The sequence below is a fragment of the Triticum urartu genome, chromosome 5A (genome assembly GCF_056163025.1).
Source record: "Triticum urartu cultivar PI428250 chromosome 5A, HENAU_Tu73, whole genome shotgun sequence".
In the NCBI taxonomy this organism is placed as follows: domain Eukaryota; kingdom Viridiplantae; phylum Streptophyta; class Magnoliopsida; order Poales; family Poaceae; genus Triticum; species Triticum urartu.
The window spans coordinates 630072495-630216673 of NC_141877.1; the positions used below are offsets into that span (position 1 = coordinate 630072495).

Consider the following 144179-nt stretch of genomic DNA (forward strand, 5'->3'; position numbering starts at 1 on the left):
AGTTGTTCCATCTAACATCATAGTGAAATACTTGGCCATTGCTGCATCGCTGACCTCCAATAACTCTATAGCCATCTCATAACTCTCAATCCAAGCCCCGGGCTGTAAGTCAGCTGTGTAATTAGGCACCTTACGAGGCCCCTTAAAGTCCTTTGGCAAACGCTCATTACGTATGGCCGGCACCAAGCAAGGAACGCCTCCGGTTCTTGTGGCCACTCCTGCCTCGACCGAGGTTGCTGGATAAGCCGGAAAAATTTGATGAGCCGTGTAACACCCCGGATATGATTTACCCAATATGTACTCCAACTCTTGCCGTTTCCGGCGTTAAGTTATTTTATTTTTCTTGGGTTTGGGTTTTTGTCTCCGTGTGTTGTTATCGTTGTCATGCATCTCATATCATGTCATCATGTGCATTGCATTTGCATACGTGTTCATCTCATGCATTCGAGCATTTTCCCCGTTGTCCGTTTTGCATTCCGGCGCTTCGTTCTCCTTCGGTGGTCGTTTCTACCTTTCTTTCGTGTGTGGGGATTAAACATTTCCGGATTGGACCGAGACTTGCCAAGCGGCCTTGGTTTACTACCGGTAGACCGCCTGTCAAGTTTCGTACCATTTGGACTTCGTTTGATGCTCCAACGGTTAACCGAGGGACCGAAAAGGCCTCGTGTGTGTTGCAGCCCAACACCCCTCCATTTTGGCCCAAAACCCACCAAAACCCTCTCCATCATCTAGAGCATTCGATCACGATCGCGTGGCCGAAAACCGCACTCAATTTGGACACTCCTAGCTCCCTCTAACCCACCATGTCCTAGCAAACCCTTGATTGGCTATGTTACCGCTTTGCTCAGCCCCTCTTATAGCGTTGCTAGTTGCAGGTGAAGATTGGAGACCGTTCCTTGTTGGAACACTATTTTACTTGTTGGGATATCATTATATTTCCATGTTATCTTAATGCATCTATATACTTGGTAAAGGGTGGAAGGCTCGGCCTCTCGCCTAGTGTTTTGTTCCACTCTTGCCGCCCTAGTTTCCGTCATATCGGTGTTATGTTCCCGGATTTTGCGTTCCTTACGCGGTTGGGTTATAATGGGAACCCCTTGATAGTTCGCCTTGATTAAAGCTTTTCCAGCAATGCCCAACCTTGGTTTTACTATTTGCCACCTAGCCTCTTTTCCCTTGGGTTTCCGGAGCCCGAGGGTCATCTTATTTAAACCCCCCCAGGCCAGTGCTCCTCTGAGTGTTGGTCCAACCTAGAGCCCCTTGCAGCGCCACCTCGGGGAGACTTGAGGGCTGGTTTTAGTTGTACGGATTGCTTATCCGATTATGCCCTGAGAACGAGATATGTGCAGCTCCTATCGGGATTTGTCGGCACATTCGGGCGGTGTTGCTGGATTTGTTTTAACTTGTCGAAGTGTCTTGTAGAACCGGGATACCGAGTCTGATCGGAACATCTCGGGAGAAGGTCTATTCCTTCGTTGACCGTGAGAGCTTGTCATGGGCTAAGTTGAGACTCCCCTGCAAGGATTTGAACTTTCGAAAGCCGTGTCTGCGGTTATGGGCAGATGGGAATTTGTTAATGTCCGGTTGTAGATAACTTGAACCTTAATTTAATTAAAATGAATCAACAGTGTGAGTTACCGTGATGGTCTCTTCTCGGCGGAGTCCGGGAAGTGAACACGGTGTTGGAGTAATGCTTGCGCAGGTTGTTCTCTAGATTACTCGCTCGCGCTTTGCCTCCCCTTCTCGCTCTCTTTTGCGAATAGGATAGCCACCATATATACTAGTCGCTTGCTTCAGCTCCACATATATTTACCTTGCCTTACCTTTTAAGCTTAAATAGTCTTGATCGCGAGGGTGCGAGATTGCTGAGTCCCCGTGGCTCACAGATTACTATTACACCAGATGCAGGGCCTGATGATTCCGCTCCAGGTGACGCGCTTGAGCTCAAGTGGGAGTTCGACGAGGACTCTCAATGATACTACGTGTCTTTCCCTGATGATCAGTAGTGGTGCCCAGTTGGGGTGATTGGGACCGTGTCGCATGTTGGGTTATCTTTTATTTTGGCGCCGTAGTCGGGCCATGAGTGTTTGAATGTTGTAATGCTATTCATGTACTTTGATTGACGTGGCGAGTGTAAGCCAACTATGTTATCTCCCCTTTTATTATCTATATTACATGGGATGTTGTGAAGATTGCCTAACTTGCGACATTGCTTTCAATGCGGTTATGCCTCTAAGTTGTGCCTCGACACGTGGGAGATATAGCCGCATCGAGGGCGTTACAAGTTGGTAATCAGAGCCTTCCCCGACCATTAGGAGCCCCCACTGATTGATCGTTTTTAGCAGCCGAGTTGTGTCTAGAAAAATGTTTTGAGTCTTTTAGGAATTATATATCAGAGAGTTTAGGAATTCTTTTTACTTCCCAGTCTCCTCATCGCTCTGGTAAGGCATCCTGACGTAGAGTTTTGACTTTTCTCTTCTCAAATTTCACTAAAAAAATTAGGATCACGCGGGTATCTTGGAATCGTTCCGATGGTTTTGTGACGAGAACATTGTCTTGGTGCCTCCTGTCAGGGGTTTTTGGCAGTGTCCCGGGGAGTTGAGCTCCGAGGTGTTGTCGTCACAATTTTATCGTTGCAGTTCTGGAATACCTGAGTTTAGTACGCCGACATTGAAAATCTCTTTTATGCAGTTCGTTGGTCAGATAACCTCGACGCCACCCAGTACTGGGGCGGGAGTTCGGGAGTATCGCCATAACTTGTATAACGGATGCTTTTCGAAGGTTGAGGTAGATGGTTTCCGAAGTTTTTCTCGGTTATGTGTTGAAGGATGGATACAGCTGGATGTAGGATTTGCTAGATTTGGGTGAGATATTATGCTTCCCCTGTATCCCCAACACCTGATTGCATAACCGGAAAGGTTCGGGAGTTTCATAGGTGGGAATTCTTGTAGCTCTAGTCTTCTTCCACAGATATTTGGTTTGAGATTGGGATTTCTTACCGAGTATTCGTTCTCGATCTGTACCTTGTTGATTTATTTCTCTACCTGAATTCTAAGTGGCTTCTCAATTTATGGATATGTGACCATTTCAAGAGGAATGCATTCGTTCATTTTGTTCGGATGTGAAGACTTTATGTTGCAATTTTCATTCTGTTGGATTCAGCTTCATTTTATCTGTCAATGTGCTAACGGTGGTCAACCTCTTCAGGATGGCTCCCGCTAAGAGCACCAATCAGAATCAGAATCAAGATCCGCCACCACCTCCACCTCCTCCGGAGGCATGGCAAGCTGTGATGGCCGCAACCAATGCAAACACACAGTTGATCATGCAAATTCTTCAAGAGCGCAATCAAGCGAACCAAGGTAACCAAGGCAACAATCAGAATCACTTTGCTACACTCAACCAGTTCCTTGCTAACGGGCCAAAGACTTTCAGCAATTGTGTTGAGGCAACTGATGCTGACGATTGGCTTGTGGATCTGTGCAAGCATTTCGAGTGCAGTAACGTCAGGCCTGAGGACTTTGTCAAGTTCGCATCCTTCCAACTCAAAGATCAAGCTGCAGAATGGTTCTAGCAGTACAAGGACTCCAGAGGAGGCCATGCGATTACCTGGGATGAATTCCGTCAAGACTTCAGAGCTCACCATATCCCTCAGAGCATGGTTGAAAGCAAGCGTGAGGAATTCCGCAACCTAAAGCAAGGCTCTTTGTCTGTCTATGACTACAACAAGTTGTTTCAGAAGCTCGCCTGCTTTGCTAAGCAGGACGTCCCTGATGAGAAGAGCATGATATACCAGTTCAAGGGTGGTCTCAGAGAAGAAATCCAGCTAGCTCTTGTTCTTTTTGAGCCCTTGAGGTACGATGAGTTCTACAACATGGCATTGAAGCAAGAGGCCGCTCAACTGAGGTGTGATGCTTCCAAGAAGCGAGTCAGAGATGCTACTCCTTCTTCCTCTACTCAAGTGGCCAAGCAGCAGAAGTATTGGCTTCCTCCTCCTCCATTCCGTCAGCCGTATCAGCAGAAGAGCAAAGGTGGTAGTGGATCTTCCCACCCACCCAACCCTGGCTTTCAGAACAAGACTTCGTCTCAAGCTCCTAGATCGAGTGCTCCGTATCACCGTCCGCTTTCAGAGGTCACGTGCAACAAGTGTCAACAGAAGGGTTACTATGCCAACAAATGCTTCAATCAGAGGCGTCTTACTCCTCCTCCTGTGAGATCGGCAAGTACAGTTGTGGTCAAGCATAACCCCAAGTACGCTAAGGTCAATATGGTGAATGCAGCTCAGGCAGAGGATTCATCAGATGTCATCATGGGTAACCTTCATGTTAACAATATTCCTGCACGAGTTCTTTTTGACACTGGTGCATCGCATTGTTTCATCTCGAGACCTTTTGCATCTAAGCATGATTTTGTTACTCAAGTGTTGTCGAAACCGTTGGCTATTGTCTCTCCGGCCCGTCAAATGACATATCGAGTATGCGTTCCGAATGTTACAATCACTTTGGGTGACTATAAGTTCTTGTCCTCTCCAAATGTTCTTGGTGACTCAGATATTGATCTTATTCTCGGAATGGATTGGCTTTCTAAGCACAAGGCTTAGCTTGATTGTGCAGCCAGGCAGATTCAATTGACTCATTCGTCTGAGGATGTAATTGTCTCTGCCACTCGTGACGATACCATCCGTCTGTTTTCTCTCAATGAGAAAGGTGAATTGGATGCCATCTCGCAAATTCCAGTCGTTTGCGAATATCAAGACGTCTTTCCAGAAGAGCTTCCAAGAATGCCTCCGCACCGGCCAGTTGAATTCGTCATTGATCTTGAGCCTGGCACGGAACCTGTGTGCAAGCGTCCTTACAAGCTCGGACCTGAAGAGTTGAAGGAGCTGAAAAAGCAACTCGATATTCAAGAGAGAATGGGTCTCATCTGGCCTAGTTCTTCTCTGTGGGGTTGTGGTGTTCTTTTTGTGAAGAAGAAGGATGGAATGGACCGACTTTGTGTTGATTACCGTCCATTGAACAAGAAGACCATCAAGAACAAATACCCACTTCCCAACATCAATGAGCTGTTCGAACAACTCAAAGGTGCCCAAGTATTCTCCAAGCTTGATCTCCATATGGGTTATCATCAGATTCGAATCCGTGAGCAAGATATTCCCAAGACGGCTTTCAGGACAAGCTATGGTTCATATGAATACACTGTCATGTCTTTTGGCCTCGTCAACGCTCCTCCGACGTTCTCTCGCATGATGAACTTCATCTTCAACGCCTACACCAATGACTTCGTTTTGGTCTATCTCGACGACATTCTAGTTTTCTCGAAGAACAAGGAAGATCATGCCAAGCACTTGCGTTTGGTACTCGATAAGCTGAGGGAACACCAGTTCTACGCTAAGTTCTCCAAGTGTGAATTTTGGCTCGATGAGGTTCTTTATCTTGGTCATATCATTTCTGCCAAGGGCATTGCGGTGAATCCTGAGAAGGTGTCTGCAATTGTGAATTGGGAACCTCCTCAGAACGTGAAGCAACTCCGTAGCTTCCTCGGTCTCGCAAGCTACTGTCGAAGATTCGTTGAAAACTTTTCTAAGATCGCGAAGCCTCTCTCAAATCTTCTCCAGAAGCATGTCAAGTACGTTTGGTCTCCGGAGTGTGACTTTGCTTTCAACACTTTGAAAGAGAAGTTGGTCACTGCTCCAGTTCTGACTCCGCTTGATGAATCCAAGCCGTACGAGGTCTTTTGTGATGCCTCTCTCCAAGGTCTTGGCGCAATGTTGATGCAAGAGAAGAAAGTTGTTGCTTATACCTCTCGCCAATTGAAGCCCAATGAGAAGAACTACCCCACTCATGATCTCGAGTTGGCGGCAGTTGTGCATGCTCTTTTGACTTGGAGACATCTCTTATTGGGAAGAAAAGTGGACATCTTCACTAACCACAAGAGTCTCAAGTACATCTTCACTCAGCCTAATCTTAAACTCAGGCAAACTCGATGGGTCGAAATGATTCAAGAGTATAATCCGAGTATCGAGTATACTCCAGGCAAGGCCAATGTGATTGCTGACGCATTGAGCAAGAAGGCTTACTGCAACAGTCTGATTCTCAAGCCTTATCAACCCGAGCTTTGTGAAGCTTTCCACAAACTTAATCTGCAAGTTGTTCCTCAAGGTTTCCTCGCCAACCTTCAAGTCTCTCCTACCTTGGAAGACAAGATTCGCCAAGCTCAGCTTCTTGATGCTATGGTGAAAAAGGTGAAGATTGGGATTGCCAAGAGTCAACCCAAGTACAAGTGCTACCGCCTTGATGACAAGGATACTCTCTTCTTCGAGGATCGTATTGTTGTGCCCAAAGGTGAACTTTGTAAAGTGATCATGAACGAGGCTCACAATTCTCTCCTCTCCATCCACCCTGGGAGCACGAAGATGTATCAGGACCTCAAGCAGGCTTATTGGTGGACGCGAATGAAGCGCGAGATTGCTCAGTTTGTGAATGAGTGTGATGTCTGCAGAAGAGTGAAGGCAGAACACCAAAGGCCAGCTGGTCTCCTCCAACCTCTTGCCATTCCAGAATGGAAGTTTGACCACATTGAGATGGACTTCATGACTGGGTTTCCAAAGTCCAAACGTGGCAATGATGCTATATTCGTTGTCATCGACAAACTCACTAAAGTGGCTCACTTTCTGCCTATCAAAGAGTCAATCACTATAGCTCAATTGGCGGAACTCTATACCTCTCGGATTGTATCTCTGCACGGTATTCCTCAAGTGATCTCTTCAGACCGTGGCAGCATCTTTACCTCCAAGTTTTGGGACTCTTTTCAGAAGGCCATGGGCACCAACATCCGCTTCAGCACAGCTTTCCATCCTCAAACTAGCGGCCAAGTCGAGCGTGTCAACCAGATTCTTGAAGATATGCTCAGGGCTTGTGTGATCTCCTTCGGCATGAAGTGGGAGGATTGTCTTCCTTATGCTGAATTCTCCTACAACAACAGTTTTCAAGCAAGTTCGGGCAAGGCCTCATTTGAAATTCTGTATGGCAGGAAGTGTCGTACCCCTCTCAACTGGTCTGAAACCGGTGAACGTCAGCTTCTCGGAAATGACTTAATCACAGAGGCAGAGGAAATGTGCAAAGTCATTCGAGATAACCTCAAAGCAGCCCAATCCCGCCAGAAGAGCTACTATGATAGTAAGCACCGTGATTTGGCTTTCGAGATCGGAGATCATGTTTACCTCCGTGTCTCTCCTATGAAAGTTACTCGTCGCTTCGATATCAAAGGGAAGCTTTCCCCTAGATACGTGGGACCTTTCAAGATTGTCAGCAAGAGAGGCGATCTCGCCTATCAACTCGAGCTTCCTTCAAACTTTGCAAATGTGCATGACGTGTTCCATGTCTCTCAACTCCGAAAGTGCTTCAAGACTCCTGACCGCACCGTCAACTTCGAGGACATTGAGCTCCAAGAAGATCTCTCTTATCGTGAGCACCCAGTTGCTATTCTTGAAGAGACTGAACGCAAGACTCGCAACAAGTCAATCAAATTCCTCAAAGTCAAGTGGTCACACCATTCCGACCAAGAAGCTACCTGGGAACGCGAGGATCACCTCTGTTCTGAGTACCCGACGTTCTTTCAGTCCTAGATCTCGGGACGAGATCCTTTCGTAGTGGTGGAGTGTTGTAACACCCCGGATATGATTTACCCAATATGTACTCCAACTCTTGCCGTTTCCGGTGTTAAGTTATTTTATTTTTCTTGGGTTCAGGTTTTTGTCTCCGTGTGTTGTTATCGTTGTCATGCATCTCATATCATGTCATCATGTGCATTGCATTTGCATACGTGTTCATCTCATGCATTCGAGCATTTTCCCCGTTGTCCGTTTTGCATTCCGGCGCTTCGTTCTCCTTCGGTGGTCATTTCTACCTTTCTTTCGTGTGTGGGGATTAAACATTTCCGGATTGGACCGAGACTTGCCAAGCGGCCTTGGTTTACTACCGGTAGACCACCTGTTAAGTTTCGTACCATTTGGACTTCGTTTGATGCTCCAACGGTTAACCAAGGGACCGAAAAGGCCTCGTGTGTGTTGCAGCCCAACACCCCTCCATTTTGGCCCAAAACCCACCAAAACCCTCTCCATCATCTAGAGCATTCGATCACGATTGCGTGGCCGAAAACCGCACTCCATTTGGACACTCCTAGCTCCCTCTATGCCTATAAATAGGTCCTCCTCCGAAAATCCGGATCTCTCCCCCGTCCAAACCCTAAAAATCGCCCCGCCGCCGTCGGACATGTCCGCCGTCTAATCGGACACGTCGCCGCCGCCGCCCGCAGCCAACCAGGGGCCGCCACGTGGCGCGCCGCCACCCGCAACCACGCCGGCCCGCGCGGCCCGCTGCGAGCCCCCGCGGCCCAGAGGAGCGCCGCCGCCCGCGGTTGCCTCTTCCTCCGCCTCGCCGCCGCTCCAACCCTCACGCTGCCGCACGCCATTAACTCCGGCGACCGGCCACCGCCTGACTCCGGCCAGGGTCGCCCGCCGGAGCTCGCCGCCATCGCCGTTCCACCCCCCTCGACGCCAACAGAAGCAAGCCGGCGAGCACCTCCGCCGCACCGGCGATCTCTGCAGCCGGCCGGCCTCACCTTCCTCCTCCCCGGCGACTCCGACTCCGGCCGGTGTTCCTCGAATGGCGTGCGCCCGATATGGATCCGGATCCGGGTGAACAGTAACCCTAGATCCGGAGGGTATTTTTTTCTTCCAAGTCCCCGTTTTTCCCAGATCCATATGCCCTTGTTCATCATGCTATAACTTTGCATCCGTAGCTCCGTTTTGGGCATATAGCATATCAAAATGTTCACCTCAGAGAGCACATCATTTCATCTCATTGCATCATTTTCATTTGAGTTCATCTTGATGCCCGAAATGCTGTTAGAAGTATGCTATTTGAGATAATTGTCAGATCTGCTGCTCCAATTAGATATTTGTCATTTTTGCCATGATTATTGTGTGCATGATATGCCCCTGAGCTCTTCATGAGTTTTGTTATATGTTTTGCCATATATCCAGAGGTGCAACCCATGTATTTTTGTGATGTGTGTGGTGACTAGCACAAGCTTGCAAAGTGAGGCATTTGTTAATGCTGATTTCAGGGACTTAGCATTTCCACTAAGTCCTTGACCTGTTTATCTCATATGGTCATATGTTCATGTTGTTTCCTAGTGATCCATGCCTCTTTTGAGGATGATCAGTAAGGATATTTTGTTAATCTTGTAGTGCTCTATCCATCCATGTCTTTGTTTGCAATTATGGAGCACCCTAGCTTGAGTCAATCGAGCTCTATTTTTTGCTATTTCGTGAATCTGGGCAGATTGTCTACTTGTTAGCGATTTTGCCGAGGATGTTGTAGTTGATCCGTGCATGCTATGTTATTGTTCTTGCCATGTCTAGCTTGCATTTTGTGTATTCTTGATGGGTGTATGCTTAGCTTGTCGTGACTTGCTCTGTAGTGTGCATCGAGCTCGTAAACATGCCTACTTGATATCTGTTTTCAGCATGCTCCAGTTTTCACTAAGTCTAAGAACTGATTATGTTTTTTCCATGTTCCCATGCTTGCAATTGTATTTTCTGATCCCTTTTGGCTCAAGGTCACTAAGGGACTTTTGTTAAGCTCTTTGAGTAGCTCCATGCCATGCTTTACTTTGCCATGTTCAAGTCCTGTAGCATATAGTTTTATTGCTCCAAAGAGTGCTATCTGATCTAAAATTCCAGACAAGTGTTAATTTCACTGAGTCTGAGATCTGTTTGCCAAATGCATTTTTGCCATGCTTGTTTGAACCTATTAATGGATGAATTGGCAGTAGCTCAGTGCTAGACTTTTGTTAAGCATCATGAATGGATTCCTTCCATGTATTTTGATGCCATGTTTGGGTGCTGTAGCATGTTCATCTTGTTGCATTTAGATGGCTACTTGCTGTAAATCGCAGAACGTGGTCATATTTGAATTGCTTGCCATTTCCAAACCGTAACTCCGATTCCGGCGTTCTTTATATCGTTTTCAAGAGATTTCATCTCATCTTTCCAGTGGCACACTTGGATTTCCAAGTTGAGGCCAGGTTCATTCATTCCTTGTCAAATCTTGCATATGCATCCCGCATCGCATCCCGCATAGCATACCATCTTTGCATCATATTGTTTGAGCTTTGCGCGTGGTTGATTGTGTTCCGTTTGCTTGTTTGTCTTGTTTGGGTAGAGCCGGGAGACGAGTTCGCTAACGAGGAGCCCGTTGAGTTTGCTTTCGAGGATCCAGTCAGCTCTGACAACTGTGCAGGCAAGATGATCATACCCTCGAAATCACTACTATCTTTGCTTTGCTAGATGCTCGCTCTTTTGCTATGCCATGCTACGATGCCTACCACTTGCTTATCATGCCTCCCAAATTTCCATGTCAAACCTCTAACCCACCATGCCCTAGCAAACCGTTGATTGGCTATGTTACCGCTTTGCTTAGCCCCTCTTATAGCGTTGCTAGTTGCAGGTGAAGATTGGAGACCGTTCCTTGTTGGAACACTATTTTACTTGTTGGGATATCATTATATTGCCATGTTATCTTAATGCATCTATATACTTGGTAAAGGGTGGAAGGCTCGGCCTCTCGCCTAGTGTTTTGTTCCACTCTTGCCGCCCTAGTTTCTGTCATATCGGTGTTATGTTCCCGGATTTTGCGTTCCTTACGCGGTTGGGTTATAATGGGAACCCCTTGATAGTTCGCCTTGATTAAAGCTTTTCCAGCAATGCCCAACCTTGGTTTTACTATTTGCCACCTAGCCTCTTTTCCCTTGGGTTTCCGGAGCCCGAGGGTCATCTTATTTAAACCCCCCCGGGCCAGTGCTCCTCTGAGTGTTGGTCCAACCTAGAGCCCCTTGCAGCGCCACCTCGGGGAGACTTGAGGGCTGGTTTTAGTTGTACGGATTGCTTATCTGATTGTGCCCTAAGAACGAGATATGTGCAGCTCCTATCGGGATTTGTCGGCACATTCGGGCGGTGTTGCTGGATTTGTTTTAACTTGTCGAAGTGTCTTGTAGAACCGGGATACCGAGTCTGATCGGAACATCTCGGGAGAAGGTCTATTCCTTCGTTGACCGTGAGAGCTTGTCATGGGCTAAGTTGGGACTCCCCTGCAAGGATTTGAACTTTCGAAAGCCGTGTCCGCGGTTATGGGCAGATGGGAATTTGTTAATGTCCGGTTGTAGATAACTTGAACCTTAATTTAATTAAAATGAATCAACAGTGTGAGTTACCGTGATGGTCTCTTCTCGGCGGAGTCCGGGAAGTGAACACGGTGTTGGAGTAATGCTTGCGTAGGTTGTTCTCTAGATTACTCGCTCGCGCTTTGCCTCCCCTTCTCGCTCTCTTTTGAGAATAGGATAGCCACCATATATGCTAGTCGCTTGCTGCAGCTCCACATATATTTACCTTGTCTTACCTTTTAAGCTTAAATAGTCTTGATCGCGAGGGTGCGAGATTGCTGAGTCCCCGTGGCTCACAGATTACTATTACACCAGATGCAGGGCCTAATGATTCCGCTCCAGGTGACGCGCTTGAGCTCAAGTGGGAGTTCGACGAGGACTCTCAATGATACTACGTGTCTTTCCCTGATGATCAGTAGTGGTGCCCAGTTGGGGTGATCGGGACCGTGTCGCATGTTGGGTTATCTTTTATTTTGGCGCCGTAGTCGGGCCATGAGTGTTTGAATGTTGTAATGCTATTCATGTACTTTGATTGACGTGGCAAGTGTAAGCCAACTATGTTATCTCCCCTTTTATTATCTATATTACATGGGATGTTGTGAAGATTGCCTAACTTGCGACATTGCTTTCAATGCGGTTATGCCTCTAAGTCGTGCCTCGACACGTGGGAGATATAGCCGCATCGAGGGCGTTACAAGCCGCCTGATCTGCTGCCATTTGAACTGCTGGTTCCACCTCTTGACGAATCCTCTCCTGATCCGCGAAGTTAAGGGCTCCAGCCCGCACTGGCTCATGCCTGTATGGACGGTTGTGGCGTTGAGCATTGCTTGACATATCTGCGGATTCCATATGCCTACTATAACTCAGGCTCCGGCTTGGGCGAGGAGTTGAATGGATCCTGTCTCGACTGTAGGAGTATGCATCCTGCTGCGCCAGAGCTGTTTGAAGAAGTTCTCTTACCCTCCGTGTTTCAATTGCCGTCGGTGAGTCACCTTCCATCAGAAGAGCCGCCAGATGAGCCGATGCTGCGATGAGGTTTTCCAAAGGGTTGGAGAAGTGACCCAGTGGCGTTGGGATGTAATGAGGCGGAGCGGTAATTATACGAGGTGGATCCATGGCGCGCGACTGGACCGGTGCGCCGGGTGTTGTAATCCGGGGTGCCTCCGGCGGGTTACTTCCCCCAGCTCTGGGTGTATGAAAAAGATTCCTAGGATCGAGCGTCAGAGGCAGATGTGATTGGGTTTTCTGATGCCTCCTCCTCATGACCTCGTTCGACACGTTCAGATCCACCGAGAGCCGGAAGGTCTCCGCTTGAAGCTGTTGAGCACGAACGTCCAAAGCCGCCCGCTCTGCTACCATCCTGACTTCCTCTGTGGCTAGATTTTCCTTAGCTTGCACCATCTCTTCACGTACGCATGCCACCTCTGCATCATGCTGGGCTTTATCCGCCGGCTCTACCACGGCAGTCAACAGAGTCCTCAGCTTATCCATGAGGTCCATCAAGATCTGAGTCGGGGGCACACGAGGTCTCCTGACCCGGCTGCAGCCGACCTGGTAGATGTTGCCGCCGCTGCTGTAGAGTTCTGCCCGGGCTGTGTCCCTACCATGAAGACTCCGTCCCAATTCGGCGGCTCAAGAGGGTCCAGAATACTGCTTCCATCGGAACAGCCCCCGAGCATGACGTCCTGCAGCTGGTACAAAGAGTCTGTCTCGCCCGTTGATGATGCAGTGTCATAACAGACGGCCGTCTCACCACCCTCCACCGATCCTTCAGAGTATTCACCGCCGCGGACGCAGCCTATGAAGGCATGCTTCATGGCAGATTGAACATGGGCGGTCCTCGCGCGCCGAGCCGCTTCGATGAGGTTGGTGTGGACGTCTGGCTCAGGACCTAACTCGCCGATCCGGCCGATGAAGACGTGAATTCCACCGAAGGGGACCCGGTATCCGTACTCAATTGAGCCGGCCTCGGGGCCCCAGCCTTCGTCGTCGATGTAGAGCTTGCCGTGACGACTCTTGGTCATCCGGCCCACAGCGTATCCCTTGAGCCCTTCGAAGTTGCCCTTCAAGAACTCAAATCCACCATGCGCTGGCCCCACGGTGGGCGCCAACTGTCGTGGAATTGTCACAGCAGATGTCCTAGAGCAAGGATTTAGTCATAGGGCCATCGCACTAGGAAGCTTAAAGGGGTTAATCGGGAAAAAGGACTCAAGAGGGTTTTATACTAGTTTGGCCCCTTACGATGAAGGTAAAAGCCTACGTCTAGTTGGGATTGGTATTGCTGGGGTTTCGATCACCAAGAGGCTCAACTCGCCGGCTTGGTTATCGACTTGTTGTTTCTTGCCCTAAGCCGCCACCAGGTCGTCCCCTTATATACATGGGTTGACGCCTGGTGGCCTACAGAGTCCCGGCCGGCTCATAATCGTGTCCGGCTCGGTGGCTTCCTTTACATGCCTTTCTTTTCAAGTCTTTCCTTACATACGGCGGTTTACAATATTGGGCCTTAAGCCGCCTCTAGGCCCTTGGGCCTTCTATAAGGTTTAACAAACTATCGTCTTGAATGTTTACTGGGCTTCTTGCGTAACCCGCCATTGGGGCTGACCCGGCCCCTCCTGGGTGGGTCATGACTGATAGTAATATCCCCAACACATTTACTAAGTTTCCTAGCCCATGCTTAGATGAGTTTGATAAATTTATGGCTAAGCAAGAAGATTTTAATGCTTATTTTTGTAGACAATTGAAATACAATTCAAATATGCTTGAACACTTGAGTGATTATATGGCTAATGTTAAAGGTGAACTTAAACTTATTAGTAAACATGCTTCTATGGTTACCACTCAAGTAGAACAAGTACTTAAAGCTCAAAATGATTTGCTCAATGAATTGAATAGTAAAGATAATGATAATGCTGTTAGAGTGGCTACTAGAACTGGTAGAATGACTCAGGAACCTTTGTATCCTGAAGGCCACCCTAAGAGAATTGAGCAAGATTCTCAGAGAAATAATATAGATGCACCTAGTTCTTCTAAAAAGAAGAAAAAGAAAAATGATAGGACTTTGCATGCTTCTAGTGATCCTATTGTTGAAACACCTGAGAATCCAAATGATATTTCTATTTCTGATGCTGAAACACAATCTGGTAATGAACGTGAAACTAGTGATAATGTTAATGATAATGTTCATGATGATGCTCAACCTAGTAATGATAATGACATAGAAATTGAACCTGTTGTTGATCTTGATAACCCACAATCACAGAATCAACGTTATGATAAGAAAGACTTTGTTGCTAGGAAACATGGTAAAGAAAGAGAGCCTTGGGTTCAGAAACCCATGCCTTTTCCTCCCAAACCATCCAAGAAAAAGGATGATGAGGATTTTGAGCGCTTTGCTGGAATGATTAGACCTATCTTTTTGCGTATGCGATTAACTGATATGCTCAAAACCAATCATTATGCTAAGTATATGAAAGATATTATTACAAATAAAAGAAAGATATCGGAAGCTGAAATTTCCACCATGCTTGCTAATTACACTTTTAAGGGTGGAATACCAAAGAAACTTGGAGATCCAGGAGTACCCACTATACCATGCTCTATTAAAAGAAACTATGTTAAAACTGCTTTATGTGATCTTGGAGTCGGTGTTAGTGTTATGCCTCTATCTTTATATCATAGACTTGATTTGAATAAGTTGACACCTACTGAAATATCTTTGCAAATGGCTAATAAATCAACTGCTATACCTGTCGGTATTTGTGAGGATGTGCCTGTTGTAGTTGCAAATGTTACTATTCTAACAGACTTTGTTATTCTTGATATTCCCGAGGACGATAGTATGTCTATTATTCTTGGAAGACCCTTTTTGAATACTGCAGGGGCTGTTATTGATTGCATTAAAGGCAATATCACTTTTCATGTTAATGGTAATGAGCATATGGTACACTTTCCGAGGAAACAACCTCAAGTTCATAGTATCAACTCTATTGGAAAAATTCCATCGATTATATTTGGAGGTTTTGAATTTCCTCTTCCTACCGTCAAGAAGAAATATGATATTCTTATTATTGGGGAGGTGCATATCCCCGTTGAGGTAACATAGTGTTATTCGAAATTTCTCTGGTTCCATGTTATTTGGAATGAGTTCGTTAACAAGACTTGAACAACCTTGTTACTGGATTCCTTTTGATGATCATGAGATGGATGAAACTAGAAGGCACAACCTTTTGTACCCCACTTTTATTTCTGTTATTTATATTAAATAAAATAAAAATAAATATCTGTCTGTCTGTTATCTAATTATCCGTGCAATATAAAAATATCTCAAAAATAAAAGTTCTCCAAATGCCCTAAAAATTAAATATGATTTTTCTAGAATATTTGAGGATTTATGGAACTAATTACACAACAGGGGGGTCAACCACCGTGCCACGAGGGTGGAGGGCGCGCCCCCCTGCCTCGTGGGCCCACGATGGCCCTCCTCCACTTATTTCTGCACCCACACACTTCATCTTCCTCCCACAAACATGAATAACCAGCTCAAGCACGAGTTCTAGCTCATCTTGCTGCCATTTTCGATCTCCTTGCTCAAAGCACCTCTCACAAAACTGCTTGGGGAGATTGTTCCTTGGTATGTGACTCCTCCATTGGTCCAATTAGTTTTTGTTCTAGTGATTTATTCATTGCAAATTTTTGCTGCTTAGGTGACCATGTTCTTGAGCTTGCATGTCAAATTTATATGGTCGAAAGTAGTTTTGATGCATGATATAGGCCCTAGGCACTTGTAGGAGTAGTTACTATCAATTTTATTGAGTTCGGTTTACGTTTATTTTGAAGTTACTAAAAATTTCAGAATTTTTGCAGAAAATGATGAGGAGACTTTTGAGGGGCTCATTGAGCCAAAGCTCGAAGGAAAAGGCACCGAGGCCTAAGTATAATCTGCCTCGCACCGCGGAGGTTTGGGCGTGTGAATGGCCTTCTGAGGATTTCTTGAGAGCAGACGGGATTTATGAAGATTTTCATGAATTGGCTCAGACTACAGGCCTTACCGCTTTCCTCCACGACCAATGTGATCAGTATCTCTTGCTCACAAATACCTTTGTGCAAAACTTTCATTTTCATTCTAGGAACTCACCACCTACGGTGGAATTCCATTTATATGATGAGCATAAGGAGATGTCACTTTATGATTTTTGTCGGATCTGTTTAGTCCCTTTTGGGGGCAAGACAAAAGAACCACATCGTGATGATGTGGAGGGATGTATTGACACTATCACTGTAGGGAAACAAGGAAGGTTTCCGATGCCCGAATCACTAGCATACATTTTCCTGTTTTGCGCTACTTTGCATTATTTGCTAGTCGTTGCTTAATTGGTCGCGGAAACTGTGGAAACTTGAGTATCCCTGATATTATTATTTTGCACCACGGTTTATACGGTGATAACTCTTTTAGTATGGGCAGCATTATTGCCAAACGGTTAAGTCTGAACCGTACCAAGGGCCCCATCTTTGGAGGCATCTATGCTACACGCCTAGCTGCACATTTTAACATACCTATTAGGCATGCTGAGAAGGAAGAAAAAGTGATGTCCCGTGTTTATCTAGATTATAAAAGTATGGTAGCACATGATTTTATTGTTAAGAATAGGGAAGGAGAGCTTAAATATCAATTGTTCTTTAATAAACATTATCCTGAGACTATTACCTTGCCTGCTCCTTCTTTGTTTGATTTGACTGTAGGCACATACCTTGTTCCATTGACGGCTATCCACGCCTACCGGAACCCTGCACCAGCCGAGGAACCAGAGCCGGAACCATGATTTGATCCTTCACGACAGTCTAATTACCAGTGGGATCCGGAGATGATTGTCAGCCAGTGGCAATCTGATCCTTCTTCTTCCTCATCACAGTACGACCCCAACAACTATTATTATGGATACCCGCCAAGCCAGCTGTGGCCATAGACCAACTTAGGCCAAAAGCCTAAGCTTGGGGGAGTACGTATTTCTCACCGACATTACATTTATGCTCACGCACTCATTGCTAAATGTCGGTGCTCATACTTTTTCATTGTATCATCCATGCTGGTTTATTTTCCTTTTTTATGCTTTCTTCTTGTGTGTTTAATAAACCTTAAAAAAACCAAAAAAAATTAGTTGTAGCTTTTAATTAGTTTACTTACCATGCTTGTAGTAGTAATTAAAAAGAAAACCCAAAAATAGTTCTTGTTCTTCTTTTTCTTGTTGGGAGCTTTCCCGTGTAAATAGTTTTATTTCTTTTCTTTTCTTTGGGGTCGATAGGAGAAGACCATAATTAAATTGTTGAGGTGGCTCTTATATGCATTATTGTTGATCTGACAAAAGAGCCCATATTGCCTTGTCTTCTCTTGTTTTTTGAATGCCTGCAGATTCCAGCTTAGTCCAATGCACGTGCACTATTATTATTATTCACATCGTTTGGTCGTGCAAGTGAAGGGCAATTATGATGATATATGATGGACTGGCTGAGATGAGAAAAGCTGGTATGAACTCGACCTCTTTTGTTTTTGTAAATATGATTAGTTCATCGTTCCTGATTCAACCTATTATGAATGAACATGTTTGCAATGACAACTAGAGATCATAGTTTCTTGTGCCATGCTTGATTAGCTATGAGTTATAATGGTCTACCTTGCGTGCCAACATGCTACTGAGATGGTTATGATGTGGTATCATAGGGTGGTATCCTCCTCTGAATGATTTAAGTGACTTGACTTGGCACATGTTCACGCATGTAGTTGAAACAAAATCAACATAGCCTTCACGATATTTATGTTCATGGTGGATTATATCCTACTCATGCTTGCATTCGGTGTTGATTAATTTTAATGCATGTTCATGACTGTTGTCGCTCTCTAGCTGGTCGCTTCCCAGTCTTTTGCTAGCCTTCACCTGTACTAAGCAGGAATACTGCTTGTGCATCCAAACTCCTTATACCCCAAAGTTACTCCACATGAGTCCACTATACCTACCTATATACGGTATCTACCTGCCGTTCCAATAAATTTGTATGTGACAAACTCTAAACCTTCAAATAAATATCCTGTTTTGTATGCTCGAATAGCTCATGTATCAACTAGGGTTGTCTGTATCTTCCATGTTAGGCGGGTTATTCTCAAGAGGAGTGGACTCCGCTCCTCACTCACGAGATAAATGACTGGTCACCGGGATGCCCATTCCCATGCTTTATGCAAACTAAATCAAAATAATTGCAAACAAAACTCCCCCTGGGACTCTTGTTAGTTGGAGGCACTCATTGTTTCGAGCAAGCCATGGATTGATGCTTGTGGTGGAAGGGGGAGTATAAACTTTACCATTCTGTTTGGGAACCGCCTATTATGTGTGTAGCATGGAAGATATCGCCATCTCTTGGTTGTTATGTTGAGAATGAAAGTATACCGCTCAAAATATTATTCACCTTTGTTTCAAAACCGAGCTCTGGCACCTCTATAAATCCCTGCTTCCCTCTGCGAAGGGCCTATCTATTTACTTTTATGCTCAGTCATCATCCTCTTATTAAAAAGCACCGGTTGGAGAGCACCGCTGTCATTTGCATTCATTATTGTTAGTTTACATTGAGTATGACTTGATTGGATCTCCTTTACCATGAATTACAATGTCTAGTCAGTCCTTGGTCTTTAAAGGTGCTCTACATTTATGTTTTGCGGTCTCAGAAAGGGCTAGCGAGATACCACCTTGTTATATCATATTATGATTGTTTTGAGAAAGTGTTGTCATCCGAGTTTTATTATTATGGCTCACTAGTTGATTATGCTATTGATATGAGTAACTTGAGACCTATGTGTTATTGCGAATGTGGTTAGTTATAATCTTTGCTGAAAACTTGAATGCTGGCTTTACATATTTACAACAACAAGAGCAAACAGAGTTTGTAAAAGTTTTTCTTTATCACTTTCAGTTTGTCAACTGAATTGCTTGAGGAAAAGCAAAGGTTTAAGCTTGGGGGAGTTGATACGTCTCCAACGTATCTACTTTTCCAAACACTTTAGCCCTTGTTTTGGACTCTAACTTGCATGATTTGAATGGAACTAACTCGGGCTGACGCTGTTTTCAGCAGAATTACCATGGTGTTATTTATGTGCAAAAACAAACATTCTCGGAATGACCTGAAACTTCACAGAGACACTTTTCAGAAAATAAGAAAAATACCTGCCAAAGATGAAGGCCAGGGGGCCCACCACCTTGCCACGAGGGTGGGGGCGTGCCTGCCCCCCCTAGGGCGCGCCCCCCTACCTCGTGGGCCCCCTATTGCGTCTCCGACTCCAACTCCACCTCCATATATTGAGTTTCGATGAGAAAAAAATCAGAGAGAATAAATCATCGCGTTTTACGATACGGAGCCGCCGCCAAGCCCTAAAACCTCTCGGGAGGGCTGATCTAGAGTCCGTTCGCGGCTCCGGAGAGGGGAATCCGTTGCCATCGTCATCATCAACCATCCTCCATCACCAATTTCATGATGCTCACCGCCATGCGTGAGTAATTCCATCGTAGGCTTGCTGGACGGTGATGGGTTGGATAGGATCTATCATGTAATCGAGTTAGTTTTGTTAGGGTTTGATCCCTAGTGTCCACTATGTTCTGAGATTGATGTAGCCATGACTTTGCTATGCTTAATGCTTGTCACTAGGGCCCGAGTGCCATGATTTCAGATCTGAATGTTTTCATCAATATATGAGTGTTCTTGATCCTATCTTGCAAGTCTATAGTCACCTATTATGTGTTATGATCTGTTAACCCTGAAGTGACAATAATCGGGATACTTACCGGTGATGACCGTAGTTTGAGGAGTTCATGTATTCATTATGTGTTAATGCTTTGTTTTGGTTCTCTATTAAAAGGAGGCCTTAATATCCCTTAGTTTCCGTAAGGACCCTGCTGCCACGGGAGGGTAGGACAAAAGATGTCATGCAAGTTCTTTTCCATAAGCATGTATTACTATGTTTGGAATACATGCCTACATTATATCAATGAACTGGAGCTAGTTCTGTGTCACCCTAGGTTATGACTGTTACATGATGAACCGCATCCGGCATAATTCTCCATCACCGATCCATTGCCTACGAGCTTTCCATATATTGTTCTTCGCTTATTTACTTTTCTGTTGCTATTGCTATCATCACTACAAAATACCAAAAACATTGCTTTTACTACTGTTACCTTTTGCTACCTTTATCACTACTATCATATTACTTTGCTACTAACCACTTTGCTGCAGATATTAAGTTTCCAGGTGTGGTTGAATTGACAACTCAGCTGCTAATACTTGAGAATATTCTTTGGCTCCCCTTGTGTTGAATCAATAAATTTGGGTTGAATACTCTACCCTCGAAAACTGTTGCAATCCCCTATACTTCTGGGTTATCACTGGACCCCAGCTCAGCCCCTGCTGATCCATGACATCAGTTGCGGTGGGGGGGCGAGCGAAAGGTGGGGGCAGCTACCCACTTGGCACTTCGGGGAGCTGTGATGTAAACCACTCCTGCTGCCACAATCCGGACACCTCTAGGAAGGAACCCACTGGCCATGGAGCGTTAGCGATTTTGCTTATTAAAGCACCTCCGCACGCTACGTGCCGCCCCTTGATCATCTTCGGCTTCACATCGAAGGTCTTGAGCCACAGGCCGAAGTGGGGGGTAATGCGGAGGAAGTCCTCACATACGACAATAAATGACGAGATGTGAAGAAGGGAATCCAGGGCCAGATCATGAAAATCCAGCCCGTAATAGAATATAAGACCCCTAACAAAGGGATCCAGAGCGAGGCCTAGTCCTCGGAGGAAGTGGGAGGTGAACACGACGCTCTCGTTGGGTTCGGGAGTAGGGACGACCTGCCCTCGGGCAGGCAGCCTATGCGAAATTTCGGCGGTCAGATATCTGGCCTCTCTCAACTTCTTGATGTCCTCCTCTGTGACAGAGGAAGGCATCCACCAACCTTGAAGCTTGGATCCGGACATAGTTGAAGGTCCGAAGCACCTGACCTGAGCTTTGGGTGTTAGAACTCGAGGCGGGGGAAGGATTTGATTGAGCACGGGAGGAAAAAAGAAAACGCCTCGTCCCCTTTATAAAGAGGGTGAATATCAAGCATCCTCCTCGTGGCCATTTGGGACTTGCCTAAGATCTAGGAGTCATACCAATAGGCACGGTTGGGTTACCCACATCTTTATTGATGAGAATCCCGTGATAAGGGGGACACGATCTCTGCTTTGACAAGACGTGTCAAGAAAACCGCCTCGCGTTATGTGCGGAGCTGGTTGAGAAAAACGGTTCGAATAATGACCGGGCCATGGCGTGATGTCATGCTGTCAAAACGTGTCAGCAGATTAGTTTGTGGAAATATTATTCTCTCTACAGTAGTATGTGGAACTTATTTTGCAGGGCCAGACACTATCCTTGTATTCAAAACTCTTCCATGGTGTATGCGGAGGAGGAACCCGCCTTGCAATGTCGAACACAATACTGCGCCGGACTCATCGTCATCGAAGCCTAGTTCAGGGGCTACTGAGGGAGTCCTGGATTAGGGGGTCTCTGGACAGCCGGACTATATCCTTTGGCCGGACTGTTGGACTATGAAGATACAAGATTGAAGACTTCGTCCCGTGTCCGGATGGGACTCTACTTGGCGTGGAAGGCAAGCTAGGCAATACGGATATGTATATCTCCTCCTTTGTAACCGACCTTGTGTAACCCTAGCCCCCTCCGGTGTCTATATAAACCGGAGGGTTTTAGTCCGTAGGACAACAGACAATCATACCATAGGCTAGCTTCTAGGGTTTAGCCTCTCTGATCTCGTGGTAGATCAACTCTTGTAACACTCATATTATCAAGAACAATCAAGCAGGACGTAGGGTATTACCTCCATCAAGAGGGCCCGAACCTGGGTAAACATCGTGTCCCCTGCCTCCTGTTACCATCCGCCTTAGACGCACAATTCGGGACCCCCTACCCGAGATCCGCCGGTTTTGACACCGACACCTGGTGTCTGGCCCCTGGACTCCGCAAAACTTCCTTTTGCGCTTTCCAAAAACCTTGTGAGCTTTCCCCTTTGGCCCAAATAAAGTGTTCTCATACCCAAACATTTCGGGAAACATCCAGAACCCCTTCCGGTGAATTCCGGAACCCTTCCGGAGTCCAAACACTATTATCCCATATATCAATCTTTATCTCCAGACCATTCCGGAGTTCCTCGTCATGTCTGTGATCTTATCTGGAACCCCGAACAACATTCGGTCACCAACATACATAACTCATAGTACTATATCATCAACGAACGTTAAGCGTGCGGACCCTACGGGTTCGAGAACTATGTAGACATGACCGAGACACCTCTCTGGTCAATAACCAATAGCGGGACCTGGATGCCCGTATTGGCTCCTACATATTCTACGAAGATCTTTATCGGTCAGACCGCATAACAACATACGTTGTTCCCTTTGTCATTGGTATGTTACTTGCTCGAGATTCGATCCTCGGTATCTCAATACCTAGTTCAATCTCGTTACCGGCAAGTCTCTTTACTTGTTCTGTAATACATCATCCCGCAACTAACTCATTAGTTGCAATGCTTGCAAGGCTTATAGTGATGTGCATTACCGAGTCGGCCCAGAGATACCTCTCCGACAATCGGAGTGACAAATCCTAATCTCGAAATATGCCAACCCAACAAGTGCCTTCGGAGACACCTGTAGAGCACCTTTATAATCACCCAGTTACGTTGTGACGTTTGGTGGCACACAAAGTGTTCCTCTGGTAAACGGGAGTTGCATAATCTCATAGTCATAGGAACATGTATAAGTCATGAAGAAAGCAATAGCAACAAACTAAACGATCAAGTGCTAAGCTAACGGAATGGGTCAAGTCAATCACATCATTCTCCTAATGATGTGATCCTGTTAATCAAATGACAACTCATGACTATGGTTAGGAAACTTAACCATCTTTGATCAACGAGCTAGTCAAGTAGAGGCATACTAGTGACACTCTGTTTGTCTATGTATTCACACAAGTATTATGTTTTCGGTTAATACAATTCTAGCATGACTAATAAACATTTATCATGATATAAGGAAATAAATAATAACTTTATTATTGCCTCTAGGGTGTATTTCCTTCAGTCTCCCACTTGCACTAGAGTCAATAATCTAGATTACACAATAATGATTCTAACACCCATGGAGCCTTGGTGCTGATCATGTTTTGCTCGTGGAAGAGGCTTAGTCAACGGCTCTGCAACATTCAGATCCATATGTATCTTGCAAATTTCTATGTCTCCCACCTGGACTAGATCCCGGATGGATTTGAAGCGTCTCTTGATGTGCTTGGTTCTCTTGTGAAATCTGGATTCCTTCGCCAAGGCAATTGCACCAGTATTGTCACAAAAGATTTTCATTGGACCCGATGCACTAGGTATGACACCTAGATCGAATATGAACTCCTTCATCCAGACTCCTTCATTTGCTGCTTCCGAAGCAGCTATGTACTCCGCTTCACACGTAGATCCCGCCATGAAACTTTTCTTAGAACTGCACCAACTTACAGCTCCATCGTTCAATATAAACACGTATCCGGTTTGCGATTTAGAATCGTCCGGATCATTGTCAAAGCTTGCATCAATATAACCATTTACGATGAACTCTTTGTCACCTCCATAAACGAGAAACATATCCTTAGTCCTTTTCAGGTATTTTAGGATGTTCTTGACCATTGTCCAGTGATCCACTCCTGGATTACTTTGGTACCTCCCTGCTAAACTTATAGCAAGGCACACATCAGGTCTGGTACACAGCATTGCATACATGATAGAGCCTATGGCTGAAGCATAGGGAACATCTTTCATCTTCTCTCTATCTTCTGCAGTGGTCGGGCATTGAGTCTTACTCAACTTCACACCTTGTAACACAGGCAAGAACCCTTTCTTTGCTTGATCCATTTTGAACTTCTTCAAAACTTTGTCAAGGTATGTGCTTTGTGAAAGTCCAATTAAGCGTCTTGATCTATCTCTATAGATCTTGATGCCCAATATATAAGCAGCTTCACCGAGGTCTTTCATTGAAAAACTCTTATTCAAGTATCCCTTTATGCTATCCAGAAATTCTATATCATTTCCAATCAACAATATGTCATCCACATATAATATCAGAAATGCTACAGAGCTCCCACTCACTTTCTTGTAAATACAGGCTTCTCCAAAAGTCTGTATAAAATCAAATGCTTTGATCACACTATCAAAGCGTTTATTCCAACTCCGAGAGGCTTGCACCAGTCCATAAATGGATCGCTAGAGCTTGCATACTTTGTTAGCTCCCTTTGGATCGACAAAACCTTCTGGTTGCATCATATACAACTCTTCTTCCAGAAATCCATTCAGGAATACGGTTTTTACATCCATTTGCCAAATTTCATAATCATAAAATGCGGCAATTGCTAACATGATTCGGACAGACTTAAGCATCGCTACGGGTGAGAAGGTCTCATCGTAGTCAATCCCTTGAACTTGTCAAAAACCTTTCACAACAAGTCGAGCTTTATAGATAGTAACATTACCGTCAGCGTCAGTCTTCTTCTTGAAGATCCATTTATTCTCAATGGCTTGCCGATCATCGGGCAAGTCAACCAAAGTCCACACTTTGTTCTCATACATAGATCCCATCTCAGATTTCATGGCTTCAAGACATTTTGCGGAATCTGGGCTCACCATCGCTTCTTCATAGTTCGTAGGTTCATCATGGTCTAGTAACATGATTTCCAGAACAGGATTACCGTACCACTCTGGGGCAGATCTTACTCTGGTTGATCTACGAGGTTCAGCAATAACTTGATCTGAAGTTTCATGATCATCATCATTAACTTCCTCACTAATTGGTGTAGGCGTCACAGGAACCGGTTTCTGTGATGAACTAATTTCCAATAAGGGAGCAGGTACACTTACCTCATCAAGTTCTACTTTCCTCCCACTCACTTCATTCGAGAGAAACTCCTTCTCTAGAAAGGATCCATTCTTAGCAACGAATGTCTTGCCTTCGGATCTGTGATAGAAGGTGTACCCAATAGTCTCCTTTGGGTATCCTATGAAGACACATTTCTCTGATTTGGGTTCGAGCTTATCAGGTTGAAGTTTTTTCACATAAGCATCGCAGCCCCAAAATTTAAGAAACGACAACTTTGGTTTCTTGCCAAACCACAGTTCATAAGGCGTCGTCTCAACGGATTTCGGTGGTGCCCTATTTAACGTGAATGCAGCCATCTCTAAAGCATAACCCCAAAACGATAGCGATAAATCAATAAGAGACATCATAGATCGCACCATATCTAGTAAAGTACGATTACGACGTTCGGACACACCATTACACTGTGGTGTTCCAGGTGGCGTGAGTTGCGAAACTATTCCGCATTGTTTCAAATGTAGACCAAACTCGTAACTCAAATATTCCCCTCCACGATCTGATCGTAGAAACTTTATTTTTCTTGTTACGATGATTTTCAACTTCACTCTGAAATTCTTTGAACTTTTCAAATGTTTCAGACTTATGTTTCATTAAGTAGATATACCCATATCTGCTCAAATCATCTATGAAGGTGAGAAAATAACGATATCCACCACGAGCTTCAATATTCATTGGACCACATACATCTGTATGTATGATTTCCAACAAATCTGTTGCTCTCTCCATAGTTCCGGAGAACGGCATTTTAGTCATCTTGCCCACGAGGCACGGTTCGCAAGTACCAAGTGATTCATAATCAAGTGGTTCCAAAAGTCCATCAGTATGGAGTTTCTTCATGCGCTTTACACCGATATGACCTAAATGGCAGTGCCACAAATAAGTTGCACTATCATTATCAACTCTACATCTTTTGGCTTCAACATTATGAATATGTGTATCACTACTATCGAGATTCATCAAAAATAGACCACTCTTCAAGGGTGCATGACCATAAAAGATATTACTCATATAAATAGAACAACCATTATTCTCTGATTTAAATGAATAACCGTCTCGCATCAAACAAGATCTAGATATAATGTTCATGCTCAACGCTGGCACCAAATAACAATTATTTAGGTCTAATACTAATCCCGAAGGTAGATGTAGAGGTAGCGTGCCGACAGCGATCACATCGACTTTAGAACCGTTTCCCACGCGCATCATCACCTCGTCCTTGGCCAGTGTTCGCTTAATCTGTAGTCCCTATTTCGAGTTGCAAATATTAGCAACAAAACCAGTATCAAATACCCAAGTGCTACTGCGAGCTCTGGTAAGGTACACATCAATAACATGTATATCACATATACCTTTGTTCACCTTGCCATCCTTCTTATCCGCCAAATACTTGGGGCAGTTCCGCTTCCAGTGACCAGTCTGCTTGCAGTAGAAGCACTCAGTCTCAGGCTTCGGTCCAGACTTGGGTTTATTCTCTTGAGCAGCAACTTGCTTGTTGTTCTTCTTGAAGTTCCCCTTCTTCTTCCCTTTGCCCTTTTTCTTGAAATTGGTGGTCTTATTGACCATCAACACTTGATGCTCCTTCTTGATTTCTACCTCCGCAGCCTTTAGCATTGCGAAGAGCTCGGGAATCGTCTTATCCATCCCTTGCATGTTATAGTTCATCACGAAGCTCTTGTAGCTTGGTGGCAGTGATTGAAGAATTCTGTCAATGACGCTATCGATCATCCGGAAGATTAACTCCCAGTTGAATCAAGTGATTGCAGTACCCAGACATCTTGAGTATATGCTCACTGACAGAACTATTCTCCTCCATCTTGCAGCTGTAGAACTTATTGGAGACTTCATATCTCTCAATCTGGGAATTCTTTTGAAATATTAACTTCAATCCCTGGAACATCTCATATGCTCCATGACGTTCAAAACGTCGTTGAAGTCCCTGTTCTAAGCAGTAAAGCATGGCACACTGAACTATCGAGTAGTCATCAACACGTGACTGCCAGGCATTCACAATGTCTGCAGTTGCTGGCGTAGGTGGTACACCTAGCGGTGCTTCCAGGACGTAACTCTTCTGTGCAGCAATGAGGATAATCCTCAAGTTACGGACCCAGTCCATGTAATTGCTACCATCATCTTTCAACTTTGCTTTCTCAAGGAACACATTAAAATTCAATGGAACAACAGCACGGGCCATCTATCTACAATCAACATAGACAAGCAAGATACTATCAGGTACTAAGTTCATGATAAATTTAAGTTCAATTAATCATATTACTTAAGAACTCCCACTTAGATAGACATCCCTCTAATCCTCTAAGTGATCATGTGATCCATATCAACTAAACCATAACCGATCGTCACGTGAAATGGAGTAGCTTTCAATGGTGAACATCACTATGTTGATCATATCTACTATATGATTCACGCTCGACCTTTCGGTCTCAGTGTTCCAAGGCCATATCTGTTGGGGAACGTTGCAGAAAACAAAAAATTTCCTACGGTTTCACCAAGATCCATCTAGGATTTCATCTAGCAACGAATGATCGGACTGCATCTACATACCTTTGTAGATCACGCGCGGAAGCGTTCAAAGAACGGGGATGAGGAAGGCGTACTCGACGTGATCCAAATCACCGGAGATCCTAGCGCCGAACGGACGGCACCTCCGCGTTCAACACACGTACGGTCAGCGTAACGTCTCCTTCTTCTTGATCCAGCAAGGGGGAAGGAGAGGTTGAGGAAGATGGCTCCAGCAGCAGCACGACGGCGTGGTGGTGATGGAGCTACAGTACTCCGGCAGGGCTTCGCCAAGCACTATGGAGGAGGAGGAGGTGTTGGAGAGGGAGAGGGAGGCACCAAAGGCAAGGGGTAAGAAGTCCTCCATCTCCCCACTATATATAGGAGGGCCAAGGGGGGGGGGCGCCGGCCCTAGGAGATCTAATCTCCTAGGGGGGTGCGGCCAAGGGGAGGAATCCCTCCTCCCCAAGGCACCTAGGAGGTGCCTTCCCCTCCTAGGACTCTTCCTTTAGGGTTTCCCCCACCCTAGGCGCATGGGCCCTAGGGGGAAGTGGCGCCCCAGCCCACTTCAGCCCATGGGGCCCTCCGGGATAGGTGTCCCCACCCGGTGGACCCCCGGGACCCTTCCGGTGGTCCCGGTACAATACCGGTGACCCCGAAACTTGTCCCGATGGCCGAAATAGCACTTCCTATATATAATTCTTTACCTCCGGACCATTCCAGAACTCCTCGTGATGTCCGGGATCTCATCCGGGACTCCGAACAACATTCGGGTTACTGCATATACATATCCCTACAACCCTAGCGTCACCGAACCTTAAGTGTGTAGACCCTACGGGTTCGGGAGACATGTAGACATGACCGAGATCGCTCTCTGGTCAATAACCAACAGCGGGATCTGGATACCCATGTTGGCTCCCACATGCTCCTCGATGATCTCATCGGATGAACCACTATGTCGAGGATTCAAGCAACCCCGTATACAATTCCCTTCGTCAATCGGTATGTTACTTGCCCAAGATTCGAGCGTTGGTATCCCAATACCTCGTTCAATCTCGTTACCGGCAAGTCACTTTACTCGTACCATAATGCATGATCCCTTGACCAGACACTTGGTCACTTTGAGCTCATTATGATGATGCATTACCGAGTGGGCCCAGTGATACCTCTCCGTCATACGGAGTGACAAATCCCAGTCTTGATCCGTGTCAACCCAACAGACACTTTCGGAGATACTCGTAGTATACCTTTATAGTCACCCAGTTACGTTGTGACGTTTGGTATACCCAAAGCACTCCTACTGTATCCGGGAGTTACACGATCTCATGGTCTAAGGAAAGGATACTTGACATTGGAAAACTCTAGCAAACGAACTATACGATCTTGTGCTATGTTTAGGATTGGGTCTTGTCCATCACATCATTCTCCTAATGATGTGATCTCGTTATCAATGACATCCAATGTCCATAGTCAGGAAACCATGACTATCTGTTGATCAACGAGCTAGTCAACTAGAGGCTTACTAGGGACATGTTGGTGTCTATTATTCACACATGTATTACGATTTCCGGATAACACAATTATAGCATGAATAAAGACAATTATCATGAACAAGGAAATATAATAATAATGCTTTTATTATTGCCTCTAGGGCATATTTCCAACAGTCTCCCACTTGCACTAGAGTCAATAATCTAGTTACATGTGATGAATCGAACACCCATGGAATTCTGGTGTTGATCATGTTTTGCTCTAGGGAGAGGTTTAGTCAACGGATCTGCTACATTCAGGTCCGTATGTACTTTACAAATATCTATGTCTCCATCTTGAACATTTTCACGAATGGAGTTGAAGCGACGCTTGATGTGCCTGGTCTTCTTGTGAAACCTGGGCTCCTTGGCAAGTGCAATAGCTCCAGTGTTGTCACAGAAGAGTTTGATTGGCCCCGACGCATTGGGTATGACTCCTAGGTCGGTGATGAACTCCTTCACCCAAATTGCTTCATGTGCTGCCTCCGAGGCTGCCATGTACTCCGCTTCACATGTAGATCCCGCCACGACGCTCTGCTTGCAACTACACCAGCTTACTGCCCCACCATTCAAAATATACACGTATCCGGTTTGTGACTTAGAGTCATCCAGATCTGTGTCGAAGCTAGCGTCGACGTAACCTTTTACGACGAGCTCTTCGTCACCTCCATAAACGAGAAACATTTCCTTAGTCCTTTTCAGGTACTTCAGGATATTCTTGACCGATGTCCAGTGTTCCTTGCCGGGATTACTTTGGTACCTTCCTACCAAACTTACGGCAAGGTTTACATCAGGTCTGGTACACAGCATGGCATACATAATAGAACCTATGGCTGAGGCATAGGGGATGACACTCATCTCTTCTATATCTTCTGCCGTGGTCGGACATTGAGCCGAGCTCAATTTCACACCTTGCAACACAGGCAAGAACCCCTTCTTAGACTGGTCCATATTGAACTTCTTCAATATCTTATCAAGGTATGTGCTTTGTGAAAGACCTATGAGGCGTCTTGATCTATCTCTATAGATCTTGATGCCTAATATATATGCAGCTTCTCCAAGGTCCTTCATTGAAAAACTCTTATTCAAGTAGGCCTTTATGCTGTCCAAGAGTTCTATATCATTTCCCATCAAAAGTATGTCATCTACATATAATATGAGAAATGCTACAGAGCTCCCACTCACTTTCTTGTAAACACAGGCTTCTCCATAAGTCTGCGTAAACCCAAACACTTTGATCATCTCATCAAAGCGAATGTTCCAACTCCGAGATGCTTGCACCAGCCCATAAATCGAGCATTGGAGCTTGCACACCTTGTCAGCATTCTTAGGATCGACAAAACCTTCCGGCTGCATCATATACAATTCTTCCTTAAGGAAACCATTAAGGAATGCCGTTTTGACGTCCATTTGCCATATTTCATAATCATAGAATGCGGCAATTGCTAACATGATTTGGACGGACTTCAGCTTCGCTACCAGTGAGAAAGTCTCATCGTAGTCAACCCCTTGAACTTGTCGATAACCCTTAGCGACAAGCCGAGCTTTATAGATGGTCACATTACCATCCGCGTCTGTCTTCTTCTTAAAGATACATTTATTTTCTATGGCTCGCCGCTCTACGGGCAAGTCAGTCAAAATCCATACTTCGTTTTCATACATGGATCCTATCTCGGATTTCATGGCTTCCAGCCATTTGTCGGAATCTGGGCCCGCCATCGCTTCTTCATAGTTCGAAGGTTCACCGTTGTCTAACAACATGATTTCCAAGACAGGGTTGCCGTACCACTCTGGTGCGGAACGTGTCCTTGTGGACCTTCGAATTTCAGTAGGAGCTTGATCAGAAGTATCTTGATCATCATCATTAACTTCCTCTCTTGTCGGTGTAGGCACCTCAGAAACATTTTCTTGAGTTGCGCCATTTTCCGGTTCAAGAGGTAATACTTCATCAAGTGCTACTTTCCTCCCACTTACCTCTTTCGAGAGAAACTCTTTCTCTAGAAAGGATCCATTCTTGGCAACAAAGATCTTGCCTTCGGATCTGAGGTAGAAGGTATACCCAATAGTTTCTTTAGGGTATCCTATGAAGACGCATTTTTCCGATTTGGGTTTGAGCTTTTCAGGTTCAAGTTTCTTGACATAAGCATCGCATCCCCAAACTTTTAGAAACGACAGCTTAGGTTTCTTTCCAAACCATAATTCAAACGGTGTCGTCTCAACGGATTTCGACGGAGCCCTATTTAAAGTGAATGCGGCAGTCTCTAAAGCATAGCCCCAAAAAGATAGCGGTAAATCGGCAAGAGACATCATAGATCGCACCATATCTAATAGAGTGCGATTACGACGTTCGGACACACCATTACGCTGAGGTGTTCCAGGCGGCGTGAGCTGTGAAACTATTCCACATTTTCTTAAGTGTGTGCCAAACTCGTGACTCAAGTATTCTCCTCCACGATCTGATCGTAGGAACTTGATTTTTCTGTCACGTTGATTCTCAACCTCACTCTGAAATTCCTTGAACTTTTCAAAGGTCTCAGACTTGTGTTTCATTAAGTAGACATCCCATATCTACTCAAGTCATCAGTGAGGGTGAGAACATAACGATAGCCACCGCGAGCCTCAACGCTCATTGGACCGCACACATCAGTATGTATGATTTCCAATAAGTTGGTTGCTCGCTCCATTGTTCCTGAGAACGGAGTCTTGGTCATTTTACCCATGAGGCATGGTTCGCACGTGTCAAATGATTCGTAATCAAGAGACTCCAAAAGTCCATCTGCATGGAGCTTCTTCATGCGTTTGACACCTATGTGACCAAGGCGGCAGTGCCACAAGTATGTGGGACTATCATTATCAATCTTACATCTTTTGGTACTCACACTATGAATATGTGTAGCATTACGCTCGAGATTCATTAAGAATAAACTATTTACCATCGGAGCATGACCATAAAACATATCTCTCATATAAATAGAACAACCATTATTCTCGGATTTAAATGAGTAGCCATCTCGTATTAAACGAGATCCTGATACAATGTTCATGCTCAAACTTGGCACTAAATAACAATTATTGAGGTTTAAAACTAATCCCGTAGGTAAATGAAGAGGCAGCGTGCCGACGGCGATCACATCGACCTTGGAACCATTCCCGACGCGCATCGTCACCTCGTCCTTCTCCAGTCTCCGCTTATTCCGCAGCTCCTGCTTTGAGTTACAAATGTGAGCAACTGCACCGGTATCAAATACCCAGGAGCTACTACGAGTACTGGTAAGGTACACATCAATTACATGTATATCACATATACCTTTCGTTTTGCCGGCCTTCTTGTCCGCTAAGTATTTGGGGCAGTTCCGCTTCCAGTGACCACTCTCCTTACAATAAAAGCACTCAGTCTCGGGCTTGGGTCCATTCTTTGGCTTCTTCCCGGCAGCTTGCTTGCCGGGCGCGGCAACTCCCTTGCCGTCCTTCTTGAAGGCTTTCTTACCCTTGCCCTTCTTGAACTTAGTGGTTTTATTCACCATCAACACTTGATGTTCCTTTTTGACTTCTACCTCTGCTGATTTCAGCATTGCAAATACTTCAGGAATGGTCTTTTCCATCCCCTGCATATTGAAGTTCATCACAAAGCTCTTGTAGCTCGGTGGAAGCAACTGAAGGATTCTGTCAATGACCGCGTCATCCGGGAGATTAACTCCCAGCTGAGTCAAGCGGTTATGCAACCCAGACATAGTGAGTATGTGCTCACTGACAGAACTGTTTTCCTCCATCTTACAGCTGAAGAACTTGTCGGAGACTTGATATCTCTCGACCCGGGCATGAGCTTGGAAAACCATTTTCAGCTCTTCGAACATCTCATATGCTCCGTGTCTCTCAAAACGCTTTTGGAGCCCCGGCTCTAAGTTGTAAAGCATGCCGCACTGAACGAGGGAGTAGTCATCTGTACGTGCCTGCCAAGCGTTCATAACGTCTTGTTATGCAGGGAGAACAGGTGCATCACCTAGCGGTGCTTGTAGGACATAATCTTTCTTGGCAGCTATGAGGATGATCCTCAGGTTCCGGACCCAGTCCGTGTAGTTGCTGCCATCGTCTTTCAGCTTGGTTTTCTCTAGGAACGCGTTGAAGTTGAGGACTACATTGGCCATTTGATCTACAAGACATATTTGTAAAAAATTTAGACTAAGTTCATGATAATTAAGTTCATCTAATCAAATTATTCAATGAACTCCCACTTAGATAAACATCCCTCCTGTAATCTAAGTATAACATGATCCGAGTTAACTAGGCCGTGTCCGATCATCACGTGAGACGGTCTAGTCAACATCGGTGAACATCTTCATGTTGATCATATCTTCTATACGACTCATGCTCGACCTTTCGGTCTTCTGTGTTCCGAGGCCATGTCTGTACATGTTAGGCTCGTCAAGTCAACCTAAGTGTTTTGCATGTGTAAATCTGTCTTACACCCGTTGTATGTGAACGTTAGAATCTATCACACCCGATCATCACGTGGTGCTTCGAAACAACGAACTGTCGCAACGGTGCACAGTTAGGGGGAACACTTTCTTGAAATTATTATGAGGGATCATCTTATTTACTACCGTCGTTCTAAGCAAACAAGATGAAAAACATGATAAACATCACATGCAATCAAATAATAATAGTGACATGATATGGCCAATATCACATAGCTCCTTTGATCTCCATCTTGGGGCTCCATGATCATCTTGTCACCGGCATGACACCATGATCTCCATCATCATGATCTCCATCATCGTGTCTCCATGAAGTTGCTCGCCAACTATTACTTCTACTACTATGGCTAACGCGTTTAGCAATAAAGTAAAGTAAGTTACATGGCGTTTCTCAATGACACACATGTCATACAAAAAATAAAGACAACTCCTATGGCTCCTGCCGGTTGTCATACTCATCGACATGCAAGTCGTGATTCCTATTACAATAGCATGAACATCTCATACATCACATATATATCATTCATCATTCATCACAACTTTGGCCATATCATATCACAAAGCACTTGCTGCAAAAACAAGTTAGACGTCCTCTAATTGTTGTTGCAAGTTTTACGTGGCTAAAGTAGGGTTCTAGCAAGAACGTTTTCTTACCTACGTGAAAGCCACAACGTGATTTGTCAACTTCTATTTACCCTTCATAAGGACCCTTTTCATCGAATCCGCTCCAACTAAAGTGGGAGAGACAGACACCCGCCAGCCACCTTATGCAACTAGTGCATGTTAGTCGGTGGAACCGGTCTCACGTAAGCGTACGTGTAAGGTTGGTCTGGGCCTCTTCATCCCACAATACCGTTAAAGCAAGATAATACTAGTAGCGGCAAGAAAGTTGACAACATCTACGCCCACAACAAATTGTGTTCTACTCGTGCAAGAGAACTACGCATAGACCTAGCTCATGATGCCACTGTTGGGGAACGTTGCAGTAAACAAAAATTTTCCTACGGTTTCACCAAGATCCATCTAGGAGTTCATCTAGCAACGAGTGATCGGATTGCATCTACATACCTTTGTAGATCACGCGCGGAAGCATTCAAAGAACGGGGATGAGGAAGGCGTACTCGACGTGATCCAAATCACCGGAGATCCTAGCGCCGAACGGACGGCACCTCCGCGTTCAACACATGTACGGTCAGCGTAACGTCTCCTTCTTCTTGATCCAGCAAGGGGGAAGGAGAGGTTGAGGAAGATGGCTCCAGCAGCAGCACGACGGCGTGGTGGTGATGGAGCTGCAGTACTCCGGCAGGGCTTCGCCAAGCACTATGGAGGAGGAGGAGGTGTTGGAGAGGGAGAGGGAGGCACCAAAGGCAAGGGGTAAGAAGTCCTCCATCTCCCCACTATATATAGGAGGGCCAAGGGGGGGCGCCGGCCCTAGGAGATCTAATCTCCTAGGGGGGTGCGGCCAAGGGGAGGAATCCCTCCTCCCCAAGGCACCTAGGAGGTGCCTTCCCCTCCTAGGACTCTTCCTTTAGGGTTTCCCCCACCCTAGGCGCATGGGCCCTAGGGGGAAGTGGCGCCCCAGCCCACTTTGGGCTGGATCCCTTCCCACTTCAGCCCATGGGGCCCTCCGGGATAGGTGGCCCCACCCGGTGGACCCCCGGGACCCTTCCGGTGGTCCCGGTACAATACCGGTGACCCCGAAACTTGTCCCGATGGCCGAAATAGCACTTCCTATATATAATTCTTTACCTCCGGACCATTCCGGAACTCCTCGTGATGTCCGGGATCTCATCCGGGACTCCGAGCAACATTCGGGTTACTGCATATACATATCCCTACAACCCTAGCGTCACCGAACCTTAAGTGTGTAGACCCTACGGGTTCGGGAGACATGTAGACATGACCGAGATCGCTCTCTGGTCAATAACCAACAGCGGGATCTGGATACCCATGTTGCCTCCCACATGCTCCTCGATGATCTCATCGGATGAACCACTATGTCGAGGATTCAAGCAACCCCGTATACAATTCCCTTCGTCAATCGGTATGTTACTTGCCCAAGATTCGAGCGTTGGTATCCCAATACCTCGTTCAATCTCGTTACCGGCAAGTCACTTTACTCGTACCATAATGCATGATCCCTTGACCAGACACTTGGTCACTTTGAGCTCATTATGATGATGCATTACCGAGTGGGCCCAGTGATACCTCTCCGTCATACGGAGTGACAAATCCCAGTCTTGATCCGTGTCAACCCAACAGACACTTTCGGAGATACTCGTAGTATACCTTTATAGTCACCCAGTTACGTTGTGACGTTTGGTATACCCAAAGCACTCCTACTGTATCCGGGAGTTACACGATCTCATGGTCTAAGGAAAGGATACTTGACATTGGAAAACTCTAGCAAACGAACTATACGATCTTGTGCTATGTTTAGGATTGGGTCTTGTCCATCACATCATTCTCCTAATGATGTGATCTCGTTATCAATGACATCCAATGTCCATAGTCAGGAAACCATGACTATCTGTTGATCAACGAGCTAGTCAACTAGAGGCTTACTAGGGACATGTTGGTGTCTATTATTCACACATGTATTACGATTTCCGGATAACACAATTATAGCATGAATAAAGACAATTATCATGAACAAGGAAATATAATAATAATGCTTTTATTATTGCCTCTAGGGCATATTTCCAACAATATCTGCATATGCTAGGCTCGTCAAGTTTAACCTGAGTATTCTGCGTGTGCAAAACTGGCTTGCACCCGTTGTAGATGGACGTAGAGCTTATCACACCCGATCATCACGTGGTGTCTGGGCACAACAAACTTTGGCAACGGTGCATACTCAGGGAGAACACTTTTATCTTGAAATTTAGTGAGAGATCATCTTATAATGCTACCGTCAATCAAAGCAAGATAAGATGCATAAAAGATAAACATCACATGCAATCAATATAAGTGATATGATATGGTCATCATCATCTCGTGCTTGTGATCTCCATCTCCGAAGCACTGTCATGATCACCATCATCACCGGCGCGACACCTTGGTCTCCATCGTAGCATCGTTGTCGTCTCGCCAATCTTATGCCTCTACGACTATCGCTACCGCTTAGTGATAAAGTAAAGCATTACAGGGCGATTGTATTGCATACAATAAAGCGACAACCATATGGCTCCTGCCAGTTGCTGATAACTCGGTTACAAAACATGATCATCTCATACAATAAAATTTAGCATCATGTCCTGACCATATCACATCACAACATGCCCTGCAAAAACAAGTTAGACGTCCTCTACTTTGTTGTTGCAAGTTTTACATGGCTGCTGCTGGGCTTAGCAAGAACCGTTCTTACCTACGCATCAAAACCACAACGATAGTTCGTCAAGTTGGTGTTGTTTTAACCTTCGCAAGGACCGGGCAGCCACACTCGGTTCAACTAAAGTTGGAGAAACTGACACCCGCCAGCCACCTGTGTGCAAAGCACGTCGGTAGAACCAGTATCGCGTAAGTGTACGCGTAATGTCGATCCGGGCCGCTTCATCCAACAATACCGCCAAACCAAAGTATGACATGCTAGTAAGCAGTATGACTTATATCGCCCACAACTCACTTGTGTTCTACTCGTGCATATGACATCTACGCATAAAACCTGGCTCTGATACCACTGTTGGGGAACGTAGTAATTTCAAAAAAATTCCTACGCACACGCAGGATCATGGTGATGCATAGCAACGAGAGGGGAGAGTGTTGTCTACATACCCTCGTAGACCGTTCGCGGAAGCGTTATATCAACGCGGTTGATGTAGTCGTACATCTTCATGATCCGACCGATCCAAGTACCGAAAGCACGGCACCTCCGAGTTCTGCACACGTTCGGCTCGGTGACGTCCTCGCCTTCTTGATCCAGCAAGAGGGGCGAAGTAGTAGATGAGTTCCAGCAGCACGACGACGTGGTGACGGTGTTGGTGAAGAACAATCTCCGCAGGGCTTCGTCTAAGCACTACGAGAACTATGACAGAGGATAAACTAGAGGGGACGGGGTTGCCGGCACACGGCTTGGTGTTTCTTGATGTGTCTTGGGTGCTAGCCCTACCCCTCTATTTATATGTTGAGCCTTGGGGTCAAAACTTGGAGTAAAATCCTCCACAAAGTCGGTTTCACGCGAAAGGCAAGAGTCCTTTTCGGACTCCACGGCCAGACGCCAGGGTTCCCAATGTCTGGACCCAGACGCCAGGGACCCTGGCGTCTGGCCTCTGGACTCCGCAAAACTTCCTTTTGCGCTTTCCAAAAACCTTGTGGGCTTTCCCCTTTGGCCCAAATAAAGTGTTCTCGTACCCAAACATTTCGGGAAACATCCGGAACCCCTTCCAGTGAATTCTGGAACCCTTCCGGAGTCCAAACACTATTATCCCATATATCAATCTTTATCTCCGGACCATTCGAGAGTTCCTCGTCATGTCCGTGATCTTATCCGGAACCCCGAACAACATTCGGTCACCAACATACATAACTCATAGTACTATATCGTCAACAAACGTTAAGCGTGCGGACCCTACGGGTTCGAGAACTATGTAGACATGACCGAGACACCTCTCTGGTCAATAACCAATAGCGGGACCTGGATGCCCATATTGGCTCCTACATATTCTACGAAGATCTTTATCGGTCAGACCGCATAACAACATACGTTGTTCCCTTTGTCATCGGTATGTTACTTGCTCGAGATTCGATCCTCGGTATCTCAATACCTAGTTCAATCTCGTTACCGGCAAGTCTCTTTACTTGTTCTGTAATACATCATCCCGCAACTAACTCATTAGTTGCAATGCTTGCAAGGCTTATAGTGATGTGCATTACCGAGTGGGCTCAGAGATACCTCTCCAACAATCGGAGTGACAAATCCTAATCTCGAAATACGCCAACCCAACAAGTACCTTCGGAGACACCTGTAGAGCACCTTTATAATCACCCGGTTACGTTGTGACGTTTGGTGGCACACAAAGTGTTCCTCCGATAAACGGGAGTTGCATAATCTCATAGTCATAGGAACATGTATAAGTCATGAAGAAAGCAATAGCAACAAACTAAACGATCAAGTGCTAAGCTAACAGAATGGGTCAAGTCAATCACATCATTCTCCTAATGATGTGATCCCGTTAATCAAATGACAACTCATGTCTATGGTTAGGAAACTTAACCATCTTTGATCACCGAGCTAGTCAAGTAGAGGCATACTAGTGACACTATGTTTGTCTATGTATTCACACAAGTATTATGTTTCCGGTTAATACAATTCTAGCATGAATAATAAACATTTATCATGATATAAGGAAATAAATAATAACTTTATTATTGCCTCTAGGGTATATTTCCTTCAAAAATTACCATCCTTAGTCCTTGAGATATCTGAAGGCCCCGTTCTTTGAGCTTCCTATGTCTGACGGCATCCCCAAGTACTTCTCATTTAGTGTTTCGTTGGGAACGTGAAGTGTATCTTTGATCTCCTGTCTGACCGACTCAGGCACCCTCTTACTGAAATAGATTGATGATTTGGAGTAGTTGATACGCTGCCCAGTCGCTTGACGATAAGTGTCCAGTACATGGTGCACCTCAGTTTCTCCCACATTGTTAGCTTTGAAGAACAGCAGGTTGTCATCAGCGAATAGAAGATGGCTTACCGGTAGCGCCGCGCGTAGGAGCTACCTGTAGTCCACCCAAATTGGATGACTCACTTTTAGATTTTAACAGGCACCACAGTCAAGTTCTCTGTCTTGTTTAATGGGAAGAAGCTACAACAATTTATTCCATCAAGAGATATTAGACAAGGGGACCCGATCTCTCCATATTTGTTCTTGTTGGCAGCAAAGGGCCTTTCGTGCCTGTTAAAATCTTTTGAGTAACTCTTGAGAGGATGCCTAGGTATGCACGGAACGGGCCTGTTGTTTACCCTCATTTTCCTGGGCCTAATCTATTTCTCTCAACCTCTTAGCCCAATTAATGACAGAAAGCCTAGGTCAGCCAGCGGAGCAGCAGCCCGTTTACGGTGGCCATGTCACGCTGGGTGATCGAACGAAAAATGGGCAGGTGCGAGGGATGAAACGAACGCCAGATCTGAAGCGTCTATTAGGCTGATCAGATGGTGGAGGATGTCAAATCGCTGTGGGAGGGCGTGGGTAGCTCAGTTTTATTGTTTAGTAATTTGATCAGGATCAGATAAGTCCACGAGAAAAAAGACTAAGCTACCTCTGTAGGTGGACGGTCAGATTTGAGTGGTACTCCATCTCTACCCGAGGGAGTACCAGGGTACTGTAAAAACTGCCTCCTTCCAGGGTTGAGTTTGATGGGGTGCTCTATGGTGTGGCGAGTACATTGATCACGGTGCGCAAGATTGGTTGCGGTGTTTTCTCTAAACATCGGTTGACAAGGTTCTTCAACGACGGAGTGCTGCGGGCAAATATACTCTAGATCAAGCATGATAAACCAACCACATTTCAGTTTATGTCACGCTGGTTTCATGTGTAATTTTAGCGGGTGTTGCTGTGACACGCGTGATGGTGGTGCATTGCAGGGCGGTTTTTATGCATTGAAAGCCCGCTGTGCAAGAAGAATGGTCTTAGTGAACCAACTTGTGATTCGATGGTTAGAAGGACAATGGTACCTCAGCTCACCGGGGTTTAAGCCCTAAACTTGACATTGGTGCTTGCATTTTACTAGATTTATTTCAGACTTTCTGGCGATGTGCGTTCAGTGAGAGGAGATGTTACCGTCGACTAATAAGGCGTTTGTGACGACTTCGTTAATGTTAAGATGATGTGTCGGCTCAGTCTCTCGGAGGTGCTCATATGGGTAGAATGTGTGTGCGTGTGTTCATAGGGATGAGGTCTGTGCTCATGTATGAGTGTCTGCGTGTATACTGTGTTAAAGAAAGGGTCTTATATTACGAGTCACTTGTTATATCGCCAAAGGTGGTCTTATTCCAATTTTATGTGGAGTAGAGAAAGGTGGTCTTGGTTCCATTTCTCTTGGGAGTAAACAAAGGTGGTTAAACTGACAATTTGGTATAGCAACCATACAAAGTGCAGGCTCAAAGACCCTAATCTGGAACTGTGTACACGTATGTGTGTCATACATATTCTATGGAACTGTCAGCTCTAGTAACCCTAATCTGGTGAATTCCCATTCTTATGTATTTCTGTTTCTTTTACCGACCAATCCCAAAAGTTGGCTCAGAATCTCATACTCCCTCCGTTCCGAATTACTTGTCGTGGGTATGGATGTATCTAGATGTATTTTAATTCTAAATACATCCATTTTTACGACAAGTAATTTGGAACGGAAGGAGTATTTTTTAAGAAAAATCAGGTGGCCAGGTCGGATTGATCATGTAACTGAATGCAAAGAAATAAAATTTATCTTATTTTTTGCTTTGGATAACTTGAATCTCGCCTTAAAAAAACAGTTAAATTCAATACCGGCATAGATTATAGAAATAAAGTACAATCTTTCAATTTTGCCTCACAAAACCCCGATTTGGCATAAAAATGTAACGAAATTCAAATTCAAGTTCGGCTCTAGAGGACCATGGTTAGAAATGAACACCGCAAGTCAGAGCAATGTTGCTTGCCATTCTTGCAACCAATGTTTTGATAGCAACCTTCTAAATCATTAATTAAGTCAGCCAAATACAGTAAACTGAAGCTTGATACAGTGGTACGAAGTTGCCAGGTGTGAATAAATAGGCGATACACCACAGATAAGACAACTTGGAGCAAATAAAACAGAACACTCAATTCAGCCAATTTGGAGCAAAGAAAACAAATCACCGACGATAATTATGCTCCCTCTCTAAACTCTTTTGTGTGGCACTGATCTTCTCAACTCTATCAATGCCCCCTTAAGAAAACTCTACCAATGCTAGCATCAATGTTCAAGCTATCTTGGCTTTTGCCCAGTTTTCCTCTAATTAACCAGGCAAATTCTCTTCTTAATAATGAAAATGTGTGCCTTGCCTGTTTCAAAATAGAAGTTAAAGCTATCACCTATTCTTGCACCTCCTCTTTGCTTTACAGTGCTTGACCCGAGCAGAAAACCCGTAGGTGCTACTCCCTCCGTAAACTAATATAAGAGCGTTTAGAATACTAAAATAGTGATCTAAATGCTCTTATATTAGTTTACAGAGGGAGTACAATCCAGCGATTGACCATCAAAAACAAACCCAAGGTGCATCTTCCATGTCTATTCCAAGCATTAAAGCCAATCCTTTGGTAAGCGCAATGTTGTATTTGCATGTGTCTGCATAAAACCTTCTAATTCGACATCCCTGCTCGCCTGATGGGGTCTTGGAAGTACTGAAGGGATATGAGAAGTGCCTCCTGAAAAATGCTTGTTTACTCTCAGCACAACAAATATCCTGCATAAAGAATAACCTTACAAGCTCTCAAGTGACACATACCTCTGTCCTTATTGTTCTGCTACCTTGGTTGGGGCATGTATTAAAATAAGATGCGAATACATCATTTGCACCTTTGCCCTGTTCGGAGGAATATCTCACTTTAATACTAAGAACAACTGTAGTAAAGACACTAATTGATGACGAATCAGATCACATTATCATCCAACAGACTAATTGATGACGAATCAGATCACATTATCATCCAACAGAGATAACTTTTTCGTATTTTTATTCAATCATCAAAAAATATACATCTGTCATACTTCCTCGCTATCATACAAGTGATCAGGTTGCGCAATATGATTGGACTATATAGTGAGACATTCGTGACGACAAAAGTAAATATCAGTTTTTTTTAACATAAAGATTTTATTACTATTAAACACATTTTACAGAAAGTAGCGTGAATGGAGGCACGCTAGACACACAGAGAATGTCCCTTCCTGGACATAGACCAATGTTTGGACATAAGCATCTTATTGTCAAGGTTCTAGACTGGACAAAAGTAAATATCAGATTAAATAGTACAATGCAACCATACATTCAGATTTGGGTCCTCTTCGATGCTTTCTTCCAGACCAGCCAGTCCACCAAACGCAATTAAAAGGTGCCTGTGCAGTGAAGAGCACATTACTAACAGCACATACTCCCGCAATAGAGACTTCATAGATGTAAAGTGGAAACCACGTGAGTACAACCAGGGTTTCAGATCATGGGAACCAGAAGAGAAAAAATCGGAACCTAGTAAGTTCATGCTAACTAGGCTACAACCAGTTCGGGGTTTGAAGCTTCTGAGTTTTGATTGTTTCAGAATTAACATATCACAGAAAGGTAAATACATAGGAGCTCTCGGGTGCATATAAAACCTGGGTGCCCATTCTACTTCCGTGGTTTCATTAAGATATGGCATACATGGTATCCATGGCGAAGAAAATACAGTCCGACCTACGATTCATCCAAACAGTTTTATCTATACATAGGAATTTTTTGACTTTTTTACTGAGACTACCACGGATGTCATTTCTTCACGAAACTTCACAAGGGAGTAGATTGGGCACCCAGGTTTGATATCCCAAAATTCCAGATTCTTTATATTTTCCTGGTTTTTTTTTAATTTAATATTCATATAGGGGGTGGAGCACCCGAGTGCTCCAAATCCTCATCCATCACAGAAACAATTATTTATATACCTGTGCAGTTTAGGAGTGCTTAGATAGTGAACAAGACCCTCTCTAAAAAATCGAAGAGGATGACGTGGTTTGGTTTACAGGCCAGTAACCGCCAGTTTAACAAAGCCTGGATACAAACCAGGAATCAATATAAAAGGGTTTTACTAACACGTATTAGTTCATTATTCCAAGTGAATGTTCATCAATCATCATTGCCTTGGACAAAATGTTTTGTCTGCTTATGAACTGATCAAGCCAAAAAATAATAATGTTTGTTGTTGCTGTGCTAAAAAGAATCCAGCCATTGTGAGGTGATTACAAATGGGAGTTATGACTTCAGGTACAAAAGAGGTGCAACATGTTCAGCAAACTGGCGTTTTTGAGCAACTTCTTCCAGATTATCCAATTAAAACAAAACAAAAAATGAAATTGTGCACCATTTTATTTGTTGAACTGTTATAGTTTATGTCTGCTCCAGTTATACCTCAAAATTCTAATGAATTGGCAAATAATAAGTTCATAAATCCTAACACCATATCATCTAGGAAGAAGAAATTTACACATTCAGGTAACCAAATCTGTTTTTTTTTAATTCTCAAGAAGGTGGTCCACATACCTGAATGAAGGTAAGATTAGCTCAGATGAAATAATGGTTTCACCATGCTCAGAAGTGCCAATGATATGATCATATCCTTCCTAGAAGTGGTGAAAATAGTAAGTGCTGGCAAAATAAATTCTGCATTTGCATTATAACAGCCTTACAGGCAGTACCTTGTATGGTGAATCATTGATAACACCACTTAAATTTGAAGCATAGCGGACTTTATAGCCCCAATATGATCCCATTTCTTCGCTGGGTGAGGACGGAGGAACGACTTTCCTTATACAAGCTAGACGTACATACAAAAGTTACAATCAAATGGAAAAAACGACACAAGTACAGTTCAATTTACTCAAAACAGAACTAGATGAGAACAAAGAGATGTACACCACAGGTAGACCACAGTTATAATAAAATGGAGTCTAGATTAAATATATTTGGCCACTGAAAACTGAAATGGCTGTGGCTCTCCAATATATATGTAAATTGGAATGTGACTGGCCCAAGTGGGTGCAATAAGAACATGTGGTGAGCTGAAAATTAATGTATGGAAAATTCGTACAAAGTGTGAACCAATACTAATGGTACTTAAACACGATATCTATATTACATAAAAGATTCCTCAATTCTACAAGTATTACCAAAATTTTACACAGAACATCAACATAACCATGTGTATTGCCTGGAGTAATGAAACGGCCATTTACCTGGTGTAAGGTCTCTGTTGGTTCCCATGGCTACAGTTACCCTTTTTCCTTGTTCTAGGATTTGCTCAACCAGAACGTTCTGCAGAATTGTGATAACTAGAATTAATTTCAAATCCATTAGATCAAGATGGTCAGATATTTGTCTAGAGGCAATTTAGGTGTAGAACTGTGGATGGGACGGTATGCATTCTGGCATTTTGTCTAATATGTTAATAATCAATCAAGGGTCGTCCAAAGGAAGACATGCAGACATTTTGTTTAGTACATGAAGCAACAGAATCACATGTTCTATCATGGGTCTGCCATGGGCCACGAAGAGAGGGGGATAATCCATATGGGGTAAATCCGTACATGGTGTCCCTTTTACAAGGAAGACTTGATTTGACACCAAACAACATAATCCAAACTTTTCTAATGACCCATATCATTATCTTTGTATTTAAGCTTATAACTGGCCTAACCAAATTGATATCCTTACTAACTAAATAACCTGTTATACTTATCTCCTTGATCATGGGACTACTCCTAGCTTGGTGCTGCCCTGTGTCATTGGGCATTGTCCATTGACCCACCCATGACATCTTCATTTTCCAACATTTCATAGAAAAAACAATTTTATAGGAACACTCTAATTTAAAAACAGTCAAACACAATAAATTGTGTGTAAACAGTCAGAACACAGTAAATTATCAGAGAACAATTTTGGGTTCTCACTCTAAAGTTGGGTTGGTTACGACTCTGGAATCCCTACCGCGATAGACTCCCAATAGAATTGGTGGCTAAGGAGAGCAGACTTGAGCGCAAAAGGAGGATATTGGCTCCATGGTTGCCCTCACTGTTTGGTCCACGGCAGGAGCATAGCAGCAGGGTGTTCCAGGGGGTGAGCAAGGACTTCTGGTCTGTGGCAAATGATATTAAGACGGAGGTGGAGCGACGGCAGCAGGTTTTCAATTACAGGTTGCACGAACTGCCATGAGAAGTAGCTACTGTGTAACTGCGCGCGTGTTGCATGTGTTGTGCATTGTATAATATTTGATCCCAGCCCAAGTCTTGAGTATCTAATTACTTCTACTTTTAATGAAAGAGTTGGAAACGCTTGTTTGCAGGTTATCTAAAAACAATAATTAATCAAAGTAAAACAACATTGCCCATAGTGGTGGTGCAGTAGCTTCTTCTATAGCTTGAGGACAAGTTGACGGCTGTTATAAACGTATAATTTGTCTTAAACATAACACAGTTCCTAGAGATGATGGTTTAGAATTGAACAAGTGTTCTTATAATCTCAACCCCTAAAATAATAAATCAAACCAAATAGATAATACCACATTGTAGGTAAGCGCAATAGATCCATTTTATATTAGTTTCAACAGACACAATACGTAATATTGGATTCGTCACTGCTTCTATCAATTATTGTTACATGTTTGGCCGTTTGTAAATGCAACTTAATTCAGAAACATTAATAATTACACAAAGAATAATGACTCCTGAGAAAAAAAAAACTAAATGTGCTTGCTTGTAATGAAATAGGCTTGCCACACTCGCAGACCGGTTGCTTGTTGGCATGAAGCATTACTCAGGGATGGGCATAACTTTATGAATGTTAGATATATTGTTTCCGTCAAATAACTTGTACAGAGTGGGGTATTTAATAGTTTGCCACAATGGTACAAATCGGTTAACTCTCTACATGAATACATCAAGCATAAATCATAATTTAAATTTCAACAAAAGCGTTTTCTCAAACATGTGCAGGAGAACAAAATGAGCATATAAGAGTACCATACACACCTGACTTAACCCAACATCAACAAGTGTACCCTTTGAACGATCCCCGCCCAATGTTACACCTGTCGAAGTTCAGTATACTGTAAGCATCATGTCAAATCATACATGTGGAACATAAGGTGTGATAGAACATCATTCGATATGATATAGCTGATCCTTAACAAAAGTTAGAGATATATAACAGAAGCAGCATTTGCTGAAGCAAATAATTCTACATACATAACCATGTTACCGAGTACCATCGACAGCTCAAGCAGCCCTTAAGAAATACCAGAACAAAAGCCAAACAAAGTATTCCCTCAATGACATGACTGATAGAGTTCAAAATACAATAAGTAACAATCGAACACTGGAATGAAGCTATCCAAGTTATGAAAAAAAGGATAAGTGCAAGACTTACATGGCTGCACCCTAATTTATGAAATGCTTAGTTGTGGTCAATTGGCCATATATATCACAGGAGCCACGACAAATTGCCAAATTCATGTTTTACTACCAAAATGCTCTCTGAATAAACTGAAACTCCATTTCATGTTGTGACCACACACCACAGCAACCGAAATTGAGACCAATGGCAGCACAAGAGAGAGAGAGAGAGAGAGAGAGAGAGATGTCACCTTCACGAAATTCAGACCACTCATGCTTGCGCACATGGTGCGGCGCGTCCAGCGGCGGAAGCAACCCCTGCATACCAGAAGCGGCACAGCGAAATGAGCAACCTCTAGAAATCCCCACTTATCAGGTAACCACCACCACCGTAAGAAATTCTCACCACATATTTAAAGTTCTTGTGCATTGGGAAGAGACGGCGGCGCAGGTACTGCGGCGTCTCCAGATACTCCAGTATGCGAACGAGGAACCGCGCACCGCTCTCCTCTTCGTCTTCGGCACCGCCGCCGCCGTTCTCCGCAGGTGGGCTGCTGTCGAAGACAACGATCTCGTCGATGCGGAATACGGCCGCCGCGCGGGCTATCTGACCGGCCAGCTGAAACAGGAGAGGCGCGCTCCTATAAGCATCCCTAGTGTAAGAAATGCAAGGTACAATGAAGGTGATAGGGGACGGGGTTACTGACGAGGGTGGCAAGCTCGAGGGACTGGGCGTTGTCGATGACGGAACCGGCGACGGCGATGCTCACCGTCGGCTTCCCCTTCGGATCCGCCTCCTCCTCCTCCTTCGCGTGCTTCTTCTTCTTCTTCTTCTTGTGGACGGCTTCCTCGTCGGCCGTCGCGGGCTCGCCGCCGAGGTGCTCCGCGGTGTCTTTGCGCTTGTTTTTCTTCTCCTTCTTGTCCTTGTGCCGGGACTTCTTGGCGGCTGCTGCCTCCGCGCATGCCGGATTCATGGCGGTGGGGGTGGCAACGGCGGCGGCGGCGGTCGGCCGGGATGGATTTGTGGGGTTTGGGTCTTTTTTTTAATGGGAACTGGCTGGGCGAAGGGTTTGGGGAGCGTGGCTTCCTCTCCCGTGCGTGTCGGCCCAAGACCAGACCACCGGGCCCGAGCCGGCGGCGGGCGCCTATGGGAACTGTTTTCCCTTTTTACATGTGATGACCAGCGAACCGAAATCTCTACTCTTTTTTTTTTTGACAGCATAACCGAAATCTCTAGTTAACGTGTGCTCCTTCAGAGCTTCACAACGATCAGCGCCACTTACGCATTCTCAGCCGTTTGCCACGTGTCGCGCTTCAGACGCTTTCTCCGGATTTTTTTACTTTTTCGCATGCGTTTTCGGCTTTTTAAACGAATTTTTTTCCCAGTTTTTTTGACGTTTCGATTTTTCATCGGTCTTCCTTAGCTTTTGAATAAAAAAAATCACGAAAAAACATGTTTTCTTTTTTTCCTTTTGCGAGAGTCACGGTTTTGCTTTCACGAAAGGCATGGTTTTGTTTTCGCGAGAGTCACGGCCGTGCCTCTCAGAAACGGAAAAAACGTGTTTTCTGTTTTTTCCTTTGGCGAGAGTCACGGTTTTGCTTCCGCGAGAGGCACCATTGTGCTTCCGCGAGAGGCACAGCTGTGCCTCTCAGAAACGAAAAAAATGCGTTTTTTTCTTTCATGAGAGTCATGGTTTTGCTTCCGCGGGGAGCACGGTTGTGCTTTCGCGAGAGCCACGGCCGTGCCTCTCAGAAACGGAAAGAAAAAACGTGTTTTCTATTTTTTTTCCTTTCACGAGAATCACCATTTTGCTTCTGTGAGAGGCACGGTTGTGCTTTCGGGAGAGTCACGGCCTTGTCTCTCGAAAACGAAAAGAAAAAACGTGTTTTTTGTTTTTTTTTCTTTCACGAGGGTCACATTTTGTTTCCGTGAGAGGTATGATTGTGCTTTCGTGAGAAGCATGGCCGTGCCTCCTCGGAAACAAAAAAAAACATGTTTTCTCTTTTTTTCATGAGAGTCGCGAATTTACTTCCGCGAGAGGCATAGTTATTGAGCCTATTGTGTTTGGTTGCCTCTACATGATGGCTTCGGGTGGGTCCTGTACTCTTCTTTTATGAATGAATGACATGTGGTTTACTTAAAAGAAGTCCTGGAGGGTCATGATGGATGAAGTTGATATACTAAAACAAGGTTTGATAAAGGGAATATGAACCTTGGAACCGACGAAAGCATGAAATCATAAATGAATTCCTTGGAAGGGGAGGATTTCTTGGCATGGAGTCATGAAAAAAGGTTGACGGTATCATACAATTAATGGGGGTGGCTGACCGAGGGGAGCCCGACAGAAGGCCTGCCAGAGGGCCCGCAAGGCCCAACGATGAAGGGAGGCCCGACGAAGAGGATAAGCACCATGCGACCAACTTAACCCCCAAGCCGGTGGCGGCGGCAACCCTAGATTGCATTTATCCCTCTGTAAAACCCTATACCGCATCTCTCCACAACCTAGGGAGCTCTCATTTCCATCTACTCCCGTAGAAACAACTCTTGGTAGCAATCTCGTTATTATAATCATTATAACCCCTCACACAAGGTATACCTCCACCATGATAACAAACATGAGCAGGATGTGGGGTATTACTCTTCGAAGGCCTGAACTTGGGTAAATTCCCAGTGCGACCTCCGCTCTGAAACTTTTGGCTACGCCAGGACCCCTACTGAGGGATCTGATGGTTTTCTACACCGTCAAAGGTGTTTTTTCGATTTGAATGTCAGATGATTTTGGCCACCAAGCAAGATCGTGACGTGTGACTATATAGCAATGTATCATGCTCAGAACTAAAGAAAGAGGCGCAACAAAGCACCTAAATGGAAGAATTTTGTCCCTGCAAAAATTCAAGTGTTTCTTTGGAGGCTGGCCCGACACTCCCTTCCAACTTATGGTGGCATACAAGATAGGAGCATGCACAATACCTTCTCCATATGTGGCTCTACTAACTCACAGAGGCATGCACTCACTCACCAAAGGCTACATCGAGCTCTTGAGCTCTACCTTGACTTCACGACGCCCGTTCGGGTTCAGCCCTCACTATCAGTGATTCCTCGATAAAGGGCGCTTGTATTTACTCGAAAAGTAGCATCGAGCGGATACAAAGCATAAAGAGAAACATCCGCATAGTTAAGATGCACACAACCATCAAACGAACAGTCTGACAAAGAATATAAAAACGACAAAGTGGCAACAGTAAAGACCTATGAGACCGAAACTATGCCTATGTCGACGGAGAAGGTGGACCGATTCGGAGATTATGCAACCACCCATGTTGCGTAAAAACCTCTATGGCCACCCGCTCCAACTGCATACACACACTGACTGCACAACATCTCAATGTGTGTGGGCACTCGTCGATCCTGCTATTACGGAACACATGTAAGGACTAGTGAACCATCAACAAGGAACTGGTGGTTTACGATGGTCTACTTGTTATCGAGCCATATAAAGATTTGCGTTGACGCTGATGTAAGAAGAATGGTGACTATGGTGTTGTTGTAGAGGTGATGAGGGATGAAAGAGGGACATGCATTGGCTCATTAGTAATAGTGTACCCTATATGTCTGACCCGTAAGTTTTGGAATCGATAGGCTATCATGTAGCCCTATATATCTTTAGTTGGAAACCTGAACCTCTTCAACATTCACATAGCAAGCGCCTGCAAATTATGACCTTCATGATGTAACTACCCGTCGCCTGTGCTTCTTTCGCCGCCCACGACTGTCGACATTTCAGTCGCCAGCTGGACTATGTAATAAAGGACATTAATTCTAAAAATAATAAGGAACCCTCCGTCAACGAATTTACTCAAACCATGTCTATGATAAAAGTGGGGACTAAGAAGTAAGGAGGATGGTCATGGCATGCCTCCGCAATACTCTCTACATAACTAAATCGAGAAACCTCGTGCGCAACTACATTAGTTTCTCGGACACGATGAAGTATCATCATTTACCGAGCATACTCATCATTATTGGCAATCATCCGTTACCATCGTCCAAGAGACATGGTGCTCTGATGAATTCAAAATGGGTTGCACATGAAGTCTCACTCGGTCACAATAGACAAGACCCCCTAAATCTTCCTCAAGTTGTAGCCCATGAGCAGTACACAAGCTTCCAGGGTGAACTTCTTGAATAGGCACCAAACTGTTATGAAAGCCATGTGTTGAACCGCAGAGTGTCGCTCTCATCAATCCAAACCTAAGTCCTCATGGAAGATTGCGTCCATGTTAAACTTTATACAAAGCTAACACCGGTCTAACCCACCTCTATTGCCTCGTTGGAGCCTTCACCTTCCGCACCATGGTATTAGTGACAAGTCTTCTACGCGCGCACGCGGGGGAGGGGGCATTTTACTCATCGTGGGGAACCTTCCACAACTCCCACCCAAGTGAACTAGTAGGTCAGCATGACTAGTTCTATATCGTTCCCTCTAGGTAGAACCATTCCTCCTAGAAGATTGTAGCAAAGGAGCTCCTCAATAATCGTTGTACCTAATCTCTCCCAAGGTACCGCGGAATCCACATATTCCCTCAGATGAGAAATTCCCAAATCTCTCTTGCTCCGATCACAGAGGAACAACATGTGACATAAAGTCCTCTAGGTTCAAGACCAGTTATGCATAAATGGGCATAAAATTGAAATCTTTATATGACTATCCATGAGAGTGCACTAGCAAGGGACTATTCCATGTAAAACCCTCAATTACAAAAATGCATTTTGGAATGAACACATCCCGCTCATAGTTTATTCCAAGCCGGGTGTGTTGCCATTCTCCCTTCTCCTTCATTCAATTGAGCTCGAATTCTATATTTCAACCTACACGCAGCATGATACACCCATTTCACAATAAATATTTTTTGGAGAATCCTCGCAACATCCACCTGTATTTTTTTTGCAGCGATATGCCCTCAAAATAACGACTACCTAGGCCCTCATCAAGGGGTGAGGACGTTCTTCAGAAATTCCCATCTTGGGATATCTCCTCTCGGCATGTTTTGCAACTATTGGTAGGTGAGAATTGTACTGAGATTATACATTGGATGTGTCATTTTATTCTCACTCTTTTGTCCGACACTTATGTGAATTTGATTGAGATTTATTCCATTTGTTTGGTTAGTGATAATTGACCAGGGCTTAGCCAGTGATCATGACCAGTTATGATGAAGGGTTAAGATGTAATCACTAAAAAGTTCCCTCATGATCCCTACCCTCCACTATTAATATATTAATAGAGTGGTGTGCCTAATCTCTTGTTAACCCCCATGTCCTCTAATCATACGATGGATTTAAAGTCATGTACCCATGTCTCGTCCCCAATTCCAATTACCCCTAACCAAATACACTGTATGGTTCATAATCCCAATTCGGGTAAGTTTGTAACGAGACTCCTAATGCATCACATGCATCTTTAGGGCATGATCCCAAATATGTTTATGTTCCAATTTTTTCCGAAAACAGTCAACAAAGGTCTTCAAGGAAGACAATGTGGGATGACACTCTCCCGACTCATCTCCTTCTCCTCCGTGTAAAAGAATAGCGTCATTCGGGGGGGGGGGGGGGTCATTGGGTTAGTATAGGTACATAGTCGGAGGGGTCTATCCAGGGACGGAGCCAGGAATTTGGCATAGGGGGGGGCAAGTTCCACCCTTAAGCTCTTACAGAATAATGAGAAGGCCGAGCAGAAAAACAGTATAAAGTGTGCGAAAGGCATAAGCCAAACTCATGCTTTCACTAGTGTAAACACTACAATTTTTTTACTGAATTGTTAAATTTTTACAAGACAGAATAGTTTTAAAATTAGCTATGTAGAAAATTTTAGTGTGTGGTACGAGAACTACTTGATTCCAAATCTAATTTTACTAGAACTACAAGACGACAACAAATCCGAGATTTGAAACTAAGTTAATTGTGAGAGTGGACTTACCATATAGGCATATGGGATGTGGTATGTCATCAGATCACAGGTCGCATTTGGTGGTGCTTTCCCTAATCCTCTTTATGCTGGATGACGGTGATATGCGCCGTTTTCTGTTGTTCTCTTCATCTTCACATCTACACAAACATAACTAGACAATCAAGAAATTCCTAATTAACTTGTAGTGCTTGTCGCTTTTTTAATGGTATATATAGAGTCACGCAGATCTTAACAAAATAAAAATCAAGAGATGAAGCAAAGGAGTAATGGTTAACCTGAATCTATGCAGTCCTGCTAAATCTCGATCAGTCCCCTTCTGATCTTTGCTTGGAGGCAGGAGAAAATTTCTGCCGGCGGCGGTTGCCGGAGACTCGAGCGGATGATGGGTAGAAACATCGCATGAAACCACGATCTGCGTGATGCTGCCGCCAAATCCTGTCGATCGAGCTGCCAGGAAACAAAGGGGCTGCGGCCGTGCTTCTGCTGGGCTTCGTGTTTGATGATGGGCCTTTTTGCCAGGAGTCTATAATTGTTGTACATGGGCTGGGGATGGGTCCTGTAGAGCTTCACGCTGTGTCACACAGGGGGGGCAGATCGAGTGAAAAACGGTGGCTAATTACGATCCGCCTAATCGCTATCACAGGGCAACGCGATCGTTGGGGGGGGGGGGGGTTCTCGCCCCCCCTCGTCCCCCCTTGAATTCGTCCCCGTCTATCTTACGTGCGTGTACATATTGGATTCGTGGACAAGTGTCTAGGGACCCGCACCCAGTCATGTACTCAGAAGGGATAATGATGTGAGCGACAAGTCAATGATTTGAACATTACATGATTTATTACATTCCCCGTAATCACAAGCTATTCCGACGATCATCTACATCTGCCACTGTAATTGCAGGACCATGGGTGCAACGGTGGTAGGGATGTCCTCGTCGGAGTGCAAAGAAAACACGGGAAGCAGAGGGCAAATGTTCAAAGGAGAAGACTGTCATTGTCGAGAGGACGGGGGGCCTCACTGAAATTCGCCCTACCGGATAGAACCTCGGATAGCCGACGTGGCATAGCGAGGGGGCAACCACCTGCACATCCTCGACCCCTCCCACCGCCAAGTGGGCCCGACCCCCGCTGCTCTTAGCTATAGTCGACTTCGCCGCGCCGGCCGGGCCACTCAGTGGAGCCGTCACTCTCGCAACCCGACGACCGCCACCGCCCCCTCGCCCTCCCCATCGCGCTCGCTCCCCGGGAGGCTTCCCGCCCGCCGGCGACCGTGCCGTCGCCGCCCATGGGCCCCGTACGGCTCGCCCTCCTCCTCCTCGCCGCCGCCGCCGCCGTCCTGCTCGGCGGCGGCGAGGCGGTGTACATCCCCTACAACACGTCGGCGGGGGTAGTCAACGGGAAGCTGAACGTGCACGTCGTCCCCCACACCCACGACGACGTCGGCTGGCTCAAGACCGTCGACCAGTACTACGTCGGATCCAACAACTCCATCCAGGTTCCAATTCCGCCGCTCGAAAAAACGCCCCCCGAGTTTCGCCGGGATTTTCCATCCCCTAGATTTGTCGCCCTTGGTTTGGTGTAGATTTAAGTTTTCGGTCTCCGTCGGTTTCGGATGTCGCTGAAGCAGAATTTTGGTCTGTTTGGTCGCAGGGCGCGTGCGTTCAGAACGTGCTGGATTCGCTCGTGCCGGCGCTGCTCAAGGACGAGAACCGCAAGTTCATCTACGTCGAGCAGGTAAGGAGATTTTCATGTCCGCCAGCAATCTGAGGAGCTTGGAGCTGTGGAATTGGGAGGTTGCAGAGCAATGTACAGCAGTTACCTGTAACTGCTCTGTGGCTGCACAACAGTTTCGTTTTTGTCAGTTGTCAGTATTACAGGAAACTCTGTCCCCTGCTGCCTGTTTCCAGAATTGGAGCTGGACCAGCAGTTGTACATCCAAATAGAACTGATGGTGTTACAATGTGGGTTCAGTTTTGGGTTCTATGCTGTGATTTATCTTCAGTAACCATTTATGTATGGTTGGTTGCAGGCGTTTTTCCAGAGATGGTGGAGGCAGCAGAGCGACATGATCAAGGATACGGTCAAGGGGCTTGTCAGTTCCGGACGGTTGGAGTTCATGTATGCTGGCTCTTTGAACAACCTTCCTTTTTAGGCTGCACTAGCAATCATGTCTATGTTCTATAACTGACTGATGGCATATTACTCCTTGTGATGTTTCAGAAATGGGGGTATGTGCATGCATGACGAGGCGACTGTGCACTACATTGACATGATCGATCAGACTACGCTGGGGCACAGGTTCATCAAGGAGGAGTTTGGTCAGATTCCGAGGATTGGTTGGCAGATCGATCCGTTTGGGCACTCTGCAGTTCAGGCTTACCTGCTTGGTGCAGAAGTAATTCACTGTATCCATTTTATTATGTCATGCTTTCAGATTTTGTGTGACTTTTTTTTTCTTATGGTACACTGTTACTTCCGTGTACATCTCATTTGCATGATTAGATGAGTTTCACACTCAGGATGCTTACTTCTGTACCATTATGATAGGCTACCTGTCATCACTGGTTACAGTAATACCTGAACGTTGAGATGTGGTACTGTTGGTTCATAGAGCATGTATAATAGGAATGCCAAGGGCTATGCTCTCAAGAGTGAAGTGATTGACTGCACTTCTTGACCACCTAACATAACTAAATAATTTACACAACTCGGTTACTTCATTGAATTTTCAGCTACGCCTACAGTGTTTTGACAAACATGTCAGACTTGTCAGCGTAGAGATGGCTGCATAAACATTTAGTTGAGAAAGGTGACTCATGTCCTATTAGGACTTGGAGATGTATGACTAGGGATTCCTATAATTTAATCTCTTAGAGACTTTTAGTTTCGTTAGAGGAGAAGTTGGAGAATATGTGTGGGGACAATATATAACCATTAGGTATGGCCATAGTTAGCAATCTGAGGGGTCAAGATCTCATCCAAAGTACGGTTAAGAGTGCAAGAATGGATTAAAGACTAGGTTATTCGTTAGCACTAGATTCTTGTATAGGGCATGGACCCAAGGCAAATTATTTGAAAGGTTGTGAGGGAGTGATAATCCCCTGTACTTGTTCAAGGTTATACTTAAATAATGTGTGGCCATTTCCCCAAATCTTTTCTCTCTTGCCGTGATTGTTTTGTCTCTGCTATTCTTGTTCTCTCTACAAGATCCATCTGTTGCTCTTGACACAATACAACCTTGTTCCCAACCTCACAGCCTTAGATTGGATATATGGCTACTGTGCATAAGAAGTATACTAGTGTAACACATTTTACCGTCTTTCAGGTAGGATTTGATGCTTTATATTTTTTCCGGATTGATTACCAAGATCGTGACACGAGGAATGGGACAAAAGAACTCGAGGTTGTATGGAGGGGCTCCAAGACCTTTGGCTCATCAGCTGATGTAAGTAGTATTTTCCTTTTCCATAATGTAACATACAGTGAATCATTCTGATGATCTAGCGTAGACCTGCAGTGCGACGCACCCATGGGGTCTTAGCAGTATTTCTCGCTGCGAGTGGTCTGCACCGCACTGAGGTGGCATGCTCCAAATAAAAACCATGACCATATATATTTTGTAACAGTTTCTTTATTGTCAATGAGTATGCATCACTCCTGCCAGTTTTCTCACAGAACAATCACTTTCAAGTTCGTAAAGTTTGGTAAACATGTTTCATATGTAATGGCGGGAAATCTGCTCATTTTCTTTTCAGATTTTTGCTGGCATCTTCCCAAAAAATTATGAACCACCACCTGGTGAGTTCTATTTTGAAGTCGATGATACTTCCCCTGTTGTCCAGGTAAATTGATGAGAACTTCAGATATGTTAATTTAATCAACACCAGGAATAAACCTATTCTTCATTACTTTTGTCTATGTAGGATGATCCCCTTCTTTTTGATTACAATGTTGAACAACGGGTGAATGATTTTGTTGCTGCAGCGCTGGCACAGGTACAGTAGGGTCTCATATATGTCCATACTTTTACGCTGGTGCATAATTTGCCCAGTTATATGCATTGGATGAAAATCCATTGGTCTACTACAAATTTCTTATTTAATTAGAACGGCCATCTGGGTTGCATTCACAAGTTCATACCTAACACTGAAAAATGCGGCTTCAGATTTCTATGTTACTTCGACCTTAGCATTTCATGCTGAAAATTTAAAGGATGCAACAGAAACGTCCCAACAGGTAACACTGTCTGTCCTAAACCCGTGTCCGCCATACCGCTGAGTCGCATGGCTTGTGGAGAGTATGATAGTGAGGCCGATCGGACAGCGCGCACGTGGTTCTACCAATAAGCCAAATACATACCGTTCTACAAATAGATTTCCGTTATCTAAACCGCATCATTTCATACTTAAAGTGTTGTTCTATTTGGTAGTACAGGTGTTCATTGTAATCTATACTCTTTATATCTTTTCTTTTTGTAGGCAAATGTTACAAGGACAAACCATATCATGTTTACAATGGGAACAGACTTCAAATATCAATACGCAGAAAGTTGGTTCAGACAGATGGACAAATTAATTCATTATGTGAACAAGGTAAAGGATGAGCCTAGAATAAGACGAACAATACTAGATCTTCATGACATATTTTTTAAAGATATAATTATGCTTGTTTGAAACAAAATATTTAAGAGTATGGTCAAAATGGTACTTTGAAGGCCGTAAATGTCCTAAACTACTTGTATTGTGAATCGGTGGGTGTATTTCTTTAGTAACTTCGAAGCTATATCACAAACTTATAATCACAGCACTACTTAATCATACCTCGTGAGCTATCACCATCATGATTGTTTCAGTTATGGATCATGCAATACATTTGAAATGTTCCAGTCTTCTCACAGTAATATATGGGAACATTTCATGGGATGCATTTGGTTTTTTTCTTGTGTCATATAATTAGATAAGGACATAAATGCTTAAGAAAATGGTCCATGCCTTCATTTTCTTGTTATTGATACAAGTTGATTTTATTTGAGCATTTTAACTTGGTAAATAAGTAAATAGTGCTGAAATTTTATCTAAGATAGCTATTAACACATTATAACTCACCATGCTTGTTCTGTTTGATCATACCACAGGATGGCCGTGTGAATGCTCTGTACTCCACTCCTTCCATTTACACTGATGCAAAATTTTCTACAAATGAGCCATGGCCTCTAAAGACAAATGATTTCTTTCCGTATGTTCTATCTTATATTCATAATTGGTACAATTAACTTCACTTTTGTACTTCTGTTCCTTCTCATTCATATGGCTGTGTTTCTTTGATCAGATATGCAGATAACCCCAATGCATACTGGACAGGTTACTTCACAAGCAGACCTGCCTTAAAACGATATGTCCGCATGATGAGTGGATATTACTTGGTAGTTTTACCTAGTCTTTTAATGTTTCCCTCTAGATGTCCAACACCATATGATATACTGTCTTGGTCACTTGGTGCCGTTCATGCTTAAAGGTTAATATGCTTTCACTTTCAGGCAGCTAGGCAGCTGGAGTTCTTCATTGGGAAAAGCAAGTCAGGTTCCACAACAGATAGCTTAGGAGATGCCCTAGCTCTTGCTCAGCATCATGATGCTGTTACAGGAACAGAGAAGCAACATGTTGCAAATGATTATGCGAAGAGATTATCGATTGGCTATAAGAAAGTATCTTCTCGAGAAAATTGCTGTATTTCATATTTGATGATTTCTTTTGAGATTTGATGGATTGATTTGGTTCGATTCTTTTCCAGGCGGAGGAACTGGTTTCCACTTCTCTCGGTTGCTTGAGTGAGTCAGGCTCAAATTCTCGTTGTTCGTCCCCAACGACAAAGTTTGGGCAGGTCGGGTTTGCAGGTTCTCTAACTAATTTGCCATTTTAGTTAAAAAATGACTTAGTATTTACTGTTTACTGATCTTTTTTCAGTGTCCTCTCCTGAACATTACTTATTGCCCCCCTTCCGAGATGAACTTATCTCAAGGAAAAAGCTTGGTGAGTTGTGTTCTTAACTCATGCATGGCTCTTTTCAAGATGAAATTTGTATAGGTTTTAATTAATCCATGACACTTTCTTGGAAAGTAAACCCGTGTAACATCTAATATGTTGTTTTCAACTTTTTGTTACAGGTTGTTCTTGTGTACAACTCTCTTGGATGGAAACGAGAGGATGTCCTCCGCATACCAGTATGCAATTTTTGTTCCCTGAAAAACAAGATATTTTGTTGGTCTTTTATTGCTGATTCATCCATCCATCCATTCTGTTTATGAACACTATGTGCTTATAAATAGTGCCACTACCATGAAACTCCCATACTGTAGAATGAAAACTAAATGTGCCTCTTTGTAAAATTAATAGGTCATGAGTGACTCAATTGTTGTCCATGATTCTGAGGGAAAAGAAATTGAATCGCAACTTCTGCCTATAGCTAATGTCTCATTGAACCTACGGGACAGACATGTCAAGGTTTACTTGGGCACATCGCCTGCCGCAAGTCCTAAGTTTTGGGTTGCTTTTCCTGCTTCGGTACCACCACTTGGTTTTAGCACTTACTTTATCTCGAGTGGAAAGAGATCAGGTGAATTCCATATCTTTCGTCTTGATATACAACAAAATATAAAGGATTGCTCGAAAGTTTGACCATTTCTCTGTTGCATTATATACTTTTCAGCATCTATCTCTTCGACATCCACTCTAAACTCTCAGGGAAATGAAAGTAGGAATCTGCAAGTTGGGCAAGGGCGTTTGAAACTTCACTATGATGCAGCTGGATCATTATCGAAGTACTCCGATAGTAAGACTCAGGTGATTTGCTAATCGCCCAGCATTATTTTCAATCTGAAACGGTTTTACCTCTTGCATTGCTTTCATCTTAAATACAAAAGTTGTGCACTAAGATTATCCAGGCTTATCTTCCCTAGCAGCTCATATGTCCATTCTGGTATTGGATATTGAATTTCGCTTTTAGTTTTGCTTGTTATCTAGAATCACCTGTACTCAAGAATCATTGCCATATTTCAAGGTTGAAGCAAATTTCGAGCAGAAGTACAAGTATTACATAGGACAAGATGGAAGCGGAGATGATCCTCAGGTGCACTAGGGATTCTACAAATAGTCTATTTCACCTTAAAATTAGCAATTACTCACACTGGCATTTGTTTGCTTTTTCCTGGACTGTAGGCTTCTGGAGCGTACATATTTCGCCCTAAGGACGTTGTTCCTATCAAAACTGATGGTCAGGTATGAAGAAGGGATCAAAGTATCTCTAAAATACTGAATGGATCAAAGGGATCTTAAAAAAAGGTGCATTATTGATCTGATGAATATATGTTTCCCACTTCAAGGTTCCTCCCACGATTCTGCGTGGGCCCATATTGGATGAAGTGCATCAGCAGATTAATCCATGGATATATCAGGTTAATCATATGAATACTGCTTGTCTGAACCACCATTCATAAGGATTTACTTGCTTCTTTTTTGTTCCTGATCTTCATGTTCTCAATGAATTTCTAGCACACATCTTTGTTGCTACAGCAACATGACGCTATTCGTTTGGAAATTTGATAGTAGCGCTATTCGTTCTGAATTATCATATACCTTAGATCTGGTAGACTTAATATTGTCCATTCAACATCTTCTGTATATCAAAGATCAGGCAAATACTTGGTGAAATGTATATGTAAAAGAAATGTGAGGTTGATAGTATCAAAATATGGACTTTATTCTGTTTTTTCATTCCTTGTTAATCGACTAAAAGTATTTTTTTGTATTCTTGATAATTGATATAGCTTTTCTTATCTTCGTGCAGATCACTAGAGTTTACAAGGGAAAGGACTATGTGGAAACTGAGTTCATAGTGAGTGCGGTGTCATTGCATCTTGCATTAATTTCTTCTTGAAGGCCTTCACATTTTGCATGACAATACATTCGCCTTTTCTCTTTTCTGCCATTACATATTTCTAACATCTTATGAATAATTGTTTTTATTCGTAGGTTGGACCAATACCAGTCGACGATGAAAATGGAAAAGAACTTTCAACTGAAATCATTACTAGCATGGCAACAAACAAAACATTTTACACTGATTCCAGTGGGCGTGATTTCATCAAAAGGGTATGATGCACTACCACTAGCACTTGACACTTTCCCCAGACAAGAAATGTCTATTGTCTTTCTAATAAATGTAGTGAAAGCAAAAAAATAGTTCACAGACAGTTGCATTAATGATTCCTGTGCTAGTTTTGAAAGAGGGGGGGGGGGGGGGGGGGGAACTAGCGATGTTATAGAGGATAACTGCAACATAAAATATGTGTTGTAATGGTGCACAATTATGTCATTACTTAATCCCTTTTTCCTTTCAGGTACGGGATTATCGCTCGGAGTGGAAGATTGAAGTAAACCAACCTGTTGCTGGAAACTATTATCCTGTGAGCTCTTGTTTGCTCTATTATATTTTAAACAAGGAAGCTTAGTAGTATCCTTTAAGAAATGTCTTCTTTCATCCTTTTCCGTCATTGAGTCAACATCCGAAAGTAGTTTGGAATTCACTTTGCACTTCCCCTCAGTTTATACATATTATGTTTTTGGAGGATTTTGGTTTACTTTGTAATTGATATGTTTTAGGTCATTGACTCTACCTGTAGATGGCAAGACATTTAATTACAGCTAAATCAGCTCGCTTCTTTACTTATTTAGCACCATAAGAATAAGAAATGATCTCTACACGTAATGATGTAATTGTGTAGCTTATTAGATGAGATGATGTGATTTTGCAGCCCAAAAGGACAGAATTTTTGACATTTAGTGACAGATAACCAAAGCCTCTGCATTTGGTGACATACAAAATGGTAACGTAGGAAGTTGATCTTTTAAAAACAAGTGGTGGCATAGGATAACTTTGGTAGGCAAGAGGTTATTGGTGGTGATTATGGAGGGCCGGTAATTTAAAATGTTCTGAGCCAGGTTATTCATACTTTTGTCAATATTTGAAGAAATTGGCAATTGTGTGAAGTTGAATTGTGGAGGATCCAAAGTTGCAAATTATTCTGTAGTTTTGCTTGTAGATTGTGATGGGGCTGATTTATACACCAGATTGATAGATCTGTATTTATTTTCAGATTAATCTTGGCATTTATGTGGAAGATGGCAGCAAAGAGTTATCTATACTTGTAGACAGGTCTGTTGGAGGTTCGAGCATAAAGGATGGACAAATAGAGCTAATGCTACACAGGTACATGTCACAATCAGTTTTGCACAGTATTTTCTTGCTTCTTTCATACTGTAGCAATTTTCTTTTTCTACCTCTGCTTGGTTAAATATTTCTTACTCCTTGTGTAGGAGGCTACTCAATGATGATGGTCGTGGTGTTGCGGAAGCACTAGAGGAAAAAGTCTGTTTGGATGATCAATGTGAAGGACTAGTTGTAAGTAATGAATATCTTTCTGACCATGTGCTTTGGATGGAATTGAAAACCAGATGTTTGCATATACCACAAATCCTGTTGCGCAGATCAATTTGTTCTATTATTTGCAAGCACACAATATGTTGTGCAGAAACATTATCTAAAGCAACTTATTACATTATCGACAGATTGAAGGAAAATACTATCTCAAAATTGACCCACAAGGTGATGGAGCTAGGTGGCGTCGTACATTTGGTCAGGAACTGTACTCACCTCTTCTTCTTGCATTCACAGAGCAGGTACAGCATAAATTTTGTTGCAGTTGTGATCGATCAAACAGTTATTCTCGCTGTATTGAACATACCCCTACTTGTTTTTCCAGGATGGAGGCAACTGGGCGAATTCACATGTTTCATCATTCTCTGCAATGGATCCAACTTACAGCCTTCCTGAAAATGTCGCGTTGCTTACTCTTGAGGTATGTGTATGCCTATGGAGAATGGACCATTTTTATCATATCTCCTTAAAAAGGGAAAAATTAGTATGTACTTCCTCCGTAAACTAATATAAGAGTGTTTAGATTACTAAAGTAGTGATCTAAACGCTCTTATATTAGTTTACAGAGGGAGTACTGGGCAAGAGAGTGCTGATCTGATAGGTCCGAGTACCGTACCATTTATTTTGAAATGTTGCAAGCTAGTTTTTAATCCTGCTGGTTTGAGAGGTTACAAGTAATACCAGCCAGTTAGCTGCAACAAATGTAATCGACACCACAGAATAGTGATGAAAATGGTATCTGGATCCGTTTGCTGCGCGTGTTAAAAGTACCTATGCGTTGTACAGGAACTTGAAGATGGAAGTGTTCTCCTTCGGTTGGCTCACCTATACGAGGTCTCATACTTTGGTCATTCTCATTTACTTTCTCTCGCTCCAATCAGATCCAGTTTTATATCTTTTGTAAAACATTGTGCTGTGCATGTAGGCTGGAGAGCATAAGGATCTCTCGGCCCCGGCGAGTGTCGACCTCAAGAGGGTATTCCCAGATAACAAGGTAACCTCCATTAAAATCTACACCTTTTTATTTATTCGATTGGATCTTGATGAATATTTTCACTACCTCCCCAATCCTGATGCTCCAGATCGGCAAGATAATCGAAACAAGCCTATCAGCGAACCAAGAGCGCGCCGCCATGGAGAAGAAGAGGCTGAAATGGAAGGTGGCAGGGCCTCCCCAAAAAGAAAATGTGGTCCGTGGAGGACCCGTGGACCCCTCCAAGCTCGTCGTCGAGCTGGCGCCCATGGAGATCCGCACATTCATCATCAGCTTCGAGCACCGACTCGCCGCACATCCGATCTAAGTGCCATGGCGGTGATCGCTGATGTTGTAACTTTTTTGTAATTTCGAATCAGAATGTTGTATTGTTGAAGCTTAACTCCTCCTTTGAGACCGCCTCTTCTTTTTGAGCATGGCACAAATCCTAACAAAACTAAAAAACAGTTAAAAATGGATCCCTCCCGCTGGCAAGGGCTGAGATCCACCAAATCTCCATGGTCCAAGGACCATAGGAGATGAGGCGGACCGGCAGCGACGCCGAACGAGGCGGGAAATATGGTTGGGGAATATAGTACTAAAATTGTATACTAAGTAAGCAACAAGTAATATGAATCGGAGGGAGTAATATTTTCAAAGTAAAAACTTTATAAAATATACCAAGTTTATAGAAACATTTATCAACTTACATTACTAAATCAATACCATTAGATCCATCGTAAAATATATTTTCGTACGTAAATCTTCGGATTTTACCTATAAATTTGGTCAAAGTTTACAAATAAGTTGTCTTTAAAATATATTATATTCACTATAATTTGGCAAGTAGTGAGTATGTGATGCTATTATAGTGTCTGAGTACCAAATGTGGAAGTTTGGCTCCCCGGCTTGAATTTTTGGAAATCCACATTTTGAAGTTTGAAAAAAGAAAACATCGCCTCCAACTCCACCGGGCCCAAACTCCCGGCCCGAAGCAAAAAGAAACAGCGGAAGCAAAAAGCCCTAGCCCGCTCTCCCCCGCTCCGCGGCTCCCATGGCGGAGGAGGACCCCTCCTCGCCGGCGCGCCAGAGCCCGGGACCTCAGCCGCCGGAGGGCGCTGCGGGCGACGCCGACGCCCCGTTACCGGCAGGGTTCATCTTCAGGTGCGACGGCGCGACCAAGCCCGAGTGCTTCAGGTACAGGGTGCTGGGCCTGCCGCGGGGGAGGCTGGGCGCCGTCTCCCGGATCAGGCGCGGCGCGGCGCTCTTCCTCTTCGACTACGACGCCAAGTACCTGTACGGGCCCTACCGCGCCGACTCGGACGGCGGGCGCGACCTCGAGCCCGCCGCCTTCCAGGGCCGCCTACCTGCCCAGGTACCGTCCCGGCCCCCCTCGCGTTCCATGCCTGGAGTCATGGGTGATTGTGCGTGTATGAATCCTTCCACCATCAAGGAAGGATGCAGTGATGATTTTGCCACTCGATGCGTGACTGAAATGTGGGTCCTGGTGCCACATTTCAAATCTGTATGGTTATCTCCTAAAAGAGTCCTGTCAATTTTAATTTTTCTGAAATTTCAGTTCATCTTGGCTCGTCTTATGATCTTCAGTTTCCAGTGGCATCCAGCAATCAACTTGATAGATTAGCCGTACATTATTATTTCTCATAATTTGAATGTTCAGTGTTCTTGTATACGCAGGTCAAATTCATGATTGATGGTGATTTCATGCCTGTCCGAGGGAAAACCGTAAGATACACCATAAAAGAGAATTATCCCGGCAAATTCGTGCCAGAACTTACCTTTACACAAGTAAGTGGAATCAGTGTTTATTGATGTTTTGTACTTGAGTAGAGGTGAAACGAATTGTGCTGAATCTTCCCTGTAGACAACTCCTGTACAAAATGGTTCGAACTTAAGGCAGTCTGCCAGATGAACACTCATTCTCGCTTATTTATGGTCCTCTGTACAGTGGCGGATCCAGGAATTCAACTTTGGGTGTTCAAAATTTTTTTTCACCCTAACAAGGAAGTCCATTGGTCCACGCGAATACAAAATTTTCGTAATAACAACAAATCTCAAAAGACGATTTTTATTTACAAAGAGATCTATATCTTTAAATCAAAAGATAATTCATTTGTTTACTTTTTTACTAAGGAAATCAATCCAAAGATAATTCATTTGTTGTTTTTAAATCAACAATCTTCCTCTTTATTAATGTGGTCATGTACAGAGCTATATATATCTCTAAATCCAAATATTAACTACACATGTAAAGGTCAACGAATGGAATTTCAGATTGGAACTTTGGACTCTGGTCCTTGTGGATTTGGACAAAGTTTTTTTTTTGGGAGTATTTGGACTGAGCTGATCTGCTGAGTATCTCTCGTGCGTGAGGGCAGAATTATTTTTTTTAGGCAGTGCGTGAGGGCAGATGTGACTTGTTGGTGCTTCGGCCTGTTGGTTAGTGGGCTGTGCCGCTCTAGCCAATGCCCGATGGGTTAGTATTGATCTGTGGCAAGCTGCTGCATAATCTCTACTTTTCGTATTTTTGTCATATACGTAGTACTATATATAGGAAATAGTTTGTAGGAAATTTTGGGTGTACATCTGTACACCCATGACCCATAGTGGATCCGCCCCTGCCTCTGTATACATTAAAGTATCAAACTAGTCAATTCACATCTTGTTGTGCCTAGTTTGAACTACGAATGGAAGGCTATTTTATGAAAACCAGTAATTAGGAGAGCCATGTGCTTCAGAACTTGCTGCTGTGGCGTAAGCATATGTAGAAGCAAGTCGAGATTGAGAGGGACTAGAATGTACTAATATTTAATTCTTTATTGACTATGATTTAACTTTGAGAACTGAAGTTTATCTTTGTAATAATGCCTTTATTTTGCATCTCAGCCATTTATTTTGTAGAACCCAGATATTCTTTAGCATGACAGCACCCATAGTGTTTCTGATTGTATTAAGCTGTTTTGTAATCAAACAGTTTCTTTTTCCTGGAAAAATAGCAACATGGTATAGAGATGAAAAAAGTGGGTGTAATGGGAACACGTTCTTCTTTCTATCACTTCTTCTCTCGAGCTTTTAGGTGGAATTACTGGTATAGTCATATCAGTGTATCGGCTAGTTGGAATAGACAGGAATAGCACATTTATCTTCCATCTTTCTGTTCTGTCTTAAATTTTATCAGTGCTTAGCTGTGAAACTATATCATACATTTACCTGCATTAAATTTCCATTGTTTTTGGTATTCTGTTGTAGGTTGAGAAATTGAGAGCATTGTTCCGTCCAATTATTTCACTGCCAGTGCCAGAGGCACCACCCCTGCATTATGTTGACAACAGCCATCCCGCTCCATCTGCTGCTTTTCTGCCTCCTTCGGCTTCATCTTCATACCCAACACAGTCAGCTGCTTATGTGCATCACCCAAGCGCCTATGTTCTCACCCCAGCTGCTCATCTGGCCCCAAATGAACCTTATGCATGCCCAGATTCTCAACCTCCTGCTCGGACCGCTCAATTCGCTGCACCTGCTTACTGTGTGACCACAACTGGGCATCTGTACCAGGCAAGTTATCAAGCATATGGCCCATCGCCTGCCACCTACCACTACGCCCAAGCGCCTCCTTTGCAACTTGTCTATTTGCAAGCCCAACACCCTGTGCGAAAACATGTTACAGACCCTGCATGTTCCTCTGATCCCAACTATGATGCTAATGGGAATGATCCGTATCGATATGACGCTGTGAAGTCTCATTACCAGGAAACTACTTCTGGGAGGTATGTATGGTAGCCACCAATTGGGCCTAGTACTTCTCTGTTTCTTAATATCTGCTACATGCAAAGCTATTTTTTGCAATCCGATTTGTATATATAGGTCAATGCCGGCTTGTTGACGTCTCAAAACCGTACTGTTCAGCTAGTCTAGATACTTCTGAAAATGAACTAGTCGCAGGGACAATGTAGATCGGAAGCCACCATCTATTCCCGTGCCTTTTTTTTTTCCTTTGCTACATGCACAAGTAATTGATCGTGCTTTTTTCGTCGTACATTTTTGTGTTTCAGAGCTGCTGCACCACATGAAGTGGCCGCGACAAACCTCCAACTTGTCATGCACTATGGGTACGCCCCAGGCAGTGAGGGTGCAACCAGAGAAACTACACAGTCCAGTGCTGAAGGAGCTGCATCGGCGATCTACTCCCATGCGGGTGCCCCAGCAACCACTCAGGCTGCGCCATTGGTGTACGCCGTCGCAGCTGCACCACATGAAGTGGCCGGGACGAACCTGCAACTTGTCATGCACTATGGGTACGCCCCAGGCAGCGAGGGTGCAACCGGAGAAACTACGCAGTCCAGTGCTGAAGGAGCTGCATCAGCAATCTACTCCCAGGCTGGTGCCCCAGTGACCACTCAGGCTGTGCCATCGGTATATGCCGTCGCAGCTGCACCGGCTAACCTGTGATTGCCCTGTCACCATTCAGTCTTTCTTGCAACATGGTCAACCCGAACCAAGTGAGCTGTTGCTCTGCCCTGGCGTGTTTCACCATTCTACCCACACGAGGGACTGGAAGTTCAGATCGGCGAAAGATGACATCGCTCTCCTTTCTGCTGATGTGTTTGGTATGATGTATAGAAGGATACTAACTGGTAGACTGGTGGTACTAACTGGTAGCTGTTGGTGTCGAGATTTGAGTGGTATAAGGTGATGTAACTTGTGAGAGCAACTCTAGCACAGTTCCTGTATGGATTACTTGTATGACACCATATCTCAATAAACCGCCAAAAGGGAGGAAACCTCACTCTGGTTGATTACATGATCACACAAGTTACAAGATTTGTTGATGGCTAAAATCATGAAAATACAAATAGTGGCCAATATACGCGCAGGCAACATTTGTTTGTATTTTTTTCATGACACATGAGGTTACTTTCCATGAAAGAAATAATTTTTACCATTTGGTCTTTTCGTACATACATAGAGTAGATTAATTATACTCCCTCCGCTCTTATATTATGGGACAGGGGGAGTACTATATAGTTTCTCGCAAAAAAAATATTATATAGTTGGCAGAGTCTTCAGATTTAGGGAGGTTACAAAAATAGATGGCACATATTTGGGAGACAAAGAGAATAGTTGTCTCTCTGCGCACAAATTACAAATTACAATTTAAAATTCTAGATTTCACTTTGCTGTTTTCAAAATTTTAAATAATCTAGGCATGCCACTGGAGCATAGACATTTACATTGCTAAAAAAAATATTTTTTCTATAGCCGCATCATAATTGAGCAGCTACATATTTTCGTAGAACAGTTGTGGCACATATTTGGGAGACAAAGAGAATAGTTGTCTCTCTGTTCAAATAGAGTTATCTTGTGATATTTTTTTCTCCCGTAGCAACATTGTTTGCTAGTTATACATACAAAAAATACGTAGTAAACATTCTAAATAACTAGCTAGGAACTAACATACATTTGAATTCAATTTAAAGTGGTTTCAAATATTCGAAACAACATGAAGTGCATTCAATTATTTGCATTCGAGATCATGACACTTGTAAATCATACCTAAAGGGGGCATCAGTCTTTGCTTTGCTTTTGAACATAATAATATATACTCGTGCACAACATAGATTCAAATTTACCTCCTCCATTCCAAAATAATCATAGTTATAGGATTTTCAAGAGAGTTAAATTTTTAAAAGAAGCCCATAATTTAGTGAGTTTTTTAATAATGTCGGCGGGCGTGTGCAGAACACGCTTGTGACACCTTGGACCGGTGACGTCCTCTCGATGGTTTGTAGATGGGGCACGAAGGTGTGGACCTACACTACTAATGCACGAAATGGACACGATGATTTACCCGGGTTCGGGCCGCACTACTCCTGCTTTTTGTGCGTTTAAGTTGGTAGATTAAGAGCTACAAGTCCTTCTCGGGAGCATGAAGCATTGCGTATCCCTTCTGATGTTCTACTTAGTGTCTAATCTCTCTACTGGAGTTGTCTTTCTCCTGCTCCCCCCTCCTCTTTTGTAGCCTGGACCTCCTTTTATATTTCAAGGGGGTACCACAATGGCTTCAATGCAAAGAAAATGGTCTGGGTCCGACTAGGTAGGTGAGCGCATTAAATGGGTAGTGATGTGTCATATTCTTCTATCTTCCGGGAATGAACCTTAGTCTTGTTAGCACCAAACCATGGTGACACCTGCGCGAGGCGCGACATGTCTTAGCACAAGTGTGCACCATGCAGCAGCGTAGGTGAGTAATTCACCCCTTGTGTCTTGTCCATCGTCTGGCGCGCCTGCCCACCGGCCGCGTGCCAGAAGGGTTCTGCGAGCGCAGAACGGTTGCGCCACGCGTAGGTGAGGCGATAGCTTGTTGCCGAAGGCTGGCTGAGTGCGTGCCAACTAAGGACAACCGTTGTCGGACGAGGTCATTCATGTGTCTTGGCCGGCGATAGTCGTTACTGGACAGCTTGATCTGGATTCATAGGTTATGACAAATGGGGCCCAAATATTTACAAAAAGCAACTGAGTCCCTATAATTTTCAAAAAAGAGAGCAATCAGGTCCTGTAATTTTCTAAAAAAAAGGGATTGGGTCCTTGTAAAGAAAAGAAAAAAGCAATCGGGTCCCTAGGCCGATCCCGCTCGACCTCTCCCTAGAATCGCCGCCCACTTCCCTCCATCCCCTCCCCTGCCGGTGACTTGAGGAGGCTGAGCTCTAGCACATTGACTAGGGGTGCGTGGTCAGCGTCTCCCCATGGCGCGGCGAGCAGCAGGGCCTATGGTGACTCGTGTCCAGCAGCACGTGGCGGCTCCCCATTGGTGCGGCCACCAGCACGCGACCTCAGGCGGCTCGCAGCAAGGAGCACATAGGGCTCCCCGCAAAGCCTCATACTTGCACAGCAGGAGCGGTGAGCGGCCGGTGGGCGCAATAGGTGGCAGCGGCGAGCGGCCATACCAGGGGTGGCAAGGAACCGGGGACATCAACACGTGGCGGCTCACGAGCACCGACATGCGCAGCTCTGTGTGCACACCCTGCCCATCTATAGCAGCCAACGGAGGTCACCTAACTCAGACAGGATTGCTTCCCTAGATAGGGTCAGTCTGCGCCGGGGGGGGGGGGGGGGGCAGGGGGCTTCCTCCCGTTGGCTGGCCATGGTGGTGAGCGTGTGCGTCGACCACGAGATCCTCCATGGCTGCATCAGGGAGCGAGCAACATGAGGAAGAACACGGAGTGAGTAATAAGAGAGACAACAACGTTAACATTTTATGCCACGTCAGCTCCAACGAGTGGGCCATCATTGTCATAATCGTGATCAATTTTAATGCACTCGGTCATTTGGGTTTTTTGAAATAGCCGACCCCAAAGTTGATAGTTATCAATGAAAAATAAAATCTGATAGTATTTTGGAACCATAGGCCGAATTATAGTAGTTTTATACTATTTAGTACTCAAATTAAAGGGAGAAACACGAGGGGTTTCCATCATATGGATGTACGTTTCTCTTATACCTCACTTATAGCGAGGCAACCTTCCGACTCGCTGAAGTCACACGAGCGTATGGGCCGGCCCAGTGCGCGGGAGGCCACTGCCTCTTTTGTTTCTTTTTTCATGTTTTCATGTTTTTCATTTTTCATTTTTTTACTTTCGTTTATACTTACAAGTATTCTAAATAAATATATTATGAAACATTTTACATAAAACATTAAAAAATGCTAAGCAAGCATTTAAAAAATGTTAAATTTACATAGAGAAAATGTTCCTCATGTATACTAAAAATGTATAAAAAATATAACATGTGTGAAAAAGTTGATCATGTATTTAAAAAATGATAATCCAAGCATTTGAATTTTTTAAAACAAGTATTTAAAAAATGTTACTCAAGCATTTAGAAATTGTTAAATGTGTATAGTAAAATGTTTTTTAACACTAGAAAAATGTAATCATGTATTAAAACAATGTTGACAATGTATTTAAATAAAATGTTAATTCAAGCATTTGTATTTGCAATGTTAATCAAGCATTTGAAAAATGTTGACCATATATTCAAAAATATGAATGAAGCATTTGAAAAAATGATAAAAGTTTATAGAAACTATGTTGACCATGTATTGAAAAAAATGTTAAACTTATATTTCAAATCAAGGATTTAAAAAAATGTAAAATGTGTACAGAAAAAATGTTGACCCTCTAGTAAAAATATTAATCAGGTATTTAAAAAATATTAACTATGTATTGAAAAAATGTTGACCATGTATTCAGTAAATATTAATAAATAATCTTAATCTTATACTTGAAAAAATATTAAACATGTATATTACAAAAATGCATAAGATATATACCAAAAATGTGTATAGAAAAACAAAAGAAAACCAATGAAAAATGAGAAAAAGAAAAAAAGCGGAGAAAATGAAGAAGAGAAAGAAGCTAGTGAAAAACAAAAAAAGAAACAAAGAAAACCATAGAAAATAAAAAACCAGTAAAATAGAGAAAATAAACGTAGAAAAACGGTGAAAAAAGAAAAAGAAAAAAGCCAAAAAACCAGTGAAAACCCAACGCCTTTTCTTTAACAATGTCATGACCTTTAATTAAACACGAACCCGATGGTGGACAAGTGGCTAACAGTGCAACGCTACAACCAGGGAAAAACCCTATTCGTCGCATTCTGCGGCAAAGTGTCAACCTCTTGCACACCCATCGATCGTTCATGGGCCGGCCCATGACGGTGCTTCCAACATAGAAAATCCCTGAAAAACACGAAGAGAGCGAGGAATCTGTTGCCGTCATGGGCACTATACATAGAAAATCCCATGACGGGTGCTTCCTACAAGAGAAGGAAAACAAGCGCTCGGTCGACTGGGTGGTTGGGCTGCAAGCCCATGAGGATGGAAGGGAAGCAGTAAAAAATAAAAATAGAAAGTGGTTGGGCTGCGGCCTGGGAAAGAGAAGGAATTGCAAAAACCGAACTCTTCACAACCCCAACAAAATTGCAAAAATTGAACGCGTCAATGACCATGGCCCTATTGCGGCTGTGGCCACGACGCTCACTGCACTTAATCCCTCCCCATCGCCGCAACCCCAACATCTTGGGAACCCCTCCTTGACACCGCAAATCACCACCGCGACGACTGCAATTGCGACGCCATGTTGACAAACCTCCGACTGTAATCCCCCTAACACGCCACAAACCACAGCAATCGGGTGAATCAAAAACTGCTGTCGCCGCCATGTCAACCGCTCAACATCCATCGAACCCCACGGCGGAATGTACCCTATAGAAAACAAAAAAGAGGGAGTGGTGGAGCAGTGTACGCCTTACCCAATGCTAGAGCCGATGAAGAACTTAGACTCCCAGCGGTCGAAGACGCTCGAATCACCAACGAAAACAAAGAAACCATGAACCACATGCGGAGCGAAGCGCGAGACGGGGTAGGAAAAGGTGGGGGAGTGGCATTAGTGGAGCGAGGAAGGGGGGATATAGGGAACGTTCACTCCACCAATAGTTAGCACGAACAATTTCTACGCCTCACATGACGATCGTGACGCCAAGATCCATGCGATGCATCCGAGGGCACAGAGCGCGTTCACACAACATCGGTATAGAACCGACGCAAGTTGAGCACGTTTTGCCTAGCTAGCAGCGCCCAGTTACTTGGGACAAACAACCTGGGACGTTTTTACTTGACAATATACATCCACACCGACAAGATTTAAAACCAGTAGGATTAATTTAGGAGACGAAACAAATCCGAACAGATAGCACCGCAGCAACATCTAGTGCGCAAAGCACGACTGTCGGTGTCCCTAAGCAAAATGAACAAGGGCAGACTGCATTTTATTTTCTAGTGAAGCCATACACCACCCAGAACAATCGAACATTCGCTTCCCTTTGGTATTATCGTAAGTAAACACTACTGATCTCATACAGCTTGAGAAAGGAATCAGGAAGTTCCTGGCATGCCTAGAATTTTCATAGCAAGGATGGATGCATTTCAAAGCTTGAATCACATGCTATCACATTATGTAACCACAAAGAAGGTAATGTAAACTGCGTGCAATGCAAACAATACAAAGAAGGTAATTGCAGCTCCCTCCACATTTTCACATCCGGGCTTGGGACCGGCAAAGGCAGTGTTACACCACAACAATACACACACCAATCATTCAGCAAAGCATACAAGACACGCAAAGCACACAACACACGCAAAGCATACAAGACACACCATCAAGCAAATGCAATATTCACACACACAGTCACAGTCACACAAAGAGTCAGCCAAAACAGAGTCATAGTCACACACAGAGTCAGCCAACACATAGAGTGACAGTCACACACAGAGCCAGCCAACACACACAGTCACAGTCACACACGCACAGTCAGTCAGTCACACACACACGACACAGTAACAACCAGTCACACACACAAGACAGAACACACACAGTCAGTCACACACACAAAACATACACAGCCAGTCAGTCACACACACACAAGACACAGTAACAGTCAGTCACACACACAAGACATAGAACACACACAGTTAGTCACACACACAAAACATACACAGCCACAGACACACACAGTCAGTCAGTCACACACACAGAGTTAGATGATTATGCCACCTAAGATGTTTTGTATGAATTCAAAAATCAGCTTCATATTAAGAACTGCATCACCTGGATCAAATGTGTCTTCCCCAATAGCGGCCATAACTTGATTGAAGAATAGAGCAACCGTCTGCAGAAAGAAGAACAAAATAGTTAGCATGGGCTGCGAATAGAGAAAGAGACTCCAAGAAATAACAAGTTACTCAAGGCAATTACATGTTCATTAGCGATTGGAGGAAGTCCACCGAGGTAAACACGCCGAGCATGCCGAGTAGCCTAAGAAAAGAGTGGTCAGACATATGCATTACAGAACAAGAAAAATCTCAAGCACAAAGAAAAAGATCAAGCATACCTACTGTGTCATGGCAGTGGCTGCATAGCAAGTGGATCGATGCAAAGAGAAGAAAGAATTAGGAAGTAATAACAAAACATTTTGAATAATAAAGAAGTGTTAAAGTTAGTACGACCGATCGATAACATCATTATTTATGCTGCATAGCAAGTGGATCAGGTGGGTTCATGCTGTCATCACCAAATAAACTGCAAATCAGAGTGAACCTGGTTGCTTTGTGATGACAGAATGGACTATACACGATTTGACTACTAGCTACACTGAATCATAAAAGGAGCACACTAGTCACCTGTCCTAGGGCGGATAAATTGAACATGTTTGGGAGCATGTTCGGAAACATCCCAGGATCAGCAGCAAGAAGTTCTGGTAGCTGACCTACAATGCATCAACAGAGGGGCAAAATGCATTTCAGCAAACCATATAAAAATAAAACAATCAAAAGAATACCTCTCCCGACATTGCTTGCCTACCTTGCAATGAGATCATTCTGGTGGTCCATAGTTGTTTACAAGGTCAATAATTTTGTCATCTTCCTGTAGAAAAATATCATCAATATAACTATAAAATGTGCAAAAGCTTTTTTTTTCTTGAGCAAAGTCAGAGTGCAATTAAAAACCTCTTGAGTCCAAGGACCTTTGATGCACTGTTAAAAAACCTTCTGCCATGGATGTAAACACTGCATCTCTGTCCTGCCCGGAAATAATTCAGCTGCGAAGGTAGATACTGACACAATATGTGAGCTCACCACACTTGCATATACAGAACAACGTCCAAAGAAGTATGGCGTTACTATATAACTAGCTAAAATGCATAATGTATTACCAACCGTGAGATAAATATTGTGTACAAAACTGGAAGGGGTTAAATTCGAGAGGGATTACCATACAAACACAGACCAAGTTGATAGGAAATCTACGGCTTCAGTTCAAACACCAGAAGCACACCATCAGAACAACCATATAACAAAACAAATTAGCCATCATGAAAACCTCCATCCACCCTTGGATTCTACACATTCTAAGCACAATCATCATACTTGATGCAGGAAAATATAGAGCAATGCATTGAAGAATGTCCAAAGGGCAATGGTACTACCAACTACAAGGTATGTAGGTCAAAAAATGACATGCCCATGACCTTATTATACAGAAATATCCATGCATTATGATGTGCCAATAGGTAATTATGGAGCGCTTGCACAATGACACAGTCACAATCAACACACAAACACACACACAATCAGTCATAAAATGACACACAGTCATAGTCAACACACAAACACACACAATCAGTCATAAAATGACACACAGTCACAGTCAACACACAAACACACACATACAGTCAGTCATAAAATGACACACAGTCACAGTCAACACGCAGACACACACACAGACACAATGGAGCGCTTGCACACAAGAAACAGACAAAGAAACACATACACATACAGTCAGTCACACACACAAACAGTCAGTCACACAAACAGAGTCATGGTCACACACACAGTCAGACATAATGGAGTGCTTGCACACAAGAATCAGACAAAGATACGATGAAACTAATCGAAGACATGAGAAAAAGTAAACTGTTTGTTCAAGCTTCCCGTTCAAAAGCTTCAACTCTGCATTATTTTAGTTTATATAGCTTCAATTCCAAATCTCTCTCTGCATTACCCAACTACAAGCCAGGAGGTCACTACTGTTATATAAACAAAGACGAGTGTAAGAGAGACAGAGCAAATTAGGAGGTACCTTTTCTTTATCACCAAATTTCAAATTCTGCATGTACCAATATTGTATTTTGTGTCACAAGATGAACCTAAAGAGCCCACTAGGAAAATAATAAAATCAACAAATCAAATGAATCATGGAGAACATCATGTAGAATAGTAGTAGTCCGACAAATCCAAAGAAATTCAAGTATATATGTAGATAATCAGAGCTCATGTACATGCAAACCTTTCCCTCCCATAAGGTTATAAATTTGCTAGCTGAAGATCAAATTTGATTACCTTGGTTGGTAAAATAGAAAGCGAAAAGAACCCTGAGCAGTCCTTGGCATACCAGTTTTATGACTGTAGAGGTGAGCTAAAATTAGAATAATGAGCTGTTCAGATCAAGATGGCCCTCAGAATCAGCTGTCTTCTATTTATGCTTGAAGTCATCATGACCAATTAGTCTTGGAATTGCCAAAATATTTCTGGTGCCATAGACATCTAACTTCTTTCTCAAAGAAATATTCCAATAGAATTATCTGTCCTGGAAAGACATACTATCAACATGAATACTTGTGAAGTGAACAAGGAAAACATGGCTAAATAAGCATTTTGAGACTACAGACATCAACATCGCAAAATGTAAAAAACATATTCCAATGATTCTTTGTAGAATTCTCAGTCCTGGAAAGAGTACCATACTATCAGCATGAATACATAATCTTGTGAAGTGAACAAGGAAAACATGACTAAATAAATGTTTTGGGACTATGGACATCAGCATCACAAAATGTAAAAAACATAAATATACCTCGCTGCAAGCAAACCCAACCCACCAGTGTCCGTAGCAACACAAGGAAGAGCAAATGTGACATGTCTATGTCCTACCTGAAATACTTAGAAAAGCTTATTCCAGTGACTGGACATCAGTAATACAAAAAAAAGAATATGATATCCACATAAGACATAACGAAACATATCACAAAAAAAATGTATTGCCAAACACCACGGTAAACATGATTATTATGATACAAAAAATAAGGAACAAAAAGGGAAAATGGTGCTATGATGAGTGAGTGAGATAAATAAGATAGGCATGGAATGCATTGGATGCCAAATCGGCCACGCAAAGGAGTGGAAGCCAAGCAAGTGAGTGTTACAAGAGTCAAACATTTCTGCTCAGCCTATCATCATCTATCAGCAGGAGAGAAGCCTGACCAGTGCACGTCTCTCGATCCCTGCCTGCTCGAAACGGCCTACATGGTTTGCATCCCTGAACACATCCCCATATATGAGGAGACATCATTGGAACACAAGCAAAGCATGAAGAAGAAACCAATTGGACAGACCATATAAGCAGTAACACAATCATAATCACCCATCTAAGCAGTCAAACACACAGTCACACACAAACAATGGAGCGCCTTGCACATATGAAATGGACAAAGAAACATACATAGATAGGGGCACATCACACACACAGTCAGACACACACAATGGAGCGCTTGCACACAAGAAACACACAAAGAAACGGACAGTGTCATATAAACTCAAGGCAAATCTATAAGAGATGTGGTTAATAACTTGAATAAAACACATCATAGCTAGTATATACTAACACATAAGTGATCATAACCTCAAAAGGGAATAAAGAACCGTAGAAATGTATTGTCGAACACCATGGTAAATGATTATGATAAGAAAAATTGACGGCATCAATGTTCATACACACACAAAATAAATACCACTTACGAACAAAACCTACTTGCATTGAACATAGATTAAATAAAAAAATTAGCAGATTTACACTATATTAGGTCACAACCAGGTTATAAACAAACATAGCATAAAATCTATATGCAATCCAAATCCTAATCACGCACAGGCTTCCGAAGTGCATGGCATGGCATACATAGCGACTAATACAGAAGTCAGCATTCTCGATATTTTAACCAGTGAGTACAAAATTTGCTCCAAGTTGATGCCATAAAATTTAACAGGACAAGCAAAAGGGGCGTGGCAAAAGTGAGCAGCATTGATAAAAAATATGTGATGAACGTGCTTTCACAAATAAATAAATTCCGCTCACAATAGAATTATATGCCCAGGTGTCAATGAAATAATTCTGGAGTTATGCTATGCAATCTAGAACGAAGTGTAGGGGGGACTAACTAGCAGCACCTCATCTAGTACTCGTATGAAAATGGAAATAACAATGGGAGGAAACCTTGTCCAACAGTAGCAGCAGCAGGTGTTCAATTAGTCAGGCACTCTGCTCTACCTGCCTGCAAGAAATGGCACCCACGGCCTACATGATTTGCACCCCTGAACACACATCATCATCTATGGGAACACAAGCAAAGCATGATAGAAAGTACAGTAATAACCAGTTGAAAAGAACAGAAACAAGCAGTAACACCCATCAGAACAACCGTAACTAATCACCCCTGCATCAAGGATGAGAGCACACACGCCTGCAGAAAGTGAAACAAGCTAGCACGACGGTGGGCGAACCAAGCTAGTACAATCAGAATCGACAAAGGAACCAGAGTATCAAAGGGCATGTCTCTGACGGACGAACACGAACACGTACAAGCTAGTCGTTGAGATCTGAAAACAACCGACGAGGTGACGGAGCCTAGGAACCCAGTTGAACTAGCACGACAAACCTCTCTGTCTCCCCATTTCCGGCCGTAACCCAATTTCAAAACCAAGACCCGACCGTTCCTGTAACACTCGCGCTGACACCGAACACGAAACGCAAGCGCACGCAGAAATTTCTCAATCGCAAACCAGACGTAGACCCTCGACGAGACGAACCAAGAACACGCGAGCGCATCGGGGCGACGGCGAGAGGGAGGAAAAACGGACGATGGCGAGGACGAGCAGAACCAAATCAGAAGAAGCGACTCTGAACTGATGAACGGCGGCGACGAGCAAAATCAACTCGGAAGCGATTCTAAACCGACGAATCGAGCACGAGCAGAACCAAATCAGACGCGACTCTACACGAACGAACGGCGGAGAGAACGAGCAAAATCAAATCAGGCGGGACTCTCTATCTAAACCGGCGACGACGAGGACGAGCAAAACCAAATCCAGACGCGGTTCTAAACGGACGAATCGACCGAGCGAGGACGGGCAAGATGAAATGCGACTTGAGGAGGACAGAGGCACGACCCGAATGAAGAGAGGAGGAGGAGGAGGATGAGGAGCAAACCGGGCAGAGCGCGGCGAGGAGGGGAACGACACGGCGCGGACGAAGAGTGGAGGAGCAACAGACCTGCCAGAGCGCGGCGAGGAGGAGAAAGGCTCGGCCCGGACGAAGAGTGGAGGAGGCGCGGACCGGCCAGAGCGCGGCGAGGAGGCGAGAGGCGCGGCCCGGGAGAAGAGATGAGGAGGAGCGGACCGGGCAGAGCGCGGCGAGGACGCGAGAGGCGCGGCCCGGACGAAGAGGGGAGGAGGAGGAGCGGGCTGGCCAAAGGGCGCGGCTTTATAGCCGGGGCAGAGGCGGTGGCGCCAGCCGGGGCAGAGGCGGTGCCGGACACGGCTTCGGCGAGCAGGCGTGGCGTGGTGGCGGAAGTAAAGAAGGAAAGTGGAGCGTGGAGGGCGTGGGTTCAGGCCGGATCCGGATCGGGTGGGCAGCCGAAGGTGGCGGCGGTGCTTCCCGTTGGGGATTTGGGGGAGGACAGAGGAATTTCCTTTTTCTAGGGTGGACATGGGGATTTCTATAGTAGCGATCGTGCCGTGCCGTATTTTTTTAGAAGAGTCCCTGCCGTGTCTTAGAAATTTATTTTAGTATGCTATATATTGGCATAGGAGTACTTATACTTACCATGTTAGGGCGTCTCAAATGATGATCCATAAAACGGACATGGTACTCGTCCTTGGACACCAACATTTATATGGGAGTCAGCTATTAGCCAACCAGGCATGTGTGCATTTCAAACCGTATTTAAGCGAACCGGACTAAATGCGTGCAAATTGGACGATTTTAATGTTAATCGCATGAAAATCTTTACATTTCTGACATATTTCATTAAATAAAAGCTACTGGACTTAAACCTAGTATAAATCTAAAGTGGCGCACGCCCTCCGAGTCCTTATTCTTCTCATCCGTGCCCATGTCGAGCGGCTGTGTCCGGACTGTCTGGCAACCAATTGAACCATGCGGAGTGAAGGTGTGGTCACTAGCAAGTAAGAGTAGGACATGGGACATGGATCGCCTCACGGGATTCGAGGCCTTGCCGCCTCCCACGCCCCACTCCTCCTTGTCAGAGTTTGTAGCCTGCCCGTCACCGATGCACACGTGAGGTCAATGATGAACGTGGACAGACCGGCCTCGTCGTGGAATCAACGCCCTCAAAGCATCATTGGCAGCACGAAAGATGTGCAGTTGCCAGCATCCTCGTCCACGACCGGCTATGCCGCCTCCGTGTCTGACAGCGTCGTGATCACGTTGCAGGCAGTGCGAGCGTGTGCGGCCTCGTACAACACCCATTGCTCGGTGATAAAGTTGGGGTTCTCCGCGCCCTTTGCCGTCTCAGCCTACTCGCTCGCGAGCTCGCCTTAGATTTGCCCTTTTGGCAGTTGGTGCTGCTTGAGGAGGGAAAAGTTGTACCTATTCCTCATGCGCCTGCCAGAACACCGACATCGACTGCGGCGCTGGCTGTTGCTCTGCTATGGTGTCCTTGAAGTGTGCATGTACATGATCCATGGTCAAAAGCTGGCATGGAATGACGCGGACAGGGGCGCCGACTAGTCGTCGGAGGTCATCTCCATCGTCGGGTCGTCGCCGGAGAACTCCGAGGAGCTGGCTGATAGGTCGACATTCATCTGCCTCGCACGGCGACCTTGCCAGCCGGCCGGAAGGGTGGCCAGCTCGTGCTTATGCTCTATCGAGGGGCTCTTCCACAATGCACCAAAGCTCCCCATCATGACGGAGGTGGTCCACGAAGGAGGATGTGAAGCGAACATGGTGTGGTGTGTTTGTGCCGAGTGTGACCTTGCGTAAATAGGGGATGCCAGCCAGGCGTGTCCTTCTGCCCGACCCGTTTGTTTGCTTACTTATCCCCTACCCACCCACCCCTTTCTTCATTAGATTTTCTTCTCATTGTTTGGCTTTTGCTTCGCGGCTTGACACTATTTGTCCGTTGCCTCGCTCTGCTGGAGGTTCTTTTCGTGCTTCGCTGATGCCGCGCGTCTCACTTCTTGCTTCGTTGGAGGTTCTGTTCAAACTCTAGTGTCACTGCTTGTTCATCGCTTCGCTTCGCTGGAGCTTCTCTTCATGCTTCTCCCTTTGTTGTTTAACACCCCGTGTGGGCTTCGTTCTTGCTGGTGTGTGAACCTCGTCGGTTCTTGAGATGAGTTTCCTGTTCGCTTGTTTATTACTCTGTTCTTCCTATTTTTGCTTTGAATTGCGTTGGGAAGGAAGGGGCGGGCATCGCTCTATCTTCATTTTTACCTTCTCCTTTTAAGTTGAGCAGGGGTCATTTACCTGAAAACAAGCGGCGCATCAAGGAACGACGATCTATTTGGCTGGATTAAAATCCATGTTCCAGGGCATGTAAGCTGCCACGTCTAGAAATGAAGGATTTTTGTGGTGGCATTGTCCTTTTTCTTTTGTACATGTTGTAAAGTGTACCATAACACCCCTCTCCTACAGACCTCCCAGCTAAAAAACATTTTGAACACACATATGGCAGATTTTTACGTAAATATGATGAACGTTGAAGCAAGTACCCGAGTTTCTTTTCTGAAAGTTCACTACACAAAGTTCAGACACGTAGACGGGAAGCAATTTGAGATGACTATCCCTAGTTAGATAGATTGAATTTGTATGGACACCAAATTGTACCTCATGTCAACCATCATAGCAGAACAGGCTGTCTCAGAGACGGACTCCAGATGGTGGAGGACACGGGTGTGAATGATGCCCGTGTGTAGCAAGGTCGTCGGGGACCAGCGTGTACTTAAATGGAGACCACCGTGGAGGGGAAATGAGTAGTTTTTTTTAGAAGCGCTGCTATACACATGACAAATCTGCGGCCGATGCCCGCACGATTCGTACGTGGCAGCGCGAGCAGCAAGAGTGCATGCAGGAGCGCACTTGGGGAGGCAGTATCGTTCGGAGGTCGTGCGGGAACAATCGTCTGTGAAGCAATTTCGTTTTTTTAGGGGTAGAGGGGAAGGCCTCATGAACCTCCCGGGCCGCTCGCGCGGGCGGCTCTGGAGGCCAAACCCTAGCCCCGAGCGCCCCTTCCTGGATAATCCCTGGCCGCTGCCGCCGGCGGCCCCGGCGGTGGTGGCGGCACCCGGCCGTCAAAGGTGGCAGGGCGAAGGCTGCTTGCTCTGACGGGGCTCCTTCGCGCGGGGGAGAGCCGTCTCTAGGGCGGCGCGGTGGCTGGTGGTTCTCGGTGCGGCGGCGCACGACAGAGGGCGTGGGGAGTGGTGGAGCACGGTCGCGAGGTGGTGTGGGGTGGTGGTCTCCGTCGAGCTCTGTGGTGGAAGCCGGTGGTCGCGACGCGGACCTTGGCGGCTGTGGATCTCGGCCAGAGGTGGCCGGGAGCGGCGGCCGGGATCTGCTGTGGTGGCCGGGGCGCGCGGTGAGCGGCGGCTCTCGCCGGCATGGCTTGATGAAGGCGGCCCCTTTTTGGCGAGATGGTGGCGGCGTGGCCGGAATCGGTGCCGAATCTGAGCTGGAGGCTGTGTAAGTGCATCTAGTGCCACCCCTAGTTGGTTTTGGAGTATTGACGACAAACCTAGTTGAGGGACTAATGTGTTTGTGAGAATTGCAGGATAACACAGGTAGAAGTCCCTCATTGATTCGGTTTTCCTACCAGAGATGACCCCTAAAAATGTATGAAGACATTGATGTCAAAGGTGGTTTATGAAGATATTCTCATTGAAGACTATGACAAGAGAAGACATCGCATGAAGCCTATGGAGCTCGAAGACTTAGATCTTTCGTAGTTCTTTTTCTTCTCCGTTGAGTCATAGGAACCACCGTACTGTTAAGTGGGGTCCAAGAGAACCAGTCAGAATGACTGAAGTGTTGGAAATATGCCCTAGAGGCAATAATAAATTAGTTATTATTATATTTCCTTGTTCATGATAATCGTTTATTATCCATGCTAGAAATGTATTGATAGGAAACTCAGATACATGTGTGGATACATAGACAACACCATGTCCCTAGTAAGCCTCTAGTTGACTAGCTCGTTGATCAATAGATGGTTACGGTTTCCTGACCATGGACATTGGATGTCGTTGATAACGGGATCACATCATTAGAAGAATGATGTGATGGACAAGACCCAATCCTAAGCCTAGCACAAGATCATGTAGTTCGTATGCTAAAGCTTTTCTAATGTCAAGTATCATTTCCTTAGACCATGAGATTGTGCAACTCCCGGATACCGTAGGAGTGCTTTGGGTGTGCCAAACGTCACAACGTAACTGGGTGGCTATAAAGGTACACTACGGGTATCTCCGAAAGTGTCTGTTGGGTTGGCACGAATCGAGACTGGGATTTGTCACTCCGTGTAAACGGAGAGGTATCTCTGGGCCCACTCGGTAGGACATCATCATAATGTGCACAATGTGATCAAGGAGTTGATCATGGGATGATCTGTTACGAAACGAGTAAAAGAGACTTGCCGGTAACGAGATTGAACAAGGTATTGGGATACCGACGATCGAATCTCGGGCAAGTATCGTACCGCTAGACAAAGGGAATTGTATACGGGATTGATTAAGTCCTTGACATCGTGGTTCATCCGATGAGATCATCGTGGAGCATGTGGGAGCCAACATGGGTATCCAGATCCCGCTGTTGGTTATTGACCGGAGAGTCATCTCGGTCATGTCTGCATGCCTCCCGAACCCGTAGGGTCTACACACTTAAGGTTCGGTGACGCTAGGGTTATAGAGATATTAGTATGCGGTAACCCGAAAGTTGTTCGGAGTCCCGTATGAGATCCCGGACGTCACGAGGAGTTCCAGAATGGTCCGGAGGTAAAGAATTATATATAGGAAGTGCTATTTCGGCCATCGGGACAAGTTTCGGGGTCACCGGTATTGTACCGGGACCACCGGAAGGGTCCCGGGGGTCCACCGGGTGGGGCCACCTGCCCTGGGGGGCCACATGGGCTGTAGGGGGTGCGCCTTGGCCTATATGGGCCAAGGGCACCAGCCCCTAGAGGCCCATGCGCCAAAGGGACAAGAGGAGGGTAGAGTCCTAAAGGGGGAAGGCACCTCCGAGGTGCCTTGGGGAGGATGGACTCCTCCCCCCTTGGCCGCACCCTTCCTTGGAGGAAGGGGCAAGGCTGCGCCCTCCCCCTCCCCCTTGGCCCTATATATAGTGGGGGAAAGGGAGGGCAATCCAACATAAGCCCTGGCGCCTCCCTCTCCCTCCCATGACACATCTTCCTCCTCCCGCAGCGCTTGGCGAAGCTCTGTTGGAATCCCGCTACTTCCACCACCACGCCGTCGTGCTGCTGGATCTCCATCAACCTCTCCCCCCCCTTGCTGGATCAAGAAGGAGGTGACGTCGCTGCTCCGTACGTGTGTTGAACGCGGAGGTGCCGTCCGTTCGGCGCTAGGATCATCGGTGATTTGGATCACGACGAGTACGACTCCATCAACCCCGTTCTCTTGAGCGCTTCTGCGCGCGATCTACAAGGGTATGTAGATCCACTCCTCCCTCGTTGCTAGATGACTCCATAGATAGATCTTGGTGACACGTAGGAAAATTTTGAATTTATGCTACGTTACCCAACAGTGGTATTAGAGCCAGGTTTATGCGTAGTTTCTATGCACGAGTAGAATACAAAGTAGTTGTGGGCGTTGATTTTTGTTCAATATGCTTACCGTTACTAGTCCAATCTTGTTTCGACGGTATTGTGGGATGAAGCGGCCCGGACCGACCTTACACGTACTCTTACGTGAGACTGGTTCCACCAACATACATGCACTAGTTGCATAAGGTGGCTAGCGGGTGTCTGTCTCTCCCACTTTAGTCGGACCGGATTCGATGAAAAGGGTCCTTATGAAGGGTAAATAGCAATTGGCATATCACGTTGTGGTCTTTGCGTAGGTAAGAAACGTTCTTGCTAGAAACCCATAGCAGCCACGTAAAACATGCAAACAACAATTAGAGGACGTCTAACTTGTTTTTGCAGGGTATGCTATGTGATGTGATATGGCCAAAAGGATGTGATGAATGATATATGTGATGTATGAGATTGATCATGTTCTTGTAATAGGAATCACGACTTGCATGTCGATGAGTATGACAACCGACAGGAGCCATAGGAGTTGTCTTTATTTATTTATGACCTGCGTGTCAACATAAACGTCATGTAATTACTTTACTTTATTGCTAACCGTTAGCTGTAGAAGTAGAAGTAATAGTTGGCGAGACAACTTCATGAAGACACAATGATGGAGATCATGATGATGGAGATCATGGTGTCATGCCGGTGACGATGATGATCATGGAGCCCCCAAGATGGAGATCAAAGGAGCTATATGATATTGGCCATATCATGTCACTATTTGATTGCATGTGATGTTTATCATGTTTATACATCTTATTTGCTTACAACGACGGTAGTAAATAAGATGATCCCTCATTAAAATTTCAAGAAGGTGTTCCCCCTAACTGTGCACCGTTGCGAAAGTTCGTCGTTTCGAAGCACCACGTGATGATCGGGTGTGATAGATTCTTACGTTCACATACAACGGGTGTAAGCCAGATTTACACACGCAAAACACTTAGGTTGACTTGACGAGCCTAGCATGTACAGACATGGCCTCGGAACACAAGAGACCGAAAGGTCGAGCATGAGTCGTATAGAAGATACGATCAACATGAAGATGTTCACCGATGTTGACTAGTCCGTCTCACGTGATGATCGGACACGGCCTAGTTGACTCGGATCATGTAATCACTTAGATGACTAGAGGGATGTCTATCTGAGTGGGAGTTCATAAGATGAACTTAATTATCCTGAACATAGTCAAAAGATCTTTGCAAATTATGTCATAGCTCGCGCTTTAGTTCTACTGTTTAGATATGTTCCTAGAGAAAATTTAGTTGAAAGTTGATAGTAGCAATTATGCGGACTAGGTCCGTAAACCGAGGATTGTCCTCATTGCTTCATAGAAGGCTTATGTCCTTAATGCACCGCTCAGTGTGCTGAACCTCGAACGTTGTCTGTGGATGTTGCGAACATCTGACATACACATTTTGATAACTACGTGATAGTTCAGTTAAACGGCTTAGAGTTGAGGCACCGAAGACGTTTTGAAACGTCGCGAAACATATGAGATGTTTCGAGGGCTGAAATTGGGATTTCAGGCTCGTGCCCACGTCAAGAGGTATAAGACCTCCGATGATTTTCTTAGCCTACAAACTAAGGGAGAAAAGCTCAATTGTTGAACTTGTGCTCAGATTGTCTGAGTACAACAATCGCTTGAATCGAGTGGGAGTTGATCTTCCAGATGAAATAGTGATGGTTCTCCGAAGTCATTACCACCAAGCTGCTAGAGCTTCGTGATGAACTATAATGTATCGGGGACATATATGATGATCCTTGAGATATTTGTGATGTTTGACACCACAAAAGTAGAAATCAAGAAGGAGCATCAATTGTTGATGGTTTGTGAAACCACTAGTTTCAAGGAGGGCAAGGGCAAAAGGGATGCTTCATGAAACGGCAAATCGGCTGCTGCTCTAGTGAAGAAACCCAAGGTTGAACCCAAAACCAAGACTAAGTGCTTCTGTAATAAGGGGAACAGCCACTGGAGCAGAATTACCCTAGATACTTGGTAGATTAGAAGGCTGGCAAGGTCGATAGAAGTATATTGGATATACATTGTGTAGATGTGTACTTTACTAGTACTCCTAGTAGCACCAGGGTATTAGATACCGGTTCGGTTGCTAAGTGTTAGTAACTCGAAATAAAAGCTACGGAATAAACGGAGACTAGCTAAAAGGTGAGATGACGATATGTGTTGGAAGTGTTTCCAATGTTGATATGATCAAGCATCGCACGCTCCCTCTACCATCGAGATTGGTGTTAAACCTAAATAATTGTTATTTGGTGTTTGCGTTGAGCATAGACATGATTGGATTATGTCTATCACGATACGGTTATTCATTTAAGGAAAATAATGGTTACTCTGTTTATTTGAATAATACCTTCAATGGTCTTGCACCTAAAATGAATGGTTTATTGAATCTCGATCGTAGTGATACACATGTTCATAAGATAGTAATGATAGTACCACCTACTTGTGGCATTGCCACGTAAGTCATATCGGTATAAAACGCATGAAGAAGCTCCATGTTGATGGATCTTTGGGCTCACTCATTCTTGAAAAGTTTGAGACATGCGAACCATGTCTATTGGTGTATATGCATGAAGAAACTCCATGCAAATGGACCGTTTGGACTCACTTGATTTTGAATCACTTGAGACATGCAAATCATATCACATGGGCAAGATGACTGAAAGCCTCGTTTTCAGTAAAATGGAACAAGAAAGCAACTTGTTGGAAGTAATACATTTTGATGTGTGCAGTCCAATGAGTGCTGAGGCGTGTAGTGGATATCGTTATGTTCTTACTTCACAGATGATTTGAGTAGATGTTGAGTATATTTACTTGATGAATCACGAGTCTGAATTATTGAAAGGTTCAAGTAATTTCAGGGTGAAGTTGAAAGATCGCCGTGACAATAGGATAGAAGATCTATGATATGATCATAGAGATGAATATCTGAATTACGAGTTTGGCACAAACGTAAGACATTGTGGAAATTGTTTCACAACTGATACAGCCTGGAACACCATAGTGTGATGGTGTGTCCGAACATCATAACTGCACCCTATTGGATATGATGCATACCATGATGTCTCTTATCGAATTACCACAATAGTTTATGGGTTAGGAATTAGAGACAACCACATTCACTTTAAATAGGGCACCACGTAATTCCGATGAGATGACACCGTATGAACTATGGTTTAGAGAAACCTAAGCTGTCATTTCTTAAAAGTTTGGGGCTGCGACGCTTATGTGAAAAAGTTTCAGGCTGATAAGCTCGAACCCAAAGCGGATAAATGCATCTTCATAGGACACCCAAAACAGTTGGGTATACCTCCTGTCTCAGATCCGAAAGCAATAAGGGATTGTTTCTAGAATCGGGTCCTTTCTCGAGGAAAAGTTTCTCTCGAAAGAATTGAGTGGGAGGATGGTGGAGACTTGATGAGGTTATTGAACCGTCTCTTCAACCAGTGTGTGGCAGGGCACAGGGAGTTGTTCCTGTGGCACCTACACCAATTGAAGTGGAAGCTTATGATAGTGATCATGAAACTTCAGATCAAGTCACTACCAAACCTCGTGGGATGACAAGGATGCGTACTCCTTCAGAGTGGTACGTAATCCTGTCTTGGAAGTCATGTTTCTAGACAACAATGAACCTACGAGCTATGGAGAAGCGATGGTGGGCCCGGATTCCAATAAATGGCTCGAGGACATAAAATCCAAGAGAGGATCCATGTATGAAAACAAAGTGTAGACTTTGGCAGAACAGCTCGATGGTCGTAAGGCTGTTGAGTGCAGATGGATTTTAAAAGGAAGACGGACAATGATGGTAAATGTCACCATTAAGAAAGCTCGACTTGTCGTTAAGATGTTTTCTGACAAGTTCAAGGAGTTGACTACGATGAGACTTTCTCACTCGTAGCGATGCTAAGAGTCTGTTGGAATTATATTAGCAATTACTGCATCATTTATGAAATCTTGCAGATAGGATATCAAAACATTGTTTCCTCGACGATTTTTGAGGAAAGGTTGTATGTGATACAACCGGAAGGTTTTGTCAATCCTGAAAGATGCTAATAAGTATGCAAAGCTCCAGCAATCCTTCTAAGGACTGGAGTAAGCATCTCGGAGTTGGAATGTATGCTTTGATAAGATGATCAAAGTTTTGGGTGTATACAAAGTTTATGAGAAACTTGTATTTCCAAAGAAGTGAGTGGGAGCACTATAGAATTTCTGATGAGTATATGTTGTTGACATATTGTTGATCAGAAATGACGTAGAATTTCTGGAAAGCATATAGGGTTATTTGGAAAGTGTTTTTCAATGGAAAGCCTGGATTAAGCTACTTGAACATTGAGCATCAAGATCTATAAGGATAGATCAAAACACTTAATAGTACTTTCAAATGAGCACATACCTTGACATGATCTTGAAGGTGTTCAAGATGGATCAGTCAAAGAAGGAGTTCTTGCCTGAGTTGTAAGGTATGAAGTTAAGACTTAAAGCTCGACCACGGCAGAATAGAGAGAAAGGACGAAGGTCGTCCCCTATGCTTAAGACATAGGCTCTACAGTATGCTATGCTGTGTACCGCACCTGAAATGTGCCTTGCCATGAGTCAGTCAAGGGGTACAAGAGTGATCTAAGTATGGATCACAGGACAGCGGTCAAAGTTATCCTTAGTAACTAGTGGACTAAGGAATTTTCTCGATTATGGAGGTGGTAAAAGAGTTCGTCGTAAAGGGTTACGTCGATGCAAGCTTAACACCTATCCGGATAGCTCTGAGTAGAGATACCGGATACGTATAATGGAGCAACAATTTAGAATAGCTCCAAGTAGAACAGTTATTTGAAATGGCTCCAAATATAGCGTAGTAGCTGCATCTACAAGATGACATAGAGATTTGCGAAGTGCATACGGATCTGAATGTTGCAGACCCGTTGACTAAAACCTCTCTCACAAGCAAAACATGATCAAACCCAGAACTCATTGAGTCTTAATCACATGATGATGTGAACTAGTTTAGTGACACTAGTAAACTCTTTGGGTGTTAGTCACATGGGGATGTGACCTTGAGTGTTAATCACATGGCGATGTGAACTAGATTATTGACTCTAGTGCAAGTGGGAGACTGTTGGAAATATGCCCTAGAGGCAATAATAAATTAGTTATTATTATATTTCCTTGTTCATGATAATCGTTTATTATCCATGCTAGAATTGTATTGATAGGAAACTCAGATACATGTGTGGATACATAGACAACACCATGTCCCTAGTAAGCCTCTAGTTGACTAGCTCGTTGATCAATAGATGGTTACGGTTTCCTGACCATGGACATTGGATGTCGTTGATAACGGGATCACATCATTAGGAGAATGATGTGATGGACAAGACCCAATCCTAAGCCTAGCACAAGATCATGTAGTTCGTATGCTAAAGCTTTTCTAATGTCAAGTATCATTTCCTTAGACCATGAGATTGTGCAACTCCCGGATACCGTAGGAGTGCTTTGGGTGTGCCAAACGTCACAACGTAACTGGGTGGCTATAAAGGTACACTACGGGTATCTCCAAAAGTGTCTGTTGGGTTGGCACGAATTGAGACTGGGATTTGTCACTCCGTGTAAATGGAGAGGTATCTCTGGGCCCACTCGGTAGGACATCATCATAATGTGCACAATGTGATCAAGGAGTTGATCACGGGATGATGTGTTACGAAACGAGTAAAAGAGACTTGCCGGTAACAAGATTGAACAAGGTATCGGGATACCGACGATCGAATCTCGGGCAAGTATCGTACCGCTAGACAAAGGGAATTGTATACGGGATTGATTAAGTCCTTGACATTGTGGTTCATCCGATGAGATCATCGTGGAGCATGTGGGAGCCAACATGGGTATCCAGATCCCGCTGTTGGTTATTGACCGGAGAGTCATCTCGGTCATGTCTGCATGCCTCCCGAACCCTAGGGTCTACACACTTAAGGTTCGGTGACGCTAGGGTTATAGAGATATTAGTATGCGGTAACCCGAAAGTTGTTCGGAGTCCCGGATGAGATCCCGAACGTCACTAGGAGTTCCGGAATGGTCCGGAGGTAAAGAATTATATATAGGAAGTGCTATTTCGGCCATCGGGACAAGTTTCGGGGTCACCGGTATTGTACCGGGACCACCGGAAGGGTCCCGGGGGTCCACCGGGTGGGGCCACCTGCCCCGGGGGGGCACATGGGCTGTAGGGGGTGCACCTTGGCCTATATGGGCCAAGGGCACCAGCCCCTAGAGGCCCATGCGCCAAAGGGACAAGAGGAGGGTAGAGTCCTAAAGGGGGAAGGCACCTCCGAGGTGCCTTGGGGAGGATGGACTCCTCCCCCCCTTGGCCGCACCCTTCCTTGGAGGAAGGGGCAAGGCTGCGCCCTCCCCCTCTCCCTTGGCCCTATATATAGTGGGGGAAAGGGAGGGCAATCCAACATAAGCCCTGGCGCCTCCCTCTCCCTCCCATGACACATCTCCCTCCTCCCGCAGCGCTTGGCGAAGCCCTGTTGGAATCCCGCTACTTCCACCACCACGCCGTCGTGCTGCTGGATCTCCATCAACCTCTCCTCCCCCCTTGCTGGATCAAGAAGGAGGAGACGTCGCTGCTCCGTACATGTGTTGAACGCGGAGGTGCCGTCCGTTCGGCGCTAGGATCATCGGTGATTTGGATCACGACGAGTACGACTCCATCAACCCCGTTCTCTTGAACGCTTCCGCACGCGATCTACAAGGGTACGTAGATCCACTCCTCCCTCGTTGCTAGATGACTCCATAGATAGATCTTGGTGACACGTAGGAAAATTTTGAATTTATGCTACGTTACCCAACATGAAGTGATGCTTAACCAAAACCTATGTCTTCGAGTGAAGACTATGAGAGCGAATCTTGTCCAGAGTCGGACAAGTCAGCTTTGCTTGTAGCCCAAGTAAAGTTGCCGTGTATGTTTGAAATCTGACCGTTGGAACACGTGTCAGTTCCTTAGTGACCCAGGGTCATTTCGGACAAATCAGGTCGGGTTGCCTAGTGGCTATAAATAGCCCACCCCCTACAACCATAAACGGTTGGTTGCTCAGAGTTAGAGTATGGCTTTTGTCGTTTGAGAGCAACCCACCTCGAAGCCTTTGAGAGAGAATTCCTTGCGAGGATAAAGCCCTAACCACCCAGAGCCAAAAAGTGTTAGACATCACTTAAGTCTTCTTGTCTGTGTGATCTGAAGACTTATTACACTTGAGGACTGTGAATCCTCTAGCCCGTTAGGCGTCGCGTTCTGAGCATCCAAGAGACATTGTGGATCACCGGTGAATGAAGTCTGTGAAGGTTTGGGAGTCTACCTTGAAGACTTACCAGAGTGATTGGGCGAGGTCTGTGTGACCTTAGCTCAAGGGGAATACGGTGAGGACTGGGTGTCCTGAGCTGTGTGTTCAGGACTGGGTGTTCGGGACTGTGTGTCCTCAGGTTTAAATACCTAGCCGCCCTAACTAGATGTACAGTTGTCACAGCAACTGGAACTGGTCCAACAAATCATTGTCTTCAACGAGTCACTGGTTTCATCCTTCCCTTCCCTTTACTTACTGTTGGTCCTTGTGAATTCATTGTATGATTGCACTATCTTTTGTCTTCACTGAGTGACTGCGTGTTCTGTTTGGCTTCATAATATCTTCCTACCTGATCCTCACTACATTGCTGCTATTAGTCATTGTGCTTTCACTTCATTGAATACTTGACTATGGTTTGCCTAGTGTAGTCTACCTTCTGCTGCATGGTAATAGGTTTATTTCTATCGTTTGTCTTTGAAACTTCCATGTTTTGAAGACTTCCATAAAAATCGCCTATTCACCCCCCCTCTAGTCGATATAACGCACTTTCAATTGGTATCAGAGCAAGGTACTCCCTTGTTCTGTGTGATTCGGTTTAACCACCTGGAGTTTTAGCTATGTCAACTGCAGGGATAATTAAAGTCTCCATTGCGTGCCCCGTCTTCGATGGAACTGAATATCCCTACTGGAAGAATAAGATGCGCATGCATCTTGAAGCCATTGACGTCGACCTATGGTATGTCGTCAAGAATGGCGTTCCCAAGGCTGGAGAAGGTGTCACTGCTGCTGATGTCAAGAATTTCATTCAACTGGACTCTACTGCCAAGAATATCATCTGTGGTCATCTGACCAAAGGAAAGTATGGCCGCGTGAGTGCTTTGGAAACATCTAAACTAGTCTGGGACTGGCTCTCCAAGGTCAACGAAGGCGTCTCAACCCAGAGAGATCAGAGAATCAGTGTCCTTCACAACCTCTTCAACCGCTTCAAGCGAAATGACAATGAGAATGTCCAGCTCATGTTTGATCGACTCACTGACATCACAAATGAGCTTCAAGCCCTCGGCGCTACTGAGATCACCAAGCATGAAGTCGTCAAGACACTACTGAGATCACTTGACAGTTCGTTTGACACCCTAGCCCTGATGATTCAAGAACGTCCTGATTTCAAGACACTCGATCCATCTGACATACTTGAGAGGCTCAACACACATGAGTTTCAGCTTTCTGAGAAAAGAGATATCTACGGTCCCAACTATGGGCAAACTCGTGCCTTGAAGGCAAAAGCTGTCTCCTCATCTGAAGAAGAATCTGACAGCAGTTCTGATGATCCTGAAGACATTGGAAAGGAACTTGCTATGCTTGTGAAGAAGTTCCAAAAATTCACCAAGAAGAAAGGCTTCAGAAAGTCTTCACGATCAAGCTCAAGGAATGATGAAGTTTCTGCTCATGACTACAAGAAGAAAACATGCCACAAGTGCAAGAAACCTGGCCACTTCATCTCTGAGTGTCCGCAGTGGGACAATGAGAACAAAAAGAAGAAGAAGAGCAAGGAATATGACTCTGACGACAAGAAGAAGAAGAAATACTCAAAGTCTTTTTCCAAGTCTTCCTCAAAGTCTTCATCACACAAGAAGAGCTCATCTGGCAAGACACATGTGTTTGTTGGCAAGGAAATGGATTCAGAGGAGGAGTCCGCTTCTGAGGAGGCAGAGGTGGAGTCTGAGGAGGAGTCCGATTCTGGCGTTGCAAGTCTGGCTACAGCATACGTTGCCAAGTCCATCTTCAACACTGAAGACAATGACTTCATAACCGATACCGATGCAAATGACAAGGACTACTCTGCTCCTACCTACTGCTTCATGGCACGCGGTGCCAAGGTAAACACACGCACTACTCACTATCAAACATCTAGTGAAGATGACTCTGATTGTGGTTCAAGACCCAGCTACAAAACACGTGCTAAAATTGCAATTGAACAACAGAAAGCTATGGAACATATTCAAAAACTGATAGACAAAAGCGATGATCTGTTAGGCGCTGAAATGACTCGATCTGAGTCCTTAATTGAAGACATAAAAAATCTTCACGTTAAGTATGAGGAACTTTAAAGTCGTCATGAAACACTCTCAACAACTCATGAAAAGCTTTCCTATGATTATCTTCAAAGGAAGCAAGATCTTGAGAAATTGAGAGCAGCTCATGAAGATCTTCAAAAGGAGAATGAGTCACTTCGCGCCGAACAGATCAGTTCCGCTCAGGAAGGATTTGAACCACCATGTCTTAAATGCATTGAGCGTGATACTGCCACTTCTATTGCTGAATGTTCTACTGCTGCTACTGTTGCAATATCTTCAACTGTTGATGTGGGAACTAACCCCTCTGCTGAGGATACCACTGCTATTGCTGATGAGAATGCTAGGTTGAAGACATTGCTTGAAACAGGGATGTACAAAAGTCTTAAAGGGCATCAGACACTATGTGATGTCCTCAAAAGGCAGATCCTGAACCGAAACCCGAGGAAAGAGGGTGTTGGGTTCGTAAGGAAAATGAATGCTGATGGCTCTTACTAGAAACCTGAGCAGTACCCCAAAACCACATGGGTTGCTGCAAAGGAATCTTCAGCAGATCCATCCACTCTATCTGGCTTCACTTGTGCTAACCCCATTGTGATTGATGAATCCTTTGATGCAAACTATAAACTGTTTAAGAATCAGAATGGTGAAGTGTTTGCCAGGTACATTGGTACTAACTGCAAGAATGGACTGCCTATGAAGAAGATCTGGGTGCCGAAAAAGTGTCTGGAGAATCTTCCTGTGAATGTCATCATGACACCACAAGTGAAGAAGACAAACCCCAGACCACAGGCTTCATATGGTCCAAAGGCTTCATACAGACAAAGGACTCACCTGAGTCGCACTAACGCAAATGTTTTGCAGGGAAACCATACTTAGGCCTATGAATATGAGCACGGTTCATCAAACCGCCATGTTCATAAGACCAAGAACTATTCTGCTTATTCTTATGAGTACTATTGTCCGCCTACAAGACTGTTTGCTAGGGCTCCAAAGCCAAAGTTCTCAGATGCTGCACTTAGACTTATTGCTTCTAAGCCACCCTTGAAGATGTGGGTGGCTAAGAAAGCTTAACTCTCTTTTGCAGGGAAGGGTCTCCAGCAGAAAACCAAAATCGTCTGACGCTATTGCTGGGGACCTTAAACATCTTGTAGGGCGCAAGATCAAATGCCCGAATGGTATTATTATGTACTTCGTTCCTGAATCGCTTGCTACTCTCCCTATCAGTCCTAATCTGGATCTAAGCTTTCATAACCCAATGGTTCGTCAAATGTTTTTGCTTCACAATTCTCTTCGTGAAGCCTATCCCCCTAACTGCACTGTAGGGTACGACACCAGCGTCTTCAGAATGGATTATTGATAGTGGGTGTACCAATCACATGACTGGCAAAAGAAGCCTTCTTATGGACTCAACCTTACGTCCATCCGACAAGAGTCACATCACATTTGCTGACACTGGTAAAAGTAAGGTATTGGGTCTAGGTAGAGTTGCAATCTCAAAGGATCAACACATGGATAAAGTCATGCTTGTTGAATCCGTTGGCTTCAACTTAATGTATGTCTCAATGCTTTGCGATTTGAACATGATCGTAATGTTTGAAAAATATCGCTGCCTTGTTCTAATGGAATCTGACAAGTCTCTAGTGTTTGAAGGGTATCAGAAAGATGATTTGTACGTGGTAGATTTCTCAGCAGGACCACAGCTTGCCGTATGTCTTCTAGCAAAAGCTTCAGAATGCTGGCTCTGGCATCGGAGGCTAGGGCATGCCGGCATGAGGAACCTCCACACCCTTGCAAAGAAGAAGCATGTCATAGGCATCGAGGGCGTCAAGTTCAAGAAAGATCACTTATGCGGTGCTTGTGAAGCAGGAAAGATGACGAGGGCCAAACATCCCTCGAAGACAATCATGACAACAACTCGACCCTTCGAACTGCTCCACATGGATCTTTTCGGTCCCACTCATTACTCAACTCTCACTACTACTGCTTGTCTCTATGGCTTTGTCATTGTTGATGATTATTCTAGATATACTTGGGTGCACATAATCCTCTACAAGACTGAAGTGCAGGATGTCTTCAGACGCTTCGCCAATCGAGCAATGAACAACTATGTCGCCAAGATAAAGCACATCAGAAGTGACAATGGCACTGAATTCAAGACCACTGGCCTTGATACATATCTTGATACTTTGGGCATCACACATGAATTCTCAGCTCCATACATGCCACAGCAGAATGGCGTCGTCGAACGCAAGAACAGAACACTCATTGAGATGGCCCGAACGATGCTAGATGAATACAAGACTCCAAGAAAATTTTGGCCTGAAGCCATTGATACTGCATGCCATACAATCAATCGTGTTTATCTTCACAAGCTTCTGAACAAGACATCTTATGAGCTCCTTACTGGCAAGAAGCCAAATGTCAGTTACTTCAGAGTATTTGGCGCCAGGTGCTGGATCAAGGATCCACATCACACTTCAAAATTTGCACCGAAAGCACATGAGGGTTTTATGCTTGGATATGGAAAGGATTCGCACTCCTACAGAGTCTTCAATCTCTTTCATTATAAAGTGGTTGAAACAATGGATGTGCGGTTCGATGAGACTAACGGTTCACAAAGAGAGCACCTGCCAAATGTGCTAGATGAAGTTCCATCCAGTGAATCAATCAAACTAATGGGAACTGAAGAAATCATACCCTCTGAAGTTCAACCTGAAGAGGAACTTATCATATCCGCACCTGATCAACCTGAAGACAATGCTCAGCCTGAAGACAATCCTTCTAACAATGACAATGATCAGCAAGAGCAAAATCTTCGCCCTGTACATCCTCATGTTGCCAATGAAGTGCAGATTGAGAGAATAATTGATAGCATCAATGCACCCAGTCCGCTCACTCGTTCAAGGGCAACTCAGCTAGCAAATTTCTGTGGGAACTTCACATTCGTTTCAATAACAGAACCCAAGAAAGTTGAAGAAGCCTTCATGGAACCTGAATGGATTCAAGCTATGCAAGAAGAGCTTCAACAGTTTGAGCTGAATAATGTATGGGAACTGGTTAAGCGTCCTGATCCTCGGAAGCACAATATAATAGGCACCAAATGGATATACCGCAACAAGCAAGATGAGCATGGTCAAGTTTTCAGAAACAAAGCTCGTCTCGTTGCTCAAGGATATACTCAAGTGGAAGGCATTGACTTCGATGAAACATTTGCTCCTGCGGCTCGACTTGAAGCCATACGCATACTGCTGGCCTATGCAAATCATCATAACATACTTCTATATCAAATGGATGTGAAGAGCGCTTTTCTCAATGGCAAGATTGAAGAAGAAGTGTATGTTGCACAACCACCTGGCTTTGAAGATCCGAAACATCCTGACATGGTATACAAGCTCAACAAGGCACTGTATGGCCTCAAACAAGCCCCTCGGGCCTGTTATGACACACTCAAATACTTCCTGAAGAGCAAAGGCTTCATACCTGGTTCCCTCGACTCCAGTCTCTTCACGAAGATATATGATGGTGAACTGTTTGTATGCCAAATATATGTGGATGACATTATCTTCGGCTACACCAATCAGAAGTACAGTGAAGAGTTTGGATATATGATGCAAGAGCAATATCAGATGTCCATGATGGGAGAGCTGAAGTTCTTCCTCGGTCTTCAAATACGACAGCAACACAACGGCATCTTCATATCTCAAGAGAAGTATCTCAAAGATTGCCTGAAGAAGTTCGGTATGCAAGACTGCAAAGGCTTCACGACGCCAATGCTAGCCAAACATCATCTGGGTCCCGACGACAATGGTAAAGAGTTTGATCAAAAGGTATACCGCTCCATGATTGGTTCTTTGCTTTATCTATGTGCATCTAGGCCAGATATTATGCTTAGTGTTTGCATGTGTGCTCGATTCCAAGCGGCACGAAAGGAGTCGCATCACTTAGCTGTGAAGCGAATTCTTCGATATTTGGCTCACACCCCAACTCTAGGATTATGGTATCCAAAGGGCTCAGAGTTTGATCTGGTTGGATTCTTGGATGCTGATTACGCTAGTGACAAGGTGGATCGCAAGTCTACATCAGGCACATGTCATTTTCTGGGACGATCACTTGTATGTTGGTCTTCAAAGAAGCAGAACTGTGTATCTCTCTCCACTGCTGAATCTGAATACATTGCTGCTGGATCTTGCTGCGCTCAGCTTCTGTGGATGAAGCAAACACCCAAGGACTATGGCATTCATCTGAAGCAAGTGCCACTCTACTACGACAACGAAAGCGCCATCAAGATTGCCAACAACCCAGTTCAGCACTCGAAGACAAAGCACATTGAAATTCGTCATCACTTTCTCAGAGATCATGTTGTGAAGGAAGATATTGATATCATACACGTCAACACTGAAGAGCAATTGGCAGATATCTTCACCAAGCCCTTGGATGAGAAGAGATTTTGCAAGTTACGGTGTGAGCTAAATATCTTGGAATCCTCAAATGTCCTGTGATCAGGCACACATCCTAACTCTTATGCATATTGATGACTTAGATGTGCAACACATGAAGTAAAGTATATCTTCAATCAATGAAGACATACATTCTAAGTGTGAATACATTAATGTGGAATTTGACTTCGGAGCGCCACGATAATTGTGCGCCGTGTCTGGGTCTAATACTTCCTATACGGTGGGTAACGCCACCACCAAAGGTTCTGTTTGAAGTGTTTCACTCATGGCGTTACATTTGCTATGTCTTCACATTTGGTTTGGCTTCAATCTCAACATGTCTTCATGATTATCTTCACTATGTTGAATATACAGCCTCTTCCGAGGCCTTTCACCCAAGAACAAAGCTGAAGCTATTGCTCAGGGTTTCTATCCGTGTATGGTCCGTGGACCTCAGCCTAAAGATGCCGACCCATCATCATTGCTATGGTGTCGTGACGATAATCTCTTCAAGCGCAACTTCCAGCATGCAAAGGCATCGGCCAAGGAAAATAAGAAGTCATTGGGACTAGACTTCAACCCTGTTCCTTCTGCTCCCCGGGCTGACGGCACACGCGATGCAGAACCCAATGTCATCGGTCCTTTCTACAACCTTGAAGGTCTCATCACCCATATCGTGGTTCAAGGGACTGCCGTGAATGAGCCTGTAGATGACGTTGAATCAGATGAAGCGCCTGCAGCGCCGAAGCCAAAGAAACTGAAGCAGCCAAAAGCTTCAAAGCCTGCCTCTGCACCAAAAATCTCACGGGCGAAGCCACTGGCTACTGCACCTCCTGAAGACAGTGTGCATTCTGAAGATTTGTCACGCATCTCCAAGCCCCAGAAGGTCAAGATGCCTTTGCCACACACTGGCCAAGAACTGACAGCTGCTGCTATTCTGCGCAACGATGCCATTGATCTGTCCAGTGATGAAGATCTTGCAGATGACGCTCTTGAGCAACTGATCAAGAGCAAAGAAGAAGCAGAAATCTTCAATGATCAGCCTCTCCTTGATGTGGCAATCATCCACAACTTCATTGATGAGTGGTTTGACACGCCCAACCTCAGCTTTGAAGATCTGCAACTTCCAATTGGCCTCAGTGTCGCCTTCCATGGCGCCATTGCTTCAGAATTAGCTATTGCCCAACACATTGTTGAACTGAAGCAAAAGATTGACTATGAGAAAGCTCAGTTCAAGAAGCATATGGCCAAGCTCAGCGTGCAAGACGTCAAGAACTTCAAGCTCATGCTGCACGAGCTTAAAGAAGCTTTTCTCAAGAAGCGTGAAGAAGCTCAAGGTTCTCGTGAGCGCATGAAGAGCCTGGCTGACAAGTGTGTGCAAGCCTACAATGAGGCTGAGAAGCGCAAGGCCCTTGGGCGTCCTGGCATCAACCCCAGGATGGCTGCAAAGAAGAAGAAGAAGCCTGCTATGGCCGAACCTGACGCACCAAGGCAGGAAGCAGATCCCATTATCTTCCCAACTAGCATGACTGGCTCGAAGCCAAAGGCCCGGTCAACCGCTTCAGAGCTGAAGAAGACGAGGACTGCTGAGGCTGAAGCCAGAAAGAGGAAACATCCTGAAGCCTCTGCTACTGCTCCCTCCAAGAAGAAGCGAAAGATGAAGAGAGAACGAGCTGCTCCCACAGAGCCCTTGATTGTTGAACCCATCTCCATGGTTCGCCCTGACGCTGAACCTCAAGAGCGCCAACTGACTGTCCATGAGCCTGCTTTCACAGAGGCTCATGAAGCTGAAGACTTTCCAGCAGCTGATCCCATCGCTGCTGAAGACATTGGTCACCATGACCATGTTGAAGATGATGCAGTTCTTCCTCAGCTCGAGCACCAACAGGTGTCATCGCCTGTGCTAACGCACAGCGAGCTCATCAGCATTGGTCGTCCTCTGACGCCAATTGCTCAGGATGCATCATGGGCTGATCACCCACACGCACAAGAGGAAGAAGACTTTGAGGCCCAGCCAACTCCAACTCCACAGGCGTCGCCAGCGTTACGCAGGCTTCGCAAAGGACCAAGGCCTCCAGTCTCTGAGTCTGAAGCTAAAGCTGCTGAAGACATTCCGGCTGCATCAGCCGATGAAGAATAAACCCCAAGCTCTGCTACACCCCCGTCTCACCAAGAAGCTATTCTCGAGGAGAACGTGACTGTGACCGACCCTCCAGCTCGTCAAGTGGAGGTTGAGAATCTTGAGGCTGCCACCGACGCCACTAACGCTGTCATGGCTGAAGCCAATGTGGAGCCTTCACCAACCCAAGCACCAGAAGTCAGCGAAGCCACTGATGCAACTGCTTCTGTTCCCGCGCCTGCTGATGGTCCTCAGTTTGACTATCATGTTGAGCACAGGCCTCAGGTACAGAAGCCAATCCCCAGATTGCCCAGGTTTCCAGGTCCTGCATCCGCACCTGGATCCTTCAATGTCAATGGCTTCAAAGCAGACAACACTTTCTTCAATAGCTCCAGGAACCCCTACTCAAGGGAAAGAATATCATCTGATCAGTTCTGGAGCTATCCACAGCGAAGCTATTACTCCTGCATTCTATACAATCAAGGTCGCATCTTCCCACACAAGTGTCTTGACATCGAAGCAATAGCTGGTCTGCCCTGTCTGGAAGAAGCTCTGAATTGCTTCAAAGAGGTTGGATTGCTACCGTTTGTCACCGACCAAGAGCACTGGAATGAAGAGTTGCTGCTCCAATTCTATGCCACACTTCACATCCGTGGGTACAACAGAGATCCGAAGACTTGGGTCCTGGAGTGGATGACAGGAAATGTTCATCACGAAGCCAAAGCCTTTGATATCATTGAGCTCACTGGTCTGCCCACTCCTGGCGATCTCTACGAACCTGGCTGTCAGCTTCACAGTGAAGCTATGGAGAGCGTCTTTCAGAAGCCTGAACCAAACATGAGTCAGATGCTCAGTATGATGAAGCCAATGCCACACGATGCTGCATATCCTAAGGAGTTCCTTGTTGAAGACCTTGAGTATCTGCCAAGGACTATTTATCACATCATAAGACGAACTCTCTGGCCCATCAAAGGACATTCTCCACATGCCAAGCTAGAAGGTGCAATGAAGACTTTGGTCTTCTATGTTCTTCATGGCAAATGCTTCAATGCACAGGACTTCTTCATCCGCCAACTTGCTGCATCAGGCTCTGATCTTTTTGGCTTGAAGTTCTACGCTCCATGGATAATGCGGCTGATCAAACTCCACTTCGCTATCTCATATCAGCCATCTGCTCGCAATCATCGGATCTTTCTGCCTGATGTGGATATGTCTATTGAAGCCATTTATCCTGAGCCTGCCAAAGAACCTCTTAGTCTTCAGAATGCGGAGCATCAAAGTTTTTCTTAGAACATTGAAGGAGTTGAAGCAGTCACTCGTGTGTATCCTTTGGCTGGAACTACACGTGCACCACATCCTGCCCTTACTGAAGCCACCGATAGCACAATTGCCCAACGACCCAAGAAGCGCACTCGTGTCCTCAATGACCGAGAGCTTCTGGTGGCTCTTCATCAGAAACAGGATAGGCATCATGACTGGCTGAAGCGCCAAATGCAAATTCTCTTGGTGGATGTCAACCGTATTCGCAATCTTGCCACCAAGAATGCCTTTGTTGCACATGAAACCTCTCGACACACATGGAAAGGGCTGACGCTCATGTGCTCTGAAGATGATCTTCAAGAGGATGGCTTCTCTGAATGCTTCAAGTTTGACTCCACACCTCCTTGAAGGGCAGTGCTGCGACGAACTCCATCTCTTGAAGACTCTGAGTTCTCTTCCTCTGCTGCAACTGTGAATGCTAGAGTGATCGAGGATGAAGACGATGCTACTTCGCCGCCACCTCCTTCAGCATGCTTCGACACTGCTCCAAGTTCTTCTGCACCGCCGAACACCACCGACGACCCTGCTGCTTCACCTACTCTTCATGGGAACGAGTAGATGCTCTATGTCTTCAAACCTTTTTGGTCCTTACTGACAAAAGGGGGAGAAGCATATGAGTTTGATAGTCTTCAAGCGGGTCCATATGGGCGGTTGCTTTATATTTTGCTTCGTGTTTGCAACTCTCGTTTTGATACATTTGGTTCTTTGAGTTGTAACACTTAAACTCGATGGTCGTCTGCTACTTATTTGCCACTTTGTGATGTGATGATAAATTCCGCATGTGCGACGATAAATTCCGCACTTAGATCATTTTGCAGACGTCCATTTTCCATTATGCATGTCATTATCTTCACATACCTTCACATGCATAGTGGATTGTCATCATAAGTTGAAGAGGATCTCCACAAGCACAACCTGCCATGTGCATTTGCATTCCAAAAGCAAATTACTTATATGCACATCTTCAGGGGGAGCCCTCACAGCTTATGAAGACAATTCCCTATCCTCTTACAATTTCACATATTATATTCCCCGTTGAAAACTTCAACTAGTTTGTCATCAATCACCAAAAAGGGGGAGATTGTAAGTGCATCTAGTGCCACCCCTAGTTGGTTTTGGAGTATTGACGACAAACCTAGTTGAGGGACTAATGTGTTTGTGAGAATTGCAGGATAACACAGGTAGAAGTCCCTCATTGATTCGGTTTTCCTACCAGAGATGACCCCTAAAAATATATGAAGACATTGATGTCAAAGGTGGTTTATGAAGATATTCTCATTGAAGACTATGACAAGAGAAGACATCGCATGAAGCCTATGGAGCTCGAAGACTTAGATCTTTCGTAGTTCTTCTTCTCTGTTGAGTCATAGGAACCACCGTACTGTTAAGTGGGGTCCAAGAGAACCAGTCAGAATGACTGAAGTGATGCTTAACCAAAACCTATGTCTTCGAGTGAAGACTATGAGAGCGAATCTTGTCCAGAGTCGGATAAGTCAGCTTTGCTTGTAGCCCAAGTAAAGTTGCCGTGTGTGTTTGAAATCTGACCGTTGGAACACGTGTCAGTTCCTTAGTGACCCAGGGTCATTTCGGACAAATCAGTTCAGGTTGCCTAGTGGCTATAAATAGCCCACCCCCTACAACCATAAACGGTTGGCTACTCAGAGTTAGAGTACGGCTTTTATCGTTTGAGAGCAACCCACCTCGAAGCCTTTGAGAGAGAATTTCTTGCGAGGATAAAGCCCTAACCACCCAGAGCCAAAGAGTGTTAGGCATCACTTAAGTCTTCTTGTTTGTGTGATCTGAAGACTTATTACACTTGAGGACTGTGAATCCTCCAGCCGGTTAGGCGCCGCGTTCTGAGCATCCAAGAGACATTGTGGATCGCCGGTGAACGAAGTCTGTGAAGGTTTGGGAGTCTACATTGAAGACTTACCAGAGTGATTGGGCGAGGTCTGTGTGACCTTAGCTCAAGGGGAATACGGTGAGGACTGGGTGTCCTGAGCTGCGTGTTCAGGACTGGGTGTCCGGGACTGTGTGTCCTCAGGTTTAAATACCTAGCCGCCCTAACCAGACGTACAGTTGTCACAGCAACTGGAACTGGTCCAACAAATCATTGTCTTCAACGAGTCACTGGTTTCATCCTTCCCTTCCCTTTACTTACTGTTGGTCCTTGTGAAGTCATTGTATGATTGCACTATCTTTTGTCTTCACTGAGTGACTGCGTGTTCTATTTGGCTTCATAATATCTTCCTACCCGATCCTCACTACATTGCTGCTATTAGTCATTGTGCTTTCACTTCATTGAATACTTGACTATGGTTTGCCTAGTGTAGTCTACCTTCCGCTGCATGGTAATAGGTTTATTTCTATCGTTTGTCTTCGAAACTTCCACGTTTTGAAGACTTCCATAAAAATCGCCTATTCACGCCCCCTCTAGTCGATATAACGCACTTTCAGGCTGCAGCAAAGGCTTTCTCAGGGGAGCGCCATGGTGGGCGCGTGCATCCGCGTGGGCGGCGTGGCGCGCCGGTCTCTCCCCTGTAGGGCTTCGTGTGGCAGCAGTGGCACGGGCGGCTGCTGAAGGAAATATGCCCTAGAGGCAATAATAAAGTTATTATTTATTTCCTTATATCATGATAAATGTTTATTATTCATGCTAGAATTGTATTAACCGGAAACATAATACATGTGTGAATACATAGACAAACAGTATGTCACTAGTATGCCTCTACTTGACTAGCTTGTTGAATCAAAGATGGTTAAGTTTCCTAGCCATAGACATGAGTTGTCATTTGATTAACGGGGTCACATCATTAGAGAATGATGTGATTGACTTGACCCATTCCGTTAGCATAGCACTTGATCATTTAGTTTGTTGCTATTGCTTTCTTCATGACTTATACATGTTCCTATGACTATGAGATTATGCAACTCCCGTTTACCAGAGGAACACTTTGTGTGCTACCAAACGTCACAACCTAACTGGGTGATTATAAAGGTGCTCTACAGGTGTCTCCGAAGGTACTTGTTGGGTTGGCGTATTTCGAGATTAGGATTTGTCACTCCGATTGTCGGAGAGGTATCTCTGGGCCCTCTCGGTAATGCACATCAATTAAAGCCTTGCAAGCATTACAACTAATGAGTTAGTTGTGGGATGATGTATTACAGAACGAGTAAAGAGACTTGCCAGTAACGAGATTGAACTAGGTATTGAGATACCGACGATCGAATCTCGGGCAAGTAACATACCGATGACAAAGGGAACAACATATGTTGTTATGCGATCTGACCGATAAAATATATTCGTAGAATATGTGGGAGCCAATATGAACATCCAGGTTCTGCTATTGGTTATTGACCGAAGACATGTCTCGGTCATGTCTACATAGTTCTCAAACCCGTAGGGTCCGCATGCTTAACGTTATGATGGCGGTTATATTATGAGTTTATATGTTTTGATGTACCGAAGGTTGTTCGGAGTCCCGGATGTGATCAAGGACATGACAAGGAGTCTCGAAATGGTCGAGACATGAAGATTGATATATTGGAAGCTTATGTTTGGATGTCGGAAGTGTTCCGGGTGAAATCGGGATTTTACCGGAGTACCGGGAGGTTACTGGAACCCCCCGGGAGCTTAATGGGCCTATATGGGCCTTAGTGGAAATAGAGGGAAGCAAGGGGAGTGTGGGGTGCGCCCCCCAAGGCCCAAACCGAATTGGTTTAGGGCAAGGGGGGCCGGCCCCCTCTTTCCTTCTTCCCCTCTCTCTTTCCTTCTCCCGAATCCTATTCCAACTAGGAAAGGGGGGGAGTCCTACTCCCGGTGGGAGTAGGACTCCTCCTGGCACGCCCTCTCCTTGGCCGGCCGCACCCCCCCTTGCTCCTTTATATACGGGGGCAGGGGGTACCCCATAGACACAACAATTGATCGTTTGATCTTTTAGCCGTGTGCGGTGCCCCCCTCCACCATAGTCCACCTCGATAATACTGTAGCAGTGCTTAGGCGAAGCCCTGCGTCGGTAGAACATCATCATCGTCACCACACCGTCATGCTGACGAAACTCTCCCTCAACACTCGGCTGGATCGGAGTTCGAGGGACGTCATCGGGCTGAACGTGTGCTGAACTCGGAGGTGCCGTATGTTCGGTACTTTATCGATCGGATTGTGAAGACGTACGACTACATCAACCGCGTTGTGCTAACGCTTCCGCTTTCGGTCTACGAGGGTACGTGGAAAACACTCTCCCCTCTCGTTGCTATGCATCACCATGATCTTGCGTGTGCGTAGGATTTTTTTGAAATTACTACGTTCCCCAACAGTGGCATCCGAGCCTGGTTTTATGCATAGATGTCATATGCAACGAGTAGAACACAAGTGAGTTGTTGGTGATATAAGTCATACTGCTTACCAGCATGTCATACTTTGGTTCGGCGGTATTGTTGGATGAAGCGGCCCGGACCGACATTACGCGTACGCTTCCGCGAGACTGGTTCTCCCGACGTGCTTTGCACACAGGTGGCTGGCGGGTGTCAGTTTCTCCAACTTTAGTTGAACCGAGTGTAGCTACGCCCGGTCCTTGCGAAGGTTAAAACAGCACCAACTTGACAAACTATCGTTGTGGTTTTGATGCGTAGGTAAGAACGGTTCTTGCTAAGACCATAGTAGCCACGTAAAACTTGCAACAACAAAGTAGAGGACGTCTAACTTGTTTTTGCAGGGCATGTTGTGATGTGATATGGTCAAGACATGATGCTAAATTTTATTGTATGAGACGATCATGTTTTGTAACCGAGTTATCGGCAACTGGCAGGAGCCATATGGTTGTCGCTTTATTGTATGCAATGCAATCGCCCTGTAATGCTTTACTTTATCACTAAGCGGTAGTGATAGTCGTGGAAGCATAAGATTGGCGAGACGATAACGATGCTACGATGGAGATCAAGGTGTCACGCCGGTGACGATGGTGATCATGACGGTGCTTCGGAGATGGAGATCACAAGCACACGATGATGATGGCCATATCATATCACTTATATTGATTGCATGTGATGTTTATCTTTTATGCATCTTATCTTGCTTTGATTGATGGTAGCATTATAAGATAATCCCTCACTAAATTATCAAAGTATAAGTGTTCTCCCTGAGTATGCACCGCTGCGAAAGTTCTTCGTGCTGAGACACCACGTGATGATCGGGTGTGATGGGCTCTACGTTGAAATACAACGGGTGCAAAACAGTTGCACACGCGGAATACTCAGGTTAAACTTGACGAGCCTAGCATATAACAGATATGGCCTCGGAACACTGAGACCGAAAGGTCGAGCGTGAATCATATAGTAGATATGATCAACATAGTGATGTTCACCATTGAAACTACTCCATCTCACGTGATGATCGGACATGGTTTAGTTGATATGGATCACGTGATCACTTAGAGGATTAGAGGGATGTCTATCTAAGTGGGAGTTCTTAAGTAATATGATTAATTGAACTTAAATTTATCATGAACTTAGTCCTGGTAGTATTAGCATATCTATCTTGTAGATCAATAGCTCGCGTTTAGCACCCCTGTTTTATTTTTTGATATGTTCCTAGAGAAAACTAAGTTGAAAGATGTTAGTAGCAATGATGCGGATTGGATCCGTGATCTGAGGTTTATCCTCATTGCTGCACAGAAGAATTATGTCCTTGATGCACCGCTAGGTGACAAACCTATTGCAGGAGTAGATGCAGATGTTATGAACGTTTGGCTAGCTCAATATGATGACTACTTGATAGTTTAGTGCATCATACTTAAACGGCGTAGAATCAGGACTTCACAGACGTTTTGAACGTCATGGACCATATGAGATGTTCCAAGAGTTGAAGTTAATATTTCAAGTAAATACCCGAGTTGAGAGATATGAAGTCTCCAGCAAGTTCTATAGCTAAAAGATGGAGGAGAATAGCTCAAGAAGTGAGCATGTGCTCAGATTGTCTGGGTACTACAATCGCTTGAATAAAGTGGAAGTTAATCTTCCAGATAAAATAGTGATTGACAGAATTCTCTAGTCACCATCACCAAGTTAGTAGAACTTCGTGATGAACTATAGTATGCAAGGGATGATGAAAACGATTCCCGAGCTTTTCATGATGATGAAATCGATGAAGGTAGAAATCAAGAAAGAGCATCAAGTGTTGATGATTAACAAGACCACTAGTTTCAAGAAAAGGGCAAAGGGAAAGAAAGGGAACTTCAAGAAGAATGGCAAGCAAGTTGCTGCTCAAGTGAAGAAGCCCAAGTCTGGACCTAAGCCTGAGACTAAGTGCTTCTACTGCAAAGGGACTGGTCATTGGAAGCGGAACTGCCCCAAGTATTTGGCGGATAAGAAGGATGGCAAAGTGAACATAGGTATACTTGATATACATGTTATTGATGTGTACTTTACTAGTGTCTATAGCAACCCCTCAGTATTTGATACTAGTTCAGTTGCTAAGAATAGTAACTCGAAACAGGAGTTACAGAATGACCAGAGACTAGTTAAGGGTGAAGTGACGATGTGTATTGGATGGTTCCAAGATTGATATGATCATCATCGCACACTCCCTATACTTTCGGGATTAGTGTTAAACCTAAAATAAATGTTATTTAGTGTTTGCGTTGAGCATGAATATGATTGGATCATGTTTATTGCAATACGGTTATTCATGTAAGTTAGAGAATAATTGTTGTTCTGTTTACATGAATAAAACCTTCTATGGTCATACACCCAATGAAAATGGTTTGTTGGATCTCGATCGTGGTGATACACATTTTCATAATATTGAAGCCAAAAGATGCAAAGTTAATAATGATAGTGCAACTTATTTGTGGCACTGCCGTTTAGGTCATATTGGTGTAAAGCGCATGAAGAAAATCCATGCTGATGGGCTTTTGGAATCACTTGATTATGAATCATTTGATGCTTGCGAACCATGCCTCATGGGCAAGATGACTAAGACTCCGTTCTCCGGAACAATGGATCGAGCAACAGATTTGTTGGAAATCATACATACTGATGTATGTGGTCCGATGAATATTGAGGCTCGCGGCAGGTATCATTATTTTCTGATCTTCACAGATGATTTGAGCAGATATGAGTATATCTACTTGATGAAACATAAGTCTGAAACATTTGAAAACTTCAAAGAACTTCAGAGTGAAGTGGAAAATCATCGTGACAAGAAAATAAAGTTTCTATGATCTGACTGTAGAGAAAAATATTTGAGTTACGAGTTTTGTCTTCAATTAAAACAATGTGGAATAGTTTCACAAAATCGTGCCAGCTAGAACACCACAGTATAATGGTGTGTCCGAATGTCATAACCGTACTTTATTAGATATGGTGCGATCTATGATGTCTCTTACCGATCTACCACTATCGTTTTGGGGTTATGCATTAGAGACAGCTGCATTCACGTTAAATAGGGCACCATCTAAATCCGTTGAGACACGTATGAACTATGGTTTGGCAAGAAACCTAAGCTGTCGTTTCTTAAAGTTTGAGGTTGCAATGCTTATGTGAAAAGGTTTCAACCTGATAAGCTCAAACCCAAATCGGAGAAGTGCATCTTCATAGGATACCCAAAAGAAAATGTTGGGTACACCTTCTACCACAGATCCAAAGGCAAGATATTTGTTGCTGAGAATGGATCCTTTCTAGAGAAGGAGTTTCTCTCGAAAGAAGTGAGTGGGAGGAAAGTAGAACTTGATGAGGTAACTGTACCTGCTCCCTTATTGGAAAGTAGTTCATCACAGAAATCTGTTCCTGTGACTACTACACCAATTAGTGAGGAAGCTAATGATGATGATCATGTAACTTCAGATCAAGTTACTACCGAACCTGGTAGGTAAACCAGAGTGAGATCCACACCAGAGTGGTACGGTAATCCTGTTCTGGAGGTCATGTTACTTGACCATGACGAGCCTGCGAACTATGAGGAAGCGATGATGAGCCCAGATTCCGCGAAATGGCTTGAGGCCATGAAATCTGAGATAAGATCCATGTATGAGAACAAAGTATGGACTTTGATTGACTTGCCCATTGATCGGCGAGCCATTGAGATTAAATGGATCTTCAAGAGCAAGACGGACGCTGATAGTAGTGTTACTATCTACAAAGCTAGAATTTTCGCAAAAAGGTTTTTGACAAGTTCAACGTGTTGACTACGATGAGAGTTTCTCACTCGTATCTATGCTTAAGTCTGTCCGAATCATGTTAGCAATTGCCGCATTTTATGAAATCTGGCAAATGGATAAACAAAACTGCATTCGTTAATGGATTTATTAAAGAAGAGTTGTATATGATGCAACCAGAAGGTTTTGTCAATCCTAAAGGTACTAACAAAATATGCAAGCTCCAGCGATCCATCTATGGACTGGTGCAAGCATCTCGGAGTTGGAATATATGCTTTGATAAGTTGATCAAAGCATATAGTTTTATACATACTTGCGGTGAAGCCTGTATTTACAAGAAAGTGAGTGGGAGCACTACAACATTTCTGATAAGTATATGTGAATGACATATTGTTGATCGGAGATAATGTAGAATTATTCTGCAAAGCATAAAGGAATGTTTGAAAGGAGTTTTTCAAAGAAAGACCTCGGTGAAGCTGCTTACATATTGAGCATCAAAATCTATAGAGATAGATCAAGACGCTTGATATGTTTTTCAATGAGTACATACCTTGACAAGATTTTGAAGTAGTTCAAAATGGAACAGTCAAAGAAGGAGTTCTTGCCTATATTACAAGGTGTGAAGTTGAGTAAGACTCAAAACCCGACCACGGCAGAAGATAGAGAGAGAATGAAAGTCATTCCCTATGCCTCAGCCATAGGTTCTATAAAGTATGCCATGCTATGTACCAGACCTATTGTATACCCTGCCCTGAGTTTAGCAAGGGAGTACAATAGTGATCTAGGAGTAGATCACTGGACATTGGTCAAACTTATCCTTAGTGGAATAAGGATATGTTTCTCGATTATGGAGGTGACAAAAGGTTCGTCGTAAAGGGTTACGTCGATGCAAGTTTTGGCACTGATCCAGATGACTCAAAGTCTCAATCTGGATACATATTGAAAGTGGGAGAAATTAGCTAGAGTAGCTCCGTGCAGAGCATTGTTGACATAGAAATTTGCAAAATACATACGGATCTGAATGTGGCAGACCCGTTGACTAAACTTCCCTCACAAGAAAACATGATTACACCTTAGTACTCTTTGGGTATTAATCACATAGCGATGTGAACTAGATTATTGACTCTAGTAAACCCTTTGGGTGTTGGTCACATGACGATGTGAACTATGGGTGCTAATCACATGGTAATGTGAACTATTCATGTTAAATCACATGGCGATGTGAACTAGATTATTGACTCTAGTGCAAGTGGGAGACTGAAGGAAATATGACCTAGAGGCAATAATAAAGTTATTATTTATTTCCTTATATCATGATAAATGTTTATTATTCATGCTAGAATTGTATTAACCGGAAACATAATACATGTGTGAATACATAGACAAACAGTATGTCACTAGTATGCCTCTACTTGACTAGCTCGTTGAATCAAAGATGGTTAAGTTTCCTAGCCATAGACATGAGTTGTCATTTGATTAACGGGGTCACATCATTAGAGAATGATGTGATTGACTTGACTCATTCCGTTAGCATAGCACTTGATCGTTTAGTTTGTTGCTATTGCTTTCTTCATGACTTATACATGTTCCTATGACTATGAGATTATGCAACTCCCATTTACCGGAGGAACACTTTGTGTGCTACCAAACATCACAACGTAACTGGGTGATTATAAAGGTGCTCTACAGGTGTCTTCGAAGGTACTTGTTGGGTTGGCGTATTTCGAGATTAGGATTTGTCACTCCGATTGTTGGAGAGGTATCTCTGGGCGGTAATGCACATCAATTAAAGCCTTGCAAGCATTACAACTAATGAGTTAGTTGTGGGATGATGTATTACAGAACGAGTAAAGAGACTTGCCAGTAACGAGATTGAACTAGGTATTGAGATACCGACGATCGAATCTCGGGCAAGTAACATACCGATGACAAAGGGAACAACGTATGTTGTTATGCGATCTGACCGATAAAAGATATTCGTAGAATATGTGGAAGCCAATATGAACATCCAGGTTCCACTATTGGTTATTGACCGGAGACATGTCTCGGTCATGTCTACATAGTTCTCGAACCCGTAGGGTCCGCACGCTTAACATTACGATGGCGGTTATATTATGAGTTTATATGTTTTGATGTACCGAAGGTTGTTCGGAGTCCCGGATATGATCAAGGACATGACGAGGAGTCTCGAAATGGTCGAGACATGAAGATTGATATATTGGAAGCCTATGTTTGGATGTCGGAAGTGTTCCGGGTGAAATCGGGATTTTATCAGAGTACCGGGAGGTTACCGGAACCCCCCGGGAGCTTAATGGGCCTATATGGGCCTTAGTGGAAATAGAGGGAAGCAAGGGGAGTGTGGGGCGCGCCCCCAAGGCCCAAACCGAATTGGTTTAGGGCAAGGGGGGCCGGCCCCCTCTTTCCTTCTCCCGAATCCTATTCCAACTAGGAAAGGGGGAGAGTCCTACTCCCGGTGGGAGTAGGACTCCTCCTGGCACGCCCTCTCCCTGGCCGGTCGCACCCCCTTGCTCCTTTATATACGGGGGCAGGGGGCACCCCATAGACACAACAATTGATCGTTTGATCTTTTAGCCGTGTGCGGTGCCCCCCTCCACCATAGTCCACCTCGATAGTACTGTAGCGGTGCTTAGGCGAAGGCGTGCATCGGTAGAACATCATCATCGTCACCACGCCGTCATGCTGACGAAACTCTCCCTCAACACTCGGCTAGATCGGAGTTCGAGGGACGTCATCGGGCTAAACGTGTGCTGAACTCGGAGGTGCCGTACGTTCGGTACTTGATCGGTTAGATCGTGAAGACGTATGACTACATCAACCGCGTTGTGCTAACGCTTCCCCTTTCGGTCTACGAGGGTACGTGGACAACACTCTTCCCTCTCGTTGCTATGCATCACCATGATCTTGCGTGTGCGTAGGAATTTTTTTGAAATTACTACGTTCCCCAACAGCTGCATGGTGGTGTGCCTGCCCAAGCCCATGGTGCCGGCAGTTTCTGGCAGCGCTGAGGTTGAGGATGGATGGGAGATGGAGTGGTATGTCTTCAGCCGTGCAGGGGTAGGTTGGTGGTCGGAGTTCTCTCGGTCGTGCGAAGGCTCGGTGTCCCGCGGCGGTTTGATCTCGATGGCAAGGTGCTGCGGCAGCGGTGGTGTAACTGCGACAGTTTGGCCCAATCTATTGATAGAGGTGGGAGGTGTGCGGTGCGGATGAAAATCCTGCTCTTCCTCATCAGAGCTGGCGGCGATGGCGCCCATGGGTGTCGTTTCCCTCGTTGGAGGCATCGCCGAGGTGTGTCGGCACCTTCCCTTCTGGATCGGATTGTGGTTTCCGGGCGAAAGCCTTTGTCCGTGTAGGACTGGCGATGGCGGCGGTGTGGCGTCGTTTCTCTGTTGAGAGTATCGAAGGTGGAGACTTGGCTTATTCTGTCGGTGGTTCTCCGGTGTTTGCTGCTGCCCGAGTTGATCTTCGTGGGCGCTATGGACGCAGCTGCCGGTGATCCCAAGATGATGGCTTTCTCGGGACCGTTCGAGTCCCGCTATCCACTCGCTGTCTCCTCTTAGGCATACAAGGGTGGGTAGTGTGTTGGCAAGGGTAATCCGGATGAAGTTGTTGCTCTTCGAGGCGACCGGCTTCTGCTGTGATGCGGCTAGATGATTAGTTTAGGGCAGGCCCTTTTGCATTGTGTTTGTAATTGTCGCGGTGGGTGTGGAGTTTCAACTACACTTGTTGTTCGCATCAAGTTGTAGTTTCTTGTACTTAATTTCTGCCTTCTATAAAAATATGGTACGCCTAGGCGTACTCTCGAAAAAAAACAAGCAGAGATCGCCGCTGGAGGAGACGAGATACAGGGCAAAGGAGACACCAAGGATGATGAGGTGGTGGTGGTCGATGGGCGGTTGGGTTGCTGCGACAGGGGAGAATGCAGGAGAGACGCGGGGGACAGACGGTGTCGGTGACATACTTTCGGATGTCCGAGTTAGCGAAGACGAGGTAGAGGCGGAGAGAAGACGGAGGAGGCAGGAGGTGGATGTGGTGGGCAGGTGAAGTTGTTGTGGCAAAAAGTAGGCAAGATAGGCATCAGGGGTTGTTGAGTATGATATTTGTGCATGTATATTGTCTTTTGTACATTAGGCCCACCTCTCTAGTTTGTTGTATAGATTGAGGTAGAGGCCCCACCTTGTACTTATATATACCGTGCACATTGCACCGAATGAATACATCGTGCAATCATCACATCTAACATGGTATCAGTTTACGGGTTCTAACCCTAGCCTTCCGCCGCCGCGCCGCGTCTTCTCCGCGCCGCCGCCGCTGCCACCTAGCTGCCGCTGTTCGCGCGCCCTCCGCACCGGCCGCCGCTTAGCCTTCCGCCGCCGCCGCACGTCTCCTCCGCGCCGCCGCTGCCGCCGTTGCTACCTCGCCGCCGCGGTTCACGTGCTCTCCGCGCCGGCCGCCGCTCCCGCCTCCTGCTGCCTCCCGCGTCCATATTATGGACGATCCGTGCTTGTGGTGATCCAGATCAATTCTTGTGTGCTGCTGTGTACGAGAGCTAGTTTGATTGATTAGTTCAATCCTGGCTAGAAGTGCTCCTACGTTCAAAGTATTAGTACACGTGAAAGGAAGATTCGATCAGGAGTCTAGCCCCGCGTCGCTCGCCTGTTGCCATCGCCACGCCGCTGCGATCGCCCAGCCGCTTCCCGCCGCTCGCATCGCCAGCCACCCGCCAACTCGCTCGCTCGCTCGCTCGCCACATCGCTCGTCTCCCACAACCAAGCCGCCAGCCGCACATCGCTCGCCTGAAGCCGCCGCCGCCGCAACACCCGAGTCGCCCGACCCGGGCCCGCCCGATGGCGTCCACCAGCCCGTTCGTCCCGCCTCTGTCGTCCCGCTAACGGCGCCCTCTGGTGTGGCTCCGCCGTCGGTGTCCTACGGCGTGGCAGCGCTACCACTGGCGCTCTTTGGCCAGTCTCGCTATGGGCCCTCTGGCGTGGCTCCGCTGCCGGTGTCCTATGGCACGGCCCCACCGCCGCTGGCGCTCTCCGGCCAGTCCCGCTACGGGCCCTCTGGCGCGGCTCTGCCGCCGGCATCCTACGGCGCGGCCCCGCCGTCGCTGGTGCTCTCCAGCCAATCCGTCGTTGCCTCACCGTCGGCGCCGCCTTTGCCCGTCGCCCCCTTGCTGTTGCGCGGGGCGTTTGCCGCGCCCGCTCCCACGTACGGGAATCTTATGTACGGGGCTCCGTCCGTGTATGGGTCTCCCGGGTACTGGTGGGGGTCGTCAGTGGGCCAGCAGGTTTTTCTAGCGGGCCATCCAGCCTACCAGGCACCGCAGTCACAGCCGGGGCTGCTACCCATACCGTATGGAGAGTACCCACCACCGCAACCGAGCGGCGGCTACGGCCTCCCCATGGCGTCTCCGTCCCCCTCGCCGGCCCTGCCGCCGGCGCCTGGGACCCGGTGCTCCTCCCCGCACTGCATGCCGCTCCTACGCTGAATAACTACACTGGAGGTGGTGATTGGTACATGGACACCGGTGCTACGGCTCACATGTTTGCTCATCCTGGTAACCTTTCCTCCTTCACTCCTGTCTCCACCGACCACCGCATCATTGTCGGTGACGGTTCCACACTTCCTATCACACACATTGGTCACACTTCTTTTCCTTCTAGTTCTACTCCATTATCTTTGTCTAATATACCTGTGTCACCTCATATTATTAAGAATCTCATTTATGTTCGTTGTTTCACTCGTGAAAATCCTGTCATAGTTGAATTTGATGAGCTTGGTTTTTGTGTCAAAGATGCTCAAACCAGGATGGTACTTCACCGATGTGACAGCCCCGACGAGCTATATCCGGTGCACTCGCCTTCATCCATCACCACCGCACCGGTTGCTCTCTCCGCTGGGGTCGATCTCTGGCATGCTCGCTTGGGTCATCCCAACCCCATCACACTTCGTCATATTCTTAGGAGTTTCAGTTTCAGTTGCAATAAGATCGATGATCACACTTGTCATGCCTGTCGACTCGGCAAACATGTTCGCCTGCCGTTTACTAATTCCACCACCATTGCTTCTTTTCCTTTTCTGTTGATTCATAGCGATGTGTGGACTTCTCCGGTTCCCAGTAACTCGGGCTATTTATATTATCTGGTCATTCTTGATGATTATTCTCATTATGTGTGGACTTTTCCTTTGCGCAGAAAGTCAGATGCACTGTCCACCTTGACGGCCTTTTACTCCTATGTCCGCACGCAGTTTGGGCGTCCCATCCTTGCGCTTCAGACGGACAAAGGAAAAGAGTTTGACAACCTTGCTTTCCGCACTTTTTTGTCGCATCACGGCACAGTTTTCCGCCTCACATGCTCGTACACTTCACAATAGAATGGTCGAGCCGAACGCGTCCTTCGCACTCTGAATGACTGCGTTTGCACGCTCCTGTTTCATGCCAATGTGCCACCTCATTTCTGGCCGGATGCACTCGCCACTGCATCACTTCTTAACATTAGACCCTGCCGCCCACGGTGGAACTACGCACCTCACCATCTTCTCTTTGGTACGCCCCCGTCTTATGACGACTTGCGTATTTTTGGGTGCCTTTGCTATCCCAGCACTGCCGACACTGCTTCTCACAAGCTTGCACCTCGATCTGTCGCTTGCATATTCAACGGCCACCCCTCCAACTCCAAGGGATATCGGTGCTACGATCCCGTCTCCCACCGTGTGTTCACCTCCCGACACGTTTACTTTGACGAGCATGTGTTTCTTTTTCACCAGGTACCCCCGGCTATTCCTCCCGTCACTGGTGACGCGGGCTCCTTGACGCCTCTCCCAGGGCGCTTGCGCGCCTCTCTTGGCCCGCCCTGGCTTTGAGGCGCCCCCCCGCATGCGGCGCCTCCTCCAGTCGCGGCGCTGGCACCCCCGGCGCCCCCGACGTTGGCGCCCGCGGTCCCCACAGCGCCCCTGGAGCCCCCGACATGGGCGCCCGCGGCCCCCTCGGTGCCCCCGGTGCCCGCGGCCCCCTCGGTGCCCCCGGTGCCTGCGGCCCCCGCGGCCCCCTCGACGTGCCTGGCGCCACTGGCGCCTATGGCCGGTCCGGTCACCCGCGCCCGTACAGGTGTTTTTCACCCGAGCTCGCGCTACGCCTCGGATGACTACGTCCATGCGGCGTCCACCTCTGAGCCGTCGCCATTGCCGTCCTCCGTTCGAGCCACTCTTCGTGACCCGCTCTGGATGGCTGCGATGCAAGAGGAGTTTGATGCCCTGTTGCGCAACCGGACGTGGCAGCTTGTTCCCCGCCCCCGGCACGCCAACGTGATTACCGGGAAGTGGGTGTTCAAACACAAGCTCCGTCCCAATGGTACCCTTGATCGCTATAAAGCGCGCTGGGTCATTCATGGATTCCGACAGCGTGCTGGCATCGACTTCACCGACACCTTCGCTCCGATCGTCAAGCCCGGCACGATACGCACGGTTCTCCACCTTGCGGTCTCCCGTGCTTGGCCGGTGCACCAGATGGACATCTCCAACGCCTTCCTTCATGGTCACCTCGAGGAGCAGGTCTTCTGCCAGCAGCCCACCGAGTTCGTTGATCTGGCACTTCCCGACCACGTGTGCCTGCTTTCGCGGTCCTTGTACGGACTCAAGCAGGCTCCGCACGCTTGGTACGAGCGCATCGAGGCATTTCTTCACCAGCTTGGGTTCTGCTCCACTCGCGCGGACGCTTCGCTCTTCGTTTATCAACAGGGCTCCGACACGGCCTACTTGCTGCTATATGTCGACGGCATCATCCTAACGGCATGTACGACTGGCTTTCTCAGTCATCTCACGGCTCGTCTTCGCGCTGAGTTCGCCATCAAGGACTTGGGTCATCTGCACTACTTCCTCGGTGTTGAGGTGGTGCGCTGTCCGGATGGCTTCTTTCTTCATCAGCAGAAGTACTCTCATGAGCTCCTAGAGCGCGCTGGCATGCTTAACTGCAAGCCTGCCGCCATGCCTGTTGATACGAAGGCCAAGCTCTCTCCCACTGATGGTTCCACTGGTTCAGATGCTGCTTTCTATCGTTCTATTGTTGGTGCTCTCCAGTACCTCACTTTGACTCGTCCAGAGATCTAGTATGCAGTACAGCAGGTGTGTCTTCATATGCATGCTCCTCAGGATGTTCACTAGGCCGCTGTCAAGCGGATTCTCCGCTATGTTTGTGGCACTATGGATCTTGGAGTCACGCTTCACGCCTCCGCTGATACCGCCCTCACAGCCTACTCCGATGCAGACTGGGCGGGCTGCCCTGACACACGTCGCTCCACCTCGGGCTATTGTGTCTACCTTGGACCCTCCCTTATCTCGTGGTCGTCCAAGTGGCAGCCTACGGTCTCTCGCTCCAGTGCTGAGGCTGAGTATCGTGCGGTGGCCAACGCCGTCGCTGAGTGTTCCTGGCTTCGTCAGCTGCTTCAGGAGCTGTCTTGCCCTGTTGACCATGCCACGATGGTCTACTGCGATGATGTCTCGGTGGTCTACCTCTCCGCTAACCCGGTGCATCATCGATGGACCAAGCATATTGAGTTGGAACCAAATGAGAAGCCCCAAGCTTTCCTTGCTTGCCTTAGGGCTCTTGTTGTCAAGTTTCAAAGTTTTAAGTCAAGACCAATCGGGGGCGGACCTAGGATTGGGGCAAGCTCAGGGCCCCAGACCACTACAGTTCCGCTACAGTGTTGCTATAGTGTGCAACATGCTACAGTCAATGAAGTAATTCATTTTCACACCCTGGCCCCTTGGCCTGAGTCTTGGATCCGCCACTGAGACCAATGATGGTTCTCATCAGCTTTGCCATGAAATACACCGAGACATGCTTCAGGCAATTGAAAATGGCCTGAAACAGACTCCAAATTCGCTTTCAAGGATGAATCCGGTCTCTGAAGCTGAAAAAAGCCTAGTTACTCACTCTGGTCTCTAAAGCTGAAACAAACAGAGTCTAGTTGTCGCTTACATTAAAATATTCAAAACATCTTATACTCTATATTTGTGAGCAGAGGAAAGTAATACTACTCTTTTTTTGACAGTACGCTAATGACGTACCGATACGTCCATTTTGCGTCATGCTTTTATATCGATATTTATTGCATTATGGCTGTTATTTCACATTATGTCACAATAATTATGCCTATTCTCTCTTATTTTACAAGGTTTACATGAAGAGGGGGAATGCTGGCAGCTGGAATTCTGGACTGGAAAAGGAGCAGATATTAGAGACCTATTCTGCACAACTCCAAAAGTCCTGAAACTTCACGGGAGCACGTCCCAGAATATATAAAAAATATTGGGCGAAGGAAGTACCAGAGGGGGGCCACCCACCATCCACGAGGGTGGGGGGCGCGCCCCCTGCCTCGTGGGCCGCCTGGCAGGCCTCCGGTTCCCATCTTCTGCTATATGAAGTCTTTTGCCATGGAAAAAATCATAAGAAAGCTTACGGGACGAAACTCCACCTCCATGAGGCAGAACCTTGGCGGAACCAATCTAGGGCTCCGGCGGTGCTGTTCTACCGGGTAAACTTCCCCCCGGGAGGGGGAAATCATCACCACCGTCATCATCATCGATCCTCTCACCGGTAGGGGGTCAATCTCCATCAACATCTTCACCAGCACCATCTCCTATCAAACCCTAGTTCATCTCTTGTATCCAATCTTTGTCTCAAAACCTCAGATTGGTACATGTGGGTTGCTAGTAGTGTTGATTACTCCTTGTAGTTGATGCTAGTTGGTTTATTTGGTGGAAGATCATATGTTCAGATCCTTTATGCATATTAATACCCCTCTGATTATGAACATGAATATGCCCTGTGAGTAGTTACGTTTGTTCCTGAGGACATGGGAGAAGTCTTGCTATAAGTAGTCATGTGAATTTGGTATTCGTTCAATATTTTGATGAGATGTATGTTGTCTTTCCTCTAGTGGTGTCATGTGAACGTCGACTACATGACACTTCACCATTGTTTGGGCCTAGGGGAAGGCATTGGGAAGTAATAAGTAGATGATGGGTTGCTAGAGTGACAGAAGCTTAAACCCTAGTTTATGAGTTGCTTCGTAAGGGGCTGATTTGGATCCATATGTTTCATGCTATGGTTAGGTTTACCTTAATACTTCTTTTGTAGTTGTGGTTGCTTGCAATAGGGGTTAATCATAAGTGGGATGCTTGTCCAAGGAAGGGCAGTAGCCAAGCACCGGTTCACCCACATATCAAATTATCAAAGTACCGAACGCGAATCATATGAGCGTGATGAAAACTAGCTTGACGATAATTCCCATGTGTCCTCGGGAGCGCTTTCCTTTATATAAGAGTTTGTCCAGGCTTGTCCTTTGCTACAAAAAGGATTGGGCCATCTTGCTGCACTTTATTTAATTTTATTACTTGTTACCCGTTACAAATTACTTTATCACAAAACTATCCGTTACCAATAATTTCAGTGCTTGCAGAGAATACCTTACTGAAAACTGCTTATCATTTCCTTCTGCTCCTTGTTGGGTTCGACACTCTTACTTATCGAAAGGACTACGATAGATCCCCTATACTTGTGGGTCATCAACACTCTTTTCTGGGGCCATTGCCGGGGAGTGAAGCACCTTTAGTAAGGAAAAGATTATATAGTGTGCTGAAATTTACTGTTACTTGTTACTATGGAACATAATCCTTTGAGGGGCTTGTTTGGGGTATCTTCACCCCGACCATTAGAGCAAAGAGTTGCTCCTCAAACTACTGAAACTATTGAAAATGTTTACTTTGAAATTCCTTCGGATATGATAGAGAAACTGCTAGCTAATCCTTTTATAGGAGATGGAACATTGCATCCCGATTTGCACCTAATCTATGTGGATGAAGTTTGTGGATTATTTAAGCTTGCAGGTATGCCCGAGGATGTTATCAAGAAAAAGGTCTTCCCTTTATCTTTGAAGGTAAAGGCATTGACATGGTTTAGGCTATGTGATGATATGGGATCATGGAACTACAATCGATTGAAATTGGAATTTCATGAGAAGTTTTATCCTATGCATCTTGTTCATCGTGATCGTAATTATATATATAATTTTTGGCCTCGCAAAGGATAAAGCATGGCTCATGCTTGGGGGAGGCTTAAGTCAATGTTATATTGATGCCCCAATCATGAGCTCTCAAGAGAAATTATTATTCAAAATTTTTGTGCTCGGCTTTCTCTCGATAACCGCTCCATGCTCGATACTTCTTGTACTTTCTCTTTTATGATGAAGACTATTGAATTCAAATGGGATTTATTGGAAAGAATTAAACGCAACTCTGAAGATTGGGATCTCGACGAAGGTAAGGAGTCAGGTATAATACCTAAGTTTGATTGTGTTAAATCTTTTATGGATATCGATGCTTTCCGTGAATTTAGCACTAAAATATGGACTTGACTCTGAGATAGTAGCTTCTTTCTGTGAATCCTTTGCTACTCATGTTGATCTCCCTAAGGAGAAGTGGTTTAAATGTAATCCTCCCATTGAAGTAAAAGTAGTCGCACCTATTAAAGTTCAAGAAAAGACTATCACTTATAATGTTGATCCTGTTGTTCCTACTGCTTATATTGAGACACCACCTTTCCTTGTTAGAATAAAGGACTATGCTAAAGCTTCAACTGTGGTTCATAAGAGTAATACTAGAACACCTACACCCCCTGAGCAAATTAAAGCTGAATCTAGTATTGCTATGGTTAAAGATCTCTTGGCAGATAATATTGATGGGCATGTTATTTACTTTTGTTATGAAGCTGCTAGAATTGCTAGACCTGACACTAAAAACAAATATAGACCTGTTGTAGGCATGCCTATTATTTCTATTAAAATAGGAGATCATTGCTATCATGGCTTATGTGATATGGATGCTAGTGCAAGTGCAATACCTCATTCCTCATATAAAGAAATTATGCATGATATTGCACCTGCTGAGATAGAGGAAATTGATGTTACAATTAAGCTTGCCAATAGAGACACTATTTCACCAGTTGGGATTGTTAGAGATGTTGAAGTCTTGTGTGGGAAAGTCAAATATCCTGCTGATTTTCTTGTTCTTGGTTCCCCACAAGATAATTTTTGTCCCATTATATTTGGTAGACCCTTCTTGAATACTGTTAATGCTAGGATAGATTGCAAAAAGGATGTTGTTACTATTGGTTTGGGGGATATGTCTCATGAGTTTAATTTTGCTAAATTTCGTAGACAACCCCATGATAAAGAATTTCCTAGTAAAGATGAAATTATTGGTCTTGCTTCTATTGCCGTGCCTCCTAATGATCCTTTAGAACAATATTTGCTCGACCATGAAAATGATATGTTTATGAATGAAAGAAGGGAAATAGATGAAGTATTCTTTAAACAGGGACCTATTTTGAAACAGAACTTCCTGTTGAAATCCTAGGGGATCCTCCTCCACCCAAGGGTGATCCCGTGTTTGAGCTTAAACCTTTACCTGATACTCTTAAATATGCTTATCTTGATGAGAAAGAGATATATCATGTTATTATTAGTGCTAATGATGAGGACATCAATACCAATGTTACACCCACAACCCCTACTGCTATACATACTGGACCAATTACTAGAGCTTGCGCACGCCAATTAAATTATCACGTACTTCCGTTTCTTGGTAATGATTCTAATGTTTATGAGAATATGGTGCTACCTAAATTGGATACATTTGTTTTACTTACAAATGAAGGGCCTGGCATGGATAAGAGGGATGAACACTGGAGCAAGACCAAGCATGGAGATGATGGCATGCGCAAGGGGGTCAAGAACGTTGTTACAAGTGATGATTTCATGACTTTGAAGCCACCATAAGGAGTGCATGAAGCCGTGGACGAAATATACAAGATGCCACTTCATAAATTTCATCCAGAGGCTATTCTAGGTGTTGTGTCACCTTATTATTGGGCCAGGCCCATGTATTTTCGAAATACTTAAGTATAGGCTGTTTTTAGAGTCCGTATGTGTGGGGAAACAAGAGTTAGGGTTGGTTTCGGACCCCTCCTCCAAGGGCCATGAAATTCCTCCCTCTCTCCTCCATATATACAGCCCTTTGGGCATCATTTAGACTTTGGGGTTTTGTTTAGATAAAAGTTTGCCATAGCTGCAACTTCGCATACTTCGTTTGTGCTCAACGACTAGATAAAGGCGTCACAAAACCCCACCTTGATCAATAAAGCTTTCCTCTTATATTCGCAATATCCAGATTGCAATCTTAGTTTCTTGCTTGTTCTTTGTTTGCCTGCAGGAAACAGACCTTCATGGTCAGGTTGATCGTGCTCTGGCGTGGTCAATAACCTCTTGGAGTCATTTTAGCGATTGCTAAGGCACGACGTCTTTCACACGTTCGTAGTCGGATCGTCAAAGTCGGCTTCCTCCAAAACGATAGCCACCATCTCATTGAAACATCAGGACACCTTTGCCTCTATCAAGTGGTATCAGATTTTTAGGTTGCTCGGTGAGATTTTACAGTTTTCATAGTTTAGATCGAGTCTGTTCTTCATACCTACAGTCCACGAAAAAGCCAAAAAAAATTAGGGCTAGTTCATCATATCCGAACCAATATGATCCTTTGCATAATATTTTTTGGGTTTTGCATTGTTGAATTTGCGGTTGCATCGTCGTGTCTAGTTGCTGGTCTTAGTGTCTAGTCCTTTAGAGTTTCGAGTTCTGTTCACAAGTTGTCACGCCGTCGCCGCATCATCATCATCACCACTGCCATATACCACCATCATCATCACCGCTGCCATATACCACCATCATCGTCACCGCTGCCATATACCACCATCGTCATCACCGCTGCCATATACCACCATCATCATCACCGCTGCCATATACCACATATCCGCCGCCATCACGATAATCCAAGTCCACCTCCATCATCGATTCGCCACCAGTCCGAGTTCCACCAGATTCATCGCCGCCACCAGTCCGAGTTCCACCAGATTCATCTCCGCCACCAGTCCTAGTCTGAGTCCAGTATTTTGTTACTCTTTTTTGGATTTCCAGATCACGCCATACTCCGAGTCATGACAGAGTAGGACTCCCGAACTTTCATGCTACCCGCAGTAGAAAAATAGTTCCAAACTAAAAAAAACTAAGTCTGGAAAATTCTGGCTAGGCAGTTTTTAGACCATTTGTAGACTTTTTCGAAAAAAAATTGTTGTGGAGCAAAAAAAAGAGGACAAAAAGTGCAAAAAAGTGAAAAAAGAATAAAATTCAGAGCGTGTTCCTCCCTTGTTTACGTGCAACGTTGTGATTTTGTTAGTGTTCTAGTCTCGCGTCTCTAGCACGGTCTAGCCTAGGACCAGCACAGTACCGTCGTTGAGCGTTTATTCAACTTCGCATCTCTGAATTGATTATTGCTGGCCCTTTTTGCTACCATATTATAAGCCTTCCTAGCTCCACATACATCTATGTCGTGCGTTTGACTCTCCCTGGTAATCGCTCTATCCAAGCTTTGAGAGTTTTGACTACGACGGTTGTCGATCACCGCCTGCTGCTCGAAAAGAACTGGTAAGAATTTGAGATTTTCTTGACGGATTTGTGACACCCACCACCACCTCTTGTTAGTAGTATGTAGGATCATATTCTTGTGTGTTTCTATTGCTACTAACCATGGCAGGATCACAAGCCGACGAGACTGACTGGGAGAACATGACAAATAAGGAGTTGCATGATAAATTTCAGCAAATGATGAGTGGACAGGTGCAAGATGTGCTAAATAGATTTGAAAAGGCCATGGAGAAGATAGATGGCATGGAGAAGATGTTCGAAACAAAGATCGATAACAAGTTTAATGAATTGCTCGCACGTCTTCCACCACCACCACCGGCTGCACCTAACGCACCTCTACAACAACAACAACAACGTCGCCTTCCAAATCAAGTGGGACGAGCACAACGCGTTCCCATTGATCCTGGGCAAAATTCTGGTGCCGCTGTTAATGCTTCTGTCGCTCCTGCTGCTACTGCCGAGGTGGAGGACCATTACGAGGATGAGGTTGATCAAAATCAGAACTACGTGCAACCACCAGCACCACCACCACTAGGTCGTCCTCAGGTATATCATCGCAACGGTAGGGCTGCACCACCATATGAGGTACGAGATCATGACCATCTTCCTAAACTGAAATTGAATATTCCAGCATTTGAGGGTAGATATGTTCCTGATATATATCTTACTTGGGAGTTAGAAACTGAACAACGTTTTACATGTTTACAATATCCAGAGGAGAGACGTGTTCCTGCTGTTGTTTGTGCTTTCACTAGCTTCGCATGTGTTTGGTGGTCTGAACATTGTAGATTATATCATATTCCAACTACTTGGGCTGCTTTGAAAACTTCTATGCGTACTCGTTGGGTTCCACCATATTATCAACGTGAATTACTTCAAAAATTATAGCTTTTAAGACAAGGAAAAAATTCTGTAGAAGAATATTATCAGGAATTACAAACTCGCATGATTAGATGTGGTATTGTCGAGCAGAATGAAGCTATGCTTGCACGTTTTCTGAGTGGATTAAATAGAGATATTACCATTCTAGAGTATAAGGAGTATACTAATATCACTCGTTTATTCCATCTTGCTTGTAAAGCTGAACGTGAAGTGCGGGATCGACATGCATTGACGCAAACTAATTTTTCTGTAGGTCGACCTTCATCATGGACACCACATGCATCCTCTACTTCCACTGCACCAGCACCTCCATCAGGTGCCACCTCCAGCCGTGATACAATAAAGCACGCACAACCACCACTATTTGCCAAGAGCACACCTGTCGGGCCTGCGCAGAGCTCTTCTTCTTCCATGGCATCAACAGGGCACACAAGTGATATTATTTGTCGTCGTTGTAAGGGAAGAGGACATTTTGCGAGAGAATGCAAATCTCAGCGTGTGATGATTGCTACTGAGGATGGTGGGTATGAGTCCGCTAGTGACTATGATGAGGAGACTTTGGCTCTTATTACACGTGAAGAACACGGTGGAGATGATTCTGATCATAAGACGCAATACATGGCTCCTGAAGATGCTGACAGGTATGAATGTTTAGTTGCTCAACGTGTTTTGAGTGTGCAGGTCACACAAGCTGAGCAAAATCAGAGGCATAATTTGTTCCATACAAAGGGAGTTGTGAATGAACGTTCTGTTCACATCATCATAGATGGAGGGAGCTGCAACAAGTTGGCTAGCATGGAGATGGTGGAGAAGCTATCTCTCACTGATACGTCTCCAACGTATCTATAATTTTTGATTGTTCCATGCTATTATATTATCAACCTTGGATGTTTTATATGCATTTATATGCTATTTTATATGATTTTTGGGACTAACCTATTAACCTAGAGCCCGGTGCCAGTTTCTATTTTTTTCCTTGTTTTAGAGTATCGCAGAAAAATAAAATTAAACGGAGTCCAATTGACCTGAAACTTCATGGAACTTATTTTTGGACCAGAAGAAGCCCATGGAGTATCGGAGTTGGACCAGGAGAGTCCCGGGCTGCCCACGAGGGTGGGGGGCGTGCCCACCCCCCTGGTCGCGCCCCTGCCTCGTGGACAGCCCGGAGGTCCACCGACGTACTTCTTCCTCCCATATATACCCATATACCCTAAAAACATCGGGGAACACAATAGATCGGGAGTTCCGCCGCCAGAAGCCGTAGCCACCGAAAACCAATCTAGACCCATTTCGGCACCCTGCCGGAGGGGGAATCCCTCTCCGATGGCCATCTTCATCATCCCGGTGCTCTCCATGACGAGGAGGGAGTAGTTCTCCCTCGGGGCTGAGGGTATGTACTAGTAGCTATGTGTTTGATCTCTCTCTCTCTCTTGTGTTCTTAAGGTGGTACGATCTTGACGTATCGCGAGCTTTGCTATTATAGTTGGATCTTATGATGTTTCTCCCCCTCTACTCTCTTGTAATGGATTGAGTTTTCCCTTTGAAGTTATCTTATCGGATTGAGTCTTTAAGGATTTGAGAACACTTGATGTATGTCTTGCGTGGGATAACCGTGGTGACAATGGGTTATTCTATTGATTCACTTGATGTATGTTTTGGTGATCAACTTGCGGGTTCCGCCCATGAACCTATGCATAGGGGTTGGCACACGTTTTCGTCTTGACTCTCCGGTAGAAACTTTGGGGCACTCTTTGAAGTAATTTGTGTTGGTTTGAATAGATGAATCTGAGATTGTGTGATGCATATCGTATAATCATACCCACGGATACTTGAGGTGACAATGGAGTACCTAGGTGACATTAGGGTTTTGGTTGATTTGTGTCTTAAGGTGTTATTCTAGTATGAACTCTGTGATAGATCGAACGGAAAGAATAGCTTCATGTTATTTTACTACGGACTCTTGAATAGATCAATCAGAAAGGATAACTTTGAGGTGGTTTCGTACCCTACCATAATCTCTTCGTTTGTTCTCCGCTATTAGTGATTTTGGAGTGACTCTTTGTTGCATGTTGAGGTATAGTTATATGATCCAATTATGTTATATTGTTGAGAGGACTTGCACTAGTGAAAGTATGAACCCTAGGCCTTGTTTCCTAGCATTGCAATACCATTTGTGCTCACTTGTATCATTAGTTACCTTGCTGTTTTTATATTTTCAGATTACAAATACCTATATGTACCATCCATATTGCACTTGTATCACCATCTCTTCACCGAACTAGTGCACCTACACAATTTACCATTGTATTGGGTGTGTTGGGGACACAAGAGACCCTTTGTTATTTGGTTGCAGGGTTGCTTGAGAGAGACCATCTTCATCCTACGCCTCCCACGGATTGATAAACCTTAGGTCATCCACTTGAGGGAAATTTGCTACTGTCCTACAAACCTCTGCACTTGGAGGCCCAACAATGTCTACAAGAAGAAGGTTGCGTAGTAGACATCACTCACCACAAGACCACATCCACATCATTACTACATCCAATGGTTCAACAACAGCGACAAGGTTAAGGTAACATGTACTATTCGTGTGCATTTTAGTATCTCTACATATGCTGATTATGTTGATTGTGATGTGGTACCCATGCAAGCATGTTCCTTATTACTTGGTAGACCATGGCAATTTGATAAAAATTCTATACACCATGGTAGAAATAATCAGTATACTCTTGTTCATAAGGATAGCCATATTACTTTTCTTCCTATGACTCCTGAATCCATTTTGGAAGATGATATTAATAGAGCTAATAAAGCAAAACAGGAGAAAAATAAGAGTGACAATCAGATTGTGGCAAAAGAAATGAAATCTAATAATCAACCATCTAGTGTTGCTTCTGAAATTAAATTGAAAAGTGCATGTTTACTTGCCACAACATCCGATATTGATGAGCTAGATTTCAGCAAATTTGTTTGCTATGCCTTTGTGTGCAAAGAGGCATTATTTTCATTCGAGGACGTGCCTTCCTCTTTGCCCCTGCTGTCACTAACATTTTGCAGGAGTTCGCTGATGTCTTCCCACAAGATGTGCCACCGGGATTACCACCTATTCGAGGGATTGAGCATCAAATTGACTTAATTCCCGGTGCATCGCTACCCAACCGTGCACCATACCGTACCAATCCAGAGGAGACGAAGGAGATTATGCGTCAAGCACAGGAGCTGCTCGACAAAGGTTACATACGCGAATATCTTAGTCCTTGTGCTGTTCTTATTATACTAGTGCCTAAAAAGGATGGTAAGTCGCGTATGTGTGTTGATTGTAGAGGCATTAATAATATTACTATTCGTTATCGCCATCCTATTCCTAGGCTATATGATATGCTTGATGAATTGAGTGGCTCTACAATTTTCTCCAAAGTTGATTTGCGTAGTGGATACCATCAAATTCGTATGAAATTGGGAGATGAATGGGAAACAGCATTTAAAACTAAGTTTGGTTTATATGAGTGGCTAGTCATGCCTTTTGGGTTAACTAATGCACCTAGTACTTTCATGAGACTAATGAACAAAGTTTTACGTGCTTTCATTGGAAGATTTGTGGTAGTCTATTTTGATGATATACTGATTTATAGCAGATCTTTGGAGGAACATTTGGAATATTTACATGTTGTTTTTATTGCTCTACGTGATGCATGTTTGTTTGGTAACCTTGGGAAATGCACCTTCTGCACCGATCGCGTATATTTTCTTGGCTATGTTGTTACTCCACAGGGAATTGAAGTTGATAAAGCCAAGATTGAAGCTATTGAGAGTTGGTCGCAGCCCAAAACGGTCACATAAGTGAGGAGTTTTCTTGGCCTCGCTGGATTCTATAGGCATTTGTGAGAGATTTCAGCACCATTGCTGCACCTCTCAATGAGCTTACAAAGAAGGATGTGCCTTTTGTTTGGGGTACCGCACAGGAAGAAGCCTTCACGGTATTGAAAGATAAGTTAACACATGCTCCTTTACTCCAATTTCCTGATTTTAATAAGACTTTTGAGCTTGAATGTGATGCTAGTGGAATTGGATTAGGAGGTGTGTTATTACAAGATGGCAAACCTGTTGCATACTTTTCTAAAAAATTGAGTGGGCCTAGTCTGAATTATTCTACTTATGATAAAGAATTATATGCTCTTGTTCGGACTTTAGAAACATGGCAACACTATTTATGGCCCAAAGAATTTGTTATACATTCTGATCATGAATCTTTGAAACATATTAAAAGTCAAGCTAAACTGAATCATAGACATGCTAAATGGGTTGAATTCATTGAGACTTTCCCTTATGTTATTAAACATAAGAAGGGTAAAGAAAATGTTATTGCTGATGCATTGTCTCATCGCTATACTATGCTTTCACAACTTGACTTCAAAATATTTGATTTGGAGACCATCAAAGATCAATATGTGCATGATGCTAATTTTAAAGATGTAATGCAGAATTGTAAAGAAGGAAGAACGTGGAACAAGTTCGTCATTAATGATGGATTTGTGTTTCGTGCTAACAAGCTATGCATTCCAGCTAGCTCTGTTCGTCTTTTGTTGTTGCAGGAGGCGCATGGAGGAGGATTAATGGGACACTTGCTACACATTTCTTTTGGCCAAAGATGAGATTTGATGTTGAGCGTTTTGTTGCTCGCTGCACTACATGTCAAAAAGCTAAGTCACGACTAAATCCTCATGGTTTATATATGCCTTTGCCTGTACCTAGTGTTCCTTGGGAGGATATATCTATGGACTTCGTTTTAAGTTTACATCGAACAAAGAAGGGGAGGGATATCATATTTGTTGTCATGGATAGGTTCTCGAAAATGGCACACTTTATACCATGTCATAAAAGTGATGATGCTGCTAATGTTGCTGATTTGTTCTTTCATGAAATTATTCGCTTGCATGGTGTGCCAAATAATATTGTTTCAGATCGTGATACTAAATTTCTTAGCCACTTTTGGAGATGTTTATGGGCTAATTTGGGGACTAAACTGCTTTTTACTACTACTTGTCACCCCCAAACTGATGGACGAACTGAAGTAGTCAATAGAACATTGTCTACTCTGCTTAGGGCTGTTTGAAGAATAATAAGAAAATGTGGGAATAATGCTTGCCTCATATTGAATTTGCTTATAATCGTTCATTGCATTCTACTACTAAGATGTGCCCCTTTGAAATTGTGTATGGTTTCCTACCTCGTGCACCTATTGATTTGTTGCCTCTTCCATCTTCGGAGAAGGTTAATTTTGATTCTAAAGAACGTGCTGAATTGATTTTAAAAATGCATGAGTTAACTAAGGAAAACATTGAGCGTCTGAATGCTAAATATAAACTTGCTAGAGATAAGGGTAGAAAACATGTTGTGTTTGCACCTGGAGATCTTGTTTGGTTACATTTGCGTAAGGATAGATTTCCTAATTTGCACAAATCAAAGCTAATGCCACGTGCTGATGGTCCTTTTAAGGTGTTAGAGAAAATAAATGATAATGCATATAAACTTGAGGTGCCTGCAGATTTTGGGGTTAGTCCCACTTTTAACATTGCAGATTTGAAGCCTTATTTGGGTGAGGAAGATGAGCTTCCGTCGAGGACGACTTCATTTCAAGAAGGGGAGGATGATGAGGACATCTATACCACTGTTACACCCACAGCCCCTGCTGCTATACATACTGGACCAATTACTAGAGCTCGCGCACGCCAATTAAATTATCACGTACTTCCATTTCTTGGTAATGATTATAATGTTTATGAGAATATGATGCTGCCTAAATTGGATACATTTGTTTTGCTTACAAATGAAGGGCATGGCATGGATAAGAGGGATGAACACTGGAGCAAGACCAAGCATGGAGATGATGGCATGCGCAAGGGGATCAAGAACGTTGCTACAAGTGATGATTTTAGGACTTTGAAGCCACCATAAGGAATGCATGAAGCCTTGGACGAAATATACAAGATGCCACTTCATAAATTTCGTCTAGAGGCTATTCTAGGTGTTGCGTCACCTTATTATTGGGCCATGCCCATGTATTTTCGAAATACTTAAGTATAGGCTGTTTTTAGAGTCCGTATGTGTGGGGAAACAGGAGTTAGGGTTGGTTTCGGACCCCTCCTCCAAGGGCCATGAAATTCCCCCCTCTCTCCTCCATATATACAGCCCTTTGGGCATCGTTTAGACTTTGGGGTTTTGTTTAGATAAAAGTTTGCCATAGCTGCAACTTCGCGTACTTCGTTTGTGTTCAACGACCAGACAAAGGCGTCACAGAACCCCACCTTGATCAATAAAGCTTTCCTCTTATATTCGCAATATCCAGATTGCAATCTTAGTTTCTTGCTTGTTCTTCGTTTGCCTGCAGGAAACAGACCTTCGTGGTCAGGTTGATCGTGCTCCGGCATGGTTAATAACCTCTCAGAGTTGGTTTAGTGATTGCTAAGGCGCGACGTCTTTCGCACGTTCGTAGTCGGATCATCAAAGTCGGCTTCCTCCAGAGCGATAGCCACCATCTCATTGAAACATCGGGACACCTTTGCCTCTATTAGCTAACCTTTCAGAGCATGAAGAAAAGAAATTATTGAAAACTATGAAGAAGCATCGTGCTGCTATTGGATATACTCTTGATGATCTTAAGGGCATTAGTCCCACTCTATGCCAGCACAAAATAAAATTGGAGAAAGACGCGAAACCGGTTGGTGATCATCAACGACGGTTAAATCCTAAGATGAAAGAAGTGGTAAGAAAAGAAATACTAAAGCTTATGGAGGCAGGTATAATTTATCCCGTTGTTGATAGTCAGTGGGTAAGTCCTGTCCATTATGTCCCTAAGAAGGGAGGCATTACTGTTGTTCCTAATGATAAAGATGAATTGATCCCACAAAGAATTGTTACAGGTTATATAATGGTAATTGATTTCCGCAAACTAAATAAAGCTAGTAAAAAGGATCATTACCCTTTACCTTTTATTGATCAAATGCTAGAAAGATTATCCAAACATACACATTTCTGCTTTCTAGATGGTTATTCTGGTTTCTCTCAAATACCTGTGTCAAAAGAGGATCAAGAAAAGACAACTTTTACTTGCCCTTTCGGTACCTTTGCTTATAGACGTATGCCTTTTGGTTTATTCAATGCACCTGCTACCTTTCAAAGATGTATGACTGCTATATTCTCTGACTTTTGCGAAAAGATTGTTGAGGTTTTCATGGATGATTTCTCCGTATATGGAACTTCTTTTGATGATTGCTTAAGCAACCTTGAACGAGTTTTGCAGAGATGTGAAGAAACTAATCTTGTCTTGAATTGGGAGAAGTGCCACTTTATGGTTAATGAAGGTATTGTCTTGGGGCATATTTTTTTTGAAAGAGGTATGATACGTCTCCAACGTATCTATAATTTTTTATTGTTCCATGCTATTATATTATCTGTTTTGGATGTTAATGGGTTTTATTTTAAACTTTTATATTATTTTTGGGACTAACCTATTAACCCAAGGCCCAGTGCAAATTGCTGATTTTTTTGCCTATTTCAGTGTTTCGCAGAAAAGGAATATCAAACAGAATCCAAATGGAATGAAACCTTCGGGAACTTGATTTTTGGAACAAACGTGATCCAAAGGACTTGGAGTGGACGTCAAGAAACAAATGAGGAGTCCACGAGGAAGGGGGGCACGCCTACCCCCCTGGGCGCGCCCTCCCCCTCGTGGGCCCCTCGTGGCTCAACCGACCTACTTCTTCCTCCTATATATACTCATATACCCTGAAAACATCCAGGAGCACCACGAAACCCTATTTCCACCGCCGCAACCTTCTGTACCCAACAGATCCCATCTTGGGGCCTTTTCCGGAGCTTCGCCGGAGGGGGCATCGATCATGGAGGGCCTCTACATCAACTCCCTCCATGGCCCCTCCGATGATGTGTGAGTAGTTTACTTCAGACCTTCGGGTCCATAGTTATTAGCTAGATGGCTTCTTCTCTCTCTTTGAGTCTCAATACAAAGTTCTCCTCAGTCTTCTTGGAGATCTATTCGATGTAACTCTTTTTGCAGTGTGTTTGTCGAGTTCCGATGAATTGTGGGTTTATGATCAAGTCTATCTATGAACAATATTTGATTCTTCTCTGAAATCTTTTAGTTATGATTGGTTATCTTTGCAAGTCTCTTCGAATTATCAGTTTGGTTTGGCCTACTAGATTGATCTTTCTTGCAATGGGAGAAGTGCTTAGCTTTGGGTTCAATCCTGCGGTGCTCGATCCCAGTGACAGAAAGGGAAACGACACGTATTGTATTGTTGCCATCAAGGATAAAAAGATGGGGTTTATATCATATTGCTTGAGTTTATCCCTCTACATCATGTCATCTTACCTAATGCGTTACTCTGTTCTTATGAACTTAATACTCTAGATGCATGCTGGATAGTGGTCGATGTGTGGAGTAATAGTAGTAGATGCAGGTAGGAGTCAGTCTACTTGTCACGGAAGTGATGCCTATATACATGATCATGCCTAGATATTCTCATAATTATTCGCTTTTCTATCAATTGCTCGACAGTAATTTCTTCACCCATCGTAATACTTATGCTATCTTGAGAGAAGCCACTAGTGAAACCTATGGCCCCTGGGTCTATTCTCCATTATATTAATCTTTCTATTTCTATTACCTTTTATTTTGCAATCTTTACTTTTAATCTTTATCATAAAAATACCAAAAATATTATCTTATCATCTCTATCAGATCTCACTCTCGTAAGTGACCATGAAGGGATTAACAACCCCTTTATCGCATTGGTTGCGAGGTTCTTATTTGTTTGGGTAGGTACGAGGGACTTGCGCGTGGCCTCCTACTGGATTGATACCTTGGTTCTCAAAAACTAAGGAAAATACTTACGCTACTTTGCTGCATCACCCTTTCCTCTTTAAGGGAAAACCAATGCAGTACTCAAGAGGTAGCAAGAAGGATTTCTGGCACCATTGCCGGGGAGTCTATGCACAAGTTGTTGACCACATTGACCATGCCGCGTCGAGAGCACCACGGCGGTGGATGACGGCGAGGCCTAGGAAGGGGATGACGCGGAGCCAGGGAAGACGCGGCAGTGGATGCCCACGCGGAGAGGAGTACGAGGGTTCACTGGTTCGGCTGCGGTGTGAGGCTGCCGTCGCCACAGAATAACAGGGGGAGTGGGTGAGTGGAGGGATGGCCTGACCAGCGGTGGGAGTAGTATGGGGACGGTGAGGCCTCCGTGGCAGCACAGCCGGCCATGGGAGGCAGGAGCATGCGGCACGACCGGCGCTGCTTTGGGCGGCTGGGGCAAGAAGACCAGAGGTTGAAAAAGCACTACGGCCGTTCGATGGACATCGTTGACCACGCCGCGCCGAGAGCACCAGGGCGGTGAACGACGGCGAGGCCTAAGAAGGGAACGACACGGAGCCGGGGAAGACACGGCAGTGGCTGCCCACGCGATGGAGAGTACGAGGGTTGACTGGTTCGGCTGTCGTCACCGGAAAATAATAGGAGGTTTGGGTGAGTAGAGGGATAGATAGGCCAGGGATGCGAGTATGATGGGGCCGTGAGGCCTTCCCGGCAGCACTGCCGGCCACGGGAGGCGGGAGCAGGTGGTTCCGACGGCGCTGGTTTGGGCGGCTGGGGCAGGAAGATCAGAGACTGAAGAAGCACGATTGCCGTTAGATTGACATCTAACGGTCTGACGCTCGTAGAGTCGATTGTTGACTAAGTTTCATTTTTGAGAAACCTTGTGTACGCCTGAACTTAGTAGGCCCACAAGTCAGCCTCCAAATCTGTGGCAGACAACATAAAGCCCATTTGCTATTTTTTATAATTTGCAGCCAATTTGCTAATTCTTAAGTAATTTATTACAGCCCATTTTCTGCCCAGGACCATGGTCAAAAAGTCCAACCTTATTTTGCATATTTCGGTGGAGTACGAACTGTTGTAATCCCAAAATGATAAACATTTTTCAGAACTTATTGATTTGCCAAAAAAATCGTTTTGTTTTTGTAAGCAAATAAGACGTGGGGCAATTTAGTTGGTTTAAGGGAAAACCAGTGGTAAAAAAATCAGCGCTGGGTGGAAAAAACAACAAAAATAAGGATGTAAATATGAAAAAGGAATTTTATGTGTTTTCGATATAATGATACGTGTATATGAACTAATAAAACTATAGGTAGAGATTAGAAAACGGATGTAGGGCATGCGTTTCAAGAGGAAAATAGAACTGGGCTGTGTGTTTGATTCAGTAAAAAAACTGCCTGCGGATGTTGTAAGACAAAATATAACTAACACTGGCGGGGCAGAGGCCAGTAGATACCTGCTGGATCTTTGTGCCCCGTTGTCGTCATGGGCTGGGCCTGTTAAAAACAAAACAACCCCGGGCAATCTACAGCCCAGTTGAAACTTGCTCGACCTGAAAAAACAATATACGTGCTCAATAAACGAGAGAATTCTGCAAGTACAGACTGATAACTGGGATGCTGAACGGATATTGTTTTTTATCATGATAATAAGTGCATGCACTTGTTTCGAAAAAATTGGAGAACCGGGAATTCAAACAGCGGGTGCTTATGCTACCCATCAAATAAAAATCAGGTGCCTGAAAATTCGTTTTGAAACAAATGATTCAACTTTATATCCACGTCGACCCTTGGCATGATGGTTGGAAGCAAATCCAAGTTCACACCAAAAGATCGTTAACAACAATACCAACTTGCGGACGACAAGGTAGTACAACTACCAATACCAAACTAACTTATAATCTTTTTACTCCTAGCCCTAGTGTTTGTCTGGTAGAAAATCTTGTAGAGGACCAGCTCCCACTCCTTCTCTTGCTCCAGGTCCCCGAGGTGGTACTGGTGCATCACCCAGTTGGTCCTTTGCTGGTCGAAGTTCTTGTTGGTGTGCAGCACCAGAACCTTTTTTGCTGCCCGTCCGCCAGCCGTTGACCATCACCGGCAAGGTATTGCCGGTCTTGTGCCACATCGCGTGCATGCCGCACTCCGACTGTATCTTTCGACGCGTCCACGCGCCCCTTTTGAACACCATGGAATTGCGCTGGAAGAAATGCTTCCTTAGGCCACTCAGTGTGATACCTGCGGTATTGTGGAATACAGGTTTTAGTGTACCTAGTTGGCATTTTCATAACATCTTTGGCATGTTGCAGTCACTTGTTTCACTTTTTATTAACTGTCAAATTGTAATTACTTCACCAGGTCCGCGTCTAAAAAGAAAAATAGAGCTATAAACAAAGGAATATGTTTGTGCAAGTAGACGTCCGATCGGTGTCTTACCTGGAAGTTTCTCAGGTTGGGTGTAACATATGACGTGCTCACTGTCGATGGTTGGTAGGAACAAATCGATGAGAGACTGAAATATCGCGCTGTCAGCACTCACTTTGGCCTAAAGGTGCTCGATCAGCTCCTGATCCGTGGGATCGAACTTGACGCCAGCCGGCAGCACGGGCCAATCCTTCTTCGACTTGCATCGGTAATTCCAGTTATATGGTACTCAATGTATGATCAATCGACTGTTTTAAGTGAATGATGAAAGATTTCGACAGATAAGTGGTACTCCAAATCTGAAGTCCAGAATACCCGAACACGCCGCCGGGATTCTTGTGTCACCTCACGCGCAGCGTGTTGTCACGTTAATTCAATGTGTGGACATGATGAATAATTTGACCGACGTATACTAGTACTGCTACTGTACTACTTACTAGTCGTATTTAGTGTCACAATTTATACATATGGCTTCTGCACAACATCTCCATCATCATTATCAGTACATCCTACGCAGCTGAGTTAGGATGCACTTGATCCCAGGAAGGTATCTATCCTTCAAACCAGAGGAGTGCTTCAAACTAACAACAGTACATAATATCCAACAAAAGAGGGCCGTGCTACAGCAGGAGAATACATGGCTCAGTCTAGATATCAGCACGAATCAAGTTGTGCATATTTGCTGTTGGCATGAACCACATCGCCGCATGTCAGGTTTGCAAAAGCCATCCATCGCATGGAAGCTTGATGCCTTTCGCACACTGAAGATTATCTGGCAACAAGCTGTGTCGATGAATCTCTGGATATGGTGATTCATGAAACCCATGGTATGATGTGTAAACACAGCCCCCCTCGCGAATGGAAGTTGCATAGCACAGTAATCATCGCCGGTGATATGATCGATGATTGGTTGGATGATCGGATAATTGAGCCTGAGGAACAAGGAGTGGTTGCCGAGGTTGTAAACCCGCCTCCAGTTGAATACGCCTGGCCCAACGGAGCTGGGATCTTTCTTGAACACGAAGCAGCCATAGCCATCAATGTCACGAACACCCCACGCATTGTACTGCATGTGGTTTGATGTAATGGTTTGGTCAATTTGGTACGTGCGAATGAGCATCAAATGACCGCCGTCAGCTGAACGAGCGATAAACCACCACCCACCGGCTGGTATGATTCCAGGTCCTGGAATCATGAAGGCCAACGCATTTGCGTCTGCTGCAACAATTCAAATTGGAGACCAAAAGGACAAACATAAACAATCATGTTCAGAGTATGTGTGGAATTAAGATTATTATAACAGCGACACATATCATAGACAGAGAATTGCAATGCCATGGTCATAATCATACCCCCAAGTTAAAAAAATAAGCCAATGGCTTTCATATTCTAGCAATATGTCATGGTTCAAACATCATGTAACAATGAGAGGAAAACAGCTATGACAGCGCCTACTCATATTCTACCATAGCACTTACTACTACTGTTCTCATATCAACTCTAAGCAATAACATGCGTTGTTATAGAAATCTTGTAAACGAGAGTAACATATAGCAATCATGATGTTATGATCATAATATGTATTCTAACAATCATTAGATGCCAATTGTTCTCATATCAACTCTAACAATAACATGTGTGGTCATAAAAATCTAGGAAACGAGAGGAACATATAGCAATGATGTGGTTATAGACATGCTATGCATTCTAAATTTGTAACAAATGAACAGGGAGTCGTATTCATAAGGTAAAGATGAGATGAGATAGAACAATTACACGACGATAGATTCCACCAATATAGGTAGCCAATCTGTGCGTCGACCGCGTAAATGCTGCCATCGTGCACTATAGCATCAGACAGAAATGTTTCCTCAACAGGATTGATGATGAGCCATAACCATGTATGGCGACCGGATTCCAGATAGACTAATCCCTTGTTGAACAAGACAATGAGCTTGTAATCCATGTAGTCTTCTGATGGTGTGGGCACTTTGCAGATTACAACTTTTTGCAAACAGAGGTCGAGCCAAAAGCTTGACGCGTCTCGTGCATAGTAGGCAGGAGTGTCCGGCGGGCCGCGAGGCTCGATGGCGGCGGTATCCAACGATGGAAGGGTGATCTCTCGCTGGGTGTAGATATCCACGAGACGCCACGGACTACCGGTGTGGTGGATGAGGACGATCTAGTTGGCCTTCATGCCCGTCCAATAGTGGCCGCGCATGAAGGACAGGTGGACGGGTAGTGGTAGCATGTCGAGGGGCACCACAGCAACCTCCGTAGGATCGTCAAGTCGGTGTCTGGGCCACCTGCGAGGATCGGGCATCAACAAGCAGGACACCGAGCATGCGGCCAGACGGACGGTGCTGAGTAGGTCCATACGACTACAGATCTGCTCCAAGAGAACATCGGGGAGGGAATTCCAATCGCGGCTCTGCGTGTCAGTCGGTTCTGCCATTGGGGTTTTCGGTGCCTGCGAGCCAGCGGGGAAGTGGATTCGGGCGGGCGAGCGAAGAAGCTTCTCCTCGTGTGGCCGAGCAGTGAGCAGGGGGATATGGTACGCGCGAGCTACCAAGGAAGATGGCGCGGGCGGGCGAGCAGTGAGCGGGGGTAAATGGTGTGCGGTCGACGATGGGGAAGAGAGGAGGAAGAAGAAGAGACTAGTTGAATAGTTCTCTCTGACCGAGATGGGGAATAAATGGATCACGAGGACTTCCTTTCTACAGTATCCCTATGCCTCTACGCTCACTTCACTCATTTTGCTCCGTACCTAGTCACCTGTTGAAATCTGTAGAAAGACAAATACTCCGTATTTGGGAACAGAGGGAGGCTTTTACTCCGTACTATTTGGGAATAGAGGGAGTATCACCATATGGAGGGAACAAAGGAAGCTTGAAATATGAACATGTCAATGGGAGGGAGTAAGCCCCATGCATGCATGCATGCAACATGCAACACTCACACGTACACATGGACGCACGCAATACTCGCGCACCCATGCGGCACACAGCACACGACGCAACACACACGCTCACGCTCAAGTGCTCAACCTACTCCCTACGTCCGTGAAAGACTGTACATTTAGAGATTTACACATTGACCAGGGCATAATTAACGCCCAAAAGTAGCAGACTTATGTGTGCATGCGACCATTGAGATAAGAAGATTAAATGAAGGCCATTGCATGCTGTAATTAAGGATAGACATGTAGCCTATACCTACAGCACAAGTTGGTGCATTAGTCAATCAATATCAATTTATATTAAAGGCTAAACACATTGGAAGTGTAGATGTACATCATGTAGTACACTCTTTGTTGGAATACCGAGGGAGGACACGCGCATGCACTCACATACACAGCCAGGGCGGTTCGCGCGCAAGGGTTGGACTCGTGTCGCGCCTGCGTAAAGTTTTGTTTAACTAATTTCTTTGCTCTGCCAACTGATAGGTGGGACCCAGAAACCAGGTGACAATTTAACTAGTCAACAAAGTGCCACGTCGACTATGTGGCCGGTCAGTAGGGTGCAATACGGTGCTCTACGATGAGCTAGTGATCGCATAATCGCCGCAAAACTATATATAGTGACCATAAAGAGCGTACTGTTACATACGTTGACCGCAAGTGTATTTTTCTCGTTTCCAATTAAGCCATATTAATCGGAAAGGACGCAATATGTACTACTACTACTAGTACTAGTACTGCTTTGATGTGTCCCATCAACTCGCCGAATGAGGAGAAGCTTGCTTACTACGCCTCTCCCTCACCCACGCGCGCGGTGGTTCACAGGACGAGGAGAGGGTTTTGACTACAGTGCCCTCTCCCTCTCCCTCTCCCTCGCCCTCGCGGTGGACGTGCAGCAGTTCAATCGGTGTCAGATTGCCAGAAGCATATTGTACTGTAGTATCATCATTGTTGGACCTTCCGAAGAGGCGAAGAGCCAAGTGCAAGGTTCACACGAGTACGAACTGTTGAACCTCCCGAAGAGGCAAAGAGCCAAGCGCAAGGTTTTATAGGAGTTGTCGTCCTAGTAGGAGTGTACTAGTACAACTATAGCGAACGATGCTACTGTATGATGCCGCCACGTCACGTATATCCAAAGTTGTGCCACCTTTTTTTCTCAAAGAGCATGTTGGAGCCCGTGCAACAACCACACAAGTTGCACGTACACATAACACATTTACTAGTAATAAATTCTAAAGGACAAATGCCAGTATGCCACACAAGTTCATCTCCAACTCATGTGATAAATTTGTGCACGACTAGTCTACATATATTCACAACGCTACCGTTCACGATTACCGTACTCCACTTACACGTTATAGATGGGCTACATGTCCTCCTCCAGGTTCCAATCCCAGGTGTTCTTCATGGATGGCACGATCCATAGCGGTGGGCAACAACATTGTCGCAGCTTTCTAGTCCGGTTCCACACGATGGAGACTCATCCAAGCTGAAGCGGCATAAATCAGGGATAGCGTGTCCCAGCATGTCATTCATCCGGCGGTGCGCACTGAAGACACAACCATGCTTCATGAACGGCAGGCCTTCCGTGTCATGCACGGAAGGTGGCATCCGCTTCACAATGGGGTAGTTGTCCCCGATGAAAAGCGAGTACTCTCCAAGAGTGTTCCTCGGCACCCACGTAGCATCACGAGGGTCGAACTCGGCGCCGTTCATCTGGTACACGCGGCATCCTAGATCTGGACACATGGTGACATACATAGTCAAGGTCCGTGCATAATAATGTTGTGCTCAAATGTGGCAGTCAGTAATACTGTGCAGCAAATAGTACTACTCCGGTATAGAGGAAGTAAAACAACCGGCTTATTATATATAGCCACTCTTGGCTACATGGATGAGATAGTAAGACATGGAAAAACAAAAATGGTGGCAGCTAGTGGGTTCAAGTCTTCAAGGGCCTAGCTAGCTATACGCGTCCTCCAAGGTAAAAACTACTCCTACTAGTACTACAAAGTATACTACTAGTACAACAATGAAAGAGAAGGCGAGAGGGTTAAAAAATGGAATACCTGGGTAGATGGTGACGGTCCGATCGTGGTAGATTATGTGACCATGTTGCACATCAGTGGTACCATGGGTAATGACTGCTAAGATAGTTGATCCCAATATGCCAAAGTCAGCTACAAGGTTCCAGGTTAGACCGAATCGCGGATGCAAGTGCACATCCAGGATCGGCGATCTTATTTTGATCGGGGGATGACTGGTCCCTGCAAAATAATGGAGTACCGTTAGGGATGCAAATGATGGTTTGTGCATTCCGTTTGTAATCTCCCGTACCGTAGGATGTCAACCAGATGAAACAAGTCCCCTGGCTTGTCATCGTGAAGATGCGGCCTAGATGGCGCACGGCATCTTCAAACATGTAGGGGTACAAATCTGCCGCCGCCAACATGCGCCAGCCTCTGCCGTTACTACCTCCAGCATTGATGACAATCCTTGTGTCGAACACCACGATGAGATAGTAATCGTCGTAGCCGCGGCGCTTTGTCGGCGGGTCCGCAATTGCTATCTTCTTCAATCTCATGTAGGCATCATCATACGTATTCTTGCCTAGCCAGTCCAGAAGGACGATCCCAATGGTGGAGAAGGGGTCTACCGGAACGGCCGCACTACTGTGGATGTTGTGCAAAATGATGGTGGTATCCGGCCGGAGGTATGCAAGCCAATCTTCCTTGGCACCGACCCAGACCTATATATAAGACGGTGGGCAGCGGAGAAATTACAGGATGGAAATGGAATAACTATGTACTAGTACATGATCAAACTCCATTACTAACCTGCTCATCGGACAAAATCCGACTACCTCTCAACGTCAGCAACTCTAGCGGAGTCAACTTGCAACCATGGCAGGGAGCGGTGGACTATTCGAAGGATTGTCCCATAGAAGAACCTTCTCCTCGAGGATGCATGGAAGACCAACAAGCGTGGCCTGTTTAAGCAGCGTCTTGAAAAAGTTGGTGCAGGAAGCATCGAGTCTTGCGGCGGTGAGGACGTCGGAGCGGCGTGCGATTTCTCCCATAGGATCGTCGTCCAAGATCTCCCAGCCCCGACGAGGAGGAGAACCGCCTGGCGAATCCATGGGAGCAGCGATGAACTGCCTTCTCTTTGGGGGGAGGGGAACTGGCGAGGAGGAGATAAGAGCGTAGTAACCGCAGGGCCTCGTCCCTTCCAACTGTAGATCATTCCTCAGCGAAGGGGTGAGGCTATTATTTACTACTAGTACTCCCTCCGATTCTTTTTACTCTGCGCATAAGAGCAGACCCGGATACCAAGTCAGGGGATCGCTGCTTGCTTTCTGGACGGAAATACCCCTGGCGCATGGATGGGAGGAGTTAGCAGCTATAAATGCCCCATGCAGCCCATTGGCTGTCCGCCCGTGTTCTCCTCTCTCTGCATGCTGCATGGATGTCTCCCTCTCTGTCACATGACTGCATGCGGTGGCGCTGGCCTATGAGAAGCTCGCATGGAGATAGCAATCTTCTCTCCAGATGTGATTTTTTTGAAAGAAAGGAATTATGGAACGTTATGGGATTACATTATACTGTAAATAATAGCACTAGTAAGAAAATTTTGGCACTAGGTAGTAGTTTTTGGCGTGGATTAAGAAATTTTGGGTATGTTTTTGCCATTTTTTATACACGCCAACTAGTGTCAAAAAACGTCTTACATTATGTGACGGAGGAGTACATACTCGTACTGTAGCAGTACTAGTACTACTTTTCTCCACTAGTAGTGTGATGTATTGTACTTCTAGTCTAGTCTAGTATAGTGCACCAGTTTTGAACTCTTGAATCTCAGGGCCAAGAGCTACAGTTGGAAGTGGAGGGTACTACTGTTCTCTATAACCATCGATGTACTATCAATGCAGGGGAAGTACACCTGCGTAGTGGCCTAGTGGGTACTCTCGGTGCTCTATTCAGCCGCTCCTCTCATGTAGCTGGCCTACTCAGCCGCTCCTCTCACGCACACACTAGCAGCCTGTTTATCAGCGATGGTTACTGTGGGGGCAGAACATTTGAGTTATTTGATACAACGAGACTAGGCTTTTCGCTTCCATTTGTGGAGGTGTAATGGATCTCGTCGAACTTTGTTAGTAGTTCCTTCTTTATGAATGAGATGAAGCAAAGCTTTTGCTTCCGTTTCAAAAAAAACATGGCAAGAGGAATTTCTTTTATAGTAG

The 144179-nt window shown here is 44.9% G+C and overlaps 3 protein-coding genes and 1 long non-coding RNA gene across 12 annotated transcripts; 2 read left to right on the forward strand and 2 right to left on the reverse strand.

Annotated features, from left to right (window-relative positions):
* Positions 1–41437: 41437 nt before the first annotated feature.
* LOC125511208 (methyltransferase C9orf114 protein) lies at positions 41438–47971 on the reverse strand. Its single transcript, XM_048676529.2, has 10 exons — positions 47545–47971; positions 47244–47456; positions 47089–47155; positions 46475–46533; positions 44684–44762; positions 44147–44265; positions 43992–44071; positions 42748–42817; positions 42207–42284; positions 41438–42126 (listed from the first exon to the last, which is right to left on the reverse strand). The coding sequence occupies exons 1-10, from the start codon at positions 47809–47811 to the stop codon at positions 42061–42063; spliced, it is 1098 nt and encodes a 365-aa protein (XP_048532486.1). The 5' UTR covers positions 47812–47971; the 3' UTR covers positions 41438–42060.
* A 5968-nt stretch (positions 47972–53939) lies between these two features.
* LOC125511209 (alpha-mannosidase At3g26720) lies at positions 53940–63689 on the forward strand. Its single transcript, XM_048676530.2, has 29 exons — positions 53940–54297; positions 54453–54536; positions 54832–54920; positions 55023–55197; positions 56128–56247; positions 56558–56644; positions 56726–56797; positions 57281–57394; positions 57937–58037; positions 58131–58224; positions 58339–58506; positions 58593–58682; positions 58766–58831; positions 58966–59022; positions 59195–59414; positions 59508–59641; positions 59859–59927; positions 60017–60076; positions 60181–60252; positions 60645–60692; positions 60830–60949; positions 61198–61263; positions 61954–62066; positions 62174–62258; positions 62426–62536; positions 62620–62715; positions 63081–63128; positions 63220–63288; positions 63377–63689. The coding sequence occupies exons 1-29, from the start codon at positions 54088–54090 to the stop codon at positions 63593–63595; spliced, it is 3057 nt and encodes a 1018-aa protein (XP_048532487.1). The 5' UTR covers positions 53940–54087; the 3' UTR covers positions 63596–63689.
* A 552-nt stretch (positions 63690–64241) lies between these two features.
* Positions 64242–68087, forward strand: LOC125511210 (uncharacterized). The gene is made up of 4 exons (XM_048676531.2): positions 64242–64642; positions 64966–65076; positions 66538–67055; positions 67341–68087. Exons 1-4 carry the CDS (start codon positions 64322–64324, stop codon positions 67735–67737), a joined length of 1347 nt encoding a protein of 448 aa, XP_048532488.1. The 5' UTR covers positions 64242–64321; the 3' UTR covers positions 67738–68087.
* Positions 68088–71477: 3390 nt separating this feature from the next.
* Positions 71478–79570, reverse strand: LOC125511212 (uncharacterized). Of its 9 annotated transcripts, none has more exons than XR_015602951.1 (10): positions 76755–79570; positions 76241–76487; positions 75981–76059; positions 75114–75150; positions 74849–74940; positions 74703–74765; positions 74522–74607; positions 74233–74252; positions 74097–74156; positions 71478–74010 (listed from the first exon to the last, which is right to left on the reverse strand). It is a non-coding gene; the product is annotated as an uncharacterized LOC125511212 (long non-coding RNA). The 9 variants fall into 9 exon arrangements; XR_015602949.1 differs by having other exon boundaries at positions 76293–76487; positions 76755–79566; XR_015602948.1 differs by lacking the exon at positions 75114–75150 and having other exon boundaries at positions 76755–79567.
* Positions 79571–144179: the final 64609 nt, after the last annotated feature.

Coding starts and splice junctions, on each gene's coding strand:
- LOC125511210 (XM_048676531.2), top strand. CDS start 64,322: ATGGCGGAGGAGGACCCCTCCTCGCCGGCGCGCCAGAGCCCGGGACCT. Junction 64,643..64,965: donor AGGGCCGCCTACCTGCCCAG/GTACCGTCCCGG, acceptor TTGTATACGCAG/GTCAAATTCATGATTGATGG. Junction 67,056..67,340: donor CAGGAAACTACTTCTGGGAG/GTATGTATGGTA, acceptor TTTGTGTTTCAG/AGCTGCTGCACCACATGAAG.
- LOC125511208 (XM_048676529.2), bottom strand. CDS start 47,811: ATGAATCCGGCATGCGCGGAGGCAGCAGCCGCCAAGAAGTCCCGGCAC. Junction 44,266..44,683: donor CAACAGAGACCTTACACCAG/GTAAATGGCCGT, acceptor ATGTACGTCTAG/CTTGTATAAGGAAAGTCGTT. Junction 42,127..42,206: donor GCAGAACAATAAGGACAGAG/GTATGTGTCACT, acceptor AGCATTTTTCAG/GAGGCACTTCTCATATCCCT.
- LOC125511209 (XM_048676530.2), top strand. CDS start 54,088: ATGGGCCCCGTACGGCTCGCCCTCCTCCTCCTCGCCGCCGCCGCCGCC. Junction 54,537..54,831: donor AGTTCATCTACGTCGAGCAG/GTAAGGAGATTT, acceptor GGTTGGTTGCAG/GCGTTTTTCCAGAGATGGTG. Junction 63,129..63,219: donor GGTTGGCTCACCTATACGAG/GTCTCATACTTT, acceptor CTGTGCATGTAG/GCTGGAGAGCATAAGGATCT.